Source organism: Helianthus annuus, chromosome 11, assembly GCF_002127325.2.
Source record: "Helianthus annuus cultivar XRQ/B chromosome 11, HanXRQr2.0-SUNRISE, whole genome shotgun sequence".
Lineage (NCBI taxonomy): Eukaryota > Viridiplantae > Streptophyta > Magnoliopsida > Asterales > Asteraceae > Helianthus > Helianthus annuus.
In genome coordinates this window covers 189,236,690-189,380,868 of record NC_035443.2, presented here as the reverse complement: position 1 = coordinate 189,380,868, position 144,179 = coordinate 189,236,690, and the positions used below count along the sequence as shown (strand labels likewise).

Genomic DNA, 144,179 nt, shown 5'->3' with positions numbered 1-144,179 from the left:
TTTTGAAGTTTAATAAAGTAATTATTTTTCCTTTCTTAATAAATATTTGTTCTTATATCTTTTTTATAAGTTCTTTTTTTTTCATTATTACTATATGTTTTCATTCATACTTGCCAAGTTATATCAAAACAGAAGGTAGACGGACAACAAGCTGCGCCGCCACCCCTTTTTGAATTGCAAACCCTAATCTACCAAAGACAAAACCTTGCTCCTTGGGGCTAAACAATTGGTGTGGATGACCCGTTGGACTCTTGTCAGTAATTGGATAATTTCTGGCGCTAGGCAGCCAAATGTGTCAAAGACAAAAGGGACAAAAACATGTCGGTTCTCTGCACAAGCTTTAGCGTGCTTATCAACTTTCTTCAATTCTGCCTTTCTTGCTGCTTGTCCGGCTACAAACCCGTTTCCCCTTAAACCAACCAAAAGGGAAACCCCCGTGAGTCCACACAAGCATGTTTCCCCTAGTCCAACCAAAGACGAACAGATTCGCTGGTTGTAGAGTAGATCTCCCTTCCATAGATCCGTAAGGAAATTCACATGAGCCACTTTCTTAGCCGAAATCCCAGCTCTTCTCATGATGTCCCACAAAACATCTCGCACCCTGTCATACCGATATTTGAACCTAGTGGGCTCTTTACAATGCATTGAGTACTCTCCATATTTATCCATGCAACTTTACGGCATATCGGGCAAGTTTCATCTTCTGGGTACATAGAGATCATCAGCCGGTATTTAAGGAGGACTCTGTATTCTACTGCTGACATACATTGTACTAGCCCCTCAATCAGGATAACGGTCAAAAAATCCTGAGCATGGGGACCCTTTAGGCACTCCAACACCGCCTTCTAACGAGATGACAAATCAATCTTTTCTCCCAGGGTGTGAGCGATTTTGCTAAACAGAACATTCGCCAAAGGTTTTTGTGGCTTCGAGGGGGGCGGTGTCCTTGTTAGAGAAACCGTCGATATCAAAGTCTGGGAGAGAGACATTTAAGCGTTCAAGCGCCTGCAGATAGTCCCGGTCAAGCCCGGCAACCCCATTATTTCGAAGGATATGATCCTGTAGTTCCCAAGACTGAGCTCTGGACGCCATAAAGGCATAAACCCCAACATCTTGAGCTGAGAGGAGCCCCGAACTGTAACATTTGCAAAATTTCAACCGTTGTGCACTTGCGGTCGTTTTTGTATTTAATAAATTTTTTTATTTAAATCACGAAATACGTAATCGTACACGACACTTTTGAAAGAAAATTCAAGTTACATATGCCTTTATACCCTTCATATAACTTAAATTACAAGTTAGGAAGGTTAAAAATGGCAAACAAGTGAAAATGCAAGTCCAGGGGCCAAAACTACCAAAAATAGAAACTTATTTATCAGAAGGTCTTACGGACCATAAGACCTAAAGTCATACGATCCGTAAGGGGTGCCCAGTAGCAAAATTTTGCTTGTTTACCAAGTTCTGCCATCTATCCTCATTGTTTGCCACCTAGCACAGAATTTGCCACACTTTCTCTGCTTCTTCCACCTCAATGGACACTTAGCAACTTCTAAGAAGCCTTATGAACACTTGGCATCATCTCATGATCATTGTGCAAATATAAATAGCCATGATCTTGAGCCTTGCAAACTTGCACCTTTAATCTTTCTCATTCTATCTTCTATTGGAGCTAGCTTCTTCTTATAGAGGCCTCCTACTGAAGTTTAATCTTCCCCTTCAACACCTGTAAGTGTTCTTCCTAGTTCTTTTTCATTATTTTGGCTAGTTATGAGCCAAAAGTCAAGCAAATTGACTTTTGCTTTGACTTTCGGTTCTGATCATTTTGATCAAATCAAAGTTCAAATTGAACTTTGCAACATGATCGTAATAATGAAGGTGTTAACCCCTTGAGACTACACCCTCTGATCATCACGTTTAGTAGGCGAAATGACGAGTCAAACTTTTACAAAATAAAAGTAAAAAAAATGCTTAAAATTTGCATTTTATGACGAAAGTGCTTTCGGGTATTAAAACTTAAAGTTTTGACACCAAATCAGTTTTGTAACATTATTAGACATGTTTTAACATGTCTAGCTCGTCATTTCTAGTTAGTACTTATTCCTTAGTCGAAAGTCGAGCGGTTTTGACTTCCGCTTTGACTTTCGAATCTGACCCGTTTGGTTAACCTTAAGATCCGACCAAGCCCATTTATATGACCATAGTAATATATGGAATAACCCTCTGAGATTATATCTAATGGTCATGTCGTTTGGTTAGTCAAATGACGAGTCAACTATATATACTTTTAAAATGTCGAAAATGCCCTTTTGGCACAAAATTAGTTTTAAACGTATATGATCATTGTTTTGATTTATAAACTGATCATACAACATAAGTAAACATCTTTTGACATATCGGACTCGTCATAGGACCTATTCGATCATCCGAACCCGTAGTTACGTATATGACCCGTTAAAGTGGCGTAAACCACTTTAACAAGTCGTAAACAGGTCAAAACACCTAGAAACCCTTTCCAATCAGAATCTAAGGCTTTTCAAACCATATTATACGAGTTCCTTCGCTCGTTTGTTTAATAAACCACATTCTATCCAATCTTCCATTTAAGCCTCGATACACACTAACCTTAATTATCCGACATAATTAGGAAACACTTGAAACTTTGAGTTTTGCATACACAAGACATCTACGCAATCCATGTGAGTACATAGTTCCCCTCTTTTACGCTTTATAAATGTTTTGGGGTGATTCATATGTGCCTAGTATCACTTTTCCAAGTTTACGAAATACTATTATAAATGGTTTATATATATATACATTAGACAACATACGTACATTGTGCAAAACTTGTTGGTGCATTATCTATGATACGAGAACATTCATTAACATTAGACTAGCCGATCGATAGTATATTATAGCGCTATAGGTGTAACAACCTGATCTCGCTTCTGATTTATTTTAGGAAGAACCCACTGAGGAATGAGCGCTATAGGTTTAACAACCCATTCGCGCTTCCGATATTATTTCAGGAAGAACCCACTGGGGAATGATAGAACCCGTGAAACTATGGACGAACCCTTTGGTGGTTTGACCAACCGACTATACACGATGATTGGTTTACGTATACATGACGATTGGTTTTAAACATGACGATTGTTTTATACCAAACATGACAATGGGTTTTCAAGTATATATATAAACTATACAATTTACAAGAAAACATTTTGGTTACTTTGTATGGTAAATTGGTGAGTAACATAGGTTTTGTGGTCAAGTTCATGGCTTCGAGTTTGTATTGCAATACCTTGTCCGACTACGAGAGTCAATAAGTGAAAACCTTGAAATCAAACTTTATATTAAATGTGTTTGGTATTGCAACATGTTTTACTAACTATAAAAGTTGGTATTTCTAAAAGAAAATCTTGTAGGCATGAAACTCAAAAAAAAAGTTTTCTATACGGGCCGTATAACCTTATACGGCCCGTATACACCATGTTAAAACACGATTTTATTATGTGTTAATATTAACACCCTTTATTTATGTAATCACCGGTCGGTGATACATCTACTAACCCAATCAACGACCACCACGTCTATATTTTTTCTTTCTAATTTCTAATTATCTTATATGTCATCACGTTTACTTCTTGACAAATGAAATTCTTTCTAAAATTTTAATTTATATCTCCAACTTAACAACTTTTGTTTCATGGTTAAAGGACTTTCATTAATCTAAAGTTAAAATATACCATCTTTATAACATGTTCAACTTTAAGTATATTTACCATTTAACTTCTATACTTTTTTCATACGTTTTTTTATAATTTTTGTTAACAATCATGATTCTGGCATTTGCCCCACTTATAACTTTTTCTTTATTCTTTATTGAATTACCTTTGCGATTTGTTTCTTTTATTTACGTTTCGATGTAAATTTTATTCAAAACCAAGTTGTATTTGATGATTACAAGCCGTCAAAGCTGTGATGCGTGTTTGGTGTAATATGTTTTAGGTATATATTTTAAGCCCTTTTTACACTTTAGCCAAGTTTTAAATTTATAAAACACGATATTTACTAACACTAAACACACATATGGGCAAGTGCACCCATTGTGGACGTAGTATAGTGTTGGTAAGATACAGAGGTCGTCCAAGGACACAAGAGCTTTTAGTACCGGTTTATCCTCAACGTCTAATCAAATCAAAATGTTAGAAAAATATTTTTAAACTAGGGAAATAAAACTAACTAAATGCTGAAAAATAAAATAAAAATAAAAACAGATAGACAAGATGAATCACTTGGATCCGACTCGGGTATTAGTATAACCTTTGATTATTTTCGCACTTTTGCACTTGTGTAAGATATTATCTTAGTTATTGTAGTAGGCCCCTCTTTTGAAGGCGACGTTACCCTCAACCCAGTAGTTTGAGTCAGCAAGGATACAATCCTAAAGGGTCGGATTATTGAAAGATAATTAATTAAGTTATTAATGCAAATTATGGTAGGCCCCTCTTTTGGAGGTGACGTTACCCTCGACTAAGTAGTCTGAGTCAGCAGGGATACAGTCCTAAATAGCCGGGTTACAGTATTAATAGTAGTTAACTTATGAGGGGATTAAAGAGTTTGGACCCCCGCCATCCAATACCTTTGGGTATTGAAGGAGGTCCTACTAAATTTGACCCAGGTCCCTTGCAGGACCTCTAAACGCTGAACAAGGGCAAGACCCTTACCAAACCATTCCCTTCACCCCCGACCAGGTAGCCAACATACCTCCATATAGACCGTGGAGATATGAATGGTGAAAATCTTTTATTTTATAGACAGTAAAATAATGCCAAGACACCACGGACAAACGATAAGGAAGAATCACCTTCAACATAAGAAACTAGTTATTAAAGTCATTAATACAAAACCAATTAAGAAGTGCAAAAGATTAAAAATAAAAAGTATTATACTAAACACTTGTCTTCACCAAGTGATGTAAGAGACTTAGGCAAACATGGCCTTGATTGTCAAGAACTCTTACGATCAATCCTGGATCCCGAGACGACTCACACACTCTATGATGGACAATGGATGATGGTGGTGGATGATGGTGTTGTGATGGTGGTGGGTGGTGGATGAAGTGTGAGTGAGGTGGTGTGCCAAGGGATGAGTTGCAATGGATCTAAGCACTCCTATTTATAGGCTGAACAGAAGCCTGTGCACGGCCCCGTGTCCGCTGGGCACGGCCCCGTGCCCGTCTAACACGATCTCTCTTCATTAATTGTAATTCACAATTACAATTAATGCGCCTGCAGTACTTTGGCCACGCCCCCGTGTTCACTGGGCACGGCCCTGTGGTGAGCAATAGAAGCTTCTACAGGTTTGTCTTTTCTGCTGCTTCTTGGGCACGGCCCCGTGGTCGCTGAGCACGGGGCGTGTTCAGTCTTCTGTCTTCTCTGTTTTGCTTGGGAGGATGCTGTCGAGGGGTCGGACAATCCACTTTTGTTCCTTTTCTTGTATCTATGTTAGATTTAGCTGTCTTTTTGCTTCTTTTGTTAATTTGAGCTCATTTAATCCTGAAAATACAAAAAGGAAGACAAAAATACACTTTTTCCAACATTAGTACTTAAAAGGGTTAGTTTTATGCCTCATTTGATGTAATTTATATGTTGCATTTTACACACATCAAATATCCCCACACTTGAATCTTTGCTTGTCCTCAAGCAAAACTCTTTAATATGTGGCTTACACTCCCAAATGGAATGGGTAGAAGAGAAGGTTTTGGGCTTGTCATAGAGTGTCGGGATTTTCCAAGATTATTTAGGTTTTATTTTTATTTATTTACAATCCTATTCGTCGTGATTTATTAAAAACTTTTCATAAGGTAAATTATTTATTAAGGCATAACATGCCTTTCTAAAATTCCATTTATATACAGGTTCACATACCTCACGGGAGAAATCACTCACACTCGGCCGAAGGTGTATTTTTAGTGAATCACTCGAGAGCGGCATGGAACTTATTCCTACCATAAGCTTGCCAAGCAATCAATCCTCCTCCTTTTTAACTATATATATTTGTAAATATCAAGAGGGCTTTTTGGGTGAAGGGTTAGGCTTGGGCTAAAGGTGGGTAGTTGGGTTAGTGGTTAGTAGAAAAGGGCGAAAGGCGTAAAAAGCGTCGGTTTTCGTAAAACATTGTGTTTTTATGACTTTCTATTTTTATTGAAGTATTTATTCAAACAAGCTTTTGTTTGAGGAGCTTTGTTTGTTTATTTCCAACTTCATTGTAAAATATATATATATATTCATAGTCACACGAAAACCGAGCTTGTTACTAAAATAAAAGGTAAAAATAAAAAGGGTTTTTGGTGGGTAAAAAGGGTTTTGGGTAAAGAAATGAAAAGGTTTAGGCTCAAAGGGGTTATCTAGGGGGAATTTTGGGTAGGTGAAAAGAAAAATAAAAATAATGGTGTTGAAAGAAAAAAGGTTAGTCCTAATGCCTCCATCATTTACTTACTTGGGTTTAAGTTGGTAAGGACCGGGAATGAATTGTCGTGGCAAGTTCTAGAGTCGTAAGAACCAAGCGGCTATTCACACAAGAAATGAAAAATGAGCATTTAGCGTAAAGATGTATATTTGTATGCTCAATAAAGGCTTAAAACTCACTTTTGTGGGAATGGGTTTTTATGTGATCAAGTATATATAATCAAATTTTAACTAAGTTTGTCATGCCGTTTCATAATTTTCTTATGTTGGTTCTTTTTATCACGACGCTATCGGTTGTAAACTTATAAAAATATAACCTTGTTAGACTTAGAATTCCCAACTTAAACTTAGACAAGTAAAAAATGAAAATTTTTGAAAAAAATTTGGGATGATTAGCATTTCCAATAGAGTTTTGTGTAAGGCTTGTTATTAGGACTTGAAAAATTCAAGATTTTAGCATCCCCCCCCACACTTAAATTACACATTGTCCTCAATGTGTCCCAACAATAAATTTTTAGGTTGATTGAATGTGTAAAATGGTGTTAAAAGCAAAATTTTGTGTTACTGGCTGTCTGGACACGGCCCCGTGTCCGTTGGACACGACCCCGTGTTCAACTGCCAGTAATGAAAACTTACAGAAGATGGACACGGGGGCGTGTTGGCTAGGCACGACTCCGTGTCTGGCAAAAATCTGCAGAAAAGCAAACAAACAGCAGATCTGGGAGGTGGGCACGGGGGCGTGTCGGCTGGACACGACCCCGTGTGGACTGTCTGCTGGGCTGAAAAACAGGGTTCTTTCTCCGGTTGTCCTGTCTTGGCTTTGTTAGTGCTAATGATTAGCACTCTAAGCCTCAATTGTACCTGTTTTATCACTAAATACCACACCAAGCAATACCAAACGTCCTAAATTACCGTAGTTAATCATCCAAACCATAAAGTAAAAGAAAAATAAAGCAGAAAGTAAAAAGAAGTTAAGGAAAGTAAATTGTCTAACACTCGGCACGCAGGCCGTCAATTGTTTTGATAGATAAAAGGGGACTTTAACCTGTGGGCTCGCCATCAACCCGCTCCTGCTCCTTCTTCACCCTCCTAGTCCATATCTTCATCACTGTCATCACCTCCTACCCCATGACCCGCCATATACTCCCGGATGCTTCCGATGTCGTCTTGGATATCGTTGATGTTTCGCTCGATAGCTCCGACCCGGTGATATGTGTTGTTGGTAAGGTTGTAGGTGTTCCTGGTACACATGAAGTTTTCCTGCAAAAGGTCATGTAAACTTTGAGGGTTAGGAAAACCGCCTCCTTGGGAGGAGGATTGGCCCGGGTCACTATGGGGTTGATACTGGTAGTGGGGAGGTGGAGCGTGAAGGACTAGTGATTCCTGCGGGTTCCATGCATGGCCTTGCATCCTTTGAAAGCTCACTGATCCGTCTTCCGCCTCATAGATTAGGTTCATGGCGCGGCAAATGTGTATATCGACACGTCCCGACCATGGGCTTCTTTCAAAAGACATAGGAATGCGCGTGAAGTGCTTGAAGAGGCGGTACACCCATCCCCCAAAGAAGATAGGAGTTGGTGCACGAGCAAGCCGGTTCAGATGCATGTTTCGAAGCAGGAGATATGGAATATCGAGGGCCCTTTGGTTGTGGATGCAGTGAAGGACTACCAAATCTTTTAACCCAACAACGCCGCTACTGTCATGTCTTTGGCTAAGAGAGTAAGTGAGGAGCCTGTGAATGTAGCGATAAAGCGGATCCCTCAGCTTAGTACTCTTTGTGCTGCTGGGGTTGTAGTGTCCTTCACCAATTTGGGCCCATGCGGCTTGGCGCTCATTTTCATCCAGATCTCGCAATCCCCCGGTGTTTTCCTCATTTCCCGAATCTTCTTCCGTATACAGTCCCACTATTGCCCCGAATTGCGCCATAGAGATCGAGTACCTTGTCCCACCACATCGAAATGCAACCCCCTCATTGTCAAATGGGTCACACCTTGAAGTGAAGGTGAAAGTACTGTAGAATTCCATAGTGCATTGATGTACCGATCGAAGTCGAGTGGTCAAGGCAACCCTTAGTGGTCCGGTAACAAGGTTGTTGAATCGGTCGAGCTGGTTCACCAAGGTTAATAGGTCCGTGCACGCTTGCCTTGGGTATTCTTCGGGTCTTGTTTGAAGCATCTCATATCTAGCCCTAGCATCGAGCTCATTTGCGTTAAATCTTGTGAACTTCGACATCTAAAAGAATACACTAAAAGTTAGCACGAAACAGTGAGATTTTCGGAAGAAACTGCAAACAGTGAGCTGGACACGGCCCCGTGCTCAGCGGGCACGACCCCGTGTCCAGGCGTCTGTTACTCAAAAACTTCATTTTTCGACCCGGTCCCGAAAATCTGAAAATTTTTGGCCAAGTAGGTGCGGTTTCCCCCGAAAATGAAACCCCAAGTGCCGTTTTTCCCAAAACAAACCGTTTACCCCTTCAATTTTATCTTTTTCGGTTCAAAAACAAGGGTTTGAAGTTTTTGTGAGAAATCGGGCAAATCTATCAACAATACAAGTGTATTTACTTCCCGTTACACTAATCTAAACTAATACTAACAAATTATTTCAAAAATTTGAGGTTCGATCCGGATGAACTTCAAGAACCCTAGATTTTCCCCCAAATTTTTGATGTTTTAACTACATGCAAGTAACTATTCTAACTACTAATGATGATAGAATCATACCTTGATGTTGTTAGATCTAGAGGCAACGTCGAAAATCTGCAGAAAATCGCTTCGGACCAGGGCTTTTTCGGGGAAACGGGGCGTGTGGAATGATGTAACTGTTTCGAAAAGGGGGTTTTATCCCGACAGTTGCGCGGACACGGCCCCGTGTCCAGCGGACACGGCCCCGTGCCGAGCAAAGTTTTGAAAAAATTTTATTTTTATTTTTTTTTATTTTTTTTATGTGTGTGCTCGTGTGGGTGCCCGTTTTTCCCAATAAGCATGGTTAAAAGACTTACCGCTTTCGATGTATACTCACTTGTTCGTAACATACCAGGTATGATGTGGATGCTTTTTATTCGTTGACCGTTTGAAGCGAGATCTCTTCTTCCTCATCCTCAATGGATCCTCGATAGAGTTTTAGCCCTTGGCCATTGACTTTGAATGGAATCCCATTTCGAGCTTTAATTTCTACTGCACCGTGAGGAAAAATATGGGTGATGGAAAAAGGTCCTGACCACCTAGATTTTAGTTTACCCGGAAATAATCGAAGCCGTGAATTAAACAACAGAACTTGGTCCCCTACTCGAAATTCATTAGGTTTAATATATTTGTCATGCAAATTTTTCATTCTTTCCTTATAAATTTCAGAGTTAGAGTATGCATAATTCCTTAGTTCGTCTAATTCATTCATTTGACAAAATCGATTTTTACCTGCAGTTTCTAAGTCTAGGTTTACACTTTTTATTGCCCAGTAGGCTTTGCGAGCTATTTCTACTGGCAAATGACAACTTTTTCCATAGACGAGCTTATACGGGGTTGTGCCTATAATGGTTTTATAAGCAGTTCGAAAGGCCCGTAAAGCATCATCTAGTTTATCAGCCCATTGCTTTTTATTTAAACCTACGGTTTTTTCAAGTATTTGTTTTAAACCTCTGTTAATCACTTCGGCTTGTCCATTTGTTTGAGGGTGATATGCCGTTGAGACCCGATGATAGACCCCATATCTTGTTAAGATTTTTTCGAGTTGGTGATTGCAAAAATGGGTACCTCTATCACTTATCAAAGTTTTAGGTGTTCCAAAACGAGAGAATAACTTTTTCAGAAATCTTACCACTACTCTTCCATCGTTTGTTGGAAGAGCTTCGGCCTCGGCCCATTTAGACAAGTAATCAACTGCCACAAGTATATATTTGTTTCCTTTTGACGGTGGGAAGGGTCCCATGAAATCGAGTCCCCAAACATAAACGAGAATGCCGTTTTGAGGCATTTCGTTTTTGGAAGAAATATTACCTGATCTTTGGCAAGCATCACATGTCCTTACAAGATCTTGCGCATCTTTGTAAATGGTTGGCCAATAAAATCCTGAATCAAATACCTTTCGTGCGGTACTAGCGGCACCATGATGTCATCCATATGGACCTTCATGACAATGGCGGAGATTTCTTCGTGCTTCGCCACCATGGACACACCTTCGGATGAGTTCGTCAGCACAAATTTTGAAAAGATAAGGGTCTTCCCAAAAGTAATGCTTTACATCGGCAAAGAATTTCTTTCTTTGTTGATGTGGCCATCCTTTGGTGACTATACCGCTAGCTAAGTAATTAGCATAGTCGGCATACCATGGTTCTTGTCTGCTTTCCACCATTTCTTAGGATTCTGTTGGAAATTTTTCGTTGATCTGTTCGTCCCTGGTTGCCTCCAAAGCTGGGTCTTCTAGGCGTGAAAGATGATCTGCAGCAGTGTTTTCTGCTCCTCTTTTGTCTTTGATTTCAATATCAAATTCTTGGAGGAGTAGAATCCATCTGATCAAACGTGGTTTTGCGTCTTGTTTCTTGAAGAGGTATCGGATAGCTACATGATCTGTATAAACTACAGTTTTAGAAAGAATAAGGTAAGAACGAAATTTATCAAAAGCAAATACCACAGCTAGTAACTCTTTTTCAGTAGTTGTGTAATTTTCTTGTGTATCATTAAGTGTTTTACTAGCATAATAAATTGGGTGGAAATGCTTTTCTTTTCTTTGTCCCAAGACTGCTCCAACAGCAAAGTCACTTGCATCACACATGATTTCGAAAGGTAATTTCCAATCAGGTGCTATCATGGTAGGTGCATTGACTAGCATTTCCTTGAGGTTAGAAATGCTTGATTGCAATCCTTGTCAAAGATGAAAGGTGCATCTTTTTCAGGTAATTTTGTTAGAGGTCTTGAAATTTTTGAAAAGTCCTTGATAAACCTTCTATAAAATCCGGCATGCCCTAGGAAACTTCTGATTGCTCTAACGGATGAGGGTGGAGGTAATCGAGAAATAGTGTCTACTTTTGCTCGATCAACTTCCATTCCTTCGCTCGAGATTTTGTGACCGAGTACTATTCCTTCTGTTACCATGAAATGGCATTTTTCCCAGTTAAGGGCGAGGTTAGTTTCCTCACATCGGGATAGCATTCGTTCAAGGTTAACGAGGCATTGGTCATATGAATCTCCAAAGATAGAAAAGTCGTCCATGAAGACTTCCATTGTTTTTTCTATCATATCATGGAAAATGGCTACCATACAACGTTGGAATGTTGCAGGTGCATTACATAGACCGAACGGCATGCGTCGATAGGCGAAAGTTCCGTAGGGGCATGTGAAAGTCTTCTTTTCTTGGTCTTCAGGTGCTATTGGAATTTGAAAGTAACCTGAAAAACCATCCAAGAAACAGTAAAATTTATGACCGGATAGTCGTTCTAACATTTGATCAATGAAGGGCAAAGGAAAGTGATCTTTCCTCGTTGCTTCATTTAATCGTCTATAGTCTATACAAACTCTCCATCATGTGACAGTTCTTGATGGTATTAATTCATTCTTTTCATTAGTTATTATCGTCATACCTCCTTTCTTCGGGACTACTTGGACGGGACTTACCCATGGACTATCGGAGATAGGATAGATTAGTCCGGCGTCAAGTAGTTTGATGACCTCATTTTTAACCACTTCTTGCACATTGGGATTTACTCTACGTTGTGGTTGTATTACTGTTTTGTAGTTATCGTTCATTAAAATTTTGTGCGTGCACATGGAAGGACTTATTCCTTTAATATCTACAAGCTTCCAAGCGATCGCATTTTTGTGTTTTCTAAGAAGATTGATTAATTTTTCTTTTTCTATGCTACTTAATTTAGACGAAATAATTACAAGTAAATTACCATCTTTGTCTAGAAAAGCATATTCCAAACCTTTCGAAAGTTCTTTGAGCTCAATGGGTGGGTCTTTAGGAGACGCCTTATTTTGTGGCTCATCTAGATCAAGAACTTTAAAGGTTTATTCTATGGCGACTTCTTCTTCAGCAAAGTGGTCAACTTCTTCACTTGTATCGGGTGGTTCATCTTCATCTTCAATTAGGGGGTCATTATTGCCAAAAGGATATTTCATTGAACGCTCAAGATCTATGCTCCTTTTGAATGCCCCTAACTGAAGAGGTAGATTGTTAAACTTCCGGTTTTTCAAAGCTTCATGAGTTTTTACAAAAGGTTTTCCCAAGACTAGAGGAGCGTCATCGAGGATAACAAAGTCGGTTGGAATAACCATTTGATTTGTTTGAACCAAAACATCCTCAACCACACCGATTGATTTTATTACTTTCCGATTAGATAGAAAAATGGGTATTTGAAGTGGAGAAAAATCACTGATACTTAATTTTTCAAAAATGTAGTTAGGCATTATGTTAACACAAAGATCTTTATCAATGGTGACATTACTAATAAATGAATTTTGGAAAAAATATGGAACCGGTGTAATGTTAATTTCAAAAGGATCTTCTTTTATTAGTGAAGTTTGATCATTAGTTAACTTAACACTTACCATTTCTACAATTTTAGTGTTAGTGTTTAACTCTTTTAAAAACTTAGCATGAGTGGTTACTAAACAATGATTTTCAAAAGAAGGTGACAAGAGATTAATTTCTTCAAAATTAGACTCTTCTTGAATTTTAACGTTATCAGCCTCACCTTTTTCGTTGTTTAGCTCATGTGTCGGTTTTTCACTTATTTGTTCTTCCATTTTTAGTTCCTCAATTATCGTTTCTTCCTTTTTTAATTCTTCTTTCGCGTGGGACTCCTCTTCCCTTGTGCGAGATTCTTTTATGCATCTTTCGATAAATTGAAGGTTTTCTATTATCCTATCGGCTATGTCGGTGATAGAGTAAGGATCGGGATCCTCAAAGCTTGAATCCGGTTGTTCGATCCTTGGTTCCTCATAGTACCCATACGAAGTAGATGGTTCACACCATTGTCCTTCATTGTAAGCATATGATGGATAAGGGTCGAAATTTTGTTTTTCATAGTACTCATATGAGGTGGGTTGTTCACGCCATGGTTCCTCATAACAAGTGTATGAAGGTGGTGGCTCATATCTTGAGTCCTCAAAGTATGAGTATGAGGGTTCATACCTTGGTTCATCAAAATATGAGTATGAGGAAGAAGGTTCATACCTTTGGTCTTCATAGGATGTGTATGAAGTCGATGGCTCGTACCTGGGCTCCTCATAATAGTTGTATGAATTGGATGGTTGAAATAAGTTACAATATTGTACCGAGTGCGGGTTACCACAATTAATGCAATAGTCTCTCATATAATCATCCTCCTCATAGGTGTAGTTGTAGCCTCCTGAGTATTGATCCATAAGAATCACTCAACAGACCACAACTGAGTCTTGGGACCAGAAAACAAAAAAAAAGACAGAAGCAGAAGCTGGACATGGCCCAGTGTTCAGGGTCTGTATCTGGGCGTTTTAATTAAAGTTACTGGTCTCGTTGGACATGGGGGCGTGTTTAGTGAGCACGGCCCCGTGTTCAGACTCTGTATCTGGGTATCTAACTAAAAATGTGCAGCACGGGGGCGTGTTCGGTGAGCACGACCCCGTGTTCAGGCTACTGTAAATGCAAACTAAACTAAAATGCAGAAAAATGTGCGCGCGTTTTAAAAAGGTTTTGAAAAACTGATTAGGCCGTCGATTTTAAGCCTTCTTAAAATCCTTGTGTCCCCAGCAACGGCGCTAAAAACTTGATGCGTGTTTGGTGTAATATGTTTTAGGTATATATTTTAAGCCCTTTTTACACTTTAGCCAAGTTTTAAATTTATAAAACACGATATTTACTAACACTAAACACACATATGGGCAAGTGCACCCATCGTGGACGTAGTATAGTGTTGGTAAGATACCGAGGTCGTCCAAGGACACAAGAGCTTTTAGTACCGGTTTATCCTCAACGTCTAATCAAATCAAAATGTTAGAAAAAGATATTAAACTAGGAAAATAAAACTAACTAAATGCTGAAAAATAAAATAAAAATAAAAACAGATAGACAAGATGAATCACTTGGATCCGACTCGTGTGTTAGTATAACCTTTGATTATTTTCGCACTTTTGCACTTGTTTAAGAGATTATCTTAGTTATTGTAGTAGGCCCCTCTTTTGAAGGCGACGTTACCCTCAACCCAGTAGTTTGAGTCAGCAAGGATACAATCCTAAAAGGTCGGATTATTGAAAGATAATTAATTAAGTTATTAATGCAAATTATGGTAGGCCCTTCTTTTGGAGGTGACGTTAGCCTCGACTAAGTAGTCTGAGTCAGCAGGGATACAGTCCTAAATAGCCGGGTTATAGTATTAATAGTAGTTAACTTATGAGGGGATCAAAGAGTTTGGACCCCCGCCATCCAATACCTTTGGGTATTGAAGGAGGTCCTACTAAATTTGACCCAGGTCCTTGCAGGACCTCTAAACGTTGAACAAGGGCAAGACCCTTACCAAACCGTTCCCTTAACCCCCGACCAGGTAGCCAACATACCTCCATATAGATCGTGGAGATATGAATGGTGAAAATCTTTTATTTTATATAGACAGTAAAATAATGCCAAGACACCACGGACAAACGATAAGGAAGAATCACCTTCAACATAAGAAACTAGTTATTAAAGTCATTAATACAAAACCAATTAAGAAGTGCAAAAGATTAAAAATAAAAAGTATTATACTAAACACTTGTCTTCACCAAGTGATGTAAGAGACTTAGGCAAACATGGCCTTAATTGTCAAGAACTCTTACGATCAATCCTGGATCCCGAGACGACTCACACACTCTATGATGGACAATGGATGATGGTGGTGGATGATGGTGTTGTGATGGTGGTGGGTGGTGGATGAAGTGTGAGTGAGGTGGTGTGCCAAGGGATGACTTGCAATGGATCCAAGCACTCCTATTTATAGGCTGAACAGAAGCCTGGGCACGGCCCCGTGTCCGCTGGGCACGGCCCCGTGCCCGTCTAACACGATCTCTCTTCATTAATTGTAATTCACAATTACAATTAATGCGCCTAGAGTACTTTGGCCACGCCCCCGTGTTCACTGGGCACGGCCCCGTGGTGAGCAATAGAAGCTTCTACAGGTTTGTCTTTTCTGTTGCTTCTTGGGCACGGCCCCGTGGTCGCTGAGCACGGGGCGTGTTCAGTCTTCTGTCTTCTCTGTTTTGCCTAGGAGGATGCTGTCGAGGGGTCGGGCAATCCACTGTTGTTCCTTTTCTTGTATTTATGTTAGATTTAGCTGTCTTTTTTGCTTCTTTTGTTAATTTGAGCTCATTTAATCCTGAAAGTACAAAAAGGAAGACAAAAATACAGTTTTTCCAAAATTAGTACTTAAAAAGGGTTAGTTTTATGCCTCATTTGATGTAATTTATATGTTGCATTTTACACACATCAAGCTGCCTCGAGGTTTCGTTTGTTTTTACTTTTTTCCCATGCAACCTTTAACTATTATGTTTTATAGAATTTAAGATTGTCCATTGCAACGTCCTTATAGTTATCAAGATTTTGTTATAAAATTTTTTCACAGGTTCACAAGTACAAATTATCAAAATCGAGTCTTACGATTTTAATACCAACACATAATTTTAGTCTACTAGTTGAGGATTTGCCATACTCGGTACCGGATTTCACGGCAACAGACAAGTCCGGCGTGCCGGAAAACTCGTCGAGGACAGATACTGAACAGGTGACCTCCCCTAGGTCGACAGGCGAAGAGTCGGCATCGGGATCTCAAAAACGTGGGGAAAATGTAATCACTACATCCCCTGACATGGCGGCAGGTTCAAAATCCCGAGGTGTGTCTCTTTCCAGCATTAATGGGTGTAAGTCAGCCTTTCCCACTAACCCTGATGGACCCCAGGTAGGCCCTTTTGACACCCCACCCCCACCACCTCATATCAAGCCCACTGATGTTTGGGCCAAAGACTCTGACTTGGGCCTGAATGTTATGTTTAATGAAGATTGCTGCATTCTAGAAACCCTCCTAATAAAACCTCTTCACTGGCCCACCCCATCGAATCCAATCGGAAGGATATGGCAGACCCGGCTTCCCCTGATCCCTTTAATATTTTCGATCTTCGTAACAATGAAGCTGTTAATGAACCGACACAGGATTTAAACAATCCACCTCCTCCTCCGCCCACCATTGTCCCAAATTAGACGTCACCGACGGTCAACAAGAAAGATACCCAGCGTAAAGGTAAGTTCCGTTTCCCATCTATGAAGATGAAAGACTCTCTGTGGGCATCGAGAATAAATGATGGCACCAAAAGTAAAAGCAAATCGATTGAGGGTTCGGTCATGGGAAACCTCGAGAACACAGGCACTGGGGAGGTCTCATCAGAAGCAAACAAGGAGGATATGGAAGCAGATCTCACCAGAGAAGTTGGAGAATGCCTAGGGTTCAGAATGTCAAATGTGGCAGACCAAGTGAGGCAACAAATCAGCAGAGAACAGGCGTCAAACCTTCCACAATGAATTTTTTATCCATGAATATAAGGGGGGCAGGAGATCCCATGAAGGCGGAGTACATCAGGGGCCTGAAAAGAAACAACAATGTCAGCTTTATTGCGGTACAAGAGACTCAATTCTCTGACTCAGGTAAAATACAGGTTAGCTCTTTCTGGGGAAATTCCCCTGTTGAATCTGATTTCGTAGATGCCATGGGACGTTCGGGTGGTTTGCTGAATATGTGGGATCCCAGTGTATTTTTACGGAAATCGTCGGTATCTAACAGATTCTTCCTAGCTACGTTGGGTGAATTGAGAAGTGGTGAGGGGGAATGTCAACATTGTGAATGTTTATGCTCCACATGATCAGTCCTTAAAAAGATAGTTATGGGCGTCACTACTGAATCTTATGAATTCCTCAAATGGTCCTTGGATTTTATTAGGTGACTTTAACTGTGTACGCATACCCACAGAACGAAAAAACTCCAAATTTAACTCACATATGGCCGAAGACTTTAATTAATTTATTCGTTCAACAGCACTGTCGGAATACGCCATGTTAGGTTGTTCCTTTACTCATATGTCAGATGATGGCAAGCGGTTCAGGAATACGCCAAGTGGGCTTCTGCGAGTTTAACGGGGCTGCCTAGGTATCGTTTGGATCATCGACCTTTATTATTATCATGTGTTGTGGTGAATTTCGGGACCCCTCCATTTAGATTCTTTAACTCATGGATTAAAGAAGATGGCATAGCAAACATTGTCAAAAGCTCATATACTGGGGTTGGGTCGTTCGACCCACCAGATCAACTGTTGGCTGCTTGTTTAAAGGCGATTAAAGCCTCCTTGAAACCTTGGTATGCCAAGCTGAAAAACAGAAACAAAGAATGTATTTCGGACCTCTCAAAAAGAGTAGAAGATATCGACCTTAAAGCTGAATCGTAGGACTTATCGGAGGCTGAGATACTTAACAGGGAATTATGGATCAAAACACTTGGGGAAATTGAAGAGGGTTACTTGGAAGATCTTAAACAACGGGTGAAAGTGAAGTGGCTGGAAGATGGAGATGAAAACTCCTCTTTCTTCCATGGGGTGGTCAAAGGTCATAAAAAACATAACATAATTAACGGGCTTGTTATCGATGGGATGTGGGTTTCGCAACCGAACGAGTTAAAAAAGGGTATCAAAGATTTTTTTTCCAAAATGTCTTTATCGAGGAGGATCACCTAAGGCCAAAGTTTCTCAACAATGGTTTTAAGTCACTCTCTAGCGTTCAGCAAGCAATGTTGGTAAAGAGATTCTCTAAATCCGAGATTAAAGATGCCGTTTGGGATTGTGGCGGAGAAAAAGCACCTGGCCTTGATGGTTTTACTTTTGGATTCATCAACCATTTTTGGGAGATTTTTGAATTTGACTTCACAAACATACTTGATTATTTCTACGTGAACGGTAGACTAAACCGTGGCTGCAACTCTAGCTTCATTACTCTTGTACCAAAATCCTCCAACCCTCAGTTTATCAAAGACTTTCGTCCAATAAATCTCATAGGTTGTATATCGAAAGTGGTCTCAAAGATTCTAGCAAACAGGCTTAAAAGGGTGATTGGCGGTCTTGTTAGTGACAACTCTTGTAAATTCCTGAACGTTTCGTTTTACTGTATAATTTCTTGTACCTTAAACGAATTGAATTTGGTGATTTATTTTATTAGGACGATTGTGTATTTGGTAATGTGTAATGTGAATTATCTGAAACCGAAACCCGAAACTGAAATATTGGAATACGTTATTTTGTGAAAGGAAGCGTTGTAATATATTGCTTTGCGATACGAAACGGTTTAATTAGTTATTTCATGAAACTTGCGAAACCGTCATTTAGTAAATCCAACCCAAGCCCAAACCCCTCCCCCCTTGCGGCACCAACCGGCCCAAACCCCCACCCCATGCCCTGTTCGAAATATTGAGCTCAAGACCACACTTTCTTGTTCCTTGTAGCCTATTAGCCCAATCTCCTTGTGTTTTAATTATATGCAATTAACTTTGGGAATAAGAAACCAAAATCAAAACCCTAAACTCCCCCCCTTGTGCGTCGACCAGGAGACCCCCCCCCCTTTCTGCGCAAACCCTAGTTCTTGTTCACCTTCTTCTTCCTCGTAATCTCTTCTTTTGCTCCAAGGTTAGTATTCTTGATTTGGATTGTGATTCATGGTGTTATTTTGTGGAAAAATGGCTGTGATTTTTAGTTGACATGCTAGGGTTTTGATGTTACATGATTTATTTCATTTGAGTATGCGATTGGTTGAATTAATCGATGATATGTGTGCATAAATGATCATTGGCTGCGTTTCTTGATGAAAATCATGATGTTTATATCTAGGATTTTGTGATTTTGATATGGTTAGATGGTAATGATGGTTAGCCTACTGTTGGTTGTTATTAGGAAGAGTCGGGATCGTTTACACGCGTTTTGGTGTCGTTTAAATGTGAAACAGCATGCTGATTGACGAAAACAGCCAACTTCAGTTGGATGTAAACAGACCGTTATAACTAGAAAATTTGATTTTCTGAAGTCTAAATTATACGATTTTGAAAACGCTTCAAATGGCACTGGAATCATATTTTTTTGAGGTCATTTGCTATTTTTAAAGATCCGTTTTGTACATCAGCAAAAGCTGCGTTTTTTCTGCAGAAAATGTGTGTTATGTTTTTTGTCATAACTTGAAATCTGGATAGAGTTAGGTTATGAAATTTGTACAGTAAATGGCCACGGGTGTCGATGTAGTTCTCCAACTGGAATTTCGTCAATCGGACTTACGATGAATTTTAAATGAATTTTTCAGTGGAATGCAGTCAGAAAGTGACGAATCTTATTGCAGCCCGATAAATGATTTTTATAAAATAACTGGTAATGAATTGAGTCCCGAGATTTTTACAAAATGATATGTGCACCTTTAGAACATTCTGTAACATTTTTGGAATTTTTGGAACACGTTAACTATTTTATTAAAATACCCGAAAACAGCCTAGTTTTGGATGTTAAAGCTGAAACAATATAAGTAGTGGTTTGCATGTCTAAATGTCAGTTATGTTATCTGATAATAATCCAACTTGTTATATGTCAACGAAAGTGTTATGTGAAGTATCGTGGGCTTGCTCTTGAGTAGTTATAGGTGGAATGTATATATGGGCGTGAACTGTCAAAGCGAGTGCATGTTATGTGGTAGATGCGTGTAGGAACTTTGTGCTCTATTTGAAACCACTAATGGACTAAATGGTAATCATACTAGGATGTGATTGACCAATGTTGACTGTTAGCTACTTTTAAGAGTCCAACCGAGCAACCAAAGGTGAGTTTATACTTTCGTCAAAGCATGGGATTCCAGTGGTTTGGGAATGGGTTAAATAACTACTATCCCCCTTAGGTGGGGTATAATCTGCGTATTCTCCTTGGGTAGAATACGTACCTCCGTCCTCCTTGGGTAGGACAACAACCTTAAACTTACTAGACAAAACTCTATCATGAAGTCCCTCATTTTTATATCGACTTAATCGCCGGACCATTGGCGAACGAGGGAGGTTATTAGTTAAATAGCGCTATTAGGTCTGACAAGCCTTGTCACACCCCCAAAATCCACCTGCACGGAGTACCACCGCTTGGAGGCGTGACATGACCAGGATCAAGCCACCAATCATATTGAACAAGCATATAATAGTTAAAGTAGTTCATAAAACCCAAATCAATACGATTGATGTTCAAACCAAACTTTGTTTAAGTAGCGGAAGCATAATAATGAAAACCCAAAATAAGTTATAAGTTCAAATATCGTTCACGACCCATATCCCACAACGACCTGCTCCTCCCTGTGCAAGCTCCATAATGTACCTAAGGTCCTGCAAGGCATGCAGCAGATAATCAACAACTAGTTGAGCGAGTTCACAGAAAGTAAGTTCATAACAGTAATGCGTAAGTTCATTTAGTGGGGGCTTCCCATGCATGTATGTACTAATGGTGGGGGTTTCCCATGCCTTGTATTTATATTACTAGTGGGGGATTCCCACGTTTATCTTTACTAATGGGGGCTTCCCAATATGGTACTTACTAGACTATTTGCAACCATGTGTTCTTCTTAATCTGAGAACAGGAATACGTACTAGGTCACGTAGGATTTACGTGAGTGCCCTTCCCCGAGGACAGTGGTACGCGTGGGGTTTACGTAGGATTTACGTAAGTGTCCTTCCGACCCGGAAGACAGTAGTGGGTATTAAGTTACGCAGGATTTACGTAAGTGTCCTCCCGACCCGGGAGACAATGGTAGATACTAGTTTACGTAGGTTTTACGTAAGTGTCCTGACTATCCTGAGGACGATGGTCTATAGTCTAGTGATTGCGTAAGTACGAGTAATCATTTCCATATCAAATATTCCAACCCAATTCCCAACCCGGGAATCCCATGCCTTGGCTGTGTGAACTCACCTTGGTTTGCTCGGCAGATACACAAAAAGGGTTTCTTGAACTATGAGTGGCCAATCACGTCCTAACAGGGTTACCACACAAGTCAGGTTTTGACTCCAAGTAATGCACGTATTAATTCATAGCAAACACGTATTGCACGTTTAACAGTCAAGAGCACAACATAACCATACTTGTGCGTTCTAAAATATAAGCCCATTAGTACCCGGCCCAACATAAACAATCCAATATTCTTCTCGGCCCAAGAAGATTAAACAGTCCAATTAGCAGTCACACAAATTAGTCCATGTATCCGGCCCAAATCAATTGGGCTCGTAACAGTGAAAGGTCCAACAGCGTGCATGTGTAGCTGGTCTCGAGTCATACTGATTACGGGGTCTCGAGTCGCAACAAGGGCGGTCTCGAGTTGTCATGGTCCGGCCTCGAGTCGCAACGGGACTCGCAAACTCGGTCTCGGCTGGTGCTGCTGTGTGTGGGTGTGAGGTCTCGAGTCGCAACGGGACTCGCAACGCCGGTCTCGGGTTATCATGCTCAGGTCGAGATCACACGATCTCGACTCGCAACCGTGTTGAGTCTATCAATTTGTAACAGATTTTCCTGATTTCATGCAGATCGGTTACACTTATTCAGGTTTCCAAGTTTACATCAATCAATTAACACAATTAATCAGTTTCATAACATGTGGATTTCGATTAAACAAAGTGGTTAACATCCAATTCTTATGAACCCTAACCTAATCATAACATGAACATCAAACACAATCCTTAACATATATCACATCACAGCCGATCACTAGGTGTTCGGTTCTAACTCTAGGTCATGCAATCCAAATCATAAACATCAACCAATTCCTCATGTAAATCAAACGAATCAACTAACCCTTCAATCTAGCAACCCGTGAACCATTTTCATAAACACTTCCTTCTATCATTTACCATCATAATCAATCTTATGAATTCATATCATCAATGATTTCATTAACAAAACCTTAGACTATCATACAAGGTTATAGCATCATAACATCAATCATCACAAATAAATAATTAACAACACACTGACCGGTTAGAACAAAGATTGATCCCGATTAAAAGAGCTTCGAAGAAGGGAAGATGTTGCTGCCGTCGAGTTCGAGATTGAGGGTGAGAGAGAGCTAGGGTTTTTGTGACTTGTGTGTGTGTTATGATTTGCAACAAATGAGAAAAACAAGTCCCTAAGGAGTGTTTGTTTGCGTATAAGGGGAGTGGGCCGAGCCCACTCGGTTGCCCTATGGTGTCCGATTACAAGGTGTGGCCCAAATGGGCTTGTGCGATCAATTCGTGTTGTGCGGTTCGGTTCACGTATCATGCACACAAATTACACATAGCATTCATATAACACATCATGTATTCATTCAAGTAATATAGTTCACGTGAGCATATAACGTTACACAAGATAAGTCTAAAGTACGGGTTGTCACATTATCCCCAACTTAAAAGAAATTTCGTCCCGAAATTTGGTACGCACTCACTGAGGAAGCTAGGTAAGTTGTATTGTTCACTGGTTTTCCTGGGGTGTCACATCCTCCCCCCGTTGATCTGGAATTTCGTCCCGAAATTCCGCAGTAGGAGCTTCAGCCTCAGTAATGGTTGCATTGGTTCCGAATAACTGGGGGTACTTTTCTGTCATCCTGTCTTCGCGTTCCCAGGTGTACTCTGGGCCACGTCTGGAGTTCCAACGAACTCGGACAAGAGGGATTCTCTTGTTTTTGAGGACCTTCACATCCCGGTCCGTGATTTCTACTGGCTCCTCGACGAACTGCAACCGCTCGTCGATAGTGAGTTCCTTAAAAGGAATGATAAGGGTCTCATCTGACAGGCACTTCTTCAGATTCGACACGTGAAAGACGTTGTGGACTGCACCGAGTTCAGCTGGTAGGTTCAACTTGTAGGCCACTTTGCCGATTTTCTCAATGATTTCGAACGGTCCGACGTACCGCGGATTTAGTTTGCCCCGTTTGCCAAAACGAACCACACCCTTCCAGGGTGAGACTTTAAGTAAAACCCGGTCCCCGGCCTGAAATTCCAATGGCTTTCTACGCTTGTCCGCGTAGGCTTTCTGACGGTCGCGTGCTGCCGCCATGCGTTGTCGTATCTGTGCTATCTTTTCTGTGGCGTCCACTACAATCTCTGGACCCGTAATCTGACTATCCCCCACCTCTGCCCAACAGAGAGGTGACCGGCATTTACGTCCGTACAATGCCTCGAATGGAGCGGCTTGTATGCTGGTGTGATAACTGTTATTGTATGAGAACTCCACTAAAGGGAGGTGCTTTTCCCAGCCATTGCCGAAGTCTATAACGCATGCTCGAAGCATGTCTTCAAGAGTTTGGATCGCTCGCTCAGACTGCCCATCCGTCTGAGGGTGATAAGCTGTGCTCATGTCTAAACGAGAGCCAAACGCTTTGTGCATCGCTTGCCATAGCTCTGACGTGAATCGTGCATCCCGATCCGAAATGATGGAAGTGGGCACCCCGTGCCTCGAAACAACTTCTTTGAGATAGATGTCTGCGAGAGTGGAGAACTTATCCGTTTCCTTTATAGCTAGGAAGTGTGCGCACTTGGTGAGTCGATCCACGATCACCCATATGGTATCATTCCCACGCTGGGATCTAGGTAGGCCTGTAACGAAATCCATGGAAATTTCTTCCCATTTCCATTGCGGTATCGGGGGTTGCTGAAGTAGGCCCGCTGGTTTCTGGTATTCAACCTTGACTCTCGCACAGGTCAAGCATTTGCCGACATAAGTAGCGATGTGGGCCTTCATACTAGGCCACCAATAAGTAGTTCTGATGTCGTGGTACATTTTATCCGACCCTGGATGTACCGAGTAGCGAGACTTGTGTGCTTCGTCCATTACAAGTTCGCGTAGACCGCCATAAAGTGGGACCCAAATACGCCCCGTTACATAGTAGGCACCGTCTGCCTTCTGTTCTAATCGTTGCCTTGAGCCGCGTAGGGCTTCAGCCTTGACGTTTTCTGGTTTTAATGCTTCTGCCTGAGCATCTCGTATCTGTGTAGGAAGGCTAGACTGAATCGTAAGCTGCAGCGCTCGCACGCGCCGAGGTAAAGTGTCTTTCCGACTAAGGGCGTCAGCCACAACATTGGCTTTGCCTGGATGGTATTTGATGGCGCATTCGTAATCGTTCAGTAACTCGACCCATCGCCATTGACGCATATTCAAATCCTTCTGCTTAAGAATATGCTCGAGACTCCTGTGATCGGTGTAAATTGTGCACTTGGTACCGTACAGGTAGTGTCGCCATATCTTGAGCGCGAAAACGACAGCTCCCAGCTCTAAATCGTGCGTCGTGTAGTTCCGTTCATGAATCTTAAGTTGGCGCGAAGCATAAGCAATAACCTTGTCGCGCTGCATCAACACACATCCAAGACCCTGGATGGATGCATCACAGTAAACCACGAAGTCGTCTGTGCCCTCTGGCAAAGAGAGGATAGGTGCACTGCAAAGTCTATCCTTTAAGTGCTGAAAAGCAGTTTCCTGGGGCTCTCCCCAGCGATAGGTGATACCCTTCTGCGTCAGTAGTGTGAGCGGCTGAGCAATCTTTGAAAAGTCTTTAATAAACCGTCTGTAGTAACCCGCCAAACCCAAGAATTGGCGTATTTCCGTTGGCGTACGTGGTGCAGGCCAGTTTCTGATCGAGTCTACCTTGGATGGATCGACATGGATCCCATCCTTGTTCACTACATGGCCTAGAAAGTGGACTTCATGAAGCCAGAAGTCGCATTTCGAAAACTTAGCGTACAGCTGTTCCTTCCGTAGGAGTTCCAGAATAAGGCGTAGATGCTGCTCGTGTTCCTCCTGACTCTTGGAGTAGATCAGAATGTCGTCGATGAAGACAATGACGAACTTGTCAAGATAGGATTTGCACACCCTGTTCATAAGGTCCATAAATACGGCAGGCGCGTTCGTTAACCCGAACGGCATGACAAGAAACTCGTAGTGGCCGTAGCGAGTTCTAAATGCTGGCTTGGAGACGTCCTCCTCTCGGACTCTCAGCTGATGATAACCTGACCTCAGGTCTATCTTCGAATAGTAGCACGACCCTTGCAACTGGTCGAATAAATCATCTATGCGTGGAAGTGGATAACGGTTCTTCACCGTCACCTTATTCAGTTCCCTGTAGTCTATACACATCCTGAAGGTACCGTCCTTCTTTTTCACGAAAAGTACTGGAGCTCCCCATGGCGAAGAGCTTGGGCGAATGAAGCCCTTTTCCAAGAGCTCTTGTAGCTGCTTTGACAGTTCCTCCAATTCCGATGGAGCTAGACGATATGGTGCGCGAGCTATGGGTGCTGCTCCTGGAGCGAGCTCGATTTGAAATTCGACCTGACGGTGAGGCGGTAAGCCAGGTAAGTCTTCAGGAAACACCTGAGGGTAGTCGCGTACAACTGGAATATCCTCCAGTTTCTTTTCCTTCGCTGATGCGTCTGTAACGAGTGCCAGAATGGCGGTGTGCCCCTTTCGTAAACATTTCTGAGCCTTCAAGAAGGAGATGATGCCAACTACAGCACCACTCTTGTCACCTTGAACTTCGAGAGGTTCTTGACCAGTACGGGGAATGCGAATGATCTTCTCGCTGCATAAGATCTCTGCCTGATGTTGGGATAACCAATCCATCCCTATGACGATGTCGAAACTTCCCAAGACTATGGGAATAAGGTCGATGGAGAAAACTTGACCGGCTAAGACGATACTACAACCCCTGACTATCTGCGTGGCTTCTAAACTCTTACCATTAGCTAGTTCTACGACGTGTTTGGTGTTTAGGGGTGTTGATGTACGTTTTAACAATTTACTGGCTTTCACAGAAATATAACTTGTATCCGCACCCGAATCAAATAAAACAGTAACATAAATATCGTCAAGGAGAAACTTACCCATAACCACATTGGGATCGTTCATTGCATCTCCTCGTCCTAACACGAAAGCTCGACCCCTTGCCTCGTTGCCATTGTTGTTGTTTCCCCCGTTGTTATTGTTCCCGTTGCCCTGGTTATTGTTGTTGCGATTCTGGTTCTGGTTCAACTGAGGACAATCGCGTTTGTAATGACCTTCAGCCCCACACTGGAAACATCCCCGGTTTCCACGCTGTGGCTGCTGCTGCTGTGGGTTCTGTGGAGCTGGTAGTTGTGGTTGCTGGTTCTGATTTGCAAGCCGTGGGCTCCTACAGTCTTTGGCCTCGTGACCCATCTTGAGACATCTTTGACAACGACCCTTGTTGCACTGGCCGCTGTGATGTCTGTTGCAGTTGTGACACTTGGGGTGAAACCCTTGATACCTTCTCTGTCTATGACCACCAGAGGATTGCTGACTAGGACTCTGGTAGTGGTCAGTCTTCTGTTGCTGAGCTTGAGATTGAACTGTTGCTGAACCTTTGCTAGAATCCCCATCCCACTCTCTTTTGTTGTCACTGGGTGTAGTGGGAGTAGCGGCTGAAGTGGTAGCACTGATGCGTTTGGGCAACTTGTTCTGTTCCACCGCCTGATCCGTGAGGCGATGAGCAAGACGCTGGATGTCGTGGATATTGTCGAGGTTAGCCGATGTAACATGGCTCTGAATTTCTGAGGCTAGACCCTTGAGGTACAACTCGATGCGCTTGATCGGATGGTCTACCATGGTTGGGCACAAGATAGCCAATTCGTTCGATCGCTTCGTGTAAGCTTCTATCTCTTACCCCGTCATCTTCAGATGATAAAACTCATTTTCCAGCTTGTGAATGTCGTCACGTGTGCAGTACTCTCGCTTGATGAGTTCTTTGAAATCATTCCAGGGTGTGGCGTTAGCAGCTGCCAACCCTAGGATCTGAACTTGGGCGTTCCACCAAGTTAGTGCTATTCCTTCTAACGTGCCAGTGGCGTATTTCACCCTGCGAGCCTCAGGGCATTCACACATCTCGAATACTGACTCTAGCTTCTCAAACCAGTGGAGGAGTCCCACTGCCCCCTCTGTGCCGCTGAAAGTACTTGGACGACAGTCCATGAAGTTCTTGAAAGTGCAGACAGGTTGCTGCGCGTGTTGACCTATTGTGTATGAATAGGACAAAGTTTAAATACAAGGGCTAGTTTAGGAATGTAGGATCTAAAGATCCTAGTGTGAATCTATACTGCAGGGTATACTACCTGCTTGGGCAGCTGCAAGTGCCGCAGCAACTTGAGCTTGAACGAGAGCCTCTAGCTGGGCTTGAGTCATGTTAATTCGTCCAGACATGATCTTCATAGTGAAAGTAACGTAAGTGAGAATGGTTCGCGAGTAGGGCGATAACAGAAAAGCGTAAGCACGTAGGTATTCTCATGTAATAAAGTCATGTGTATCTAGCGTAATGCGAGCAAAGTTCTTATGTAATTCTAGCAAACAGGCAATAAACATAAACCATATTACCTAGAATGTCGAGTCTTGCACGTGGAGCGAAGCGTCGTTGTGGATCGTTGAGAGCACTGTTCTGGTTATAGTCTGGTTTTAATAAAAACGTTTTCCCATATTAAAACCGAGTTCTCTATAACCAATGGCTCTGATACCAATCTGTCACACCCCCAAAATCCACCTGCACGGAATACCACCGCTTGGAGGCGTGACATGACCAGGATCAAGCCACCAATCATATTGAACAAGCATATAATAGTTAAAGTAGTTCATAAAACCCAAATCAATACGATTGATGTTCAAACCAAACTTTGTTTAAGTAGCGGAAGCATAATAATGAAAACCCAAAATAAGTTATAAGTTCAAATATCGTTCACGACCCATATCCCACAACGACCTGCTCCTCCCTGTGCAAGCTCCATAATGTACCTAAGGTCCTGCAAGGCATGCAGCAGATAATCAACAACTAGTTGAGCGAGTTCACAGAAAGTAAGTTCATAACAGTAATGCGTAAGTTCATTTAGTGGGGGCTTCCCATGCATGTATGTACTAATGGTGGGGGTTTCCCATGCCTTGTATTTATATTACTAGTGGGGGATTCCCACGTTTATCTTTACTAATGGGGGCTTCCCAATATGGTACTTACTAGACTATTTGCAACCATGTGTTCTTCTTAATCTGAGAACAGGAATACGTACTAGGTCACGTAGGATTTACGTGAGTGCCCTTCCCCGAGGACAGTGGTACGCGTGGGGTTTACGTAGGATTTACGTAAGTGTCCTTCCGACCCGGAAGACAGTAGTGGGTATTAAGTTACGCAGGATTTACGTAAGTGTCCTCCCGACCCGGAAGACAATGGTAGATACTAGTTTACGTAGGTTTTACGTAAGTGTCCTGACTATCCTGAGGACGATGGTCTATAGTCTAGTGATTGCGTAAGTACGAGTAATCATTTCTATATCAAATATTCCAACCCAATTCCTAACCCGGGAATCCCATGTCTTGGCTGTGTGAACTCACCTTGGTTTGCTCGGCAGATACACAAAAAGGGTTTCTTGAACTATGAGTGGTCAATCACGTCCTAACAGGGTTACCACACAAGTCAGGTTTTGACTCCAAGTAATGCACGTATTAATTCATAGCAAACACGTATTGCACGTTTAACAGTCAAGAGCACAACATAACCATACTTGTGCGTTCTAAAATATAAGCCCATTAGTACCCGGCCCAACATAAACAATCCAATATTCTTCTCGGCCCAAGAAGATTAAACAGTCCAATTAGCAGTCACACAAATTAGTCCATGTATCCGGCCCAAATCAATTGGGCTCGTAACAGTGAAAGGTCCAACAGCGTGCATGTGTAGCTGGTCTCGAGTCATACTGATTACGGGGTCTCGAGTCGCAACAAGGGCGGTCTCGAGTTGTCATGGTCCGGCCTCGAGTCGCAACGGGACTCGCAAACTCGGTCTCGGCTGGTGCTGCTGTGTGTGGGTGTGAGGTCTCGAGTCGCAACGGGACTCGCAACGCCGGTCTCGGGTTATCATGCTCAGGTCGAGATCACACGATCTCGACTCGCAACCGTGTTGAGTCTATCAATTTGTAACAGATTTTCCTGATTTCATGCAGATCGGTTACACTTATTCAGGTTTCCAAGTTTACATCAATCAATTAACACAATTAATCAGTTTCATAACATGTGGATTTCGATTAAACAAAGTGGTTAACATCCAATTCTTATGAACCCTAACCTAATCATAACATGAACATCAAACACAATCCTTAACATATATCACATCACAGCCGATCACTAGGTGTTCGGTTCTAACTCTAGGTCATGCAATCCAAATCATAAACATCAACCAATTCCTCATGTAAATCAAACGAATCAACTAACCCTTCAATCTAGCAACCCGTGAACCATTTTCATAAACACTTCCTTCTATCATTTACCATCATAATCAATCTTATGAATTCATATCATCAATGATTTCATTAACAAAACCTTAGACTATCATACAACGTTATAGCATCATAACATCAATCATCACAAATAAATAATTAACAACACACTGACCGGTTAGAACAAAGATTGATCCCGATTAAAAGAGCTTCGAAGAAGGGAAGATGTTGCTGCCGTCGAGTTCGAGATTGAGGGTGAGAGAGAGCTAGGGTTTTTGTGACTTGTGTGTGTGTTATGATTTGCAACAAATGAGAAAAACAAGTCCCTAAGGAGTGTTTGTTTGCGTATAAGGGGAGTGGGCCGAGCCCACTCGGTTGCCCTATGGTGTCCGATTACAAGGTGTGGCCCAAATGGGCTTATGCGATCAATTCGTGTTGTGCGGTTCGGTTCACGTATCATGCACACAAATTACACATAGCATTCATATAACACATCATGTATTCATTCAAGTAATATAGTTCACGTGAGCATATAACGTTACACAAGATAAGTCTAAAGTACGGGTTGTCACAAGCCTCACACCGTGTCGCAGAGGACGGGAGTGGACTAATGTACTTGGGCTCCTTGTCAATGATGATAGACATTGATGCAGGGCACTTAAACATGACTTAAGTCAGTAGTCAATATGGTAACGGGTCTAGTGGTTTGCAACATGGGGTAGCCCCCATGGTATATGGTTATGGGAACATGGAACTGGATAACTTTTGTTTTCGAAACAACTTAACAACTTATGGTTTTTGGAACAACATTAAAATAGACAACCAACTGTGAACTCGCAAACATTTTTGTTGATATGTTACTACATGCTTTGAAGGTCGTTAGGTTATTTGTTGGAGCTTGCATTGGAGAAGGAGTCGTTGTGGGACATGAACTGCTGTGTGTTCATGAGAAACTTTATGAAACTTTAAACTTATATTTTGGTTTGAACTTAATGCTTTCGCTGTTAACTTAGACTTTGCTAAATTGTTTGACAAAAATTATATTGTTTGTGTTGGGTTTTATTTACTTACTTATATTGTTCAATATGATTAGTGGCTTGATCCTGGTCAGTCACGCTCCCTGCGGTGATACTCCGCTTGTGGATTTTGGGGGTGTGACAGATTGGTATCAGAGCCATTGGTTATAGTGAACTTGGTTTTAAAAAGGGAAAAATCTTTTTGACAAAAACCAGACTATAACCTGTTCAGTGCTCAACGATCGACAACGACGCTTCGCTCCACGTGCAAGACTCAACACTCTTGGTGGTAAGATTTATGTTTGTATTGCCTACTTGCTAGTTTACATTTACATTGTGTGTTGCACATGGTATGCCCAGTTAGAGTAGTAGCATGTTATCTACTAGCCCGAATGTGCTCTTTATGACACCCAACTATTTACTTGAAATTTGACGTGTGGTGATCAAATTCTTTTCCTGTTTTCTCCTCACCCCACTACGACAACTGTTTTATGCATTCTATATATTCATACGATTACCTCGACATGACGTCGCCGTTCCAGCCTGAATTCAGATTTGACCCTCCGTGCATTCGGTTGGCACGACAACATTCACGTAGACCAGAGCTGGCCCAAACGAACTTGGATTTAGGAGAACAGTGTACCCACGCATCCATGTCAACAAACCCTATCATCTCTACTAGTCGTCGTCACCAGAAACGAAGCAGTCACAGTTACACGCGTTTGTCGTTGTACAACCCGAAACCCTATTATCCAAACTCTGTTTTGGACCAATGATATACTCACGTGACCATGAGGCAACGAACTTTCCTTTCGTGTCGTTGCCGCCATCTACCATTACTGGAACTGCCTCTGGAGAACATAATAGTTGGCGGAATTCTTCGGTTATTTGTTGGATTTTGTTTTCGCCTAATTCTTCGTATGAACATCAAAGCCGTTCTAGGTAACTTACCAACTTACTTCTTCTCGCTCTTTAGTGCACCGACTCAAGTGATCAACCAGTTGGAACGCCTACGTCGCAAATTTCTATGGGGCGGTTGTGTGGATAAAAACAAAATAAGTTGGGTACCTTGGTTCAAAGTGGTGGCACCAAAGGAGGTGGGGGGTCTGGGCATTGGCAGTCTAGAATCCACAAACAAAGCTTTGTGAGTAAAATGGAGCTATAGATACAAAAATGCAAACTCAATGCTATGGGGAAGATTAATCACGGCATTACACTGTGGCGGTCGTAATCACTCGTATATTCCATTGAAGAGTTCTTTAGGAGGGGTCTGGAAATCCATCGTGAACATGGGAAGAGCTAGGAACAACCCAGCCGTATACATTAAAGATCGATTGGTTCTGAAAATAGGGGTGGGAGATAAGACGTTGTTTTGGCTTGATAAGTGGGCCTGTAATCTGCCATTATGTGAGGTTTTTCCCAGACTATACGCAACAGAATCGGAAAAAAGATGCATGGTGCAGCAGCGGTATCATATCGTCACTGACTCGGTCTCGTGGATTTGGGGCAGTGAGTCCACTCTGGCTTCGCCCGAGCTCCTTGCCGATTGGTCAGTTTGCAAAGGTCTTCTACATACGGTGGATATGGGGACTGGGTCAGATTTATGGTTGTGGAAAACGGGTTCGAACGTTGACTCCTTCTTGGTTCGTGAGCTGCGGGAGAATTGGATCACATCAATGTAATTCCGGAAGCTAAACTAATCAACTTGTTGCACTGGATCCCGAAAAAGGTCAATTGTTTTCTATGGCGTGCGGTACAAGATAGGATCCCGGCGAGAGAAGCACTGCATATGCGACGTATCGTGCTTCCATCCACTGCCTGTGTTATGTGCGACGGTCTGATTGAATCGCTGAATCATTTACTTGTCACCTGTGAGCTTGCTCAAAGCATATGGGTATTGATCTTCCAATGGTTAAAAATCCCGCTCCCTCGTTTCACCATGAGCGTTGTTCAACTCCTCGAACTTAATGCATCTCATAAAGCTGGAAAGCCGTTTAAAAGGGCAGTAGGGGTAGTTTTAGCGGCTACCTGCTGGATCATTTGGCATGCAAGGAATGACAGTATTTTCAGACATCGGATACCAAGGCTGGAGAAGATTATTAGTGATATAAAGGCGGTTTCATATCAATGGGTCAAAACACGTGTGAAGCTCACAGGTTTAACCTGGGAGAAATGGAGGAGTTTTTCCATCGTTACTTAATGATACATCAAGAGTTAGTTTATGTTTTCCATGTTCTACTGAATTTGTTTTCTCTTTCCTTGTTGTACTTTATCTCACTTGAGCTTCTTGCTTAAGTATTTATGAAATTTTCGCCCTTCTTAAAAAAAATGTTAATGGTTACGTCGGCAAATTATATAAGTTGGAATTTATGATGGTCGTTGTAAAATGATGACCACATAATTGAAAATCCTATATGTTGATGACTTCTTAGCTTAGTTAGGCCTTATGGTCTGTGGGTATTTCAATCAAGGGGACCCCTTTTGTCCATTGCTCATGTGACACTGCTTATTTTCTCGCTATTTCTTAAATTAGTTTTAAATTTAGTTATTACATTACACTTTATTTTATTTTATTTATTTATTTATTAGTAACAAAAAGTAAAATTCGGTTTCTCTCACTGAAGCACTGTTTACGTATTATATCAAGTGTTTGAATCACTTATTACAGGTAGGTTAAATTTCATAGAGATTCAAGTTACATTTTAGTTAAATTTACCGTTTAAATCTAATACTTTAATCTTTGTTTTTTATTCTCTTTTTCCCAACCAAAATATGCCAATTAGCAAACTCACATTTTTCTAATTTTGTTTTCTTGATGATGTCCAAATAGTCGAAGCACGAGCGTACAAGCCGTCAAAGCTGCTTCAACAGTTTATAAAATTCAGGATTTGTCATAGCTACGCGCTTATTTTATCAGATTTTTCTTTTTCCGGATGTTACACTGAGTGCCGAGCCCGTAACAAATCTAACCTATACGAACCAAATTTCCGTGGCATCGCGATAGAGAATCCTGATGGTTAAAAACAGTTGGTATCTTTACATAAAAAATGTATGTGTTTTTAATTTTAATGTAATAGGATGTAGTTCTATTTTCCTACTTACACTTTTATGCATTATACTATATTTGAATCAATCGTTTTAGACTTTCATTCATACTTTTCATATTTATCAAAAATTAAATCAAGTATCTTTAGGAAATCACAAATGTCTCTTTAGGTTAGTTAGGTCTCTACTATAAACCGTCATTTGTCGGTATCATTAACTTTTCCTGTAACGCGATCCATAAGCTGTAGCAAAAAAAGACGTGGCCAAATATTGGTCAGACTGAGTCTACGTAGAGACTTTTGTATAAAGAAATAACAATCATACAAAACAAGTAGGAAACTACCAAAAAGAGGGTATGAAATAGACGTTAGAAGGCGTGTCTCACTATCATTGTGTAATTGAAATTGGCATGACCTACAATCTTAATTAATGCACTCATCACTCCACTTGCAATTTTTTTTAACAGCTAACATAATCAATCCCGAGCACTTTCGGAGCACCCACTGGACCAAACGAAGTACTCCGAGAGTAACCCGAGTCCACCACCAATTCCGGGGAAAACCCGGTAACCCACCCGCCCGTAGGCACGATGGTGAAATTATCGGTAAGACCCGTTTGACTCAAAGATCGAACCCAGATTTCCCTAGGTCTCCTATCATTGCTCACCAATGCCTCACTTTGCACCAAGTGAGAGTTGAACTTACATCTCTAAAAAAAATGCAAGCCTTCCACCACTTTCAATTAAGGACGATTTTGGGAACCCTATTTTGAAGACACATACTCACTATGTACTTTAGCAATAAAATGCATTTGTTTCTAAAGTGGTTTTAGTATTACTTTACAATCTAACACTGATTATAAGGCTAAAGGGTGTGGTATAAAGCCTCTATGGGCTTTATCATGCTATCTCAGCGTCACGTCATGTACACGTCACACAGTGGGCTTTAAAGCCCATTCTTTTAACTTGGAGGGTGTGGTTTAACTACCCACTTTACACTATAGCGCCCCCATTTTGACGTTTCCTTCATCGTTCAACACAAACTACCTTGTTAACGTGCTGGCGAGCTGAAGATGGCGCCCATCTTTCGCTGCCGCGGTATTGAGGTTGGCGCCCCCAGGACGCTATGTAAGATGATGTGGCCGGGTGACGCCATGCCACACCTTCGGGCCTAAGTAGTTATGAGACACGGTTTAATAGAGTGACCATTAATTATAATTAATTAACACCACTTCCACTCTTCAAAATCAATATGGGAAAAGAGACTGTAACAATGTTATTGTCCCAAATAAAATAATAAATATGCATCTTACACACGTAACACATTTCCATTTTGAATGAGATAAAATCTAAGTAACATAATGCAAACATCACATGTGGCTCTTGTTGCTAAAACATGTGTTGTTGATGAAACCATGTGAGAATAGGTTGTATGAAAAAAAAAAATGATGTGAGAAATAAAATAGTTTTAAGTTATCATATAAACCCTAATATGTTTACATACTTTAGATACCAGAAAAGACTAACATTAGCTATCGTTTTGGATGAATATTTCGGTGTTATACAATAATATATTTAAGTTTACTTTAATTGAATATTTCGGTGTTATACAATAATATATTTAAGTTTACTTTAATTGGTTTAAAATTTAAGTTTCCTTTACGGTGTTATAAAATAATATATTTAAGTTTACTTTAATTGGTTTAATATTTAAGTTTATTTTAACTGGTTTAATCAAAACTACTAGTTTTGAAAGGTTTCAAATACAAGTTAAGATACCTAATAACACAATATTCATTTTCCCCAAATTATATATACACCATATTATATTTAAAAAAATCATAGTATTTTTTCTAGAATAAATCTTTAAGCATATTTATACGTCAAATGATCAACTTTATTTTAAGAAATAATTGACCACCCGTTTAGACTTGTATCGAAATCCATCCTAATCGTTAGTCCTCATAGGCATATCTAGTGCAAATGTGCAATGCAACCTAACAACTAACAAGGACACTTTATAATAATTATAAACAAAAGGAGGTTCTTGTTAAAGTCATACCATGTGAGTTAGTTAAGTCCCTAAAACATGCTATAAATTGCATTACAACCACCATCAAACTACATCAATGAAAAAGATCATCCTTTTGTCACACATAAATCAATGACATTTTTTTTTTTTTTTTTTTTTTTTTTTTTTTTTTTTTTTGAACGGCAATCACTTTATATATATATATAAAGAGCCAGCAAGAGGCTGAAACAAGCAGAAAAAGAACCCGAAAACAGACAAGAACGATTAAATACAATCTGCAACATCAAAGTCCGTCCACTTAACCCATGAAGGAGCTGAAACCTTTGACCGATGACGAATCCAAAGATACGCGTCCTCTTTTATTAGGCCGACCGTGTTCCGGTGATGGGTAGTCTTGCCTTGAAAAATCTTCTCGTTTCTTGCTTGCCAAATCCTCCACACCGTGGCATACGCAATGGTGATTACGAGCCGCTTCCACATCTTCGAGCCAGGACTATTGTGGAAGACATCAATCAGATCCTTGAGATTGTTTATGTCTGTTGGGTAAGGGATCCGAACCCACACAAAGATCTCCCACCAGATGCATTTGGCGAGCATACAATTAACAAAAATATGATTTGTATCTTCCCAGCCGATACCGCATCTGTCGCAAATACCACTGAGCGAAGTAAGACCTCTAGCAATAAGTTGATCTTTGACTGCAACTCTTCCCAGTAAGGCTCTCCAAAGCAGCAGATTGCACTTAGGAGGGACCCAAGGGTTCCATCGCACGATCTCCTTGGGCACATCCCTTGTAACTATCTCGAGACGTAAGCTTTTTGCGGAAAAATCAACTCCGAACCTGTTTTCCCATTTCCATTTATCTCTGCCGCCGGGTATTTTGAACTGTTCCAAAAGCTTCATAATCTCCCCCAGTTGAGCCCACTCGGTATGCTCCACTGGACTTTTAGCCCAATCCCACGCCCAAAGGGTTTTTGACCCCACATAGTGCATATAGGCCGCAACGCTAGCGTTTTTGTCTGCCGCACATCTAAACAACTCGGGGAAGAGATCTTTAAGAGGTTTATCAAGCAACCACGAATCTTTCCAGAACCGGGTGTTTTCCCCGTCTCCAACCTCGACTTTCAGATTATCTTGACCATATTGGTTAATTAGTATGAGTACCCTCAAATTTCCATTTGTGTTTGCAAGATTAAACATTTGACAAGTCAAAATCATATCATATGGTAACAATCAAAGTAGCCTTTTATACTTTATGATAAAAGCTTACAACCTTATTCTGTGAAACAAAATCACATCTTCTTACAATATACCTATAATTCCATAAAAATGATTGGTTTGAGAGGATTACTATTACTATTACTATATATATAAAATTATTATAAACACCATATTGGTTAATTAATCAACTATTAACTATACAAAGTGAAGGTGGAGTTGAATTCCAATTAAGCAACTCTTCAATCATTTGCATCACCGCCTTATTTTCATCATCAATTGCTTGATCACCAGAACCACCACCATTTTCCACCGCCATCGAAGTCGTCGTCTCCTCCACCGTCACCGCTTTCCTCTTGCCACCAAGCTCCACCTTCATGACCCACCCGGATCCGGATCCTTTTCCGGGTCGTTTCTGCCAAACTCCAAAGTTAGAGCTATCACTATCAAGACGTAAACATGTTAGTGAAGGTGATGGATCTTTGCAGCATTTACGCAGCTTCGCGGCCAGTGTGGCTGCCGGTATCTCCGTGTTGGATGCCGGAGAGTGTTGGTTGCCGGAAACATTTTTGTTGGTCACTGGAAAATTAGTTTTTGCGGTGTGACCGTTCATCAAAATGGCTGCTTGGTCATATGCTCTTGCTGCTGCTTCTGCTGTCTCAAATGTCCCTAGCCAAATTCTTCTTTTTCTGTTGTCACACATGCATATATATATGTATTGAAACTGGAAAATGGTAAGGAACATTATATTATAATAAAAAAGAAGAGTGTAGTTACAAGAGTGGATGTCTGATCTCAGAAACCCAAGAACCCCATTGTCTTTGCCTGACACCTCTGAACTTCTTTGAATGTACCATGATTAATAAGTGTTGTGTCTTCACTGTCCAAAGGATTTATAGGAGAAGATAAAGTACAAGATCAATCAAACATACATGGTAATAGTATAAACTAAATGTGTGGTCTATATAATGAATTATTATTATTGTTGGCTGCTATAATAAATATATAACTTTCTTACTTTTTTTTCACCCTGACCTCATAAATATATATATAACTTTCTGACTTTTTTTTCACCCTGACCTCATAAATATAGATATAAATATATCAATACATAAATAAATGTAATATGTAAAATTTACGCAATACATAAATCAAATCAGAATATGTTGAAAAGGTAGAAACTGTTTTCAAACATATTTCACAATTTTTTTGGGCATGTCAACTAATGTACTATATTAGCTGTGCTGTTAACAGTTTATCTCTAAGCTTACTGGTGTAAACGAGCCGAGCCGAGCCTGAGTTTGATGAGGCTCGAGTTCGAGCTCATTTAACTTATGAAAGCTCAGGTTTGAGCTCGGATCAACTTAAGCTTTGTTTCTAAAGCTTGAGCTCAACTCATAGGTGCCCCCTCTTTAAGTGCGTAGGAGTGAGTAAATTTTAGGAGAATGAGCTTACCAAACATGGCATGAGTCTTCCTAGCCACCTCATCATGGTTGTGTCTAACATGGTTATGAACACAAGTCTTCTCTTACAGGGCTGCTTTAACCTTTTTTTAAAGGTACATGGCGAAATGAAATTTTGGGCCCCTTTCTCATTTTTTTATTGTTATAAAAGATACTCCTTTATCCGTATTTGAAAACAAACAAAAATCTAAGACAATAATAACAGAGAATGGTATGCTTGCATATAATATAAAATGAAACAAATCCAAAACAATAAGTTTACACTAATATTAATAGTTAGCATATTAAATCTCTTTTACGTGAGGGACCTATTTTTTTTGGAGGCCCTAGACCCAATCCTAGGTTACTTGTACTATAGGCCGACCCTGTTCCCTTAAGAGACTCGAGAGCTCTTAGTAATTATTCCCTCGTAAATCCCTTTAGACCGAATTTAACAAACTTGAGCCTAAGAAAAGACCGTATAATAAACGAGCTTATTCCCAAAGTTCATATGTCCATCTCGGTTAGTTTCGCGAACCTAAGCAAGTTAAGGTCAAGTAGGTATGAATATATACATGTTTTATCTTTATGAAGACTGGATAAGCTAAGACTGATGATATATTTATTTAGTTAGTTGTTTGCTAGATCAAGACCTTGTGTTCATTATTATCACGTACAATAAAATAAGATGGCCTAGCTATTCATTTCGTTTTTGGTAAACTTTTGAGTTAAAAATTGTTTGTTGCTCAATGTAATCATTTTAAACTGTCAATACAAGATTTATGTGTTTTATATAATATCAAGGAGATTTTACATAATCTCACTAATTGTCTACGTTAATATCGATTATTCGCTCCCATTAAACATCGAAATAAACTTGCAGTTATTTCATCCAACCACAATATAACTTTTATCAACAGATATATTTTTAAGTTAGAATTACATACGTACACAAATAATATAACAAATTCACACCTATAATTGTCTTGGTCTCCCCCATCACAACCCCAAAAAGGTTATGGAATTTAATAAATTAAAAAAAAACAAAAGGGAAATATGTGATTTTTTTAATAGCAATTGCATTAAATGTTTCACCTACATAAAGTGGACTATATAAGTATTTATTTGGCCTTCATAACCACCATAAGTAAATGACATAGGCCATTATATGTGCTCTGTATTCTTTATCACTCTTCAAACAATACTGCCTTATGATTTATGTTCTTAAAAGACATTGAACATTATGGTTGGCAATTTAACTAATTCAATATACCTACATATCAAATCACTGGCGGTTTTGATGGTGTGCGGGGAGGACTTCCGCACAAGGCCCGTGATTTCGAGAGGCATGCAATTTAAGGAAAAAATCCGATATGTATATGTTATTTTTTTAAATAGTAAACACATACAAATTCCAATATAAGCCCATTTACAAATCATTTTTATAGTTTAGAATTTAGCCCACTTGGTATTAGGTTTATTGAGCCAAATACTAAAGTGATTTTTTTTAAATAATCATAAAACATTACGGAAGGACACATTTTTTCAAGCTCGAACATGGTACGTGAATTCTCAGAGACGTCTCTGGATCAAATAAAAGATATATAGTGTAAGGGGCGTAAGCGGTGAGTGAAATCGGTGACCCCATTCACCTAAGGGGAACACCGCCGCCATCCCTTAGGTGAGGCAATTAGGGGAATGAAATCGTGGGTTGTTCACCGATGAAGATTGAAGAGAGAGGGTGTGGGGTCCATTTTTTCCACCAATCAATGCTTTTCTTCTTTTTTTTTTAAAAAAAAAAAACCAATTCACCTAAGAGGGGAGTGCCGCCATCAAAAAGGGGTATTAGGGGAGTGTTAGAGGGGAGTTGACGTGGCATTTTATAGTTGGTTATGTGTAAGAGGGGGGACTCACCTAAGAGGTGAGCACCGTAGAAAGAGTTTTGGATTATTAATTGTATCAACATATATAATTATTAACTCGATCCAGGACAAGATTACAGGTAAATTAATATGATGTTAATTACACGGTTGGTTCTTGGGATATATCTGTTTTACGATTTTAAATATTCGCATTAGTATGTAAAAACTATAAAACTAAAAAAATATACATCATTGATCAAATAATTAAAAGGTTTTATTAAATATTCGCATTAGTATGTAAAAACTATAAAACTAAAAAAAATATACATCATTGATCAAATAATTAAAAGGTTTTGGTTGGTTCTTTTTATTTCTTACAATAACTTAGTGTGTTAGTAACAAACCTTATTATACATACACGCATATATATACAGGGGCCGTTAAAAAAATATATACAGGGGAGGTGAGGTTCATCTGACAAAAAAAAAAGTAAAATTTTAAAAATTAAATAGTTATTCTCTCATTTCATTTAGGGTTATTGGATTTTATCACCCTAATTATTGGCTATTTGCTGCCGCCACCCTCACCTATCACTTTGACGCCCGTCACCCCCAACTTAACAACTTAGTGTGTTCTGTTACCACGTCGTTAACTGATCACTAACTTTTGATCTTGTTACTATACTTTTGGCGGTGTCATAGGGATCTTATGACATCCTAAAAATATAGTAGCAAGATCAAAAGTTAGTGACTAGTTAACGACGTGGTGACATAACACACTAAATGTTAAGTTGGGGGTGACAGGCGTCAAAGTGCTAGTTGAGGGTGGCAGCGGGTAATAGCCAATAGTTGGGGGGTGACAAAATCCAATAACCCTTTCATTTATTATTATTTTTAACTAAATAATTAGTAATAAAGACTATCATCTCCACACTAAGGGGGCGTTTCTTTTTTGTGAAAAGCTCTTCTTGACCTCTTATGTCTGCCCCACACAGACCACGCGCAGACGTTTGAGTCTGCAAAGTGTTTGTTTTTTCAAAATGGTTTATCCTACACAACTCGTAATTTATCATAGAGTAAACTGCAATTTTACCCCCTGAGATTAGGGGTCATTGGCACCCTTACCCCCCTAAAGGAAATAATTGCAATTTTACACCCCCCCCACTGTTAACTGTTATGTCGCAATTCTACCCCCCGGCTTCAATTTTGTTGACTTGGGGGTGAAAAGACTATTTTACCCTTTTATTTTACCCCCCAACGTTTGTTGTTATGTCACATGTTTACCCCATGGAATCAAATATGTTGGCTGATCTGTTGACTTGGGGTAAATTACTAAAATACCCTTTCTTATAACCCCCTATAAATTATGTTTAGAAGCAAAATTACCCCCTGCAACTTCCAAAACCTTTCCCGCCACCATCCATATTCGATTCAACCACCCATATAAACCCCCTGACATCAAATATGTTGACTGAATTCTTACTTTTAACCAACCAAAGCATTTGGAATGCAAAGATTGAATTCATGGTTGGAATTCAATTTTGGAATGCAAATGCATCAGAACCTCTGCAAATGCAAATGCATCAGAACCATTGCTATATGCCATTACTTTCAGCCACAGCTTAAAACCATTGCTAAAAGCATTTGTATTATATCACAGCTTAAAGGCATTTTAGAATGCAAATGCATCAAAACTATTGCTAAATCAGTTGCATTAAAACTGGCATGTAAAACCATTGGTTGTAACACCCCGTGTTTTCGAATGTCAAAGTCAAAGTCCAAGTCAACTTTGACTTTCTTGACTGTTAATGTTCTTTTTACTTTTTGTATTATGTGGAGTAAGTGTTGTCTAATGAAATGATCGAATGTTTAATCAATGCGACCGATTTACGACTGTGAATAGTAGGAAGTAACAACGCGATAAAGTTAATCAATCAATAGTCAAGCTAATCGATTCATCAATCAAGCTCGAGACTCGAACTATGTGAACTCTGGTATTGTTATACGTGTGTGTGTGCCTTATGTGTTACTTGTGCGTGTTTACTTATATGATTTGGTGTGGTATTCAAGCAAATCAATCGAAAATCAAATCGAAACTCGAAAAGCAATCAAACTTAATCGAAACCGACATCGAAACATGGCTTATAGATGATTGTATGTTAGATATAGTAGTTGAGACTGAAAGTAATTTGACTAGGAACTCTACCGTATTCGTACCATCGTCCATCGAAATCGAAACATCGAAAATCGTCGCGAAATACTCAAAGTGGGTCGCGGATCGAGCAGGAGGCATCCTGACCGAACAGGCCAGCCGATCGGCTAGCATCTTCCTAGCCGATCGAGCAGCCTATTCGATCGGAGCTCCTGGCCGATCTGCTGCCACTTTCCCCTTTTGGAAGCCTATAAATAGGGCCGTCCTTGTCTTCATTTCCACTTTTGGAAAGTTCTGACCGGCCAGCTCCTATTCTTCACCTTTTCTCATATTTCTCTCAACTCCGGTAAGTTTCCACTCTAATTCTTGTACGTTTTTTATCATTGCATGATTCTACACCTTTCTATCTTTCAAATCTTGGATTCTAACCGTGAAATCACCAAGATCTAGGTGTTCTTGGGTGATGTCATCATAGTGTTCTTCAAGAACATCATGTTTTGGCATCATTCAACCGTGAATGGCTTAGATCTAACCGATTTCCACATAAACAAACTAGGATTCGCTGGAATCTTAACATATCTCACTGTGGAAAGGATTGAAAGAAGGACTTTCCCGACTTTCTTTCAACTCTTTTACACTCAATGCCTTAAAATCGATAGAAACGAAGCTTGACCCAACTGACTAGCCATTCTAACAGTCAAGAGGTTCAAGATTCGGATTCTACCTACGAGGTTCATCGATTTCGGGTTAAACGTTAAACCGACATTCCGAACAGTTCACCGGCCGGACTTAGGTGATTTCTGTCCGAACCAGTGAAACAAGTAAGAACCCGTGTTCTATGGTTCAACTCGTTATCAACATACCTCAAAATCATATCAAATCAAGCAGCCAAGTGTTAGACGAAAGGCCGACCAGGTCAGAGATGCTGGCCGAACGGCTAGGCTGTTCAAACAAACAGCCCAGCCGATCGAACATACCAGCCGATCGGCCGGGCCAGCCGATCGGCTAGCACATGGCCCCACACTTTCAAAGTTTCATGAGGTATGTTATTGACGAAGTGATGTTCGATCGAATACGCTACTCGATTCGTAAACATTACTCTTCGGATCATGAGATACTATACTTCAACACTCAACCGTTTTTGCAACTCGTTCGTAGTATGGTGTGCCAGCCGATCGAACAGGCCGTTCGATCGAGTGACATCCCATAGAGAACTACTTCTGAAGTCCTAACCGATCGGCTAAGCCGGCCGATCGAACAGACTGTTCGATCGACCGACTTGAATGGTAGGAACACTTCAGTGTTCTCAAATGCTGCAACAAAAACTTCAAAAGTTCAAATCCTCAAACACAAACACACCAGAGGAAGAAACAATCCACTCGAATGGCCAGCCGATCGAGCCTACCGGCCGATCGAACAGGACTGTCCAACCGGACATACCAGCCGACCGAACAGCCCGTTCGATCGAACCTGCCGTTCGATCGACTAGTCCCTTCGACCCATTCACACTTGTCTTATTTTCCACGTTACTCACTGTTGTGCTATCGAACTATTCAGGCTAACCCTACTCTCAGCGCTCCCTTCAATCCATAACCAATCACTGTGAGTATACTCGATCCCTTTTTGCTTTTAGAACTTTTGGGTGTTACATACGTTGCTTATATCAAAACACAAACGATCACACTACTCAAACTATTTGAACGCTAACCAATATGCATGTATTACGTGACTTAATGAATGCTTGTTGATTGTGTTTACAAGTGGAATGCTGTCTACCTGCCTTAACGACGTAGTACTATAGTTTGGACTCAGCACCCGTTCACACGGGGGTTGTTAAGGACAATTACTTGCATGGATTACGGTGGTAATCATGTATTGCGAACCGTCTCGGATGGTCAACCCGTAGTCATTGGTATCGATAGGTCCATGTCGATAATTAACATGCTTCGTTTTCCTCTGTGTACGTGCTGGTTATGCGTAAACTATTCGAACTCTATATGCTATTATCAAACTTGTATGCTCACCTTTACATTTTATGTATTGACTTTATTTTAACATATGTGACAGGTGCTTAAGTTGCTAGGATGCTTAGGTGCATGGTGATGAAATCGAGGCTAGGGAGGTCTAGAAATAATAAACAATTGTCTGTAATAAAAATCTGAGTTGTCGGAACAGAATTACTTGTTTAGTTGTTATCTGTAATAATATGTTTTTTTATTCGGGATACGGTATGGGACGTATCTTTAACTGGATTATATAAATAGTTGTTATGGAAACTCCTGGACAATCTGTTTCGCTCAGTGCCGCGCCCCGATGATTCCGCCATCGGTTGGGGTGTGACATTGGTAAAGGCCTCAATTGCATCAGCCACAACTGGCATGTAAAACCTTCTGTAATGCATTTGCATTTGCATTACACACAACAATAGTTCTGGTTTAACAGTCAAATATAACCAACATTAACAATGGTTTTAATATAACCAACATTAACCCACAGCAGCAACTTAACAGCAGCAACATTAAATCAGTAGCATTTGCATTACACAGCAGCAACTTAACAACAAAGTAATATAACCAACATTAACCCACACCGTCAACTTAACAGTCAAATATAACCAACATTCTGTTCTATGATCAAACCAAACACCAGAACCTCTGTTCTGTTCTATGATCAAACCAAACACCATCAACTTAACAGTCAAATATAACCAACATTAACCCACATTAACCCACATAATCAGTCAATGTGTTCTATGATCAAACATAAAATCCTACACATTAACCCAAAAGATCCTAGAAGATTAGAGTTTAAGTATCCTACACTACATATTAACCCAAAAGAACCTAGAAGATTAGAGTTTAAGTATCCTACACAACCATTTCCTGGTGAGGCGGAAACTGGAAATGCAGGAATGGGTGGCCTCGCATCTTGAGCACCAATGAGACCACAATCGATCGTAGTGAAACATGAATCCTCATGTCCACTGCAAATACACAAACATCCATTACTAGTTGTTTGATTTTACCCCACAATCAAAATAGTTGTTTGATTATACCTGAAAACTGCAAGAAAAGGGAGGATCTCTGGACCACAGCTTGATCGATGGTGGCCGATGGTATGGTCGCTGGCCCTGGCTCAGCTGGTGGAGCTGGATGCATCATGGCATTCTGTTCAGTCATCCTGTGCTCGAGTGGTGAAGAAGATGGAGTGGTGAAGAAGATAGAGTGGAGGTCGCCGGAGGGAAGGATAATGGAGTGGAGGTCGCCGGTGAAGAAGCCGGAGGGAAGGAGAATTCGCTCGAAGAGATGAAGAGGAAGCATAGGGGGTAAGGTTGTGATGTAAGGTTGAGTTTAGGGGTTATTTTAATATATAAGGTACAATTTTGGTGAAATTACTTTTATACCCTTTGACCCTCCCATGTTTATGTTGACCGGTCAAAAAAATTGAAGCCGGGGGGTAGAATTGCGACAAACAGTTAACAGTGGGGGGTAAAATTGCAATTATTTCCTTAGGGGGGGTAAGGGTGCCAATGACCCCTAACCTCAGAGGGTAAAATTGCAGTTTACTCTTTATCATATATACCTTAGAATTTATCATACAATCTAAATTAATTTTAATTTTTTTTTTGAAAAATATATATTTTGAAAATAAATTACAAATTTAATGTAGTTGAAGACTACAAATTAAGGATTTATGTAAGTTTACCAATATACCCTTACAATAACATTAAATACAAATATTAAATAAAGTAAAATGAAACATTCGTTTTGGGTAAAATTTCTTCTTACAAAGAATTTATTCTTATATAGTGAAGAGTTCAAATGAGAATAATTTTTTTCTAAGAAAGAAGTTTCAACTAATAAGAATAATTCATTTTACTTCATTTAATATTTACATTTAATTGAATATAATGATATATTTGTTAACTTATATTAGGGGTGTGCAGAATTCGTTTCGAATTCAAAAAATTCGAAATTCGTTTAAATTCGATTCGATTATCAAGAATTCGTTTCGATTATAAGAATTCGAATTCGATTCAATTCGAGTCAACTAAATCGAATACGAATCGAATACGAATTTATAATTTCAAATTCAATTCGAAATTCGAATAAAAATTATACATTTTTATTTATTATTTTTATATATAATACATATATAACTTTTATTAGGCTATACTATAAATTATTTTCAAATTTTTTCCAAGTATTAAAATTACCCATTACCAAACTCGCTACTTGTAAGGTGGAGTGGTTATTCCCGACTTCTCGTTTTGAATTTTAGACTTGTCGTACTTTATTTGGAACTTTTTAATGTGGTGTCGTGCTTTATGGCTGCTTTAAAATTGATGTTTCATTTTGAAAGTTTTTTACATGTTTCTAAAGAATCTGAATTAAATCGAATTTATTCGAATTCGAATTTTTAATCGAATACGAATTGGGTTTTTTATTCGAATACGAATTCGAATCGAATTCAGTAGGTTTTAATCGAATCGAATACGAATTCAATGAAAAATAAAAATTATTCGAACAGTTCGATTCGAATAATTTGAAAACTCGATATTCGATTCGATGAACACCCCTAACTTATATAGATCATTAATTTCTAGTTTTCATCTTTAATAACAAACTACATTAAATTTGTAACTTATTTCTAAAATATGTATTTTTTCAAAAAATAAAAAATAATAATTTAGAGTGTAGGACAAATTACTAGGTGTGCAGGATAAATTTCGAAACGTATAGGATAACTTTTTTATTTGTGTAGGCAAAAAAAATAGTGTAGAGAATGATAATATTTATGAGTAATTAATTACTTAAAGATATTAATAAATGAGAGAGTTAATTACACAGATGGACCCTGTGGTCTTTAGCTAGTTTTATTCTTGGGTACTAACTTTTTTTTAAAGGTTTAGGTTTTATGGTTTCAGTTTTGTAACACCTTTGGATACTAACACCAAAATTATCAATATAATGACTAAAATACCCTTCCATTCTTTTTAATTTTATCAATGTAACACCTTTGGGTACTAACACCTAATTTTATTTAAGTTTAAATCAATTTTACAAAATCTTATTTTCATCTTTTTATTATATCTCTTAATTAACTAAAATCTATTTCTTTTTTTATCTTTTTATTTATAAATATAAATCAAAAAAGTCAGAAAACGTTCGCTCCATTTTTATTTATTAATAATATTACTAAATAATACTAGATAAATATCTGACTAGTATTATGAATATATAAAAACTCTTTAAAATATAAATTAAATAATGAAACATATGATATAATAATATCTATTAAAATCCCTAGCAATCTTGAAAAGACACGAATATAATATCTGAAAATTAGTTAAATTAAGATATCAAGATATGTAGCATAATCGAGAAAAGCTGTTTAAAAATAGCTACAACTAATTTAATATATTTTGTAGTAAAATCGTAAAAATGTATAATCTAATCTGATTTGTTTGTTACGATCAATTACTTGGCACATTTTGAGACTGTGTGATTAAACCATGGCGTCTCTAATTTTATTTGTGTATCTATGTGCTTAGGAAACACTTTAGTTCCGATGAGATTCAGTCTTTTATTATTATTGTTATTGGTTTTATATTATTTAATTCCATATATTTAAAATTACAAAAATTAAAACTAATTTTATACATTAAACACATGTAATACACGAAGTTTTAACCTAATATCTTAATAATAATTTATTTGCACATCACCAACTATTATTATACCTATTGAATTTTTAATTATTTAAGATTTTGATCAACTTTTATCGTGCTAAATTATTTATCATTTCTTAAAAAATTATATATAAATATTTACTTATAAAAAAATAAATAGATTTTATGTTAATTAAGAGATATAATAAAAAATGAAAATAAAAAAAATAGATTTTGGAAAATTGATTTAAACTTAAATAAAATTAGGTGTTAGCATCCAAAGGTGTTACATTGATAAAACTAAAAAAAATAGAAGGGTATTTTAGTCATTATATTGATAATTTTGGTGTTAGTACCCAAAGGTGTTACAAAATTGAAACCATAAAACATAAAGTTGTTAAAAAAAAGTTAGTACCAAAAGGTGAAACTGACTATAAACCACAGGGTCCATCTGAGTAATTAACTCTAAATGAGATAAAAGAAAAAACTACTTGATATTTTACAATTGTATCATTTGTTCTTTTTCTTCTCAATTAAATTTTCTTCTCAAAAGGACCCCCCTATATATATAGGATCAAGATCAAGGGAAAAACCTTTCGAGTTGTGAGAACTTAGAGAACTCGGCCTTCCCGTGCAAAGTTGATTTTTTTTTTAAATTTTTGGTAATTTTTTTTAAAAACATTTCGTAAGGCCGAGTTCTCAAAATTCTCACAACTCGTATAAATTTTCATTTTAACCTATATATGTGTGTGTGTGTGTGTGTATGACATATTTTAACAGGCCAGATGAGTTGTTGATTAGACTAACACCTCTAACCATGTTACAACTAACAATGTGTTTTCACTCATTACAACGATGTGTCTAATACGTTGCAATTAATTATGTGTTTGACATCTCGGTTTCAGTTCACTTTTATAATGAGTTTCGATACCCTGATGAATACAATGGTACACCCCATTTTGCATATATGATTTGTTGTAGTAACGAGTTTCGGTGACGTAGCTACTCTTTCTTGTCACACCCCGATTTCCACGTGTCTCACCGGTGGGCCCGGTGGGGGATTACCGTGACGATGTTGGCAACAATATAGTCAAACCACACAATTATATAATGCACAGCGGAAGCATAAGATAAATATATAAACTTCAACCTCTGATTGTAATATCAAAATGTATTACAGGGGTTGGATATATCCACAGTGGATCGTAAATAAACATAAAGTATTGTTCCATCAGATACTGCAATCAAGCTTGCGAGGCTTATCCCGACGCTAGGGAGCTAATACCAGCCAATTTACGTTTAGGTACCTGCACTTAATCTTTTTGGGGAAAATACGTCAGTTTACACTGGTAAATACATTCAACTGACACATTTGAAAATGTTTATTAAAATTGATTTGAATGCACAAGGCACAAACTCTTTTATAACTTGGGAAAATTCATAATGATCTTGTGAACGTTTTACATGTTCTTTTATGCGTTCAGTAGCCCGGGTCGTGCCGGGTTAAAGATTTATAGACACACCACGTTTGCGTAAAACCGTAGTATAAAAACCAACGGCTACGTCTTTTAATTTTAATGTCGACACTTTATACCGGGTGTACGCCTACACCGGGATGTCGATGGTCGTGGCCATTTCGTAAAATGATGCCAAGGATATCCGGGACAACAGTCATTAAACCCCCCAAAGGCTTATAAGCAACAAAACTGTTTAAATGAGCCGATCATATTTAATCAATTAACCACCTAAGCGATGGAATTATATAATGCTCAATCAAGCGGTATTAATATACCGTAACCCAAGCCCATATAGGGGAAATAAGTTAAAGTATTTACCTTTGCAAGTATAAATCCTTAATTAAGATCAAGTCACCGATAGCTTTTACTGGGGCTCCTAATCTGGAACGAAGGTTTTAATTAACCTCTTAGAATCCTAACGGTCCTTATATTAGCCGTAGCTTAAACCGGTTGATTCCGATACATAGATATGGTTTAATCGCGTGAAAGGCGAAAACCGAGAATGGAGTATGATTTGGACCCAACAAGTTCAAAGACTTGTTTTATATGGGTTTATAGTTCATACTCTGGATTTTGGGGTTCAAATAATATAATTTGACCCATATCGGCTATTGCACGAAAACTAGTTCCATGAGCCGTACCGTGTGCGCAAATAGGCGAAACGGTTAACCATAAGTGTCCTACGCTTATTTCCTAAGTCAATATGCCTTAAAAGTATTTTGGTATCAGTAGGATACCTTCCGTAATGCCCGTAACGAGTTTAAGTTAATATTATGCCCCGTAGGGGCTTTTCGGTCATTTTAAAGACTTTAAAAGGGCTTTTCGAGTTCTACAGGAAATCTGAGTTTCCCGAACAGCTTATAAAGCTTAAAATACTTTATTTATTATTTAAAACCAGTAGCAACTGGAATCGGGTCAAAAGACCTCGTAGAACTCATGTTTTGGCCGAAAAGGGCATATTCGGTATTTACCGAACCGTAGCCATAACCGCAGGTTATGAGCAAGGTAAAAATTATTAAAAATCTTTAAAATTCCCAAAATATTATTTTACCACAGTGGGTAAAAGTTTTGGTGACGAAAACTTGGGTTAGATGGGCGTTATGCTAATTGCGCCGTTAATTACAAAACTTTCTTAAAAGTGCGCTTTTTAGCATAACTCTCATTCTAGACCTCGGACTGACGTGAAACTTTAAGGACATGCTTATAATTTAATAAGCAAGGTTTTGGTCCGTTCACATGTCCGAAATACTCGTTTTAATTTTGAAAGGCCGTTACGGTCAACTTTTAGGCGAATGACGGAATTGCGCAAAAGACTTGGATAACTCATGAACCGACCACAGAGGTTTATACCAACATGTGACCTGGTCCTAAAAGAGTCCTAAGGTATATTTATACCTCACTAAAACGGGTCAGAACTGAAGTCAAAGCAAAAGTCAAACTTTTGCGACTTTCGGCTCCGAACCGGTTCAATATAGCAAATGATCGATTCAAACGAGCGCAAACAAGTTTATTTACTTATTATCATGTTTTATGGTTATCAAAACAGGTTCCATAACATATATGTTACAGATTATGCATAAATCGCTAAAATAGCTTTCTGTTGACTTTTTAACCGCACGTTTGACTCGACATTTGACATAGTTAGAGTGGTGATCAGGGGGAACCATTTTAGAGGTTTATTACCCACATAAATACCAACTCATAACCACTTTTGATTCGTCATAAGACTGAACCATTACTGATTTATTGTAAAGTCAAACCGTAGTTACGACGGTTTGGTTTTTAGCCATTTACTAAGGAAATGTGAAACCACAAAGGGTTGGATCACTTACAGAAGTTGTGTTCTTGCTTATAGAGCAGAGAAAAGGACTTGAGAGCTCTTGAAATGATCAGAGGTGTGTGTTTTGATGTTGTGAATGTTATGTTGCATACTAGTGCTATTTATAGCAAATGTCATGCCTCTATGATCATTACAACTAGCACAAGAGTCCAGAGGTGATGGGTAGGTGTCCCAGAGGTGTATGGGTCGAGTAGGGGGCACCCATGCCTCATTTATTGGAGGTTGATCGTTCACAATGCTCAAAAGTCAAGAAAACACCAATTTTCTGCATCTGGGCGTCCAATGCGGCCCGCATGGAGGTTCCATGCGTTTACAATGCGGGCCGCCTGGGATTTAAAGATCAGACGTATAGTTGAGGAGGCTCGCGGCCCGCCTCAACTTAACCCAATATGCAACGCGGGCCGCGTGGGGTTAAGATTTCAGAAATTTTAAATCTTTTGTCATGATTACAGAATCTGGTAATTAATAACGAAATCTTTCGTAATGATTTACCTGACCTTTCGGTTTTGAAGGGGTAACTTTGCGGTTTGGCCCTCGGTTATTTACCGATAGGGGCCTCGTGTTATTTACCCGCATTATTAAGTCCCCGGTTTATTTATTAATTATATTGGAAAGCCTTAACTTTCACTGTTGACGCTTTTAACCCTTCTTCTACGAATTCGGTCGTAACTTTCTCGTTTCATATCGAAACTTCGCGAAATTCATATATATTATTTTAGTGAGGGTATAATACCGTTACAAAGTCTTTGGAACGTTAAAGGGTCACTCAGAGGTATTATTAAACATGTTGACACAGTTAACCCCTGTAGTTTGTAATCTCTCACTTTCTTTCGCATTTTGTTTTTGTGCGATCTATAATTTATTCGTTTGAAGGTTTAAGCATTATTTAGGGATACTATACAGTATATTTACCCTTGTTGACATTTATAACCCTCGAATTTATATACTTTCAAGGTCTGTCAAAATTAGTCCTTTATTTATTATAGATGCCACGTGTAAACAAATGACACGTGTTAACACATCATTGGACACAAAAATTCGAGGTGTTACATCCTCACCCCCTTAAAATAAATCTCGACCCGAGATTTACTCAAATAAATAGGGGTATTTTTCTTTCATTGTAGCTTCGACTTCCCACGTATATTCAGGACCTCTACGAGCATCCCATTTGACTTTTACAATCGGTACGTGCTTTCTGCGAAGCTTCTTCACCTGTCGATCTTCAATCGACAAAGGTTTTTCTATAAATTTTAAGCTCTCATCTATATGCACATCTGTGTGTGGAATCACCAACGATTCGTCGGCGAAGCACTTTTTGAGATTGCAGATGTGGAACACATTGTGAATTCCATTGAGCTCTTCAGGCAAGTTCAACTTATAGGCAACTGATCCGACCCGTTCAATGACCTCAAAAGGTCCTATGTATCTCGGACTCAGTTTGCCTTTCTTGCCGAAACGCATCACCCCTTTCCAGGGTGATACCTTAAGTAACACTTTTTCACCCACTTCGAAGTGAAAATCCTTACGCTTTGGATCAGCGTAGCTCTTCTGCCTATCGCGGGCAGCCTTGAGACGTTCCCGGATCTGGACAATCTTGTCCGTAGTCTGGAAAACAATCTCTGGTCCCGATAATTGGACCTCTCCTACTTCCGCCCAACAAACAGGCGATCTACATTTCCTACCATATAATGCCTCAAAAGGCGCAGCCTTTATGCTGGTGTGGTAGCTATTATTGTAGGAGAATTCGATCAGGGGTAGGTTTTTATCCCAGTTACCACCTAAATCGATCGCACATGCACGAAGCATGTCTTCTAGCGTTTGGATAGTACGCTCACTTTGACCGTCTGTCTGTGGATGGTAAGCCGTACTAAAGTTTAAACGCGTGCCCAAAGATTGCTGGAAACTTTTCCAGAAATGAGATGTGTATCTAGTATCCCTGTCGGAGATAATAGACACAGGTATGCCGTGTAAGGCTACAATCTTATCAACATAAAGTTGGGCTAACATATCGGAGCTATACGTCTCCTTGATGGGTAGAAAATGAGCTGATTTAGTCAGCCTATCGACTATGACCCATATTGTATCGTTTCCTTTCCTGGTTTTGGGTAACTTGGTTATGAAGTCCATAGTTACACATTCCCGCTTCCACTCGGGAAGTTCAGGCTGTTGTAGCAAGCCAGATGGCTTTTGGTGCTCGGCTTTGACTTGAGCACAAGTCAAGCACTTTGCTACGTGGGCGGCTACAGACTTTTTCAAGCCTATCCACCAATAATTTGCCTTTAAGTCTTGGTACATTTTGTCAGCACCAGGATGGACTGAGTATTTGGAACTATGGGCTTCCTGGAGAACAACATCTCGTAGTCCTCCATAAATCGGAACCCATATACGTCCATTCAGCCTAAGAATTCCATCCTTGCTAAGAGTCAACTGCTCCTCAGTTACTCCCAGCTTTTCATTAGGATAATTAGCTTCCAACACAGCCTCACGCTGCGCAGCTAATATCCTTTCTATCAAATTATTCTTAACCTCAATGCTCTTGGCATTGATTCGAATGGGTTTTACCCTTTCCTTCCTGCTCAAGGCATCGGCGACCACATTCGCCTTGCCGGGATGGTACCTGATTTCACAGTCATAATCATTCAGGGTTTCCATCCAACGGCGTTGCCTCATGTTCAACTCTTTCTGGTTGAACAGGTGCTGGAGGCTTTTGTGATCAGAGTAAATCACAAATTTAATGCCATAAAGGTAGTGCCTCCACAACTTAAGTGCAAATACAACGGCACCCAACTCCAAATCATGGGTGGTGTAATTCTTTTCATGCACCTTTAATTGCCTTGAAGCATAGGCAATCACCTTGCCCTTCTGCATAAGCACACACCCCATGCCCGTGTGTGATGCATCGCAGTAAACTACGAATTCATCTGTACCCTCAGGTAAGGTCAACACAGGTGCGTTGCTTAGCTTTTGCTTCAGTATTTCGAAGGACTCTTGCTGCTTTGGGCCCCAAACGTACTTTTCTTTCTTCTTGGTCAAGGAAGTCAAGGGCGCAGCAATCCTCGAGAAATTTTCAATAAATCTCCGGTAGTATCCTGCTAACCCCAGGAAACTACGGATTTCGGTAGGCGTCTTGGGTTCTTGCCAGTTCATGACTGCCTCTACCTTAGCGGGATCCACTTGGATACCACGCTCACTCACAACGTGTCCTAAAAATTGAACCTCTCTTAGCCAGAATTCACATTTCGAGAATTTGGCGTAGAGTTTCTCACGCTGTAGTAATTCGAGAATGCAACGAAGGTGCTTCTCGTGGTCATCTTGATTCTTGGAATAGATAAGGATATCGTCGATGAAGACTATGACGAATTTGTCCAAGTATGGCTTGCAAACGCGATTCATGAGATCCATGAACGCAGCCGGTGCATTTGTGAGCCCAAAAGGCATCACAAGGAACTCGTAATGACCATAGCGAGTCCTAAATGCTGTCTTATGTACATCTTCATCTCTGACCCTTAGTTGATGATAACCCGACCTCAAGTCGATCTTTGAGAAGTAGCTTGCTCCTTGCAGCTGATCGAACAGATCATCGATCCTTGGCAAAGGATATCTGTTCTTTATGGTAACTTTATTCAGCTCTCTATAGTCGATGCACAACCGCATCGATCCGTCCTTCTTCTTTACAAATAGGACAGGAGCTCCCCAGGGAGATGAACTAGGTCTGATAAAACCTTTCGCCACCAGTTCATCCAACTGGGTCCTCAGTTCTTTCATTTCCGTCGGAGCCAATCTGTAAGGTGCTCTTGCTATCGGAGCTGCTCCAGGAATGATGTCAATTCTGAACTCCACTTGTCTATCTGGTGGCAAACCAGGTAGTTCTTCAGGAAAAACCTCGGGGTATTCAGAAATGACGGGAAGATCCTCGATCTTCGGCTTTGGTTCTTCAATTATCACCTGAGCCATGTAAATTACACAGCCTCTGTTCAAACACCTTGAAGCTTTCAGCATAGATACGTCTTCGGGCAATCCGTAGTGCGTATCCCCTCGAATGGTAAGAGATTCACCACTCGGAGTCTTTAAGACTATTTGCCTCTTGCCGCAAATGATTTGGGCCTGGTTATGAGATAACCAGTCCATGCCTAGCACAATGTCAAAACCCGCAAGTTTGAAAGGAAGTAGAGCTAAAGGAAAAGAATGGTTCCTAATGGATATTTCACATCCTTCTAGAACAGTAGAGACGGTTTCTATCGTGCCGTCTGCTAACTCTACTTCGTATTTCACGTCAAGGGTTTTGATTGGCATATTTAGTAGTTGGCAAAATTTCTGGTCTACAAAGGACTTATCGGCGCCAGAATCGAATAGTACTCTTGCAAATATATTATTTACGAGAAAAGTACCTGTAAGCACATTGTCGTCCTTAACCGCTTCCTTTGCATCCAAGCGGAAAACTCTCGCATTTGATTTCTTAGTCTCCTCCGCCTTCTTGGCATACTTCGGGCAATTACTCTTTATGTGCCCCTTTTCGTTACAATTATAGCAGGTTGCATCCTTTATCTTTTTGCACTCCACTGTCTTATGATCCTTGGACTTGCATAGCCCACAGGATGGAGTCTTTTGTTGCGACTGTGAACCAGACGCAAACCTACACTTCCCGGAGTGAGGTTTCTTGCAGACCTTGCAGTAAGGTCTTCCATCAGCTTGCCCCTCCTTCTTTGCCTCCGACCCTCTTTTGCTCTCACCGTTTCCACGGTGCTTTTTCCCAGACTTTCGTGAGGTATCATCCTCACGTTTTCGCTTTTCAGCCTCCTTGCTCCTTTGTGCCCTCAGACGGACAGCATCAAGTGTGAGAGACAAGGAGAGGTCAGTAACTGACCTGAAGGTCGTTGGCCTAGAGGCCTTCACACTGGCCTTAATCGCCGGTTCTAAGCCCCCAATGAAACGGGCAATCCTTCTAGGTTCTGGTGTCACAAGATATGGCACCAGGCGTGACATAGTGTTAAAGCTTGTCAGATATGCTTGACAATCCAGGTTTGTCATCACTAGTGAGACAAAATCAGCCTCAATCTTCTCAACCTCGTGCTGAGGGCAGTAGTTTTCTTTTATGAGGGCAATAAACTCCCCCATGACATTTTATACAAGGCAGACTTACCTGAAGCCTGCACCAGAGCTCTCCACCACGCCAGGGCCTCGCCCTTGAATGACTGGGACACAAACTTAACCACGTCCCTCTCAGCGCACCCGCTGATGTCCACTATCGTGTCCATCTCGTCTAGCCAGGTGATACAGTCAACCGCACCTTTCTCCCCTGTAAATTCACGGGGCTTACATGATACAAAGTATTTGTAGGTGCAACCCTTAGCACTCGACGCATCAGTGTATTCTCTATCGCGATGAACGCTGTGCTCAGTAGACGAGTGTTTGTCGTCATCTTTCTTGGGTTCAGAGGGTGGTTTGGAGTGTGTCTTTGGTTTAGAGGGTGGCTTTGACACGGTTCTGCCTTGGGACTCAGTATGTTGACGATCAATAGCTGCCTGAACAACATTGTCAATCAGAGCCTTCAGTTGTGCGCCTGTCAAATGCACTGACGCATTGTCATAGTCATCTTCATTTGTGTGGCTGTTCTCTCCATTGGGGTCCGCCATTGTAACTTGAATCTGTTACAGAAGATAACAAAATTTTAATTTAGGAGATTATTATATAATTGTCTTTTATGACAATTTGTCAACCATGGTACAGAGACCATATTTGGTTAACTTTTTATTTCATTAATTATTAGGATTTGAATATATCCTATTTTAACTATATAAATAGTATTGGCGGCATAAAGCCTAATCATGATGATGTTTTATAATGTTAGCCGAGATTTCAGAGAATCAAAGGCATAGAGAGTTGAACCGTAGTTCTTTTATCTCTTTCTGACAGGGAGTCATAGACTACCACTGTCTTTTGTCGTTATAAGACAATTATTATGGCCCAAAGGCACCACACCTCTAATGGATGTTTTAAATATAGTTGGCCCGTAGGCGCTACATCTCTAATGGATGTTTTAATATGGTTGGCCCGTAGGCACTACATCTCAAATGGATGTTTTTAATAAGGTTGGCCCGTAGGCACTACATCACTAATGGATGTTTTAATATGGTTGGCCCGTAGGCACTACATCACTAATGGATGTTTTTATAATACTGGCCCGTAGGCACTACATCACTAATGGATGTTTTTATAATACTGGCCCGTAGGCACTACATCACTAATGGATGTCTTTATAATGCTGGCCCGTAGGCACTACATCACTAATGGATGTTTTAATATGTTGGCCCGTAGGCAATGCATCGCTAATGGATGTCTTTATAATACTGGCCCGTAGGCACTACATCACTAATGGATGTTTTAATACGTTGGCCCGTAGGCAATGCATCGCTAATGGATGTCTTTATAATTTTGGTCACCGTTATTGGTGATTTAACCCGCGATTTATAAATCATTTAGTTGGGTTTTGAAATCCTTAAAGGATTATTGTATAAGAATGACGTGCGTGATTATAACGAATCACATCTGCCATGAATGTTAACATGCGTACAGAGGTTAACAGGGAATCAGAATCTTTTCAGTTAGGTCGTACCATCTTGACTAGATCTTAAAAGACACCAAGCTAGGTTTCACCTTTTAAGATTCTTTATTTAGGCAGATCAATATAAAAGGAATGGTTTTGATTTATTTTTATATATATTAAAACAAAACTCATAACATACATTCCAAAATCTCAAATACAGTTACATATTGCCCTAAACGGGTCTTTCAAATAGTACATACCTCCAGAGAGGTTTTAAAATAAGTGACAAGTCCACGCAGGGACTAATATAAGATAGGTGTCCATGCAAGGACTAAAGATAAGTCCACGTAGGGACTGAAATACGATAAGTTGTCCACGCAGGGACTTATTTCAAAGTAGAAATTACAGTAGTACAACTATTAAGGGCTAATGGTCACGTTTCTTCTTTTTGCCCTTTAGTAGGTTCGCCAAGCCTTTGAGAAATCCTCGGTGGCTTTTCTTTTCTTCCTCGAACTCTCTCTCCACACGATCTAGTCGATGGAGTATTTCTTCCTGTTCAGGAGGAGAGAAACGTGGTTGTGGCGCTTGATGCGGAACTGGAGGTCTGGGAGGTATTGGATACCCATGAGCTGAGTAATCCGGTGGTCCCATGTTTCCATGTGCTCCGTCAGGGTAGCGCGCATTATATCTAGCCGACACCACATATGGGTCGCGCTCATAGCCGTAGTTGTATTGTGCTTGTGACGGTTCGAACGGGTTGTAAGCCGTCGGACCCGTATAAGCAGGTATGGGTTGGTCATACCCAAATGGTGGCGAATTTCGTGCAGCTGGTGCGGAGTTCGCCTCCTGTATAGGACTTGAAGGTCCTTCTTCTTGTAGTGGCGGATAGTGGCTACTACTAGAATGTCGAGGAGTGCTGAAGTGGATACCCCCTCCTCCTCGTGTAGACATACGAGCATTTGTCCTCCTACGCCTCGGCGGATCAGGTATTACTGGTTGTGCCGGTGGCGGAGGTGGTGGCGTAACTGCCTCAAAGCGTGAATCCTCAGAGGGATCCTGTGGATGTCTCGGTTGTTGAGATGTTTGTTGAGGTGGCGTGTAGTACCATTCATGTCGGTCAAACATCGCTTGGAAACTGTCAGGTCCTTGATAGGGCGTTCCATGGAAGGATGACCCATCAGAAACTTCTATCGGATGCGTGGGCGTACCACGAGCTGGTTCAGTTGGATCCTCATCCTCCTCCATGGGATCTTCAGAAAAGTGGTCTTGTGGCCCTAGTGGAACAAAACCTGAAGGTTCCTGTATGTAGTTAGCCGGATTAAACTGACCTATGTAGTAGGGAGTAGGGTCGTCATAATTCCGGTGCGAAACCGAACGTTGTAGAGGTATGAAGGAAGGTTGTGGATTGTTGGGATTATTCTCTGAGTCTGGCCCAAAGGAGTGCCGATAGGATGGCGTCGAGCTGTGCGAAGTGGAATGCCTCGCGGGTTCGTAAAGATCTCTTCGTCGTTGTGGCTCTTCGCTCCGTGTCATCGAAGGATGTCTTGTACCAGATGGTCCAGCTTCGCTATCGTGATGTGTCACGATTTCTCCTCGGCCTCTTCTTCCCCTTCCTCTTCCTTGGAATATAACAGGTGGCATTTTCCTGCTCCAAAACTCATTAAAAATCAAATCGAAAATAAAGACAAAAAGGAGTAATAATCCGAATTTGTCCTAAGTTATTGTCTAGACTCAAGTATGTGCAATTGTGTCACTGAGATTAAACATAATGCCTATTGTGTTTAATTCACTCAATGTTGGCTCTGATACCAACCTGTCACACCCCGATTTCCACGTGTCTCACCGGTGGGCCCGGTGTGGGATTACCGTGACGATGTTGGCAACAATATAGTCAAACCACACAATTATATAATGCACAGCGGAAGCATAAGATAAATATATAAACTTCAACCTCTGATTGTAATATCAAAATGTATTACAGGGGTTGGATATATCCACAGTGGATCGTAAATAAACATAAAGTATTGTTCCATCAGATACTGCAATCAAGCTTGTGAGGCTTATCCCGACGCTAGGGAGCTAATACCAGCCAATTTACGTTTAGGTACCTGCACTTAATCTTTTTGGGGAAAATACGTCAGTTTACACTGGTAAATACATTCAACTGACACATTTGAAAATGTTTATTAAAATTGATTTGAATGCACAAGGCACAAACTTTTTTATAACTTGGGAAAATTCATAATGATCTTGTGAACGTTTTACATGTTCTTTTATGCGTTTAGTAGCCCGGGTCGTGCCGGGTTAAAGATTTATAGACACACCACGTTTGCGTAAAACCGTAGTATAAAAACCAACGGCTACGTCTTTTAATTTTAATGTCGACACTTTATACCGGGTGTACGCCTACACCGGGATGTCGATGGTCGTGGCCATTTCGTAAAATGATGCCAAGGATATCCGGGACAACGGTCATTAAACCCCCAAAGGCTTATAAGCAACAAAACTGTTTAAATGAGCCGATCATATTTAATCAATTAACCACCTAAGCGATGGAATTATATAATGCTCAATCAAGCGGTATTAATATACCGTAACCCAAGCCCATATAGGGGAAATAAGTTAAAGTATTTACCTTTGCAAGTATAAATCCTTAATTAAGATCAAGTCACCGATAGCTTTTACTGGGGCTCCTAATCTGGAACGAAGGTTTTAATTAACCTCTTAGAATCCTAACGGTCCTTATATTAGCCGTAGCTTAAACCGGTTGATTCCGATACATAGATATGGTTTAATCGCGTGAAAGGCGAAAACCGAGAATGGAGTATGATTTGGACCCAACAAGTTCAAAGACTTGTTTTATATGGGTTTATAGTTCATACTCTGGATTTTGGGGTTCAAATAATATAATTTGACCCATATCGGCTATTGCACGAAAACTAGTTCCATGAGCCGTACCGTGTGCGCAAATAGGCGAAACGGTTAACCATAAGTGTCCTACGCTTATTTCCTAAGTCAATATGCCTTAAAAGTATTTTGGTATCAGTAGGATACCTTCCGTAATGCCCGTAACGAGTTTAAGTTAATATTATGCCCCGTAGGGGCTTTTCGGTCATTTTAAAGACTTTAAAAGGGCTTTTCGAGTTCTACAGGAAATCTGAGTTTAACGAACAACTTATAAAGCTTAAAATACTTTATTTATTATTTAAAACCAGTAGCAACTGGAATCGGGTCAAAAGACCTCGTAGAACTCATGTTTTGGCCGAAAAGGGCATATTCGGTATTTACCGAACCGTAGCCATAACCGCAGGTTATGAGCAAGGTAAAAATTATTAAAAATCTTTAAAATTCCCAAAATATTATTTTACCACAGTGGGTAAAAGTTTTGGTGACGAAAACTTGGGTTAGATGGGCGTTATGCTAATTGCGCCGTTAATTACAAAACTTTCTTAAAAGTGCGCTTTTTAGCATAACTCTCATTCTAGACCTCGGACTGACGTGAAAATTTAAGGACATGCTTATAATTTAATAAGCAAGGTTTTGGTCCGTTCACATGTCCGAAATACTCGTTTTAATTTTGAAAGGCCGTTACGGTCAACTTTTAGGCGAATGACGGAATTGCGCAAAAGACTTGGATAACTCATGAACCGACCACAGAGGTTTATACCAACATGTGACCTGGTCCTAAAAGAGTCCTAAGGTATATTTATACCTCACTAAAACGGGTCAGAACTGAAGTCAAAGCAAAAGTCAAACTTTTGCGACTTTCGGCTCCGAACCGGTTCAATATAGCAAATGATCGATTCAAACGAGCGCAAACAAGTTTATTTACTTATTATCATGTTTTATGGTTATCAAAACAGGTTCCATAACATATATGTTACAGATTATGCATAAATCGCTAAAATAGCTTTCTGTTGACTTTTTAACCGCACGTTTGACTCGACATTTGACATAGTTAGAGTGGTGATCAGGGGGAACCATTTTAGAGGTTTATTACCCACATAAATACCAACTCATAACCACTTTTGATTCGTCATAAGACTGAACCATTACTGATTTATTGTAAAGTCAAACCGTAGTTACGACGGTTTGGTTTTTAGCCATTTACTAAGGAAATGTGAAACCACAAAGGGTTGGATCACTTACAGAAGTTGTGTTCTTGCTTATAGAGCAGAGAAAAGGACTTGAGAGCTCTTGAAATGATCAGAGGTGTGTGTTTTGATGTTGTGAATGTTATGTTGCATACTAGTGCTATTTATAGCAAATGTCATGCCTCTATGATCATTACAACTAGCACAAGAGTCCAGAGGTGATGGGTAGGTGTCCCAGAGGTGTATGGGTCGAGTAGGGGGCACCCATGCCTCATTTATTGGAGGTTGATCGTTCACAATGCTCAAAAGTCAAGAAAACACCAATTTTCTGCATCTGGGCGTCCAATGCGGCCCGCATGGAGGTTCCATGCGTTTACAATGCGGGCCGCCTGGGATTTAAAGATCAGACGTATAGTTGAGGAGGCTCGCGGCCCGCCTCAACTTAACCCAATATGCAACGCGGGCCGCGTGGGGTTAAGATTTCAGAAATTTTAAATCTTTTGTCATGATTACAGAATCTGGTAATTAATAACGAAATCTTTCGTAATGATTTACCTGACCTTTCGGTTTTGAAGGGGTAACTTTGCGGTTTGGCCCTCGGTTATTTACCGATAGGGGCCTCGTGTTATTTACCCGCATTATTAAGTCCCCGGTTTATTTATTAATTATATTGGAAAGCCTTAACTTTCACTGTTGACGCTTTTAACCCTTCTTCTACGAATTCGGTCGTAACTTTCTCGTTTCATATCGAAACTTCGCGAAATTCATATATATTATTTTAGTGAGGGTATAATACCGTTACAAAGTCTTTGGAACGTTAAAGGGTCACTCAGAGGTATTATTAAACATGTTGACACAGTTAACCCCTGTAGTTTGTAATCTCTCACTTTCTTTCGCGTTTTGTTTTTGTGCGATCTATAATTTATTCGTTTGAAGGTTTAAGCATTATTTAGGGATACTATACAGTATATTTACCCTTGTTGACATTTATAACCCTCGAATTTATATACTTTCAAGGTCTGTCAAAATTAGTCCTTTATTTATTATAGATGCCACGTGTAAACAAATGACACGTGTTAACACATCATTGGACACAAAAATTCGAGGTGTTACATTTCTTCATTGCAATAACAATGTATCATGCCCGTTATATGGTACATTCAAACTTTCGTATGTGTTTCATGTAAAGAATCCGTTATAGGCCTTAAAAAAACGTTCTTAGAGTCTCTCCCTCTCTCTCACACACATGGGGTGGGGAGGGGGGGGGGGTATTGGGAGGAAAAAAACTAAATCATATAATTTTTAATCAACGATTTATTTAAAATAAATTGTATTTCTTAAATACACACGTATGTTATGTTTGCTTTAGATTTATACCATTATCTATACATGTGTAGGTTCTAAATATAATTGAACAATTAAACGAATCATTACATCTTTGCTATTTTATTTCATTTGTACATTTTAAAGATTTTTAGGATTTGAGAAACGAGTAGTTTATGTTTATGGGATTAGGATCAAATACAAAGGGATCCTAATTGTAAGAAGTGTAAGAAGGATTTGTAGAGTGACAAGTGTCCAATAATCTAAAAAAACCCACTACACAAAAAAACCCCACTACAAAAAAAAAAACCTTAAACATTCACCACCACCAAAAACCTAACCCCCCCCCATCACCCACCCCAATTTTTTTTTTTTTTTTTTTTTTTTTTTTTTTTTTTTTTTGCCGAGGGGTGGTGGTGGTGGTGGGTGTTTAGTTTTTTTTTAAATTTTTTTTTAGGTTTTTTGGGGGTTAGGTTTTTTTAGGTTTTTGGGGGGTGGGGAGGGGGGTTTAGGTTTTTTTAGGTTTTTGGGGGGTGGGGGGGGTTAGGTTTTTTTTAGGTTTTTTTTTGGTGAGGTATAGCTTTTTTTTGCCGGGGGGGGGGGGGGTTGGGTGGGGTGGGTTTAGGTTTTTGGGTGGGTGGTGGGGGGGGGGGTGTTTAGGTTTTTGGTGGTGATGTAATGGGTTTAGTTTTAGCTTATTGGAAACTTGTCACTCTATAAATCCTTCTTACACTTCTTACAATTAGAAGTATTTGTAGAATAACTTGACCCTATGTTTATGTGTTGTTTTGGTTAGTAGCTTGTGCTATTAAGCTAGCTTATCCTGTCAGCATTAGTATAGGTTCACTAGGAACTAAACCTATGACATAATAAATGATTGATACGAAAAACCACATAATAAACTTTAGGATGATCACACTACATAAATACCTAATTAAATCCTAATGAACATCAATACGAAAGTTGTATTTTGAATATGAACATTGATAATTAGTCTGAAAAAGATGGGTAAACAACGAAAAAAAATGCAAATTGACATATCCACAATTAATCTATTCTTCGATGTTGACGCTGCTAGACATGATTAAAATAAAATATCTGAACAAAAATAATATACATCAGTTGATTTCTCGTCTTGAAAAAAAGGCCCTACTTTCTCTTTCATTGAAAAATGCTTAAAATTTGAAAAATCCAGTCTGATCTATAAAAAAATCGATTTCTTTAGAAATTTTGTGTCCAAAATTACTCTTACGACACTTGTGTGTTCAAAACCGGATATCCGAAATTCGGATACCCGAATTTTGGATATTCGAAATTTTTCGGATACCAGATTTCACTATCCGAATCCGTATCTGAAATTTCGGATATCCGAAATTACGGATATCCAATCGGATAGTGAATCGGATATCCGAATATCCAATTTTTATTTCTTTATTAGTTATATATATTCGGAACCGGATTTCGGATAGTTTCGGATATCCAAATATAAGTTTTCGGATAGTTCGGATATTCGGATATCCGAAAAAGATAAAATTTAAACTTTTCGAATATTTCGGATTCGGATATCGGATATTTCGGATTGGATTTTCGAATACGGATAGTTTTAAACACCCCTACTTGTCATCATTATAATGATATTTACACTTTTAAGCAATTTTTTGTTTTGTTATCCTACCATTTTGAATAAAAAATCAGCAATTTATGTATGCATGTAAATTATACAGGCAATCATAAATACAACATTTTTAAGTATAAGTTTATATATGAAAATGTTTGTTAAAACAGAAACTTACATCCAAGTACATCCATGCACGAAGATTTGTATGGTGTTAGGTAATGAAACACTTTCTCTAAAGATATCTCTTTCTTCCTTGACGCTAAGAAAGAATCCCCCGTTAACGTCTCCAATAAATTCTTCACATTCGACCCATTTTGAATACCATTTTCTAAGGCTTTCGGTTTACTTCTTTTCAATACAAGAAGACAATGGCTCCTCATTTACTCCACGGAACCATTCATGCCACTATTTTTGAGGTCGATAGGTTACATAGCGGATGGGATTTCAACGCTTGTTTCAAGGTACGTTTATTTGTTGAGAATATTACTACCTCCGTCCCACTAAAGTGTCATATTTTGAATTTTCAAAGTCTTTATTTATAAACTTTGACTTTAATTATATATTTTTGTGTTATATAAAACTTGATGAAAATTAACCCGATAAAAACACTTGTAAATCACACTCAAACCATATAACTTTCATCAAGTATTATCTAACACAAACAAAATTATTTAAGGTCAAAGTTTATAAATAAAGGCTTTGAAAATTCAAAATAGGACACTTTTAGTGGGATAGAGGGGGTATTAAAATAGACAACTTGACCGAAAAAGTTAACAAAATGGATATTGACTTTTAGTCTTACAAAAAAGACAAAAACACCGGTTGCGGCAGCTATAAATCTATAATTTAGCCCCAGCTTTACATCTATTTTTGTTTTGCCTTTTTAAAAACACAGACTAAGGTTAAAATTAGCTAGCACTTTTTAAAAGCTAGCATTTGCACTTTCCGAGAGATGCGATTTTATTAATAGATCACGCTTTACACGTTTAGTACAAATTGTCTATTTTGATAATTTTTCATTTATTTGTTCCTTAGTTTGTACGTTAGACTCGTAATTTATGATAAAAAGATAAATTGCAACTATTTATGAAAAATTAGTTGATTTTACTTATTTTTTTTCCGTCAAAACAAATAAGCTACACAATTTTAGGAATTAAGCGTCGATTTTTATTTTATATCCTCACATTTAGTGATCATCTTTTCCGTAATTGTATGCGTGAAACTTTTAACATGTTATTTTATAATTGTTTATATTTTTGTAAATGTGTAAATTAATATGTGTAATTCAAATATTTATTTAGTTTTAATTTTTGAATAACCACCTTATAAAAGATTAAAAAAAAAAAAACCAATACATTAAGCTGGACACATAGGTGATAATGAATAATCCATCAATTTAAATGATTAATTGGGCCTATTTTCTTGAACATATGAAATGTAGACTATGGTATATTGCAAAAAAAATTGGGATAAAAGCCCAATCTTCTCTTTAAATACATTTACAAAAAACACGTTACCCTAGTTTATAACAAGAGTTTAAATATAACTAGAATTGAGACCCGCCGCACTGCGGCGGGGATTCTTTAGTTATAAATAAGTAAATCTAGGACCCGTAAGTTATGTTAAACCTGTCAAACGGGAAAAAAATAGACGATGTCCATCCACAACCGCACGTTGCGTCGTGTTAACTCGTAAAATTTAGAACGAAACGTAAAAACGTTAAATCAAAGACGCACGTTGCGATGTGTTAAGTCACAAAATTTAGAACCAAACATAAAGCAAAAAATATGCGAAAAACGAAAACTATAAAGGACCAAAGTTGAAAGTAAAAAAAGTTGTTAGGATAGATTGCCAAAGATAAAAAGTTTTGGGTTAAAAGTAAAAAAAAATAGTTTTGGGTTAAAAGTAATTTATGAAATACTTTTGGGTGAAAAGTAAAAAAACAATTTTTTTTTTTGGAAAACCCCCAAAGCCAAGCTTACGACATCCATATGCATAACCATTTTTTCTTTGAAAAACCCCCAAAGCACACCACGTGTTGCGCCAGGGCGTAAAACGATGTCAAATAGTACTAACGTCACACAACCGTTATCGACCACCAACACTAACTTGACCTAGGATTTGCGTGTTGCGACGAACCTGCCAAACATGAAAAAATAGAGGTAAAAACGTTGAACCACACATGTACGTTGCGCCGTGTTAACTTGCAAAATTTGAAACAAAACATAAAAAAAAGTTGAACCACACTCGTATGTTGCGTCGTATTAACTCGGAAAATTTAGAACAATACGTAAAACGAAAATCTGCCAAAGATGAAAAGTATAAGTGAGAAAAGTTGTGAAGTTAAATTGCAAATAATAAAAAGTTTTGGGTTAAAGTTAAAAAAACACATCATGTAGGGTTAAAAGTGAAAAAGATAGAAACCTTTGGGTTAAAAATAAAAAATCAAGTTTTTCTTGAAAGACACCCAAAGCCAAAAGTACAAATCATCCAAGCACAAAGTAGTTGCTAATTTATATAGGTTTTAATATCTTCATTTTATGTGTTCTATTCTCTCAACTGTCTTAAAACTTATTTTATTTTCATATTTTAAATAATTTTCTTTTGTAATTCTTTCCATGGAGCCAACAAGTCAAGGAAGAGGGAAAAAGTTCTTATCTCAAGTGAAGAGAATGATACTTTGTAGCCCCGAGGTAAATAAATATAATTCATTCGATAATCAAGTTAAACAAATATCACATCAATTATTTATAATATTCATAAAAAAAAATATTAGGTTGTCGGCTCGAAAATCTACGCAACGGTCGACTTGGAAAAGGCAAGAGTTGCAAGAACAAGAATGATCGAGACCGAAACAACCAACCCTCGTTGGTACGAGTCATTTCACATATATTGTGCGCATAATGTTTCAAACATTATATTCACCGTCAAAGACGACAACCCGGTGGGTGCAATTCTTATCGGCCGAGCTTACCTCCCGGTCGAGGAGGTCCTCAACGAGAACGATGTCGACCGGTGGCTCGAAATACTAGACGAAGATCATAAACCAATTCAAGGACGATCAAGAATTCACGTGACACTAAAATATGTTAGTGTGGAAAGAGATAGCCATTGGTCACAAGGGATTAAAAGTCCAACATTTGGTGGGATCCCATACACCTTTTTTAGGCAAAGAGAAGGTTGTGAAGTAACGTTGTACCCCGATGCACATATTTTCGATGACAAAATAACTACGTACTTGGTCTCCGCAGGGTATTACTGGCCCCAAAGATGTTGGGAGGATATATTCGACGCGATTAGTAACGCGCAACATTTAATTTATATAACCGGGTGGTCAGTTTACACGAAGATAGTGTTAATTCGCGACCCGAGAAGGCCAAAGCCGGGAGGAAACTTGACGTTGGGTGAGTTATTGAAACGGAAAGCTGAAGATGGCGTGAACGTGTTAATGCTTGTTTGGGACGATAGAACTTCGGTCGAGGCGCTAAAGAAGGACGGGTTGATGGCTACACATGATCAAGAAACCGGGGATTATTTTCGTGGGACGAAAGTTCATTGTGTGTTATGCCCTCGTGATCCCGACGATAAAGAGAGTTATGTTCAAGGGGTTCAAGTTGCTACAATGTTTACTCATCATCAGAAAACGATCGTGGTAGATAGCGACAACCCGGGAGATCAGTCCGGATTGAGGCGGATTGTCGGGTTTGTTGGCGGTATTGATCTTTGTGACGGTCGGTATGACACGCGTGACCATTCTTTGTTTCGGACTTTAAAAGACGTTCACCATGATGACTTTCATCAACCTAACTTCACCGGGGCCGCAATCTCAAAAGGCGGGCCGAGAGAGCCTTGGCACGACATACATTGTCGACTCGACGGCCCGATCGCGTGGGATGTTTTGTATAATTTCGAGCAAAGGTGGACTAAACAAGTGGGTAGCCAGTTTCTTTTCACGTTGCCCGAGCTTGACAAATTCATAACTCACCCCGCCCCACATGCTACGTCGAACGACAACACATGGAATGTCCAACTGTTTCGGTCAATCGATGGGGGCGCAGTGTCGGGCTTTCCCGAAAAGCCGGAAGAAGCACTTATGTCCGGCCTCGTTACTGGAAAAAACAACGTGATTGATCGTAGCATTCAAGATGCGTATATTAACGCCATACGCCGCGCAAAAAACTTCATCTACATAGAAAACCAATACTTTGTAGGGAGCTCGTACGATTGGAAAACATCCAACGAATTCAAAATAGAGGATATTGCGGCTTTAAATCTCATACCAAAAGAACTTTCACTCAAAATTGTGAGTAAGATCATGGCGAATGAAAGGTTCGCCGTATACATAGTCATCCCAATGTGGCCTGAAGGGATCCCAGAAAGTGGATCCGTGCAAGCCATTTTGGATTGGCAAAGGCGAACAATGGAAATGATGTATAAAGACGTTGCTTCCGCGATTCGTGCCAAAGGGCTTGAAGCAGACCCTAGAGACTACTTGTCATTCTTTTGCCTTGGCAACCGCGAAGTCAAAAAACCCGGTGAATATGAGCCACCGGAGAAACCCGAACCGGATTCGGATTATAGTAGAGCACAGGAATCACGACGCTTCATGATTTATGTCCACGCGAAAATGATGATCGGTAAGTAGTGGATTACCTTTCTTTTTCGAAATAACCATATGAATCCATGTAGCCCTGTACAATGAACCGAATGAAAGTAGATGGGCGGGCCTTGTTCATGTTCGGTCATTTAACATAAACTAAACAAACGAAGTTATACGAACATGTAAACGGATGGACTTTTTTGTTCGTGTTAGTAAGTTAAAAAATGAACGTGTTCGCTAATGTGCGCTCGTTAATATTCCAAATGAATGGTAAACGAATCTAAACAAATACAAACATAAATGAATTCAAAAGAATAGCAATTGAAAAAGTAATCATGAACATTAAACTAAACTAAAATGGTGTAGATTGGGATGCTAGACAGCTAAAGTTGCAAATTAAAATGAGTTGTTTCTAAAATTGGGCTTATGACAAATGGGCCAATGGGCTGTATAAAGGGATTTAAACTAGAAAATACTATTTATTTAACTAACATTAGCAATAAATCCGAATGAATATTTAAATGAACTTAATTGAACGGAAATAATCAAACATGAACCAACATAAATGAATATTTTCGGGACGTTCATCTAATGTTCGGTTCGTTACATGTCGAAATCCATGTTCTAACATTCTTTTTCAACGCGTTTTTTCAGTTGATGACGAGTACATAATTATCGGGTCAGCTAACATCAATCAAAGATCAATGGACGGGGCGAGGGACACTGAGATCGCGATTGGTGGCTACCAACCAAACCACATTGTAGATCAATGGCCGGCTCGAGGTGTAATTTATGGGCTCCGGGTAGCGTTGTGGTTAGAGCATCTTGATGAGATAAATGAGTTTTATTTGCATCCAGAGAGCCTAGACAGCATTCGGAAGGTAAATGCCATTGCGGATAGGAACTGGAATTTGTATACGAACCCCACATTCGATGAAGATCTTCCTGGTCATTTGCTACGCTATCCGGTGGCTATCTCGGATGTTGGAGACGTTACGGCTTTGCCGGGATTTGAGTTCTTCCCGGACACCAAAGCACGTGTTCTTGGGACAAGATCCGTGCATCTTCCTCCTATTCTCACCACTTGAAATCACTAATTGTAATTGATTATTTGGAAATTATTTGATCTAACGTATCATTTATCATTTATAATATATATAGTTTGATTTACAGTTCAAAAAAAAAGTATCATTTTATAAAATAAAAGTTCTAGATATATTATGATCATCGTGTCCATTTACGTTTATCGTTTATTTGTTTGTTTTTTTTCTTCCAAATTTGGACTTTTGTAGCCTTTAGTCATCGGTATTTTAATCTGCTACTGATCCTAGATCGCTTGTCGTCCGAAGTTATATATATATATATATATATATATATATATATATATATATATATATATATATATATATATATATGAGAAGGAGTAATTCTCGATGATCATTATTGAAATGTCAAAGCTGTTAATATAGTACATGGAGTGGAGAAATATTAGGAAAACCTAACCAACTATTAAATACAAAATAATACATACTATTTACAATATATGCATAATAATCAAACCAATAATATATTTGATATTATCGGTTTAACATCCCCCCTCAGTGTGAGCCGTAGTTGATTGAAGGCACAGACTGGATCGAAATCTTGTGAACAAGTGCTTCGGAAGGCCTTTAGTAAAAATATCCGCATATTGGTAGTCGGCGGGGATATGTAGTACTCGAACATCGCCAATTTTAACTTTATCTCGCACAAAATGGATGTCTAATTCAACATGCTTGGTCCTTTGGTGTTGGACAGGGTTCTCAGTTAAGTATACGGCCGATATGTTATCACAATAAACGACAGTGGCACTTGTGACAGGAGCATGGAGTTCGAGTAAGAGATTTCTAACCCAACTTGTTTCGGCTACGGTGTTGGCTACTCCTCTATATTCCGCCTCGGCGCTCGACCGAGATATGGTAGGTTGACGCTTTGAAGACCAAGAGATTAAGTTGTTGCCTAGAAACACACAGTAGCCCGAAGTCGACCGACGCGAGTCGGGACAACCACCCCAGTCCGCATCAGAGAAGGCGGTAAGTTTCATGGACTTGGATGGTGAGATGTAAAGGCCAAGATGTAACGTACCTTTGATGTACCGGAGAATACGTTTCAGTAACTGAAGGTGTGGCTCTCTCGGATCATGCATAAAAAGACAAATTTGCTGAACCGCATAGGATATATCGGGTCTAGTAAAAGTCAAATATTGTAAAGCTCCGGCAAGACTCCGATACATAGACCCGTCAGCAACCGGCGGACCCGTAGTGGCACTTAGTTTTGAACCAATTTCAACTGGAGTACTAACAGGATTGCATTTTGTCATGTTGGCTCTTTCTAGGATGTCCATGGCATATGAGGATTGAGACAAGAATAAACCATTATTTTTCCTTTCAACTGTAATGCCAAGGAAATGATGTAGTGCACCAAGATCGGTCATTTTGAACTCTGTTGATAAAGACTTGATGATCCGGTTTAATAAAATATCATTTGACGCGGTTAAAATAATGTCATCTACGTAAAGTAAGAGATACGCCATTTGATTGCCTTGCTTGTAGATGAACAAAGATGTGTCGCAAATGCTACTCTTGAAGCCACATTTAGTAATGAAACCTGTAAAACGGTGGTACCAAGCGCGAGGGGCTTGTTTCAAGCCATATAAAGATTTGTTTAGTTTGCAAACATAACTTGGATTAGTGGCATTTACGAAACCCGGTGGCTGGAACATATAAACCGTTTCCTTTAAATTTCCATGGAGAAACGCGTTTTTCACATCTAGTTGATGAATAGGCCACGAACGGGAGACGGCTAAACTAAGTACCGTCCGAATAGTTGTGGGTTTTACAACCGGACTAAATGTATCTTCACAATCGATACCCACTGTTTGGCTTTTACCATTCACGACAAGACGTGCTTTATATCGCTCCAATGTGCCATCAGATTTGTATTTATGTTTAAAAAGCCACATACATCGGATAATCGGGGCGTTCATTGGTCTCGGAACTAGTTCCCAAGTATTGTTTTCCAATAACGCATCATATTCATTGGTCATGGCACTTTTCCAGTTCGGATCGGTTAACGCGGTTAAATGAGACTTGGGTAGTGGGGAGATGTGAGTTGTGTTAAGGTTAAGAGTGGTACGGGGTTTGGTGTGACCCGTTTGTGAACGAGTGACCATGCGATGCGTTGGTTGTGGAGGTGGGGGTGGTGTATCTGGGTGTGTCGGGCTAGGTAGAGTGCTGGTAGGTGTAGGTATAGGTAATGGGCTGGTATGTGTGGGTGGAGATAATGTAGAGGGGGCGTGGTTGGGCTGGTCATTCGCGGTTGAGCTGCGAGGTGGAGCGCTGGAGGATAAGGCTGACCGATGGGCTAGAGGGTGGACCGTAGGGCTGGATTGAGTGATGGGATTTGGGCTAGATGAAGCGGTGTGGGCTAGGCTATTTTGCACAGAAGTGGGAATGGGATTTGGGCTGGTTGAAGGTGTGTGGGCTGGACTATTTAGCACAGCAGTGGGCTGTGTAAACAGTAATGGAGATGGGTCCAAAAATGAGTGGTCAGGTTTGGAACGATTAGGAGTTGCAAATGGGAATTTGTGTTCATCAAATGTGACATGACGCGAAAAAATAGTTTTACCCGTGGTGATGTCTAGGCATCGATAACCTCGATAATTGGCCGGGTAGCCAAGAAATACACATGGTGATGATCGGGGTTCTAGTTTGTGAGGGCGGGTTGCCGAAGTGTTCGGGTAACACACGCATCCAAACACACGAAGGTGTTCATATGAAGGCTCACGTAGGTAAAGAACCGAGATAGGGGAACGATTGTGGAGGACTTTAGTTGGAAGAATGTTGTGTAAGTATGAAGCGGTGTGAAGAGCTTCAACCCAAAAAGTGGATGGTAAAGATGCATGAGTAAGAAGAGTGAACATTATTTCGTTTAGACGACGAATCATCCTTTCGGATTTTCCATTTTGTTGTGACGTATGTGGGCATGAAAAACGAAACTGAATGCCATGTTGGTTTGTAAAATTTTGAAATGCGTTATTATTGAACTCTCCACCCATGTCACATTGAAAAGATTGTATTTTCATATGAAATTGAGTTTGAACAAATGCATGGAAATGAGTAAACTTGGTGATTACTTCAGATTTGTATTTGATAGGGTATACCCATGTATATTGTGTGAAGTCATCAACCAAAACCATATAATACTTATATCCAACATGACTTAAAATAGGAGAAGTCCATAAATCGCAATGCAAAATAGCAAATGGTACTAAAGTATTAGAAATTGAATCCGAAAATGGAAGTCGTTTATGTTTCGACAATTGACATGAATGACAAATAAAAGGAAATGACTGTTTATTGCAAGCAATAAATTTATTCAAACGGAGAAACTCCATGACGGGTTGACCGGGATGCCCAAGTCGGTTGTGCCACGGAGATTCTTGAGCGGAAGCAAAACATGCGGTAGTGGTGAGATCATTATTGGTGAACGGGTAAAGATGACTTGAGCTATTGTGGCGGCTCAGGATCGTACCATCCTTGAAATCCTTCACAGAAAATCCAAACGGGTCAAATTCAATAGAAGTATAATTATCAATATTGAATTTGCGGACAGATATTAGATTCTTAATAACATTTGGATTAAACAGTACAGAATTCAGTTTGTATGGTTTCGAGGGTCCTTGAAGGTTTGCGTTACCCGATCCAAGCACTGAAATTTTGTTACCATTACCTACAAAAATTTGCGATATTGGAGAACGATTGGAAAAGTTATCGAGTTTACCTTGGTCATTGGTTATGTGAGAGGAAGCACCAGAGTCAAAATACCACGGGTCATCGCCTTGCTCCATTGAAAGCGCCTGAAAAGCATCTGCCAGTTGTGTAGGTTCCATCGGATCTACATCAGCCAAGTTTGCATGGGCCGAAGTCTGTCCGTTTCGGGGTGGCCCATTGCTACGTGATTGTGGTGGTCTGGATGGCCAGGGTTGGGCCCATCCCTGGGTCGGGTAGGGGCAGGGTGGCGGAGCCCAGTACTGAGGTGCGGGCCAGTAGGGATAAGGAGGCTGGTGATGGGCTTGATTTGGTGGCGGATGGGCCGGTGGGTGAGTGTAGGATCCGTAAGGTCCATTTCCAGATCCGTAAGGCCCAGATCCAGATCCAGTTCCACGGTTCGGAGATGGCCTGGTGTTACGGGACTGGTCTCGTTTGTTGTTGGGCCGACGATGAGAAGGCTGGGATCCACGAGAATTAGCATCACGTGGAAACTGAGCAGGAGTAGGTGGATCTGTGACAGCAGCGGCGACTAGTGGGGTTGGAGCCTGAGTTTCACGAGCGTGTTGACGTTGCATTTCCAACTGAACCATGCTACAAGCATTCTCCCAAGACGGGAGAGTTTGATTGAGATACGACGCCACACTGTCATACTCCGGTGGAAGACCTCGAACCAATTGGAGGACCCGTCGTTGTTCACTGACCGGGGAGTCGACATCAGCAAGCTGGTCGGCTAATTCTTTGATACGTTGACAATAAGCTTCAAGCGAGGGCATTGCTTTGAGAGTCAAGTTCGTGAACTCGTGCTCTAAAGCGGCTGCCCGTGACCCCTTATTGTTAAGGAAAAGACCTTTAACACGTTCCCAGGCCGCGTAGGCAGTGGATTCATTGTCAAGGACGCGAACAAGGAGATCATCGGACAGAGTACCGTAGATCCATTAAAGGACCACCGCATCAATCTTCATCCAAGTGGGATAGTCGGCATGAGTCTTCTCAGGGGCTGGCGAACCATCGATGTGATCAAGGACATCGTACCCTCTGGCATGGAGTTGGAAGAGTTTTACCCAAGACGAGTAAGATACCTTCACTCCGTCAAGAATGCGGACTTTGTTTTGGATGTTAGTGACGGTGTAAACAGGGTGTAGGGCTTGAAGTTTAGGTTCAGATTTGTCACCCATGGCTGGTGAATCAGATCTGTGGCTAAAGAATTTTCAAAAAAATTCAAAAGGAGGGTTGTTGGCGTGATACCATATGAGAAGGAGTAATTCTCGATGATCATTATTGAAATGTCAAAGCTGTTAATATAGTACATGGAGTGGAGAAATATTAGGAAAACCTAACCAACTATTAAATACAAAATAATACATACTATTTACAATATATGCATAATAATCAAACCAATAATATATTTGATATTATCGGTTTAACAATATATATATGTGATTTGAGAAAACATTACGTTGTTGTGTGTTAAAAAACACGAAAGGATCTAAAACTAAGTATATAACCCCATATCTACATAATCCTTCACTACACACACATGTTATATAACCCTCTTATAACTCCCACATTTCAACGTTTTGCCATTTATCACATAATCCCCTATAAAGAGGGTTATGTGATGTTACCACTACATGTGAGATTATGTGCGCGTAAATTTAAGAAAATAAATTAAAGCACACCACATAAGTCGCACAGGGTAATGCTCATAACCGACCAATGTTTTTAGTATATAGTAACGTATAAAACAACAAATGGTTTTTATACGCTTTTTTCTAGAGCAACGTGTACTTTAAATAACCATAAACGAAATAATTATTTTTGGAGTTGGAAAATTATTATTATTTTATTATTTTATCTAGAATAAGAGCAAATATTCTACCAAACATAGCGTAACAACAGCATTCATCCTCGCGTGTGCATGTGGACTTCCGTGAATGCGGATGGGCCCTTCTTTACTTATCTTTTAGCGCATTGACCAAGACCTTTAGATGTTATAAAATTATCGAGGTATATTTAAATATGTTGTAGTTCATATTTAATTTTGTATTGATTTGTATATGGTACGGGTATTACAATTTCCTAAAATTATGTAAAGAGAGGGTCTTTACAATTTTTATATTTTTTTATATAATTTTTTATTATAATTGTGACCCATATCCTACACAATACCTTCTAATACCAAAGTGTATATTAAGATGTTCTCTAAACGGTGAAGGTTTTACTCTTGTGATATGAAGGTTATTGTATAATTTAAAATTCGATCTATTGAGTGTGTTAGAGCATTCACATCCAACCTCTCATTTATTACCTTACATTACACTAAAAATTACTATCGTTTTCTGTGCTTCTCAATTAAATAATACTTTTTATACTTTTAGCATCACATTTTCTCTCTTTTCTAATCACAATCACAATCACTTTCAAAATATATTAAAAATTATAAACGATGAACAATTTCCCCTCAAATTCAGATTTACAGATGAACATTAACATTTTCTCCATCCTCTATCTACTCACAGCCACTTATAACCACTTTTCATAAAATAAAACATCCACATTGGGGGAAGGAATGTAGAGCATTCACATTGGACCATTCATCTCAATCTATATAAAAAGCACATGTTTCTTTAAATTTTGTTAATTTTTCAAAATCCTCTTGACATCCGACTCCCTGTCTCCATTTATTTCTTACTCACAAACACTTATTTTATTATTTTTTCTCTTTCATACACACTCTCAATAAAAATATAGCGGGTTGAATATGAACCTCTAAATATAGAAGTGTACTTTACTTTCTGTATATTTTTATCTATTATAGAGATTCCAATGAGGTGATATTTTTTTGTTTTATCTATTTTTTTCTCTATATTATAGAATAGAGGCTCCGGTGTGAATGTTCTTAGTTTAACATTTAAAAAACGAAAATATTCAATTTGATTTACTTTTGTCATCAAAACTAATGATTAAGAGCATGAAAACACATACGGTTTCGGATTGCTTCCAGGATGCGATATCAAAGGTCGCTATTGAATGGATATCACCCTAACAATAGCTAAACACGATACTAATGCATCGGATCTAGTAAAACCAAGCACTTATTGTTGGATATTTTAGAGTAATCGGATTTGACTTGGTGATCAAAGTGAACTGTAATACACATCTAGCAAGGTAGAATGTGCGGAAGTGCAAGCTTGTTTGAGTTGTTATAATTCTAAGTGTTTTGACAGACCCCTAATCGATGGGAGTTCCAGAGGAAACGGCCCCTTCGTGGGGGTCCGAGGCCAGCGTCCCTGGAAGCAGGGTCCAAGGGGCGGTAACCCCTGACTGGGATCGATTTTGGAGGTAGATTATTTTCTGAAAATATCTATCATTTTCGAAATGAGGCAATTTTGGAGGAAATTTTATTATTTAAAATAATATCTGCCATGCATGAGGCAGTTACCAGACTTTGCATCCCCGATTCGAAATTGTCTTTGGTCACAGACATTTTGGTTCATACAATTTTCATATCAATTCACATACTAGTTCTTGTTATCAACCTGAGTTGTATCTTTTTTTTTAATGGTAAATTTGGATCACTGATGGATCACTGGAGTATCATCGTGCCACCGGCGGAACCACCCGATCATATCCATCTCCATTAGGCATAATGCTTATACACCAATTAAGGCGGAAACCCAATAAATATGGGACCCCATCTGTGGGAATCGAACCTAGGACCTTTTGGTCCAAAGTCTTATCCCACCTCTAAGATGCCACTAGGCTATAAAGCCATGGACAACCTGAGTTGTATCTAATTGGATTTTTCGAGTGAACCACCAAAATAATTCGATCTGAAAGTGACCAAATGCCTCTCAGATCGTCTATGGTAATTGGTAAACTCAAATTCCCCAACACTTATATCTAAGTCATGAACTAAGTCAGCAATAGCTAAAGCGTATATAGACCACGAGGTAACAAAGAACTCCCTTGGAAATCTCTTAATTCTCACTCACTCACTCACTTACTTACTGGTTCCGTAATTACGATATTATATCCCACATGGTAGTCTCAGGAGAAACCCTCTCTTCGTAGGGAGGTTAACTGGTGTTCGTGTGTGTAAGACTTACCTTGTGATCATCTACTATCCAAGTTGAATGAGTCATTAGCTCAACCAAGAAACAGGTTGATGGCTTGTGTTTGACAAACACATACTAATTACATGTGAATGACTTAAACTAGTATCTTCAACCAAGAAACGATAATGTTGGTTGTGTTTGAAGCTTTGACATAATTCTATTAATCAGACTTTGCGCTCTCACAAAGCCGTTCCATAGTCCGGGACAATAGTTGTATCGTAGGATGTAGACTTTCTAGTACGAGATAGCACCGTGCTTTCTTGTTTGAGGAAAGAAAATAGTGAGTAGTAGTCTGGTAACGAACATGAGTCCTCAGTGTCTTGATTTCGTAAACTTAAAACACTAATTCTGTATTTTGTGAGTACTTTCTTACTTTATGAACTATATTTTCGAGTCTTTTCATGTCTTCCCCTTGGTATTTTATATAACCTACTTCACAGATACTCTATTTTTTTTTTTTTTTTTTTTTTGGGGTGGGTGATGTGGGGGTTGGGGGGGGGGGGGGGTAGGTTTTTGGTGGTGGTGTATGTTTAAAGGTTTTTTTGTTTTTTTTGTTTTTTGTAGTGGGGTTTTTTGGTGTAGTGGGTTTTTTTAGGTTATTGGACACTTATCACTCTATAAATCTTTCTTACACTTCTTACAATTAGGATCCTTTGTATTTGATCCTAATCCATCAACTTATATATCATAAAGAAACATACGTCTCGATTTTTACTTGCAATTCATATATGTTTAACAAACATAAAAATTAAAAGACCGTTTCATTAACTACATTAGTTACAACACATTAGTTTTTTTTTTTGAACGACATGAAATGTTGGTTCATCCACTATTCTTTGGGGTGGTTCTAACGTAAGGAATAATCTTCATTGGGTCGCTTGGGAGCGGGTGGCTTCGCCGGTTAGGGCCGGGGGTTTGGGTCTGCGAAGTCTGTTCGAGATCAATATTTCTCTTATTGTCAAGTGGGGATGGAGGTTTAAGTCTGAGACCACTAGTTTCTGGGTTAAGGTGATTAATGCAATTCATAACCATAAGTTGTGCTGGGACTTTTTACCGCTCCGGTTGTCTATCAATGGGGTTTGGTGTAACATTCACAAGGTATGCTCTGGACGGTTTGCGGATAACATTTTCCTTAAAAGTCTGATGAGAGGAGAGGTTGGGAACGGGCAGGATTTATTTTTTTGGTTGGACCCGTGGTTGGTTCAGAGGCCTTTGAAAGAAGAGTTTCCTAACTTGTTTAGCCTAGAGAAGAGAAAGAAATGTAAAGTGAAGGATCGGATTGTGAAACCGGTGTCTAATCCGAGCGGAAAATGGATGTGGAGGACCGAGCCTAATTCGGATGTTGAGCTTGCTGAATGGAGTAGGTTATGTTGTTTGTTGCGTTCTACCTTCTCATCGGATCAACAGGATAGATGGACGTGGCAAGGTTCCGGAGCGGAAGGGTTCTCGGTGAAAGCGGTTAAACATTTGTTCGACCTCAATAAAGATTTCAGTTCTCGGTTTGTTTGGGAGTGGTGCAGTTGGATTCCGAAGAAGTGCAATCTTTTTGCTTGGAGGGCTAAGCAGGATAGGATCCCGACCAGGGAGGCTCTCAGTAGGAGAAATATTTTTGTCGAGGATAGCGCGTGTCCGCTTTGTAACACGGGAGTCGAAACGGTGGATCACTTGTTCACTTCGTGTGGGGTGGCGACGGTTATCTGGCAGAAAATCCAAAATTGGTGCAAAACATCTAGCTTGTTCGTCTTTTCGTTCCGTGATATTTTGGAGATTCATAACTGGGTCGGCTTGGTAGGTAAAAAAAGGGAGGTGTTCCGTGGCATCGCCATTCTAGTTTGTTGGAGAATTTGGAAAGCTAGGAATGAGTTGATTTTTGAAGGGAAGCCTTGTGTCATCGACGAGGTTTTTAGCGATATTAGATCCTTGGGTTATGTTTGGTATTGTAATAGATCGAAAGGTAGTAGATTGTCTTGGAAAGAATGATGTAGTTTTGTAAATATGTAGTTTCGGGGTGGCCGCTCGGCTTCGAGCGGTTGTTTGTTTCTTAATAAAGTTTTTCTTTCAAAAAAAAAAAAAAAAAATCCACTATGAACACACATTAAATTCACGCAGGTACAACTGTGTTCTTATATTGACTGAAAAGTAAGAGAGTTATTACTACAATTGACTGAAAAGTAAAAGACTTAGGATAGAAAGTGGCGGATCCAAAAATTATTTTTTTGGGTGCGAACGAAGGATTCAACCAAATTTTCAAGGGGTGCAATTTTTACCTCGAAAATACATTAATTTTTTTTTCAAGGGGGGCGCCCGCCTACCCAAGACAAAGCTTGGGTCCGCCAATGAGGCTAGACGGTATGGTTAAGGATGACCCGCCATGTAAGCGCCACGTAGGATGAGTGTGAGGATCTGACAAAGAGGATGAAACTAAGTAAGGAAATGGATGAATGGACCTAAAATATATACATATGAGTTGTATGTATATGTGTGTGTGAGAAGGAGGTGGGGGTTTTGTCATGTAGCGAACGTCCCCAACGTCCACACCCTGACGATTGAGACGACGACGCCCCGAACGGGATGGTGTGCAGGGCGGCGACGGGCTTGGGACGGTCCCTATACCATCTAGCCTTACTAATACAACGAACCTGCTACTCTTTATTGAAAGCAAATAAGTGCACATGCTAAATTATGTAAATGCCCATGGTCTAACATTCTAACTAATTCGAATTATATGTGTCAACCCGGTTTAAAGGAATTATGTTACAGAAGTTTCTAAACTCAGCCACAACTCATGTTTCTCTTATTTTGGTTTCTTATAAACCACTAAATGATTTTTTCATCCATGGGACAAGTTTTACTCATTTCTTTCATTTACATTTTATATCGAGCTCACTGCTTGAGAATTGATATCTTATTTATATTAACTAATTTTAGACGCATTTAAGTTAGTTGGAAAGCGCTCAACAAAGAGATCCGAAATTAGTGAATTCGTTTGAAGCTGTGTGTGTTGTATGAACCATACGATTTTCAGTGTTCTGTGTGTCTAGAGCAAAGCACAAAGCTTTGTTTATAACACTGTCATGAATTCCAAAAGTCTCAATTGAATACAACCAGTAGGAATACAAAGAGTCTTCGGCAAACCACGCAAAGCCACTGACCCGAGCCCACAAGCGCCTAAAAAATAGTACGATTTTCAGTGTTCTTCTGTGTGTCCAGAACAAAGCACAAAGCTTTGTTTATAACATTGTCTTGAATTCCAAAAGTCTCAATTGAATACAACCAGTAACCACACAAAGCCACTGACCCGAGCCCACAAGCACCTAAAAAGAAGTAAAGACAGCTCCAAGCGGCGATGCGAGTGTGCAAAGTGCACCATCAAAGCGTCACATTGCGCCCATCGCCCTCGTCCAAGTCCCGGTCGCATGTCGGGTGCTTCACACCCTCTTGGCTACCACTGTGTGTGAGTTGTCACACAAGAATACATTTGTGTAGAGAATTCTAATTATAAATCCACAGAGGATTTATCTCTCCACCTATGTGGGAAAACCTCAATTCCTCACATGTTTATGGTTTCAACACACAAACTTAATTCTCAAGATCTCTCATTCATTTTGGCTTAATTATTAAATAATCATTATATTAACTCATAATATAATATTATTTATCAAATTTCCAACATGAATAAGTTTAAAACGATTTTATTATATAAAAAAACAAACAAACAAGTTAAGCTTGTGTCACACTGTCACATAGACATAGAGATCATGCAATTTATTTAATTAGCTTGGAAAAAATCAAATACGTGTCAACATGCGATGTGTCGACACTCAACACAAATCTCTTAACAAAATTCACTCACACATCAGATTTTGCTATAACTCAAACTTTTGATCAAGTGTTCACATATGCTAATTTCAAAGAGAATCAAACCATTTAATCATATTAGAAAATCTTAAATTAACATTTACTAGTGGAACAAATAACATAATTTGAAATAAAGCATTAAACTCTTCAGATTATTTTAACGTTGCGAAATCTTTAAACATATATTTGTTTTTCGTAACAAAGAAAAAAGAATAAAATATTATGGTCAAGTACAATGAATTCATTGTTAAAAAAGAATAAAATATTATTAGTTCTATATCCCTTGTTAAAAAAAGACTTGTATCTTCATGAAAGTAAACCATTTTCTAAGTTATGTTCAACGTAATTTACATACTTAATAAACATTCAAATAATATAACGAGGGAAATTTCCTGCATTAGGTAATTCAATTTATTTAATGAGTAAAATATTAAAATTAAACGACTATACTAAAAAAATGCAAGTAATAAAAGATTAAAAGATCATAACGGGTAAAACAGAACTAAAATAATATGACATGATGACTATATAACTATAGACATGAATGTAACTTGTATCACCATGAAAACCATGAGTTCCACACAAACACCATCCAGTGCTATTCAAGAGGAAGCTTACCCGTATCCGTACACCGTAAATGTTGCCAATTTTGTCTCTGTGAGGCTCTCGGGCCACGACAACTACCCGTTGTGGCGAAAACAAATGCTTTGCCTCATGGAAGGTCATGACATGCTTGGGTTCATCGAGGGCATACGACCCGAGACTGAAACCAAAAAACATCAGTGGTGGCGGAGGTCCGACGCCCTAACCCAGGGGTGGATATTAGGGTCTCTAAGTGAAGATGTGCTCACTACCACCATTAACTTTAAAACTGCCAAAGATATTTGGCTACACTTAGAAAAAAGTTATGGTTCTTCTTTGCCATCACAGTCTGGATCAATTCCGGAGCTGAAAAAAGAAACTATGAGATCGACTCCTCCGCATTGGAACTCTATGCCGGTACTTCCGGATCGTAGTGTGTCGCAACAAATCGATCTGAAAGGGGATTCATTGACGCCAGCCGTGGAACGCAGTTTCAACGGCAGGTTTGGGAAATCATTGGTGTTAGAAAGGGCTGTTTCCCCGGAGGAGGGCCTCACAGAGATTTTGCCAACAATTCTTCCTTTGGATTTAGCTCAGAATACTACTGATTCCTTACACGGTAAACCTTTCTTCTATCTTTAACTTAATAAGCAAAGGTGTTATTGGTGCGTAACCAAAACTTTTTTTATATTTTATTTATTCAATTCGTGCGTGTTTCTAAACTGGTATCCTTAATCCCGGTATATATGTTAATTTTAACTACATATTATTAGTATATGCATATATCCTTTACATTATTGAACATATATGTTTCATAATATTTTTTCTTTAACAACGTTTTAATTATGGTGTTTTATATAATTGTGGATTTGTCAGTGGCGACGCATAAATTTTTATCAACGTTTCGACGTAACTGGATTAATACTAATGTAAAAATTGTGTATCGACCCTACAAATCACCCGTCATAGCATGGGAATTTTGTCCCCTAGTTTTGTTTTAAAATGTCTCTGATATGGCAAATTATGCACTTGAAACCAACAATTATATATATACTATTATCAAATACATATACTAAAAAAATTTGTATTTCATGTTATGAACATGCTAAAATAAATAACTAATAGACAAAGGTTAATGAAACATAAAAATATTACTTCAAAAATTCGGGTATATGATCGGGTATATAGTTCGGATAAACGGGTATGTGGTTTCAGGTAGTCGGGTCGAGTATCACCTAAGCTCATACCCATTACCGTGAAAATTTTTAAAACTAATCTCATACCTGGCCCAATATCCGTTGGGTACAGGGTATACCCGTCCCATTTATGTCGGATTTCAGGTATACCTGTTGGGCTCGGGTATTTTTGTCATCCCTACACATTAACGACCCAAGTCAATGACGTTACCAAGATTATTGGCAGATTTTAACTATTAAGTTGAAATACTAATGACCCAAGTCCCATCCAAAACCTTTAACATCCGGTCAGAGCATCAAGATGTTTTGACTCTATATAAACATAGAAAACATGAACGACCCAAGTCAATGACTTTACAAGATTATTGGTAGATTTTAAGGGTTAAGTTGAAATACTAATGACCCAAGTCAATGGTGACGCTAATATTCCACTCACTTTTAATAAACTATTAATTAAACACACACACACACCCCTTATTCACCCTTGGGTTTTCTTAGTTAACTCTCTATCAAGGGAGTAAGTATCCCCTAAACACCCTCAAGAAATCTAGCCAAGAATGGCCATGGAACTAGTTTTCACAAAACTTGAAAAGATTATATTGATCATTAAAAACTTGATTACATTGATGATTCTTGAGTTTTTCATAGTGATTACAATGGTCAGAGATAGTGGCAGAAAGGAAACGTGTTGTGGAGAAGAGTGGAGAGAATTGTGCAAGTAAAAATGGTGGAAATGCCTTTATTTCTAGACTGTTGGGGCCAGGCACGCAAATGACCTGTTGTAGCAGGTGCGTGAGGCACGGGCCGTGGTTAGCTTTGTGGGTCTCCAGATCTTCTAAATCTTATAAAAGTCAACTTTTATCATTTAGTGTCGAGACACGGGGTGTGCCTTTAGGGCACGGGGCGTGTTTGGACTTTTCTTGTTTAGGTATCGCTTTATGGTCTTCTGAAGGTGTCTGGCAATCTCCGGATCCAAGGCATGAGGCGTGTCTGGACAATTTTTCTTATTTTCTTCAGTTTTTCGCCCAAATTTACTACCTTCATTTATCTTCGGTTTGTTTTGTCCCGAAAATAAAAAATAAACCAAAATAAGCATGTTTTAATATTTCTTTAACAAAACTTAACAAAGGGTTTGTTTTGTCCTAAAAATAAAATAAACCAAAATAAGCTTGTTTTAAATATTCTTTAACAAAACCTAACAAAAAGTGGATGTGAATTGATACAAAAGCATGTCCACGTTTGCTTATATTAAGAACTAATGGTGTAAAACACTTACCTCATCATTTATCGTCGTCGTCATCATCATCATCATAGCTTGAAACACACCATCATCATCAACCCTCGTCATCTGCATCGAAAATGACGTGAGTACGGTTTTTAGGTGGTGGTGGTGTAGTGGCTGACGATTTTCAAGCGTGGTGGTTTGGACGGAATTGGTGGTGATGTAGATGTGATTGGTGATGGAGAGTTAACGAAAGGATTTTAGTTAAATTTATATAATACAAGAAACCACTTCATTTTTTTTATCTAAAAAGTAAAGAGGTGGGGCTATATCTTTTAGATTCTTTTTCTTTCTTTATTTTTAACATTAAAAGGTTTATTGATTATTTCACACATACTTAACTGAAAAATTAGATAGAGTTAGTGTAAAAAAAGTGCAACAACCTATTCAAATAAAGGATACCGAGTGAAAATTATTTTTCAAAGGACTCATTCTATAATTTTGGTCTAAATAAGGGAAAGAGTAAATTTCACTTTTTGTCCTTTATTTATTATCTGAATTTTGAAACGTGACCTTTAAAAGTTTTAATTTCATTTTACGTCCAAAAACACATGTTTTATATCACTTTAAGTTCTTTACACCAAACTCACCAAACTGGGTTAAATTACTCAATTAGGTTTTATTTAAGGCAGGGGCAAAAATGGTATTTCATAAATAAATGTATCAGATCCCCTTTCTCTCTCTCTCTATGGTATACAAATAAATAAACACACATATTAATATAAATATATTAGTCACTCATATCTCTCTCTCATCTCTCATCCATCATCACCGCCACCACCATTCCTCACCACCACTGCCACAACCATTGACCACCGCAACCACAACCACAATCACCATAAAATTACATCAAAGAAACTCACAAAATTACAACAAATATGTTAAATCAATTTGTTTATATGAACATCAAAGAAATCTATGCTATCAATAATAATTTGTGTATATGAACATCAAATAGATCTATAACAAATATGTTAAATCAATTTGTTTGTTCGATCAATTGAGTGAAAACGAAGACAATTCATAAAATTACAAAAGATCTGTCGAATTAATTTGTGTATATGAACATCAAATAGATCTATAATAATCAATAATAAAAACAATTTCTGCAATATGCTTACGAAACCTTAGATCCGACGGATTCTCCTTTACAAATCCTAGTATACTCTTAAAGCTTGTCGTAATACACGTCCCAAAAGCACCGAACACAACAACCACAGCCACAACAATCTCCTGGCAACGGTTTCTCTGGTGACGGAGGGTTTTCTGACGGCTCGATACCGTAGTGTCCTTAACACCCCTCCAAGCGTCATCTGATTTGATTTTGTTTTTAGAAGCAGAATCATCCATTGTGATGTACTTCAGATCTGAGATTGAAAGAACTTGAATTAAATTGAGATGAGATGGGATTGATGAAGAGCAGTGGTGAGTCGGCGATCTCATAGGCGATTGACGGCTGACTTCACCATGGTGTCGGAGGTTTATAGTGCAGAGGAGTAGCGGTGGTAGAGGTGGAGGTGATGATGGTGTGGTGGTTTTTTTAGAAAGAGAGTGTGTGGTACTGGTATTACTTCTCCAAAAATAATAATTTATTTATATGTATAAAAGGGGTAAAGGGGTTCTGATGCATTTATTTATGAAATACCATTTTTGCTCTTGCCTTAAATAAAACCTAACCGAGTAATTTAACTCAGTTTAGTATAAAGGACTTAAAGTGATATAAAACATGTGTTTTTGGACATAAAATGAAATTAAAACTTTTTAAGGGCACATTTCAAAATTCAAATAACACATAAAGGACAAAAAGTGAAATTATATATAAATATAACTTACAGCATTTGTATGCAATGAGGTTTGTACATTGTGCTTTAGATGTGTTTTATGCATGGTAGAAATTGTACTTTTGGTAATGGGGTTGTACTCAAATTTGAGTATAAAACCCCATATCTCTCTCTATAATTCACATTCTCAGATTCATTCTCTCTCTTCTTTCTCTCTCTACAAATAAGTTTCCTCCGATGACCACGGTTCTCGACCGATTTATGTCGGTTTTAGTGGTTTTTGCTTCATGGTGTTGATGTGTTGGTGTTGTGGTTATTTATGTCAGTTTTCATGGTTTTTTGTTGAGGTGTCGATGTCTCATGTTTACACCGTCTGTCGCCATTATCGTTTTGGTGTTGTGGTTCTTGGTGTTGTACATGATGTTTGGGAAGTGTTTTATGTATGAAGGTTCGTACTCTTGGCTTTGGGGTTGTACCCTCTTTTGGGTATAAAATCCTACACCTCCGGTGACGTTGCCGATGTTGGTTTGGAGTGTGGTTTTGCTCAGTGGTTTGTACTTGATGGTGTTGAGGTGTTTATGCCGGTTACATTGCCCGTGTCCGTGTCAGTGTCCACTGTGATTCTAGCTTTGATAAGTTCAGAAATTTACTTGAACATTCTTGAAAGTGGCATGCATGATGTTGGATGGTAGGTCTGAACCTGCATCCCCCTTGCAACTATCTATTTAAAAACTAAGCCTATGTTTTCGATTTTGATTTTGGTTTTGAGTTTTTTTTCACTGTTTTTGAGTTTTTGTTTGATACTTGGTTTTTGAGTTTGAGTGATGGTCAGTAATGATGAGTGTGTGTACGGAGGACGATGATGGATAGACAGTGATGTAAGAATCAGATGGTATTTGGGAAGATTTTTGGGTTAGATGGGAGTTTGGGTGTGGGTTGTCAAAATACGTTAGCAACAAACCAAGTGGGTAATCAAAATACGTTGAGTTGACCAAAACTGAATGTTGAGTAATGGTCGGAAACAAAAATAAAAAATAAATGAAAAATAATAAAGTTTATGGTGACTCAAGACTAAATGTTATTTGTGTAATTATCTTCACCGGATTTTATTTTGTTATTTGTATAATAATAAAGAAAATGGCAGCACTTTTCGGACATGAAGATAATTATCAAAAACCATTTAATTTGTCCGCATTCCATATCTCGATGTATCTGTACTTAGTGACAACTTTGATATCTTAGGAATGCAAATGAAGGAAACAATTTCACGTGACAAGTCATAATTGGTTTTTAAATCTTTATTTGATCAACTGTTTTGGAAGGTTGTTGCATGCGAGTGTTCTATTCGATGATGATGGCTGCTACTTGGCATGGCAACTCCGGTTGCAACCGTAGCGGCACTGAGCCGTGCTTTGTTGATTATGGCCATGAGGATGTTTGAATCTGAGCCTCTTTTTTTTTATTACTTTGGTTTTGACAATTGTGGTGTTGGCGGTTGTGATGGTTGCGGTGGCTATTGTTTGTACAACTTGTCAGAAAAAAATATCCCTTAATATATTTTAACACCCGGATGCAGTAGCTGAAAATTTTTCAAGCCCCCGCCGCATCGTGACGAGATACCTTTATAGTTTACTCTAAAGGAAAACAATTGTAATATAGTCTATTTAGAAAAAGCTAAAAAGCAGATTGCACCTTGTCAAACATGTCGCCCCGAAATACAAGGACGCCAAAGAGTAGGAGGGTTTGATTTTCAATATCTTATTTCTTTTCATATTTACTTTAGTATATTTAAATAAAAACTAGGTGAGGCTGCGGATTTTTGGGTTGTTTTTCAAGATTAAAGTATGTTAATGCTAAATGGTATCTTTGTAAGGGTGTCATATCCCTCCTCTCTATCTCTCTATATACATACATAGATATATACAGAGACAGATAAAGTGAAAAAGGTGTGAAAATAAGATGTAAGGGTGTGAGAATAGTAGGAGCCCTTTGTGTAATTCACACACTTAACATAAAAAAGTAATGGCTCATCTATTCCAAGGAACCAACTTGTTAAATCTGTGCAAACCATTAAAATAAGACTGTAAGTTTTCAAAGTAAAGAACCAAAACCGTAATATGGGCAAATAACAAGGGCAATTTATGTAATTAATTATATCCTTTTCAATATGTGTATGTCTTTAACAGAACCAATGACATATCTCCCGTTGTATAAAGCCGCCCTTAGAGGTGACTGGGATGCTGCACAAGAATTTATAGATGAAGACGAAGAAGCATGCACAGCCAATATCAACAAATACGGCTTTACGGCTCTTCATATTGCAATTGGGACAGGAAAACAAGGAATTAATTTTGTTGAGAAATTGGTGGAAAAGTTACCACCTAATTCTCTTCTAGAAATGTTAACTTCTTCAGCAAAATACACACCACTTCATATTGCGGCAGTTGTTGGCAACATTGAAGCGGTTAAAATCTTGGTGAATAAAAATCAAGGATTGTTATATGTTAAAGATGTGGATGGATTACTGCCCATTCATCGAGCTCTTATTAATTCTCATAAAGATACATTTTTATATCTATTGGTTGTCACGAAAGACAATGAATATCCTTTTACATTCACCGGATACATGGGTGTGACACTTCTGTCTAATGTTATTTTTGCAGGATATTTTGGTGAGTCAAATAATTACAATTACAAGTTCTAGTAGACAACTGTGACTGTAATGTTGATTTTTTGTATATTGTTGACAGATATTGCACTTGGTTTAGTCACTCGATATCCTGAATTAGCTAGAACGCTACCAAATGATGATGTTGATGCTCCTTTAATGGCGATAGCAAGAAAAGCAGATGCGTTCAAGAGTGGATGTCCCCTCAATTTCTTTGATAGTTTAATCTATAAACGTAAGGTTCTATTCTGAGTAGGGATTTAACAGGCATAAGTTTTAATTTTGTTTCATATGATAGAAGGATAATTAACAACGGTTCTAGGTAGTTCGACTTGTTTTTTAACCAATAGATCAAAATAGGATGGCTTGAAAGGACACAAGCCGAAAGTCACTCAAAGTTTAACCCGAAAAATCACTCAAAGTGTGATTTTACTTTATAGAACCTCTTAAGTTACCTTATCTAGATTAAACTTTATTGATATAATTTAAGTCTTACTCAATGTGACACAATAGCTATTTATGAAAAACATGGTAATTTTGAAAGAAAAGATTATGTGCCAATGTGGAGCATGTCCTGGCCTTTACTAGTATTTACTAATTTTAACTTGAAAAGTTTAACCAGCTAGCAAACCCACCCAATTTGCGATCCCTAGCAATGTATAAGCCCCCACATATTGATGATGGTAAATAGTAAAATGAATGAATCATGTATGGTTTGTTCCATGTAACAGATGTTCCTTTGAAGTTGGAGAGCCCCAACTCAAACAAAAAAGAGGGGAAGATGAACTTATTAACTTCAGGTTTGTTATAACTTTTCACCAACAACATTAATGTCTTCATATCCACATAATGAATACTCGACGAATTTCTTTTGCTTGTCTAACAAAACAAAAAATCATAATGGTGTAGTTCTTCAAGAGATCAATCTTGTTGTCTGGAAGGTTTTGGGTAGGTTCGGTGAGTCTCTTCAATTTCTTCTTAAAGATAAGTAAAATTTAAAGGTCAAAGAAGCTAATTCTTTAATCTTGACTTGCCTTTAGTGCCACATATTACACACATTCAGAAGCTAAAGCTGAACCATCATCAAGCTCTTACACTCGTGAAATGTTTATGCCAAGAAATCAGTGCATTAAATCTTCCATCAAATAGTGACTATTATTCTAATCCAATTGTTGAGGCATCAACCAATGGTGCTTATGAGGTTCTTCAAGAAATAGCAGAAATAGCTGACACATTTCCTCAAGCAATTTGGTATGCTGATAAGAGTAAGCATTACATGATCCAGTTGGCAATCCTTCATCGATGTGAAAAGGTTTACAATTTGACTTATCAAATGAGCGATCATAAGCATTTTCACAAGACTCTTAAGGATAATGACCATAATAATCTCTTGCACTTGGCGGGAAAACTGGCACCTCAACAGAAACTCAATCTTGTTTCTGGTGCAGCATTACAAATGCAACGCGAATTACAGTGGTTTAAGGTAACAAACACTTCATGTTTTTCATAAAAATGACTTTATTTTTTGGCTTTTCCATTTTTAAAAGTCAGTAGTAGTTTGGATTGCAAGGCCCCCAAACCGGGCACCCAACAATGGGTCACATCACAGTGTACTGTTTGAAAAGTAAGTATTCTTCTAACATGTAGCAGAATTAAATAAAAAACAATACATTATAATTCAAAAAGTCAAAGTTATGTAAATATTCAACTCAAAAAACAAACGAATGCCTTCGCAATTGTCACGAGTAATCCCATCCGCTAGCCAAGAGTATCACCAATTTGAATCGCATACATGCAAACTAAAAAAAGACTTGTCATCCAAAGCGACCCATATCTAGGACTCCACAACTACTAACTCATACGTACAGTCCCCCCCCCCCTCCTTGGAACAAATTACACACACACATCATTAAGTAGGATTGCACTTTTAACCGTGTCTCAAAATCGTACAAGGGACTCCTTAGTATGATCCACAACAACACTAAATAAACATCATACCACAATTAATATGGCCACCCACCAGTTTACTAAAGCGAACACATAAAATCACTTAAGGTGGGAACCTAGCACATAGTTTGGCCAAATCACCAAGACGTGACTATAACTCGTATCATACGCATGCACCCTCTTTGGATCAGATTACTCATATTGCCACCATATAGGAGCCACCCCAAAGGGCTTCGTCTCCCACATAGTTGCTACAAGGGCTAAATCATGGTCTCGAAAATGCGACCATCATTTAAAACACCACTAGGGTGTTGCATCAATCACAAAACACATAGACACACACACAAGTTATCTAGAACACAACAACTCCCATTAGCTACTATCTTCCCAACCTTATCATTAACTTCGTCCTCGTCTCATTACATTTAAGAACACACCCACATACTCATACATACGTCCTGACTAATGTATTACTTCAAATACTCTACTCCTATGCACTCACTCTGAGGTGAGAAAACAGATGCTCAATATTTCTAATCCATCACCATCAAGGTTCGAAAACAAAATACTAGACTCACGAGCTAAGGCTCAACATGACACTAATCCATCACCATCAAGGTTCGAAAACAAAATACTAGACTCACGAGCTAAGGCTCAACATGACAAGTCATACAATCAACACTGACCCATACGAGACCTCATACCACTACAGTCCCATTATCTCACTAATACTTAACTACACATCACTACTGTCACTTGCCTACTTAAGGCTAACCATGTCACAGTAACTAGTACATCATAAAAGTGACCCACCCGCGAGAAAACGTTTACTGAACACGTCGATCTCAAAACTCGTTATTTGATAAAAAAAAAATACATGTATAAAGCATGTATGCTAGCCCCAAAACTTGTAAAAAGAGGATTAGAACTCACCTTAGCTTCAACTACAACGTTTGCTTCGTTCTGCGCACTCGTACAACATTAAATGTCCAATTGAAGCCATCCAGAATCCTACCAATTATCACTATTAATCCTTCCATCTCCTCATCATTAACCTAACTACTCCATACCATTGAGGTACAAACTCAGGCTTAAACCATCCCATTCCGTACAACCGAGACACCCGTTCGCGTATAAATACCACAAATATAATGTTACCGAAAAACATTCTCAAACGTCGTTCTCGACAATTTTCTCATATCCCACAATGGTTACCAACAATGAATATTAAGTTCAACGGAGTCATACCTTCACGTACGTGTTGTTCTGAACCTATACGCGCAACGTCACAAAGTGTTGGCGCGAGTAGAAACTAGAGATTGTCATAACTAGACCGTACGAACTCTGTTTCGGGCAATCCACATATCCAATCCAAGCGCCCGTCTTGACATTCCGAACCATAGAAAATTATTGTTGTCGGCCACCGCCGCTATTGCAAGGAGGCTGAACAATCCCTAGTTGTCCATTTTCGTTCCCCAACATGCGAGTAGCACAAATCCGACCCATACGAACTTCGTTTTGGGCATATAATATATCCATTCGACCACGTCGGCAAGCATTACCACCATATACTGTCGTCATCATCGGAAAACAGAATAGTTCGCCAGATCCTAATTTTCCGCGTGTGTCTTCGTATGGCTTGAAACCTTATCAAACGAACTCCGTTTCGGGTCCATAATATATCCACGCGACTGCGTCCCCGAACACTTTCACCCACAACCTCCACTGCCAGAGACCAAACAGTGTCGCTGGAATTCTTGAAAATATAAGGCCATTCACACATATTTGTTTTTATCATCATCGTAAGACATGCACAAGAATCCCACTTTCTGAAGCTTATTTTTTTTAATTTCAATCAATTTGTTATTTTTGCTACTAAAACAAATTTCCACCTATATACATACTTAGGAGTGGATTGGTTTGGTTTTTCATTTATCGCAAAATGATATGATAAAAAAAAGTTTAGGAAATAAGTTAATCTTTTCGTGTACAACGTAGTAAATGTTTTAAAATTTTAAATTAATTAGTAATTTAGTTTCACATGTTTAATATATTAGTTATTTATTAAGAAACAAAGCCAACAAATGACTAAAAAGTTTTTTTAGGCCAACCAAACCTCTAATCATTATACTTATCAGTACTTGTATCAAATTTAATTTCTTCACAGGAGATAGAGACGTTCGTGCATCCAAAGTACAAAACCGAAAGGAACAAAGACAATGAGACACCTGAGATGTTATTTCGCAAGGAACATAAAAAACTAGTGAGAGACGGTGAAGAATGGATGAAAAAAACAGCCGATTCATACACAATAACAGCAGGCCTCATAACCACAATGGTTTTTGCAGCAGCCATTACAGTACCAGGTGGCAACAATGGCGATACAGGCCACCCTATTTATGCAAAAACACTATCTTTCCTAATATTTGCTATTGCAGATGCAATCTCCTTATTCACATCCACCACCTCGTTGTTATTATTTTTGTCAATCCTAACAGCCCGTTATGCAGAACAAGATTTTCTTCACACGTTACCTTCAAGATTGATTATGGGCCTGGCGACATTGTTCTTGTCTACAACCTCAATGATGATTGCTTTTGGTGCATCGTTGTATCTTTTATTTGGGCAAGGGAAAGATTGGATTTTGATTCCGATAGCGGTATTATCTTGTTTACCGATTACTTGTTTTGTGACATTACAATTTCCACTTCTTGTAGAGTTAATATCATGTACGTATGGTCGAGGACTTTTTGGTAAGCAAAGCGATCGGCCGTTTTATTGAGTGTTATCATATAAAATTTTATGAAATTTAGAGAACAGGATGTTGGTTTTTTGATTTGCAAATGTTTTACGTATGTTCATATTTTGTTATTTTAGTTTCTATATTGATGGATACCGAGTCTTGAAATAACTGGTGAGTTATCGGAATGGCATGAAAATCAGTAACATCATTGTGAAGGCACATGCTTGATTCGTGAATTAGTAAAACCCATCGATACTCGGTGTATTTCTTGATTTATATTGATTTATCAAGACTTACAATCTTTGTTTTGTAGTTAGGCTATAGGGTGTAGTTGGAGCCCCTAGTCCATGTCAGCGCCATGTCACCCTTAGGGCTTTATCACACCCCTCTTTAACTTGCATGGTGTGGATGGAGCCTCCTATTAATAAAAATAAAATAAAAAAAGATTTCATTGGGTGAATTTACATGGGCCCCACCTGATAAAGCTCTTCGAGCTCATTACCATGATGGAGCCCCATCAATGGCGCCCCTTCTTAAAAAGATGGGTGAGGGTGTATAGCGCCGGGTGGCGCTATAGAGTGTGGCATGGCGAGGGTGGCGCCCCCACACCCTCCAGCCTTAGAATCAAGTTAATTTTGCAAAAATTTTGAGCCTTTGGTTAGAATGAGTCATTTTATATAATAATTATAACAATTTTGTTGCTATGTTAAAATATACAGGAACACTTTTACGAATAAGATACTACAAAATAACCAAATATCGTATGAATTTGGTGAAACCCCACTTCACACAAATAATTAAAAATTGCATTAAAGTTAAAAAAGTACAATTAAAATAGAAAATCTGTCAAAATAAATAAATAAATAAACTACTGATTTGAAAAAAAAAAACAACCTACATTGCCAATGCCTACTTCGCACAAATTTCTAGTTTGCGATATATGAGAACTGAGCTATACGGTTTTTCGGTGTTTTCGTGCGATTGGCCCAACACTTTCAAATCTTTATTCTTCTCGATCTCAACCAAGTGTTTTAGGTATTGTTACTCTCTTTTTAACTTTGCATCCCCCAACAATTTGCGCCGTTCTTTATTCTCCTCCATGTCCAACATTTTTGCCAACTTGAATTCGTTCATGGAATCCTCCCAACATTCTTTACTTTTCCCTCTGCTTGACGAATCGAAACTTTTCCTCCGTTGCGGCCTCGGTGTTGTGCAGTCGATTGGGTTGTCTTTTAAGTTGATGTCGGGAATGTTGCTTGATAACCCATTCGTTGAGGTTATGTAATTTCCCGACTCAGACGTTTTTTTTCCGACTCAGACGTTTTTGATCTTTTTTGAGAAAGTCCTCTTAGAGTACACGTTGGTCCATCAAGATCAACCAATGGAATTGGTATCTATTTGTCATGAGTTCTTGTAATTTTCCAAGCCTTCAAATGAAGTAATCTACTTTTCGATGAATAAAGTCTATGGTACTCGCTTAGAGTGTCTTAGATAATTTTCACGACGTTCGTCCCACGTACTTGGTTGAATGAGAAGCTAATATATATTAAAAAGAATATAATTAATAGTAACTAAACATATATATTTTCTATTTTATAAAATAAAAGTAAGAAAACAAGATACCTTTTCCACGTAGCACGCATTGGATCAACACATTTTTTATTTATATCCGTCCACTTGTCCGTCATTTGATTCATGGTCCAATTAGTAGTACCATGTAGTCTACCAAAGTGTGCGATAATTCGTCTCAAAAAACGGTCTTTATTTTGTTGATTTCCGACATTTTTGTCCACGAAAATATGTAAATACGCTTTCACCAAGGCACATTCTTCATCTTCCGTCCAAGGTTGTCCGGTTGATGGTTTCTTTCCCTTTGCCCCATTCTCCACGACTAGCCTCAACTTGTACTTCGTCATCGTGTCTAGTATATGTTCTTCGGTATAATGACATACAGACAAATATAAATACAAATCAAACGTTAAAGGGATTACGTGTATATTTTGATCATAACTGTTAGATTTTAAATTAAGGCTGTAGTATATGACTAATGGGGGTCCTGAGTCAAATGATAATTCAACCGGCTGTATTTCTCTGCTACGATTCTTGGTTTAAAGCTAAAATGAGTATTAACTCCTGAACAAACTTATCTAATACTCATGATAAATGATTACTCAGCTAAGTGGGATAATGTAAGATTAGATATAATTATTGTGTTATATTTAATTGTGTAGTCATTACAATCATTTATATTATATAGATCAAAATATATTATACCTATTATATAATTAGTTGGTAATTGTTGATGGACCATATTACCCTTATTAACTAATTAGGTTTTCTCTTAGGTGTATATATAAGGAGATAACTAAAGAGTTAAAGGTTAGACACTAATAATAACATCATAAAAATCGCCCCTCTACTCCTCTCTCTGTCCATTCGAATTCCTTCCCTTGAATTTGGTTTCACCATCATCATCGTACACCCTAAGGAGGAACCAGATCAAGCTGCCAACTATGTCGAATTCAATGGTTGTGTCTCTTACTGGATTCTCTGCTTGCTTGTCTGCGGTTAAATGTATTTCTATATGTTTTCCATTATATTTATATAAAACTAATCAACATTCAATATTTGATTGCAATTCTCTAATTAGTTGCGGTGTGCTATCAATTGCTTTGAATGATAATTTAATGGAAATGATTATATGGATCCGTTTCATTTGTGTGTGTGTGTGGCGGGTTAGGGAATTGCAAAAGACAACCAACAAACAACTTAATTTAATCTACATTTTTAGACTAAAAACCCAAGGTTATATATTAGTCATATACTCATATACAAAATTCACCTTATAATTTAGTTTGTATTTTAAAAGACTCTAAAATTCAATTAAGAAACATGTTATTATTATAATTAGTATTTACTTATTTATTTATTCCCATATGTCAGCATAGCTTTTCCCTTGTCTTAAATTAACCCCATTTGGTACAAACCTACTCTGCACTCACCCGTGCTAAACAAGTTCCTCGTGTAAAGTTTTTGCATTACATGAAAACCAGCAAAAAAATGTTATAGCTGACTATAAATCTTTGCTCAATCGGCCAACGGAATTTTGATATGTGTAAAACGTTTTTAATTTTTGCTCCCCTTGGTAGGGTGTGTTAAACACGTCCTTCGACAGGCATAGTATCTCCGCTTGGAATGATAATTGGAGTCTCAAAACGATTCCGCGTTCTATTTTCAACGATATATCAATGTTGTAGGTAATTTGCTCGGTGGATCTCAAGTCTACTACCCAATCATCGTCATCCTTTTTACCTGTCATGCAAGTCGTTGGTTGTATATCGTCATTGCTTAGGCCACCATTTTCTGCAAAGTTCTTAACAAACATTTTATAATGTTCGCTCGACAATCCTGGTATGGGGCTTGAATCTTTTTCGACCATGTCTGTCTTAGACTTTGTTTCTTCTCGTTTCCGGTTTCCCAACCACCAATCTGGATGCCCTATGCGTTTGAAACAACCATCACGAGTGTGGCCATCCCTGTTGCAATACAATGTTCAATGACATGACATCACCTTATTTGTGTTCCTTTGAGGCTGGTTTGTAACGTCGGCGTTGATGAATTGTCTCTCCGTCCAGGAACAACGAGTTCGTTTGTGGGTTTCTTGTCAGACGATATGGCCCTTTGTCTCTGCCTTCTGAGAGTAGATAATAGTCATTCCCTAAGGTTGGTTTCGGATTCATAGCCAAGATATGTGTTCAAATAAGGGAGAAGTCATTATCGAGACCCATGAGAAACTCATACTCTCTCTTTTTCTTTCAACTCACCTAGTTGTTTTCCAACGTTGCATGTACATCCATTGCATATGAGGCATGGGTAATAATGATTGTATCTCATCCCACACACCGCGAAGCTTGGTGTAATAGGATGATATGAACGCACCATTCTAAGGCAGCCTGTAGTGGAGCGCGAACAAGGGCATAGCGCCCATATGGAGCCCCCCACACCGCCCCATGCAGCGCCATGAGCAAAAAAAAAAAACCGGCGTGATATAATTCGCGGCGCGAGGAGGTGAGATTTGTTCTCCATTTTCCATTTTGGTCCCTGCATTTTACAATTTGGTCCCTGCATTAAAACACTTTGGTCCCTGCATTTTACACTTTGGTCCCTGCATTTTACACTTTGGTTATGATGAGGTAGGGCTTTATGACTACGGCCTCAAGCCCCATAAAGCCCCGGGGTGACGTGGCATGCCACATGGCGCATAACGCCCCTTTGGGGGCTTTATGACTACACATGGCCTAATGGGTGATAGAAAGAGTGTTTCAACTCGTAAGCACGAGGGGCACTTACTCTCCAAAATGTTCCTTCAGATCCGACTAAATCTTTGCGGCCGTATTTGCGTATTTCACGGTGCATCTAAACTCTTAGCCATCCCTTTATCATGGCATCACAACACATCCATGCCATGTAACGTTGTGATGTCTTTTCTGGTTTCGCAATGGAGCCTTCAACGAACCTGATCTTGTTCTTGGCGAACAAGAAATTCTCCATCTCTTGTTGCCAATCATTAAATTGTTGTCAGTAAGAGCATGGTTTACTTGCATCTGCTTAGGATAATCCGATGGATGGATGGATGTAGCACGGCGATTTCGATTAAATGGATTCTCCCTCATTCGTTAGTCGTTCGGTGTTGTCTTCTTTTTTGGTCATGATGCGATTAGGGTTTTGTGTGATCTGGTACCATCTATAGGGTTGATGATATCAAAGGATACGTATTATCAATGATTGGAATGAAGAAGGTTACAAAATATTAACAAGGAAAAAAAATTAGATAACAATAAAATAACGAGATTATGTGGAAGTGATTTGACAATATCAAACAATGTTTTAAAAACCGGTTTTTAAATCAAACCGGATTAGGCTAAAAAATGATTCAACTGGTTGAATTAGGTTGTACCGAGCGGTTCAACCGGGTTGACTACCTAACTCTATAATTTCCTAAATTACAACATCAACTCAAAAGTTAATCCAAAAATGGATGATTACATATTAAAAGATAATCTAAAAGTAAATACATAATAAAAAATTATTCAAAAGATAATCGAAAATCATTCAGTTTTTCAACAGGCTCTTTTAAATGAAAGTGTACGATATGTTTAAGTCATTTGAGTGTTGAATACATCAAGTTCACGATCGCATAAAAGACGAAATTTACTATTATCGTCATCCTCATCAACTAGAGGATAACTATATTCGTTTCATACAATATTACATAGGAACTTTTAGGTACGAATAATCATAATATATAAAAATTACGCAAGATAAGTAACATATATAATAAAAATAAGTAACAATCCAAACTAAAATAACCATGGGCCGGTACCGGTATTACGTTCAAACCGGTATACCGGATTTTACCGTCGGTACAAATCTTATGCTGTTTCACTTATTTATCGGGGTGTTTCGTACCGGATTTACATCTGGAAACGGTAATACCGGTATAACCGGCCGGTATTTACCGGTTTTTAAAACATTGATATCAAATCCCAATAAAACATCGAGAGTAAAAAACCAAAGCACACATGTTTAAAAAAAAAATTAAGGATTCCATGTTTTTTTTTCTTTTAAACGGCCGACAGAAATTATTTTATTAAATTGTAGCAAGATGCTACCCGCCAAATATACAGATTACAAGAAACCAACACCACGAACCATGTAATATTCCATGTTATAAGAGAAAACCGAATAACAAATGGTTAAATGATTTAAGACGTATATTATATGGATGAAAATAAAAAAAAAAATTTAAAATAGTTTTGAGTATTCGTTTCGTTGCTTTTATTTACCGTAAAAAGTTTTTTTTTATTTTATTTTTAACGACAAATAAAAGTATTACTAGTTTTAAAAAGAGTAAACTGTTAAAATCGTTCCTGTGGTTTGACTCAAATTACTAAATCAGTCCAAAATCAATTTTTTTTGCTAAAACAGTCCCTGAGCCTAGTTTCTGTTGCTATTTCAGTCTAATAAATTAACACCGTTAGAACCTCCGTTAATGAATGGGTAAAACTGCTAAATTCATCCCTGAGGTTTGATTCAAGTTGCTAGATCAGTCCAAAATCAAGTTTTTTGAATTTGTTAATTATAAACTTATTTAGGTATATAATTTTTCTAGACTTGCATTAATTTTTTGAATTTGTTAATTATAAACTTATTTAGATTATAAACTTATTTAGGTATATAATTTTTCTAGACTTGCATTAATTTTTTTGAATTTGTTAATTATAAACTTATTTAGATTATAAACTTATTTAGGTATATAAATCATTAATATCACAAGAGAAAAAAAAAATCCTTTTGTTAGTTATTTTGAAAAATTATTTGTTAGTTATTTTGATTATTATTATTATTATCATCATTAAATGCTTACTAATTATATACTTAAGTATTTAAATAAGATAATACTTAATTTAATTTCAATAAAATTAGTTTTAAAAATATAAATGTAGTTTTTTTGAAGAGCGTAATTTAACCGGCCCAGCCTTAAATACTGATTTTATTTTGATGATGTTGTTGTTGTTGTTGTTGTTGTTGTTACCATGTAAATATTTAGTATTTATTTAAGGATTTAAATAAGACAACAGTTAATTTAAACAATATTTAGTTATGAAAAATACAAACATTATATGTAAATTTAAATATTAAGAAATTAACATAATTTTTATTTGTTTTTATTTAAATCGTAATATTTAATGTTTAATATTTATCAATTATTTTAATTTAATATTTGTATTATAAAGTTCTTTTATTCATTTTTTCTACTTAATTAAGTGGTTTCTTATTTAATAATACTTATCATTCAGGTGAGGTCGGACAACATGTCGTGCCAGAACAAGTCTCATAAAAAGGATTATTTTGGTTAGAGTCAAAACGGGTTCGGGTAAACCAGTGTTTAAGACATGTCAAATAAAATTGCGCTCTCTAAAAGAGCTACATTCTGTTTATATTTTTATAATTAAACACAAATTTAAATTATATATTTAGGGTAGACTTGTAATTTATCTTAAATTTTAAGACATTTAAGAAAATATATAATGCATTTGGTACAAGTATTGATGCATTAAGAACCTGTCATTTACCATTTTTTTCTCTTGTGATATTAATGATTTATTCAACGAACATAAATATAACTGAACCCGCCTTAAATAAGTTTATAATCTTGTGATATTAATGATTTATATACCTAAATAAGTTTATAATCTACATAAGTTTATAATTAACAAATTCAAAAAATTAATGCAAGTCTAGAAAAATTATATACCTAAATAAGTTTATAATCTACATAAGTTTATGATTAACAAATTCAAAAAATTAATGCAAGTCTAGAAAAATTATATACCTAAATAAGTTTATAATTAACAAATTCAAAAAACTTGATTTTGGACTGATCTAGCAACTTGAATCAAACCTCAGGGACGAATTTAGCAGTTTTACCCATTCATTAACGGAGGTTCTAACGGTGTTAATTTATTGGACTGAAATAGTAACAGAAACTAGGCTCAGAGACTGTTTTAACAAAAAAAGTTGATTTTAGACTGATCTAGCAATTTGAGTCAAACCTCAGGAATGATTTTAGCAGTTTACTCTTTTAAAAACTATTCATGTGTAAAAGATAAGTATCTGATCCCCTTATCCTATATGCATGGTACTGGTAATATGGGACAGAATCACTGAATCAGCCATCCCATCCCCAATAAATGTCAACACGTTCTTTCACGCTGACTTCCATATCCATTACATGTGAACATGCTCGTTATGAATAAGTTTAAACGATTTGATTACATTATAACTTTTATATACGATAAAAAAAACAAACAAACAAGTTAAGCTTGTGTCACATAGAGATCATGCAATTTATTTGATTAGCATGGAAAAATCAAATACGTGTCAACACGGTAGAACAAATATAACATAATTTGAAATAAAGCATTAAACTCTGATTATTTTAACATTGCGAAATCTTTAAACATATACAGTATTTGTTTTCCGTGCTTGCTTAACAAAGAAAAAAGGAATAAAATATTACAATGAATATATAAAAATAACGTATCTAAAAACACAAATTCTATACACACACACTTGATTTATTTAACAAGTAAAATATCAAAACTAAATGACTACATTAAAAAAATGCTTGTAATAAAAGACCATACCGGGCAAAAACAGAATTAAAATAATATGACATGATGAATAAAATATAATTACAATAATGACTTTGTACACAATTTATATACTTTAGACATGAATGATAACTTGTATCACCATGAAAACTATGGCTTCCACAAAATCACCATCCCTAACTATTCAAGAAGAAGCTGTGGCAGCTTACTCATATCCATACACCGTAAATGTTGCAAATTTTGTCTCTGTGAGGCTCTCGGGTCAAGATAAGTACATGTTGTGGCGAACACAAATGCTTTGCCTCATCGAGGGTCATGAAATGCTCGGTTTCATCAATGGCATACCACCCGAGGCTGAAACCGAAAAATATCAGTGGTGGCGGAGGTCCGACGCCCTAATCCGAGGGTGGATATTAGGGTCTTTGAGTGAAGATGTGCTCAACACCACCATTGGGCTTAAAACTGCCAAAGATATATGGTTACATTTAGAAAATTCTTATGGGACTTTGCCACCTCAATCTGGATTAATTAATCTAGAGTTGAAAGATGAAACTAGATCCACTTCGCATTCGAGGTCTCTGCCTGTTCCACTTCGTAGCGTGTCACAACAAATCGATCTGAAAGGGGATTCGTTGACACCAGCCGTCGAAAGCAGTTTCAACGGTAGAGCTAGGAAATCATTGGGGTTAGAAAGGACGGTTTTCCCGGAGGACAACCTGGAAGAGATTTTGCCAGCACTTGTTCCTTTGGATTTACCTCAGAATACTCATTCCTTACATGGTAAATCTTTGTTGTCCCTTTACTTATTTTATAATTTATATGTACAATAAAAAGTTATGAACCAAAATAAGGAAAAACAAGAAAACCACATAAGCTATCCGTGTAATTAATTATATCATATTATTACCTGTGTTTAACAGAACCAAGGAGCTATCTCCCATTATATAAAGCCGCCCTTAGAGGTGATTGGGAGGTTGCACAAGATTTTATTAATGACGACGAAGAAGCATGCACCGCCAACATCAACAAACACGGCTTTACAGCTCTTCATATTGCAGTTGGGACAGGAAAACAAGGAATTAGTTTTGTTGAGAAATTGGTGGCAAAGTTACCACCGAATTCTCTCCTAAACATGTTAACCTCTTTTAGAGATTACACACCACTTCATATTGCAGCAGTTGTTGGCAACACAGAAGCGGTTAAAATCTTGGTGAATAAAAATCAAGAGTTGTTATATGCTAAAGATGTGGACGAATTACTGCCCATTCATCGAGCTCTTATTAATTCTCATAAAGATACATTTTTATATTTATTGGATGTCACGAAAGGCAATCGATATCCTTTTACATACACTGGAAACATGGGTGTCACACTTTTGTCTAATGTTATTTTTGCAGGATATTTTGGTGAGTAAAAACCTATAGTTACAAGTACTAGTAGGCTGCTACGATTGAAATGTTGATTTTTTGTATTGATTTTTGATAGATATTGCACTTGATTTAATCACTCGATATCCTGAATTAGCTACAACGATACCACCTGATAATGTTGATGCTCCTTTAATGGCTATAGCAAGAAAAGCAGATGCCTTCAAGAGTGGTTGCTCCCTCGCTTTCTTCGATAGTTTGATATATAAATGTAAGGTTCTATGTTGATTAAGCATATAACATTTATAAGTTTTAGTTTTGCTTCATATGGTAGAAGGATATATAACAGTACGTTTTGTTCCATGTTATAGATGTTCCCTTGAAGTTGGAGAGCCCCATCTCAAACAAAAAACTAGGGAAGATGAACTTATTCACTTCAGGTTTGGAATAACTTTTTACCAATAAAATTACTGTCTTCCTATCCACACTATATATTATTTTCTTATGCTTGTCTTACGGAACAAAAAAAAATCATAATCGTGTAGTTCTTCACGAGATCAATCGTGTGGTTTGGAAGGTTTTGGGTAGATTCGGTGAGTATCTTCAATTTCTTGTTAAACATAAGTCAACTTTAAAGGTCAAAGAAGCTAATTCTAAATTCTTGCACCTTGACTTGCATTTAGTGCGACATATTACACACGTTCAGAAGCTAAAGCTGGAACATCATCAAGCCCTTGCACTTGTGAAATATTTATGCCAAGAAATCAGTGCATTAAATCTTCAATCAAATAGTGTCTATTATTCCGGCACAATTATTGAGGCAGCAAGTAATGGTGCTTATGAGGTGGTTCAAGAAATTGTTGACACGTTTCCTCAAGCAATTTGGTACGCTGATAAAAATGGTCATTACATGATCCAGTTGGCGATTCTTCATCGTTGTGAAATGGTTTATAATTTGACATATCAAATGAGCGATCACAAGCATTTTCACAAGACTCTTAAGGATGATAACAATAATAATCTCTTGCACTTGGCGGGAAAATTGGCACCTCAACAGAAACTCAATCTTGTTTCTGGTGCGGCATTACAAATGCAACGGGAATTGCAGTGGTTTAAGGTAACAAATATTTTTTGTTTTCCATAATAATTGGTCTGTTCACTTAGGCTGTTCCATTTTAAATATAATGGGTTGAAATGTTTTTTTTTCAAAGCATACTACACAGCAACCATTTAAATTCGTATTTGTAATTTAGTCTACATTTTTAACACATTACCTGTTTATTGACAAACGAAACTAGCAAATGAAAAAAAAGCCAATGTAACCTCTACTCATTACCCTACTAGAAAACTGTTGATATTCCCACATCAATTTCCGTGGGAAATCCGTGGGTAACTGTGTTTACCCACGGATTTCCCCGTCAGAATTCCGTAAAAAATTTCCGACACATTTCTTACGCATACCGATTCCTACGAATTTCCGACTAATAGTTAAATTGAAAACGAATTCCGTAGGAAATTCGTGGGAAATTTCTGACAATTTTCCTACGCATAACAATTTGTGGTTTTTTTGCCGCTTTTTTTGTCACAAAACTAAGACCCTTTATTGTTCGTCGGAATTTCGTGGGAAAATTGTCGGCATTTTTGTTCGTAGGAAATGTGTACGAAATTTTGGTAGGAATAATAGCAGTTTTCTAGTATTGTTATACTTTCCATTACTTATATCAAATTTGATTTATTCAAAGGAAATAGAGACGTTCGTGCATCCAAAGTACAAAACCGAAAAGAACATATTCGACCACACACCTGAGATGTTATTCACCAAAGAACACATAAAACTAGTGAGGGACGGAGAAGAATGGATGAAAAAAACAGCTGATTCATACACGATAACAGCAGGCCTCATAACAACTATAGTTTTTGCAGCAGCCATTATAGTGCCAGGTGGCAACAATGGCGATACAGGCCACCCTATTTATGCAAGAGAATTATCTTTTCTTATCTTTGCAATCGCAGATGCAATCTCCTTATTTACATCCACCACCTCATTATTATTATTTTTGTCAATCCTAACAGCCCGTTATGCAGAACAAGATTTTCTCTACACGTTACCTTCAAGATTGATTATGGGTCTGGCGACTTTGTTCTTGTCTACAACCTCAATGATGATTGCTTTTGGTGCATCATTGTATCTTTTATTTGGGCAGGGGAAAGATTGGATTTTGATTCCGATAGCTGCATTATCTTGTTTACCGGTTACTTGTTTTGTGACATTACAATTTCCACTTCTTGTAGAGTTAATATCGTGTACGTATGGTCGAGGACTTTTTGGTAAGCAAAGCGATCGGCCGTTTTATTGAATGTTATCATTTAAAATTTTATGAAACTTAGAGAATAAGAAGTTGATTTTTTGTTTTGCATATGTTATACATACGTTGATATTTTACTGTTTTAGTTGCCATATATATTGATGCATATCGAGTCTTGAAATAACCCATGAGTTATCGGTGGCGTATTGAAAATCGTTAACATCATTATTAAGGCATGGGCTTGATCATGAATTTGTAAAACCCGTCGACACTTGGTGTATTTCTCGATTTATATGATTTATCAAGTCTTAGGTAGTGTTTGGTTTGTAGCTAGAATCTATTTAATTCGCATAAACTGTAAATTTGGTTACCAAATATATATCATGAGCTCATTAGCAATAGGTATGTCATTTTGAATATATGTATCACTGGTAAACTCTGATGGAATCACTAGGACTCGTATTTTTGTAATAAAATAATATAATTGAGGATCTAAAGTTGTAAATAGAACACAAGAAGGAGAGGTGGTGGTGCAATCGATGGTGGTGGTTCTCACAATTTATCGGAATCAATGGTTGGAACTGGTGGTGCCTAGGCCGTATTGACCGAGGAATCTCCATAGGACACCAGTCACCAACACTAGTTGTAACACCCCAAAAATGATAAATAATAAGTAAGGGTAAATAGTAAAATTAACATAGTTAAGGATGTATGGCAAGATGGTAGCTAAATATGATTTAACATTAGGAATTGTAATTAGTAATTAAGTGTAAGGGGGTTAAGTGTTAAATGATTAAACTTAATTACTAAAAACAAGTTAAAACTCAAAAAGATAGTAAAAAGTCCCTGGGGATCGATCGACCAAGAACAGGAAGAGAAGGGAAAACCCTAAACTCAAGATATCAAGAAATTGAAGCCTAAATCACAAGAAAATTTGATGCATGAGCCCCTTTTTCCGAAAATCTAACCCTAATTAGTGAAGTGGTGAGTTTAATTTTTTAAAATTGTGATTTGTTGAATGAGGGGTCAAACCCAATTTCGATTTCTTGTATCAAATGTGAAAAATCTGAGTTAAGATTGCTTTCTAGAACAAGAATCATGCTTGATTTTGAGATTGTATGATAGGTATAGTGAAACCCCACTTTATAGAGATTGTGTTATGAATAGGACGCTCATAATGATTATGATCATGTGTTAGATTGATATATGATTTTGTTTATAACACTTAAATGCTAGATAAACTGATTTAGGATGAAATAACTATGTAAATTCAAGGGAATGTGATTGTCGTGTGATGATGAACTAGGAGGAATATGCTTAATAGACTTGTACCTTGTACCTTAATTATGATGCCTACCAAGTGTTCGATGAAATGCCTAAAAGATGAATGTGTAAAGAAAATGGTAGAATGAGTTGATAGACTAAATGAAAGAATAAATGTTTTAATGTAGGCGTAAAGGAGGAAGGTACAAGCACCAAGAAAACGGAAGGCGCGCAAGATCGAGGTATGTTTTGTTGCATACAAAACCTTAATTATAATTTTGTTTATAATATGATAATTAATCCTTGTCAAAAAGGCTATGGTGATTAGTAAGTAACTAGCAAATCCCTTGCAGATTTGGTTGTTATGAGAAGTATAATAAGCTATGCAAGTCGACCGGTTCTATTGAACAAGTCGAGAAGAATAAGCTACCATCCGTTTTGAACTGGTGGTTTTGAATGCCAAATCGAATGCTAGAAGCTTAATCCGTTATACGGATAGAAAGAAGAATTTATGTTGAAAGCAAATAACCCAACTAAACGGGTCAAATGTGTATGCTTAACTCTCATTGAGAGTGTTTATGCCATACCCAAGTATTTGGGTAGTCGAATGTGTAAAAAGGATGAAAGCTCATATGCGGATGGAACTAAAACGAAGGAATTATGATTAACAAGTGAGATGACTAACTTTTAAGTCTTGTTGTTGAATGTAGGTAAATCCTCACTTTAGGCGATTTGGAGATTTGGAGCGAGCACGTGTCCATGTCTTGTTATGATAAACGCTTCCGCTAGCTTATTCGCATCTTTTGGGTCTATGACTTGTTATTTTGTCCAACTTTGTTAGTAGTCGCACATTTGTAAAACTTGTTGTCTTTGTTTGTGGTGGTTTTATGTCAAACGGATTGTAGAATGTTATTTAGTGAATCAAGTTAAAAACAGGGGGCATGTCCGTTTTTCGAACGGGTCATGCCCAATTTTCGCAAAAATTTTAATTATGTATTAAAGTTGGTATTTTTGATGTCTATTAAGTGACTTTAGTAAGAAAATTTATAATTACGGAAAAGCGGATGTTACACTAGTCCATAGTGGTGGTCGGGACCATGGTGTTGGAGCTAGTTGGGAGATGATTTGGGGTTGGTTAAATAATTTTTAATGTATTTAATATCTCTATGACCCAGTAATATAATTTTTTTTTAAATTCATAAATTTTAAAGGGTGAAAGTACCAAGTTACCCTCACATGATTTTCACTTGATCTAACTCCAAAAAGAAACGTAAAGAAGGGCTAGAAGGTGAAAATAAGCAACTATTTCAACGTTTTGAGTGATATCGTTTGTAAAACAAAACCACAAAGGTAATTAAACTACGAGAGGAATTGAAATATCAACCAAATTAAATGATTCACATTGGGTGTGCCTATTGGCACACCAAACCCTAGCAAAACTAGGGTTTATATACACAGCGTATAGGTCAATACGCAGCGTATAGGGTTAACCCTCTACGCTGCGTATTGACCTATACGCTGCGTATATAAACCATGGATCTCAGTGCCTAATAACCAATCATTGCACAGAAAACAAGGTTTATATACGCTGCGTATAGGTCTCTAAGCACGTATATAAACCATCTGAAAATTTGGGATCATTTTGGTAGGTTTGAAGCATCAGTTTTTCACAAGGTTTATATACGCTGCGTAGAGACCTATACGCAGCGTATATAAAGGTCTGAAAATGTCCTTTATACCCTTGTGTTAAGGCTATACGAAGCCAAATAGAAGGGTAGTTGTGTCATTTTTGTCTCATACGCTGCGTAGGGATCTATACGCAGCGTATATAAAGCTCCATTTTTGTATTTTTTTTGTGTACTCCTTTGTTTATTTATAAAAAAAGAAAATTATTTATAAAAAAACAATATTATTGGTAATACAAATATAAATTATAAATATTAAAAATAATACAAATATTACGAATTATAAAAATTAAAAATAATACAAATATTATGAATTATAAAAATAAAAAATAATACAAATATTATGAATTACAAGACCTACAGAGAACCTATACGAGACTTATGTAACACCACGTAAAAACGTGTCCAATTATACATAGACACGTGTCCTAAACTCCGGTTATGAGAAAGATTGAGTTTAAAGGACTAAAGTTGACAACAAGTGAAAATATGCAAACGAAAGGACTAAAAGTGTCAATATGCCAAACTTGGGCCTCTGAATGACCACACGTGAAAGAAATGTTCTTATATGGGTGATTGATTGGGTATTCGAAGCCGTTTGTGAAAATAATCGGAAGATTATAAATTACAAGGGTTAAAAGTGTCAATATGTCAATTCTGACCTCTGAGTGGCCTTTTAACGAAATCGAGGCTTCGTGATATTCAATTATACTCCCGAGAATGTGTGATAAAAAATTCACGTGATTCCGAGATCGTTAAGCATGTTTTCTAAACTTTGGGTTAAAAGCGTCAACTTGATGAAACTTGCGTTTACAAAAGAATTTAACGAACCTGAGGCTAACAAAGTTTGTTTGCACATCCTTGGGCTCCAAGAAATTAACCACAAGGGCCTTGATTGCCAAAAATGGAGTTAAAAAGGGCTTAAAACGTTCAGGGACTGAAACTGCCAAGGTTTAAACTTGTTTTACCAGTTTTCCCGGTCCACGCGGCCCGCGTAAGACCCCCCTTAGGTCTTACACGCCCCGCCTCAAACTGCCAGATACAGAAATGTGATGCCAGGTGCGGGTTTGGCCTGTTCCACCGCCTTAACCTAGTTCCTATCGACCTAGGGAGCTGTAAGTCGGTTTATTTTAGTAGCTTGGACACCTGGGATGATCTCCTAACCTCCTAAAACACCTGGAAGCAATCTAAGATCATGGAAATTCCTATATAAGTGCACCTCCTTTTGTGTTCTTGACTCACATTCACAACAATTCAAATTGGGACTTGCTCTGGAGCTTGCTAAGGACTTGGAGAAGATTTGAAGTGTAGAAAAGATTGCTAGGACCTATAGTAAGCTTCTAATTACTCCTTTAAGTTGTTTAATTAGTTTAATTACTTAAAAGTCAAACTTAGTGCCTAATTAGTTTGACTCTCGTTTTGTTTACATGTGGCTTAACCACTGATCAAATTGAAAGTGGTTATGAAACCACATTAGTATAGGTGATTAACCCCTGGAAGGGTGTCTCCTAATTATCTCGTTTGACTGGTTAATTGTCGGGTCAAAATAGTTTGACAAAAAGTCAAACTGGACAGAATTGACTAAATTGATTAAAATTAATAAACCAGATGTTCTAAATTATAATATAACATTCTAATGACTCGGTAATGATTATATAAACATGTTTTATCAATCCTAATCCGACAATTAATCATCTAAGGGCAGATTATAACCGAAAGTCGCAAAAGCTTGACTTTTGCTATGACTTTCAGTTCTGACCCATTCAAGCTTATTTCTTCCATGTTTTAAGCTTCCATTAGGACCATAATACATTGTAGTGTAACTCTCTGAAGTTACATTGCATGGTGCCTAATCGTTTGTCATTTATGCTCTTGATCGTAATTATGCTCATTAATGCCTAAAACGCCCTTTTTGCATAAAACCGAGATTTTTAGCAATGTGAATGAACTAAAATCTTTGCTACTGATATTTAGACATGTCCCAAAAATTTGACATCAGTTTGAGGTCTAGAATGGGAGTTATGCTCAATAGCGTAATTAAGGGACTTCTTAGTAATTAGAAAGCGTAATTAGCATAAGGCCCATCTAAACCCGGTTTTTATTACCAAAATTTTTACCTACTGATGTTAAATAATATTTTGGGATTTTTTAAGATTTTTATTTATTTTTAAGTTGAACTTAACATAGGATTATAGCCTAGTTTCGGTAATTACCAATTTTACCCTTTTCATGCATAAAATGAGTTTTACATAACTTTTTGAAGCCAAACTTTTTGCTACTGATCCTAAATGATAAATGTATTATTTTGAACCTTATAAACTGACCAAAATATCAGATTTCCTATTTTTACCATATTAGCCCTTTAAATCGCATATTTAGCATTTTTAGCACCTAGTATGGGTTAAAACTATATTTATCATATAAAACTCATAACCTACTGATGTTTTAAACTAATTTACATAATATTACAGTAAGCTAATGTTTTAAACTCAGAAACTTATTTTAAACCCTTAAAAGCCTATGTAAAATTACCAAAATGCCCTTACGGTGCATAATTGGTTATAAAAGGTATATTTTCCATATATTAAGTATCCTACTGATATAACTTAATAAAATACATGTTTTTACTAATCTAATCAGACCTGGAACTCAGTTTTATAAATAAATTCTTTTATGAACATCAAAATTACCAAAATGCCCTTATGGGACTTATTTTGGTTTAAATTGCTTTTTGGGCATAAATGTTGATATACTACTGATATATTGACATATTATGAGCATAATAATGATTAAGACTTGTTTATAGTTTGTCCGGTTACCCGTTACGCATTTACACGTTCAGATTGGTTTACGTGACTAGTTTACGTAAAATAGCCGAAACGGGCTTAACCTAGTCATTAAAACCTCATTTTCCAGAATGTATTTAGTTTACCCATATTATACAAGTATCCAAGCTTGTCGGGTCTAAATCACATTCTATCCCGGTCTCCGTTTAATCTACCGGTTAGGTCCGTAAGGTTTCTTTCTAGCTAGTTGGTCTAAGTCTTCGACTTAAGTAAAGACCCATTAGCATCCTAATAGATAATTAAACCTTCTATACAGATTTATAGCTTCCGGTAAAAAGTATCTTTCAAGAATCTTAGGAATTTACTGCTACATCAGGTAAATACTTTTAACTTATTTTCCCTATACGGGCTTGGGATACGGTATATTAATACCGCTTGGTCGGGTATGGGATTATTATGTCGGATTGTGATTTAATAAATCCGCATAACCCGTTTTAATCTGTATTGTTTGATAACATAAACATTTGGGGGTTAACGACCGTGTCCTGGATATCCTTGGCTCATGTAAGTTATTAATGGCCACGACCATGCACGGGGTGCAGGCATGCACCCGACAGATGCAAATGCTAAATATTAATTTACCCACAAGTTGAGGATAACTCCTTTGTGGGTTCTATAAGTGGTGAGTCAGTTAATCATGTCCGGCTTACAAACCGGCCCCACATGTATGACAAGCATGTAAAACTGTATACAAGATTTTAATAAGATTGTCCCAAGTTATAAAAGATTTGTGCCTTGTGCATCTAAACCAATTTTCTTAAATGCTTTCAAAACGAGTCAGTTAAATTGTATTTACAAGTGTATACTGACGTATTTTCCTAAAGATTGATTTGACAGGTACTTATCGAAATAGGCTGGAGCTATAGGGTGTTGTAGAGGATCTTGCTGTAACACCCTAACATGTCTTAACGGAAAAGACGCAGCGGAAATTCGTACTATAAAATTTCTTTTCAATAAACACGTTTTTGACCTACTTGCAAGTTCATTATAAAATACCTTCTTACAACAAGATTATCTTTTGTACTAATTTACATGACAGAAACATAACTTATAACTATCAATTTACGTAATCAAGTATTCCCGTACAATCTGACTTGTGACTCGGTCTTTGATCGCTACTCCTTGTGATGAAAATCTGTGATTCGTACTACCTGCACCCACCACATACAATCGAAACATTAGCATACATTATATACAAACAAGATTCTTAATCGTGTAGTCTCGATTTGTTCTATCCACATATTCTTTCCATCCCGTTATCTTTCTAGATATAGTCATTCCATCCGGGTGTCTAATCCTTAGCGTACCTCGATGGAGAACCTGCACCACATTTCATTCTCGAGGCACACTGTTAATATCGTCAATACTTAAGAGTATTGAAACCACATATGCATTACATACATAACTACGTACAAACATACCTACACACATTCATACATACATTACTTCATACAAAAATACCTACTCACATACTTACATACATGCATACATTACGGCGTACAACTTACCTACTTAGGTGCTTACATACATACATACACACATACACTAATACATACAAGCATACCTACTCACATACTTAATTCATTACCCCGCGTACACGCTCACACATCCCGAACTGAATCACATGTCATAAACGCTTTTAAAATATCTTTCAGATATGTTTCGAATCTTAAAAACGAGTTTCATACTCATCCGTATCTAACCAAGCCATTTGGTAGGGTTAAGGAACATTATAAAGACTTAACGAGGCTTGGAATGGGTTCACGGGGTCCGCGTTCGAGGAAAAACGAAGAAGTTACATAAACAAAACAAATGCATCAGACCTCCACCGTAAGCTACGGTGGCTACCGTAGCTTACGGTGGCCCCCAAAACCTTACGGCAGCCTTAACCTGCCTTACGGCAGAAAGAACATTCCCAGCACCCACCGTAGCTTACGGTGGGCACCGTAAGCTACGGTGATGCCCAGTTCAGCCATCATTTTAAATACTAAAACTCGCGTAACTCGTTCGTTTTGCATCCGAATCACTTGGAACTTGTTTCTAATTGTCCGTAAAACATTTCCCTACATTTTATACTAAGAATCCTTACCCCGGGTCCTTAATCTTTACAACTTCATCATTGCTACCTTACTTATACATGATTATTCGACCCGTTTAATACCATCAAATTTCCTTTGTTATAACAATTCCTTCGTTATACTAAAATAACACTTAACTTAAAACTCACAATCATTACATATCCCTTGCATGATTCTTATCCACACATATAAATATTAAAATTCTACATTTACACTAAGAAGTGAGTCGGGATCACTTACATTGTGCATCCGTGTTCATAACCGCTTCCTTGCCTCATCTTGACCCGTTAGCCTTCCATGCTTGGTCCATGCTAGTGTGGTTCCTATTCTTTCATGCCGTCATGCCATAATAATGTTAGTATTCATACTCATTCATATTAACATACATTTTTCCAACTCTTATCTACATTGACTTTCACTAACACGCATACGACATGATTTGTCAACCGCTTAATTCATATTAATTTCATACATAATGTTGTATAACACATACAACTATATGATCACCTAGTCATATATACAATATACACAACCAATTTACACATACTTATGCTTTCATAACTCTACATTCAACAACCGCATTGTTCAACATTCGCACAATCAAATTATCATCTTACCTATGTACATGACATAATTCCAACATTATCACTTATCAATAAACTACGCATCTCACATTCGTACACATTTGCACTTAATCACCATGAATCAAACGCATAAAGTACAAGGCGAGCATTACATCATTGGAACTTAAGGTACAAGTTCCTAATGTATAATTTTACCAAACCATACATTCAAATCCGAATTCTCATAACGACTCCTTCATAAGCATACTTAACTTATTATTTTGCTAACGGCTACACCATAAGCACCTTCTATCCATAATTACCCATAACCTTCATACAATTTCACAAATTTTGCTCTCTTAGGCATTTCATCGAACACTTGATGGGTGTACTACTAACAAAACATTATGTACAAGCTTTTAAAGCGTGATTCCTATTAATTCTTCACATAACTCATTCACAATCAATCAAGTTCGTAACAATATTTCGTTCTAACTAGGAACATATGATTGTGACATCAATTAGTGATAACAAAATCATCCACAACAACTAATTAACAAGTAGAAACCTCAATATTTCTAGTCATTCCTCGACATGCAAGTGGGTTTTGCTTAAATCCATGTTCATATTCAAAATTCAACATATCTTGATGTTTACACAACTATGGCAACCATCATTCATACTAGATTCATCATTACATTCATGAATTATACTAAACCCACTAAATCAAACATCACCAAATTGCAAAATTCAACTTACTTGATGTAGGAAATACTTAGGTGATCATTAATCCATGTTCCTTCTTGAATTTGAGCTACAATTAACCCCTCAATTTGGTGATCTTCATGATTAGGGTTTAGGAACCTTCAAGGAGTTCCTGGCTCCTTCTCGAACACATGTACGTGCGTGTGTATTTGTGTGTTCATTTTACATATAATAACTCAACTTTCTTATAATCCCACCTTTAGTCCCTTGTGTTAGTCACTAAAGCATAAATGGGTATAACTTTAGTCATTTAGTACTTCCAACCACAAACACACTTAACTAAGTTAAATAACCTAGTTATTCATTTCGTGCTAAGTCATATAAGAACACATGGCAATTATAAACATTCGGGTTTTGGGATGTTACAAATCTACCCCCCTTAAAGAAGGTTTCGTCCCCGAAACCTTTCTCGTTCCTTCTCTTACCTTTCTAACGTTCTCATTTAATGGGCACATTACAACATAATTCGTTCGAGGTTCTGGCAAAAGTCTTAACCATGAATAATTATGATCGTTCGCATTGTGATCTTCTTAGATTAGTAATTAACTTTCATAATCACACGAGAATCAGAGTCTGATTCAGAGCTCTTATTAGTGTCTTCCATTTTATATTGCCAGTTTCTAGTACATACTATCACTTAACATTTCATTCGGTGAACCTTTTTCCAAATGTATACAATTATCACTCGTATAGACCTAAGGTCATAACTCGTTTCTAGCTTCCTACTTAACCATATTACATTCATACATTTACTATCCGGAATAATTCGATTCATTTCATACTACTCATACATCATATGTTATCTTTCATTTTGTTCATTAAGAGCCATCCTAAACATTTCCATTGCTATCGTTATTGGTGTTTACCTTTAAGCTCGTCAAGAGGGGTTGATATATTATTATGCGCGTATTATAGTCATCCGAAGACTTATTTTTACAACCAAAATCACCCCCTTTAAATTCGCTTGTCATACTTACACAAAGACTAAGCATTACTTTCATGGTCACTATTGTTATTTATGCCATGTGTATCTTTTCTACAATGTCTTGTTCAAATGAACATGGCCAACAAGTCGGGCATCAAGGTTAGTATTTCTTAACGATACTTGTCGTTTCTACACTTGAGAGTGCATCCAAAGACCTAGTCTTGCTATTCATACATTGTTGACTTTCAGAAAGTCAACCATCTTACCTACATACTTCCGTCATATGATCATATACTCATCTAAACCTAGTCGGCCATACTAATGATACCACTTTCATTTCATAATAATGGCGAAAGACACGCATGTACTTAAGTACATGAACAACTAATTACATATATGCACATGTATCGTCAATTCACTCATACTCACATATACAACAGATTATAGTTGACAGTTATGTTCAAAAACTAGAAATTTGACATAATCTCAACACCATTCTTTACTAATATGTCCATATTTCTCATACTTTACCTTCAACTTACCTCATTTGTCCTACATTACTATCCTTCTCAATTCATGCATCACTAAAGTTGCCCACACAAGCGCATGATACAGGTTCTTCATACGCGAGTTTGACCCATACCCAAAAGTTTCACTCATAACTTATAAAACGTAATTCTTAATGACATGGTTCTCTCCTTATGTTAACTATAAAGGAATCAACCATTCCATACTATACCATACTCCTTTCACCATTCAATTTGCTGGGCGATTTCAATTTACCATTTTATACTTATCCGTCATAACTTAAGACACTTTACTTACCTCGATTTCATTCCATACTACAACGATCTGTAAATCAGATCTGTCCACCTTCTTCACGAGTACTAGCCAGACCAGGCTAGATTCCATTCATCCATGTAATGTGCCTCCATTCGAACACATCCCTTCACCAATTCTGTTGGTTTCATTACACCAAAGATTCTAATATTACCTTCAAGAAATTTAACAGTTAGTACTTTTCATTTCTCACACGAAACTTTTTCATTCTGGTTACTTAGTTCGCCAACCTTCGTAATTTAATCTTTCGAGGCCAACTAACATTTCTTATTTATAGTATATGCATCGAGGTATACGTTCGTACTTCTTTCCATTCATACTTACTTACAAAATCATTCATTACGTTATTTCGGTACTCATGACCAAGCTTACCCCTTTCATTCATACTTAAATTATTGTCTGGGTCATAGTCCGCCCTACATTACGACTCCTACGGATCGATTACTAACACATTTAACATCTAACGGGTTTTAAACTTCTTTCTTTCATTTTAAAATTTAGCTCTGCGAGCCCATTATGATCATCCTTTTGTTTATTTACTTTACATTTATTCATAGAACTCGTTTGACATAACTATGGTCAATTATTGACACAATACTGATGTGGGTAAATTTTACCTTTTATATGTTTTAAATCCGTCTTGTGGATTCAAACATTCCCTTCGAGCCTTTCATTCCTTGAATCCGTCTCGCGGATTCAAACATTCCATTCATATTTTTCATTCCTTACACGTGTTGAATCCGTCTCGCGGATTTAACAGATCATTCATACTTCATTCCTTTCATGCTTCGAGTCCGTCTCGCGGATTCCAACATATCATTCATACTTTCATTCCTGAAAGTCTTACATTTCTTTTCATCCACCCCCCCCCCCCCCCCACGTCCACCTACTACCTAATTCTAACGGACATACCTGTAACAATTATCACGGTCTCACGAACGTCATATGTTTCTTGTGTACTGGCCAGGTACACAATCCACATACTAGTTTCGTGCCTTCGCGTAATCGCCACCTTATGTCCGCAGAATTTAGTTTCGGCACGTGTATCATTTTCAAAACTTCCTTACTCTGTCATTATTATGTTTCATTTGAAATTTTCTTTTACTTGCTTAATTATACCATTTCATGCACCAATAAGTTAAATCTACGTACCTCGGTCAATATGTCATATTATATACCTTGGTGCCGGCGCTAGACCGCATTTACAATTCATCCTTTCCAAGCAGTCATGCTGACCAAACACATAACATACTGTTAGTTATCTTCGAATACATACTTAAACACATATTTACCTTGGCTTCTATCCTTAGATCTTGATCGAGTCTTAGATTGTACGGGTCCTTAGTCACGAGAGCACACCGGTTTGAGTTCAAGTATTTATCTCCTTCTACTTGATTCTCTCAAACCAGGGCTCTGATACCAACTTGTAACACCCTAACATGTCTTAACGGAAAAGACGCAGCGGAAATTCGTACTATAAAATTTCTTTTCAATAAACACGTTTTTGACCTACTTGCAAGTTCATTATAAAATACCTTCTTACAACAAGATTATCTTTTGTACTAATTTACATGACAGAAACATAACTTATAACTATCAATTTACGTAATCAAGTATTCCCGTACAATCTGACTTGTGACTCGGTCTTTGATCGCTACTCCTTGTGATGAAAATCTGTGATTCGTACTACCTGCACCCACCACATACAATCGAAACATTAGCATACATTATATACAAACAAGATTCTTAATCGTGTAGTCTCGATTTGTTCTATCCACATATTCTTTCCATCCCGTTATCTTTCTAGATATAGTCATTCCATCCGGGTGTCTAATCCTTAGCGAACCTCGATGGAGAACCTGTACCACATTTCATTCTCGAGGCACACTGTTAATATCGTCAATACTTAAGAGTATTGAAACCACATATGCATTACATACATAACTACGTACAAACATACCTACACACATTCATACATACATTACTTCATACAAAAATACCTACTCACATACTTACATACATGCATACATTACGGCGTACAACTTACCTACTTAGGTGCTTACATACATACATACACTAATACATACAAGCATACCTACTCACATACTTAATTCATTACCCCGCGTACACGCTCACACATCCCGAACTGAATCACATGTCATAAACGCTTTTAAAATATCTTTCAGATATGTTTCGAATCTTAAAAACGAGTTTCATACTCATCCGTATCTAACCAAGCCATTTGGTAGGGTTAAGGAACATTATAAAGACTTAACGAGGCTTGGAATGGGTTCACGGGGTCCGCGTTCGAGGAAAAACGAAGAAGTTACATAAACAAAACAAATGCATCAGACCTCCACCGTAAGCTACGGTGGCTACCGTAGCTTACGGTGGCCCCCAAAACCTTACGGCAGCCTTAACCTGCCTTACGGCAGAAAGAACATTCCCAGCACCCACCGTAGCTTACAGTGGGCACCGTAAGCTACGGTGATGCCCAGTTCAGCCATCATTTTAAATACTAAAACTCGCGTAACTCGTTCGTTTTGCATCCGAATCACTTGGAACTTGTTTCTAATTGTCCGTAAAACATTTCCCTACATTTTATACTAAGAATCCTTACCCCGGGTCCTTAATCTTTACAACTTCATCATTGCTACCTTACTTATACATGATTATTCGACCCGTTTAATACCATCAAATTTCCTTTGTTATAACAATTCCTTCGTTATACTAAAATAACACTTAACTTAAAACTCACAATCATTACATATCCCTTGCATGATTCTTATCCACACATATAAATATTAAAATTCTACATTTACACTAAGAAGTGAGTCGGGATCACTTACATTGTGCATCCGTGTTCATAACCGCTTCCTTGCCTCATCTTGACCCGTTAGCCTTCCATGCTTGGTCCATGCTAGTGTGGTTCCTATTCTTTCATGCCGTCATGCCATAATAATGTTAGTATTCATACTCATTCATATTAACATACATTTTTCCAACTTTTATCTACATTGACTTTCACTAACACGCATACGACATGATTTGTCAACCGCTTAATTCATATTAATTTCATACATAATGTTGTATAACACATACAACTATATGATCACCTAGTCATATATACAATATACACAACCAATTTACACATACTTATGCTTTCATAACTCTACATTCAACAACCGCATTGTTCAACATTCGCACAATCAAATTATCATCTTACCTATGTACATGACATAATTCCAACATTATCACTTATCAATAAACTACGCATCTCACATTCGTACACATTTGCACTTAATCACCATGAATCAAACGCATAAAGTACAAGGCGAGCATTACATCATTGGAACTTAAGGTACAAGTTCCTAATGCATAATTTTACCAAACCATACATTCAAATCCGAATTCTCATAACGACTCCTTCATAAGCATACTTAACTTATTATTTTGCTAACGGCTACACCATAAGCACCTTCTATACATAATTACCCATAACCTTCATACAATTTCACAAATTTTGCTCTCTTAGGCATTTCATCGAACACTTGGTGGGTGTACTACTAACAAAACATTATGTACAAGCTTTTAAAGCGTGATTCCTATTAATTCTTCACATAACTCATTCACAATCAATCAAGTTCGTAACAATATTTCGTTCTAACTAGGAACATATGATTGTGACATCAATTAGTCATAACAAAATCATCCACAACAACTAATTAACAAGTAGAAACCTCAATATTTCTAGTCATTCCTCGACATGCAAGTGGGTTTTGCTTAAATCCATGTTCATATTCAAAATTCAACATATCTTGATGTTTACACAACTATGGCAACCATCATTCATACTAGATTCATCATTACATTCATGAATTATACTAAACCCACTAAATCAAACATCACCAAATTGCAAAATTCAACTTACTTGATGTAGGAAATACTTAGGTGATCATTAATCCATGTTCCTTCTTGAATTTGAGCTACAATTAACCCCTCAATTTGGTGATCTTCATGATTAGGGTTTAGGAACCTTCAAGGAGTTCCTGGCTCCTTCTCGAACACATGTACGTGTGTGTGTATTTGTGTGTTCATTTTACATATAATAACTCAACTTTCTTATAATCCCACCTTTAGTCCCTTGTGTTAGTCACTAAAGCATAAATGGGTATAACTTTAGTCATTTAGTACTTCCAACCACAAACACACTTAACTAAGTTAAATAACCTAGTTATTCATTTCGTGCTAAGTCATATAAGAACACATGGCAATTATAAACATTCGGGTTTTGGGATGTTACACTTGCAAATCCCATAGATACCCTGAGTCTGTAGTTTTTATTTCTTTGTACTTTATGATCCGCCTGTGGATCTTATTACATTCGGTCTGTATTTTTCTTGTACTCGAACATCGATAGACAGTATGGTTTGTAATAGTTTATTTACCCAGCCTTCCGCTGTGCTATATTATTGTGTGTGTTGACAATGATGATATCAACTACGTCACGATACTCCCCACCGGGCCCACCGGTAATACGTGGAATATTGGGGTGTGACAACTTACACTATACACTATACGATACGATACGATATAACACCCGTATAGGCCTATAGGCGTGGTTTAGGTCCCGTTTTGACCTCGTATAAGCCTATAAGTGTGATATCGTATCGTATAGGTGTGGTTTAGGTCTCGTATTGACCTCATATAGGCCTATAAGTGTGATATCGTATCGTATCGTATAGGTGTAGTATAGGTCACGTATTGACCTCGTATGAGCCTATAAGTGTGATATCATATCGTATAGGTGTGGTATAGGTCTCGTATTGACCTCGTATAAGCCTATAACTGTGATATCGTATCATATAGCGTAGTATAGGTCACGTATTGAACACGTATAAGCCTATAAGTGTGATATCGTATCGTATAGGTGTAGTATATGTCACGTATTGACCTCGTATAAGCCTATAAGTGTGATATCGTATCGTATAGCATAGTTGATGTCCCGTATCGGCCTATAGGTGTGGTTTAGATCCCGTATAGGCCTATAGGTGTGGTTTAGGCCCCGTATAGGCCTATAGGTGTGGTTTAGGTCCCGTATAGGTCCCGTATAGGCCTATACGGGACCTAAACCAAACCTATAGACATATACGGGACCTATACAGGACCTAAACCACACCTATAGGCCTGTACGGGTGTTATTGCATAGTATAGTATCGTATCGTATCATATAGTGTATAGTATAAGTCTCGCATAGGTTTCCTATAGGTCTTGTATATGCATGTAGGCCAATACGGGACCTAAACCACACCTATATACGGGACCTAAACCACACCTATAGGGCTAAACGTGACCTATACTACACTTATACGATACGATATCACACTTATAGACTTATACGAGGTCAATACGGGACCTATAATACGCTATACGATACGATATCACACTTATAGGCTTATACAAGGTCAATACGGGACCTAAACCCCACCTATAGGCCTATACGGGTGTTATATCGTATCGTAACGTATCGTATAGTGTATAGTATAAGTCTCGTATAGGTTCCCTGTAGGCCTTGTAATTCATAATATTTGTATTATTTTTAATTTTTATAATTCATAATATTTGTATTATTTTTAATATTTATAATTTATATTTGTATTATTTACCAATAATATTGTTTTTTTTATAAATAACTTTCTTTTTTTATAAATAAACAAAGGAATACACAAAAAAAAATACAAAATGGACCTTTATATACGCTGCGTATAGATCCCTACGCAGCGTATGAGAGAAAAATGACACAACTACCCTTTTATTTGGGTTCGTATAGCCTCAACACAAGAATATAAAGGACATTTTCTAACCTTTATATACGTTGCGTATAGGTCTATACTCAGCGTATATAACGGGTAGTTTTTTATTTTTAACCCCAAACCTGTGGTAAAATTATCTTTTTAACCCTTATAGTGTATATACGCTGCATATAGAACTATACGCAGCGTATATAAAGGTCTGAAAATGTCCTTTATACCCTTGTGTTGAGGCTATACGAAGCCAAATACAAGGGTAGTTGTGTCATTTTTGTCTCGTACGCTGCGTATTGACCTATACGGAGCATATATAAAGGTCCATTTTTGTTTTTGTTTTTTTTGTATTCCTTTTTTTATTTATAAAAAAAAGAAAATTATTTATAAAAAAACAATATTATTGGTAATACAAATATAAATTATAAATATTAAAAATAATACAAATATTATGAATTATAAAACTTAAAAATAATACAATTATTATGAATTATAAAAATAAAAAATAGTACAAATATTATGAATTACAAGACCTACAGAGAACCTATACGAGACTTACACTATACACTATACGATACGATACGATATAACACCCGTATAGGCCTATAGGCGTGGTTTAGGTCTCGTATTGACTTCGTATAAGCCTATAAGTGTGATATCGTATCATATAGGTGTGGTTTAGGTCTCGTATTGACCTCGTATAAGCGTATAAGTGTGATATCGTATCGTATAGGTGTAGTACAGGTCACGTATTGACCTCGTATAAGCCTATAAGTGTGATATCGTATCGTATCGTATAGGTGTGGTATAGGTCTCGTATTGACATCGTATAAGCCTATAACTGTGATATCGTATCGTATAGCATAGTATAGGTCACGTATTGACCACATATAAGCTTATAAGTGTGATATCGTATCGTATAGGTGTAGTATAGGTCACGTATTGACCTCGTATAAGCCTATAAGTGTGATATCGTATCGTATAGCGTAGTATATGTCCCGTATAGGCCTATAGGTGTGGTTTAGATCACGTATAGGCCTATACAAGACCTAAACCACACCTATAGGCCTATACGGGACCTAAACGACACCTATAGGCCTATACGTGACCTATACTACACTTATACCATACGATATCACACTTACAGGCTTATACGAGGTCAATACGGGACCTATACTACGCTATACGATACGATATCACACTTATAGGCTTCTACGAGGTCAATACGGGACCTATACCACACCTATACGATGCGATATCACACTTATAGGCTTATACGAGGTCAATACGGGACCTAAACGACACCTATAGGCCTATACGGGTGTTATATCGTATCGTATCGTATCGTATAGTGTATAGTATAAGTCTCGTATAGGTTCCCTGTAGGTCTTGTAATTCATAATATTTGTATTATTTTTAATTTTTATAATTCATAATATTTGTATTATTGTTATTTTTTATGATTCATATTTGTATTATTCGTATCGTAACGTTGGAACCGGGTGAGAATTTATACCACAAATACATCAAAATAGCAAAAAAAAAATATATGATGGGTTATATACGTGGCGTATAGCTCTATACGCAGCGTATATAAACTCTTGTTTTCTGTGCAATGATTGCTGATAAGGCTCTGAAATCCATGGTTTATATTCGCTGAGTATAGGTCTATACGCAGCGTATAGGGTAGCTCTATACGCAGCGTAGGTAAACCCTAAGTGTGCAAATAGCCAACCAAGGTATAGAGATAGTTTGTCCCTTCATATTTTGTTATTATATTTGCAAAGCATGAATGACTGTTAATTTGACTGGTTTTAACTGAAGCATTTAACCTGTTTTAACCGACCACAAACTCTTTTTTCACCCACTGACTAAAGATCTTAAATTCGCCACTCTTTTTTCACCTGCATCTAATGCACTACAAACTTATTTCAAATACAGATTTCAGATGTTATCTCCTGGTATTTAAACATGATCCCAATATGTTGAAAAATATATCACGTCTGTTTGGAAAAAGAATAATAAATAATAAAAATAAAAATATTATATTTTTGAAAACAAGAATAGGTGCTCCTGGTGCATGGTAGTGATAATATGGGACAAATCTCAAAAGCAGCCATCCCAATAAATATAAATATGAACATGTGCATCCACGCTGACTTCCGTATCCAGTAAATGTGAACATCTTCTTGTCCCGTTCACATTTTAATAATTTATTTATTGCTTCCATTATTTTATTAATAAGTTTAAATCTATCGATATAACTTGGAAGAAAAATTAAATACGGGCTAACAACATGCGATATGCGGACACGTGTGTCGGACAAAAACTCCTATACAACTAATCTATATAACTTTTCAATTAATTAAACTTTCACCTTGCAAACTGAATCAAACATTTGATACATGCATATATTAGTTTATTGTTCAGTTAAATGTAGAGAAACGGAAACGGGCATGATATTAGATGTACCCTCCAGATTATTTTAACGTTATGAAAGTTTTAAATTATATTATTTTGTTATTGTGTGTTTTCTGTGCTTGCTTAACAAAGAGAAAGAAAAAAAAAGTTAATATGGTCAAGTACAATGGATACACCTGGCCTATTTATTTATAAAAATATAGAAACTTAAAACACAAATTTTCAATTAACTTTTATCCGAAAAAAAACTCACATCTTCATAAAAGTAAACATTTTCCAAGTAATATCCAAAGAGCATTTTTAAAATGTATTTTACCAAAAAACTTGCCAAGTTACATCAAAACAGAAGGTAAACGGGTAACAAGTTGTGTCGTCACCCCTTTCTGAATTGTAAATCCTAACCTTTCAAAGACAAACCCCTGCCCCTGGGGTTGAACAATTGTTGTGGATGACCCATTGGACTTTAATCAAGAACTGGATAGCTTCTGGCGCCAGGGAGGCAAATGTATCAAAGGTAAAAGGGAGAAAGGCATGCTGGTTTTCTACGCAAGCTTTAGCGTACTTATTCACTTTCTTTGATTCTGCCTTTCTTGCTGGTTGTCTATCTACAAGCTCGTTTTCCCTTAAACTAACAAAAGGGGAAACCCCCGTGAGGTCCACACAAGCATGTTTCCCCCCAGTCCAACCAAAGACGATTCATGAACACTTAACGAACAAAATTTTACATTCGTGTTCGTTCACTAAGGAAATGGGCGTGTTCAAGAACGATTCACAAACACAAATGAATTCGCGAACATGACAAAGGCTAAAGGTGGATGGCGGAGAGAGTGTGCTAGAACATGAATCTCTAATCATCAAACGTAGGTTGATCGTATTCGTTTATGAATAAAGAGAAAGTAAAGGGGAAAAGTGCATAAACAAGGTGGAAATAAGTTTCCTACTTTAATTGTTAGGTTAATAAAATAAATAAAAATTAAAGAATATAAAAACTTTAGATAAACATATGAAAGTACAAAAATCTTTAATTGAAACAAAAACGAATGAATATTTACGAACTCAAATGAACGAACGAGATCTCTGTTAATGTTCGTTCATTTAACTAATCTAACGTAATTTTTTGTTTATGTTCATTCATTTATTAAACGAATGAATATAAACAAACTTTTGTTTACGAACTATTTGCTGAATGTTTGATTCTACCGTAACCCGGCCCTGTTTTACTTTTTACTTTTTGCGTCATTTATATTCTTTTCGTGTAAAATAATACAACTTGTAAGTACGTAAAAAGAAAAAAACGTTTAACATGAGAGATTTTGAATTTTGGTATCCCACGAATGATTAAAACGATACACCAACTGCCACTGTAATAAAACCTTCAGAACTTAACAATGGCGTCCACCAACTCACCACCACTACCACCACCAACTACCATTCCAGACGAACCTACATCAGCATACTCCTATCCATACACCGTCAACGTCGCCAATTTCATCTCCGTCAAGCTCTCCGGCCACACCAACTATCCACTATGGCGAACACAAATGCTCTGCCTCATCGAAGGCCACGACCTGCTCGGCTTCATCGACGGCACACTCGATCCACCGCCGGAGACCTCACCGGAAAAGTACCACTGGTGGCGGAGGTCCGACGCGTTAGTCCGCGGCTGGATGCTAGGGTTTCTCACCGAAGACATCCTCACCGGAACAATAGGTTTCAAAACCGCTAGAACTATCTGGATGCATCTAGAAGCTTCTTACGGTGAGTTGACTAGTCAAACCGGATCAACTCCGGTGGTGAAAGAAGAGATTCGTTCCGGTTTGGTTAGATCTACTCCGCATTCGAGGTCTCTGCCGACTCCACTACGTCATGTGTCTCAACAGATAGATCTGAAAGGTGATTCGGTGACGTCAGCCGGTGATAACCGGTTTAAGACTCGAGCTCGGGGGTTAGAGAGCTCGGTGTTTCCGGAGGAGAGCTGGACGGAGATTTCGTCGTCAGTTTCTCCGTTAGATCTAGCGGAAATCAATGATTACTTACACGGTAAACGTTTTGTTGTTTAATTTCTCATTTATATTGACTTGTTTTGATTGAATTGAATCTTAAGTGTATGTGATAGGATACATTATGTACTTGAATTGTGTAACTGTTTTGACTAGGGGAGCAAATGAGCCAAGCCGAGCCTCGAGCACATTTAACTTATGAAAGCTCGAGCTCGGCTCAATTTGAGCTTTGTTTCTAAAGCTCGAGTTCAGCTCGTAGGTAGTTCTTCAGGCTCGAGCTCGGTTCGTTTATTATTTATTAATTAATTTATATTAATTATAATTATTATTTTATATAAAAACTAGTTTATTTTTCATAATTTATAAATAGTAGTAAATATTTTTTAAATATATCTTTAATATAATAATTAAAAGTTATGTAAACCGTGGGCTGGTTTCGGCTCGCAAGCCAGCTCGTGCTCGATAAGCAAAACATGTTTACTAAACGGGCTTGTTTTTAGGCTCGGGCTCCTTTAAGCTCAACTCATTTCGACCTTTTATTCGAGCCAAGCGAGAGTAGCTCGGCTTGTTTGCACCTTAGTTTTGACTTATTTTGTTTGGATTGGATCTAGAACGTGTTTGAGAAGATATTATGCAGTTGAAATCTGCAACTGATTTATGTATTTTGACTTATCTAGTGGTTGACTTATTTTTAGTGCACTTTTGTGAATGAGATTCTCTGATTTGGTAGTATTCAACTTAGGTATCACAGAAAAAGTTAAGTGGCATGTGCAGAGCCAAACAAAATATCTTTTTTTTTTTTTTTGTTAGTGGATGTGTAATATGATTGTATGGAGAACATATAAGTGCATTCATAAAGGTTAGGGTTTCAGTAGTTTTTATTGGCCTTTTGCCCGTTTGGGTCGGAGGTTGGTTTTTAATGAAGTTTTATTTTCAAAAAAAAAGTTATCTCCACACTTGAGGTAAGTTAATTAAACCTACATGATGAAAATGCTAAATGAAATTTAATGGTTTTCCTAGTTTTTTGTACTAGGTGTACATATTATTCTTGGTAATATCATTTTGAACATTTTTAACAGAACCAAACATAACATCTGTTTTTTTTTTTTTTTTTTTTTTTTTTTTTTTTTTTTTGGTTTTATCCTTATTCTGATGCAAAAGAAGTTTTATGATGTGTAATTTGATTGCATGGAGAACACAACCACATTCGTAAAGATTAGGGTTCCAATTGTTCCAGTTATCCAAGTTTTGAACTTTTGATATTTGTGTGTGTATGTTTGTAGTTTGTACTGTGTGTATATAATTTTTGGTGATATCATTTTCAACATCTGTTTAACAGAACCAAATATGAACACAAGTGCTTATCTCCCGTTATATAAAGCCGCCCTAAGAGGTGATTGGGATGATGCACAAGATTTTATAAATCAAGACGAAGAAGCAGTGACCGCCAATATCAACAAATACGGTTTTACAGCTCTTCATATTGCAGTTGGAACTGGAAAACAAGGAATTAATTTTGTTGAGAAATTGGTGGCAAAGTTACCACCTAAATCTCTCTTAAAAATGTTAACGTCTTCAGAAAAATACACACCACTTCATATTGCAGCGGTTGTTGGCAACACCGAAGCGGTTAAAATCTTGGTGAATAAATATCAAAAGTTGTTATATGCCGAAGATGTGGATGGGTTACTTCCCATTCATCGAGCTCTTATTAATTCTCATAAAGATACATTTTTGTATTTATTGAGTGTCACAAAAGGCAATCAGTATCCTTGTACGTTCACCGGAAACATGGGTGTGACACTTCTGTCTAATGTCATTTTTGCAGGATACTTTGGTGAGTTAATATTCTTTTAATTATTACTGTTACAAGCATTAGTAGACAACTATGTCTGAAATGTTATTTTTAATATTTTTTTGTATATTTTTGACAGATATAGCACTCGATTTAGTCGCTCGGTATCCTGATCTGGCGACAACTATACCATCTGATAATGTTGATGCTCCTTTAATGGCTATAGCAAGAAAAGCAGATGCCTTTGAGAGTGGATGTCGCCTCAATTTCTTTGATAGTTTAATCTATAAATGTAAGGTTCTATTCTGATTTGAGGTAGCAATCTCTATCCGTTTATTATGAATCGGTTGTTCGGGTTATGTTATATCTTTAAGCGGTACAATCAAACTAGGTCCCACTTATCGACAATTAATCTTGTATGTTTTGTTCCATGTTACAGATGTTCCTTTGAAGCTTGAGAAACCGCACTCAAACAAAAAGCAGGGGAAGATGAACTTCTTTACTTCAGGTTTGCTACAACTTTTCATCGAAATTTATTCGTTTTCATATCCGTAAATTAGAGAATTGATTAATCTCTTATGTTTTTCTAACAAAACAAAAATTAATATGAACTGGTGTAGTTCTTCAAGACATTAATTTGGTGGTCTGGAAAGTCATGGGTAGGATCGGTGAGTATCTTCGATGTCTTCCTGAACAAAGGTCAACTTTGAAAGTCAACGAAGCTAATTTTTTTGTATCTTGACTTGATAGTGCGACATATCACACACATTCAGAAGCTAAAGCTGGCTCATCATCAAGCTCTTACACTCGTGAAATGTTTATGCCAAGAAATCAGTGCGTTAAATCTTCAATCAAATAGTATCCATTATTCCGGTCCGATTATCGAGGCCGCAAGCAATGGAGCTTATGAGGTTGTTCAAGAAATTGCTGACACGTTTCCTCAAGCAATTTGGTACAGTGATAAAAGTGGCTATTTCATGATCCAGCTGGCAATTCTTCATCGATGTGAAAAGGTTTATAATTTGACGTATCAAATGAGCGATCATAAGCATTTTCACAAGACTCTTAAGGACACTTACAATAATAATCTCTTGCATTTGGCGGGAAAATTGGCACCTCAACCGAAACTTAATCTTGTGTCTGGTGCAGCATTACAGATGCAACGCGAATTGCAGTGGTTTAAGGTAACAAACATGCTGTGTTTTCCATCATAAAATTACCTTTTTTTGGTATTTCCAGTCACAAGAAATCGGTAAAAAAGCATTTTGGCAATTTTTATACAATTTTATGTAAAAAGACCAAATACCTCTGAAAAAAACCGAATTGCCCTTTAAGTTTAAAAAAAGACGAAAATTCCCCTGACTTGACTTAACAAGTCGGATGAAAATGGCAAGATTTTAAACCTTTTGGATCCGGATGCAGAAAAAATAAACCTTTTGACGAAAGTCGCAAAACTGGCCAAACCTCAGGGACGAAAATGGCATTTTACTATTCTCACATACTTGTTTATTATCATCGTTAGTGAAGTTCACAGGATTTCCCACCTTTTAAAGTTTATTTAGTAATTTTTCTAATCATATTTAAAGCTATGGTTATTTATTTACAATCAAATTAAGAGATGGCAAAAAGGTGTTTGCGGGTCCGGTCAACCCGACTTAATCTTGCCCAACCCATCATCTAGTGATTTTACTTAACATTACTCATATCATGTGTAATTTATTCAGGAAGTAGAGACATTTGTGCATCCGAAATACAAAACCGAGAAGAACTCATTTGAACAGACACCCGAGATGTTATTCAGCAAAGAACACAAAAAACTAGTGAGAGATGGTGAAGAATGGATGAAGAAAACAGCCGATTCGTACACAGTAACAGCAGGTCTCATAACCACAATAGTTTTTGCAGCCGCCATTACGGTGCCAGGTGGCAACAGTGGCGATACGGGCCACCCACTCTATGCTAAAGAATTATCTTTCCTAATATTTGCTGTTGCAGATGCAATCTCCTTGTTCACATCCACAACATCGTTGTTACTATTTTTATCAATCCTGACGGCTCGTTATGCAGAACAAGATTTCCTCTTCACGTTACCTTCAAGGTTGATAATGGGCCTCGCAACATTGTTCTTGTCAACAACCTCAATGATGATTGCTTTTGGTGCATCATTGTATCTTCTATTTGGGCAGGGGAAAGATTGGATTTTGATTCCGATAGCTGCATTATCATGTTTACCGATTACTTGTTTTGTGACGTTACAATTTCCGCTTCTTGCAGAGCTAATATCGTGTACGTATGGTCGAGGACTTTTTGGTAAGCAAAGTGATAGACCATTTTATTGAGTTTATCCTTTGAGAGAACATGAAGTTGGATTTTTGTTGTGCCACTATTTACATATGCTGATATTTTGTTGTTTTAGTTGCTATATTGATGCATAACGAGCCCAATGATATTTACCTTTGGTGGATTTTGGATGTCGGTAAATTTTAAGTACGCGTAAGAAAACATGTGATGGTATTTATCTATCATATAGTATTGATTTGGTTTCACTATTTATCAAAGTAGCGCGTCTGGTCTCTTTAGTTGAAAATCTATAAAAGTAACACGTTTCATTGAACTGTTTATTTGACCTCCGGCGGTGAACCAGAGCTGTGTGTCAAGGCAACTGAACTGCCTATATATGTAATTGTAAATTAACTCTGTCGTCTCTCTGCCCCTCTTAGCTACTTGCTAGGAGGGGAGTTGGTTTATTTGGTTAATAAAGTTGGTCGCCTTTTCTGTTAAGAAAAGCCTGCCTATATATGAAATTAAAGCATAAATAAAATACATATGTGTACATAATGAGAGTAGCTGCTGACATGTCGATACTACGGCTTCGGACCTTTGCACCCTTTTCCAAGTTGTACGGAATTACCATTTATTTTGCCGGTTGTCACAAATCAGTCCTCAACCTATGTTGTTGTACCACATCATTTCAGTCTCGAATACATTTCGTCGGTGACTGAAAATTAGTCCTCGATGCTAGGCCTATCAAAGACTAAAAATTAGTGCTTAAACCTTGTCTATTTTGTCCCAAATACATTTCGGGTTTCATGAAAATTCAGTCTCTAATAAGACGTTGTATAGACTGAGAATTAGTCCCTGATAACATACTATTTCAGTCCTTAATATAGTTTTTTTAAGACTGAAAAATAATCTTAGATGTCATGTTATTTAGTTTTGAATATGTTTTTTAGAGACTGAAAATGTGCATCTTTTAAAAACCTTTTCAGTCTGAATATGTTGTTTTAGAGACTGAAAATTAGTCTCTGATATGCATCATTTAATCTTCAATTTGTCTTTTAGGGACCGAAAAATAATCTTAGATGTCATTATTTACTCACGAATATGCTTTTTAGAGACTGACATTTTGTATCTATTAAGAACTTTTTCAATCCCGAATATGTTTTTTAGAGACTAATAATCAGTCCCTAATATGTTAATTTCGTAACTAAAAAATAGTCTCTGATACTATGAATGTTTCTCGTCATGAGTTTTTTAAGACTGGAATGTACGCACATTTGGTAATATATTTACTTTTTAGTACTAATAAAAGTTAAATACAATATCATTTCATTCTCAACAAATTTGATCCATAACATTGTAGCATATTAATTCTACACTATAAAAAAGTTATCAGTGAAACATATAAGTAAATAATACTTAGTAGATCAATCCTGAACTTCAAAACAGTAATCAATCAAACACCAACAAAATAAGTCTTAACTAACTCACATCCTAGATCAAACTATCATTGTAGTTGAGTTGCCCATCCGAATCATTTGCTCCCCCACTCACATGTGTGGATAGTGAGATCTCAAAATCCAGAAACTTTGAACTCATGAACATTAACATTTTTTAGATTTTTCATTGCTTTGTTTCAATTTCTCTTCTAGTAAAGCAACCTGATTTCGAAGTGGTTCCGCCTCGCTTGAAGATGGTTGAGACGATCCAGCTTCCAATGTCATCCAAAAATCTTATTTTCTTAAAACCGGTCCAACGCCTACCTTCCATACAGATTTTGTTGTTTTTTCCTTGGCACATTTCGAGCTCGTGATCCACGGTAGTAGTTATCGTTGTCCCTATTTAGAAATTAACTTAGCCACCGCCTCCTCTTTATGATGAATAATATTTTCCTAACAAGTAGAGTGTAACAATATCATCAATTTCAAACAATATCATCAATAATTAGTAAACGAATAAACAAATCATTCAAATTTTAAACAAATAATGTGACTTTTCTAAATAAAATTCTTTGATAACTAAATGGATCAGCCTCTAAAAATAAAATAAAAAACCGATGAGATTATAACAATATCATCAGGATTTATTTCTTTAAAAATAATATAAAAAAAAATCATTCACATTATATTTGATAAATAGTGGGCTCTCATCATTCACATCACATACTAAAAATCAAAAAAAAATGAAACCTGAGGCCTGGCTGAGTTGTTGTCTAGGTCTAAAGATGATGGAACAAATTAAAAGAAACATCAATATCCTTATGTATTACCACTCAAAATTCAGCCTATATATTCTCTAAACCTGACTTGCATCTACGCAAATCTAGTTCAAAAAATATGGGTCGGGCTTAAAACACACATACACATACGCGCGTGCGCACACACATATATATATATATACTATCACTATAGGTCGGTCGATGGGCACAACTATCATGTCCTTCAATCCGCCACTGGGTCCGTAGAACTAAAAGAAGACATGTAAATAACTAATGAAACAATGATAAAAAATAAAAAAAAGTGTCACGGAACCTTTTAATACAAAGAAGCAACTATATTGATTACCAATGATGAGACTCCAATGATAAGATAGTATTACTTCTGGATAATATGAGGATCTCAATAACCTGATCACCCAGTGATAGGACCTGTAGTTTAGTTCCATTATATAAACCATTATTTCGATCAATATTTCTTGATAATGTCACTGGAACACTGACCTTTGGTAATGATCAATGGTTTGGCAAGCCTAAAAATATAACTCCATTTAGAATATCCGGTGAGTATAGACTTGAATCAAAATTGTTATGAAGATATTCTATCCTTAAACCCGTGTATTACACGGGTCTAATAACATTAAAAGTGTTTTCAAAGCGTGGAAGTAAGCCGGTTTTCAAGTATCGGACTAACCTATTCTTTACCATTTTTAATATTATTCCATATATAAATTAGCAACTTTCTTGTGCATCATGACTTGTACATCATGCTTTGGAACTTTTTCAAACAAAAAAACTTCATTTTACACTTTAAACCTTAAAGTTTTTTCTTTACATTTTAACCCATTTCAAATTTTTACTTTTAACTTAAACTTTTTCATCTTTTGTAATTTAAAACAACACTTTATTAGTTACAACTTTGGTCCCCCATACTTTTTGTCTTTCGCAAGCTTTTCGTTTTACGTTTCGTTCTAAATTTTGCGAGTTAACATGTCGTAGCGTGCATGTGAGGTTCAATGTTTTTTGCTATATTTTTCCATATTTGACAAACCCATCGCAACGCGTCCATTTTTTCCCTTTTGAAAAGTTCGTCGCAACGGGCGGGTCCTAGATCGACTAAGTTATTATTTTCTATGTTTTACGTTTCTGATTAATTTCTTCGAATTAACACACTGTAACGGGTGTGCGTAGTTCAATGATTTTAGTCTACTTTTCGTTCAGTGTAATTTTTACCATTTTATCTATTTTATTTTTACGATGTTGAGAGTTGATGTCGTTGTGGCATTGGTGCTACTTGGCACGGTTTTACGAACGTTTTTAACCTATTAAATTTTTTACTAATATTTTGTTTCGGTTTACCCTTATACTTCCTTTACTTAAAAACTATTTTTTACATGCATATTTTATGTACGGGCAGGGGCGGACCCACATTGGTGCCACCGGGGTCCCCGGACCCCCAATCTTTTAAAAAAAATAGTAGATTCGGTATATTAAATTGTATATGGACCCCATAAATACAATTAGGTGGACACCATAGAAATAAAAAGAAAGCTGGTGTAGTGGTAAATCTCCCTCTTTTCCACCAAGAGGTCATGAGTTCAATCCTTGATAAGCCCATTTTTCTTATTTTTTTTTTAAATCTAGTTATAATATAAAATAATAATTTATTTAATAGATGTTTTAAACATATAGTAAAAAAATCTTTTTAAAGAATAAGAAGGTGTTATCACATTGACATTATTCAAAATTGTTTATTATGAGTAGAATTGTTATTAATAACTAATTAGTTATTTTAGATAAGTTAAAAGTAAATGATCAATTTTAAGTAAACAATAAAACATTTATTAGTTTTAAGTTGTTAAGGAATGTTTCATTGTTTTGTATTAATGAATAAAGAGTAAACTGCCATTTTGGTCCCTGTGGTTTGGGCACTTTTGTCATTTTAGTCCAAATCTCAAACTTTTTAAATCTGGGTCCCTGTGGTTTCAATTTTGTTGCCATTTTGGTCTAAAAGTGAAATTTGGCCAGATTCCCCAACTTAAAACCTAATATTTTGTCTTTATCCTCAGGGGTATTTTAGTCACGTTGAAATTATTATAACTCAATTATCTATATATAACTCATTTTGTCTTTATCCCAAACTTAAAGCTTGATTGCACATACAGACTCTGCTCTCTCTCTCTCTCTCTAAACTACCACCACACCACCACCACCCCCACCACCGCATCATCCCCACCACCACCATCCCACTGGTGCTGGTGCGACAGTGCCGGAGACGCTGGTAAAACACCACAACCACCATCACCACACCCCCTTTCTCTCTCTTCTCTCTCTCCCCTCTTCTCACCACCGCCACTTCCTCCCCCCTCCATTAACACCACCACCCCCACCGGACCACCACTGCACCACCACCACCCTTGTCTTCCTCATTTCACCCAATTTCACCAGAAAACCCTAATCCAAACCCTAATTAGGGTTAACACTTAACACAAATTAACAACCTTCTAAAAATCTAACTGATAGAATCAAGCTTTCTTTACCTGCAACTTTATTTGATATGTAATCAATTTAAAGAGAGAAACAGAGGCTCCTGTGAACAGTTAGAGAGAGAAACAAAGGCACCGGCGACACCGTCGTTGACGTTACCGGAGGCTCCGGTGAACAGCTAGAGAGAGAAACAGAAGTCGATCGTCGTCGGAAAAACGTCAAGATCATCATCAACATCGTATCATCATCGTCTCTCTCTCTCTCTCTCACTAACTCCCCCTCTCTCTCCGATTTGCTAAGTGTGAAGGTGGAGGTGAAGATCGGCAAGATTGGAGGCACCAGTGGTTGTGGTGGATGGTTGAAGATCGGTAAAGACTGAGGTTTTTTGTGGTGGATGGTTGAAGATCGGTAAACTTTATAAAATCTGAGTTCTAGATAGAGAGAGAGACAGGTCTGAGCTGTAGATAAAGAGAGAGAGAAGAGAGAGAGATAGGGGTTTTTTGGTGATGGTGGCGATGATCTGTAGAGAGAGAAGGGATTTATAAAGTATAAGGTGGTTGGGGCAGGCAAAATGACCAAAATGCCCTTCAGAAAAGGACAAAATAGCAGGGGCTTTTTTTAAATTTGACCTGATTTGAGTTTTGGACCAAAATGGCAACAAAAACGAAACCACAGAGACCCAGATTTAAAAAGTTTCAAATTTGGACTAAAGTGTCAAAAGTGTCCAAACCACAGGGACCAAAATGGCAGTTTACTCATGAATAAATAATAACAGTAGGAGTAGTGGTAGTGGTAGTAGTGAATTGAAGAAGAGAATGACATGTGTCATTAAGTAGACTCTTTTATTAGTATGAGAATGTCATGTGACATTAAATAGACTCTTTTATTAGTATTAGATTCAATACTAATACTAATAAAAGTATGCTTCAATAACAGGTCTCCGACCCAAAAGGGCAAAAGGCCAAACAAAACACAACCCCTGACCCAAGGGGGGAAAAGGGCAAACAAATTACAACATATACAATGGGTATTTACACCACTCCCCCAACTAATATAGTTACACGAAGATCTATTTTTAACCCAACTGAAGCCCCTTGATTTAATCTCCCCTAGAATGTCTTGCGGGCTACGCTTTAATTGACTGAATATCGACTCATTCCTTCCTTTCCAAATACATCAACACAGTGGCGGAGTTAGAAGAAAATTTCAAGGGTGTCCCGAAATTTTAATTTTTTGGATCTAGAGGTATTGAAATATTTGCTAGTGTATCTAATAAATAAAACGGAGAAGAAAAAAGACATTTGCACTAATTTTGCACTTCGTCAACATAGTTGAGAGTAGTGACAAAACTAGAAGTTTCGACTTGAGGGTCATAATAATAATATTTTACATTCGTTAGTGTATATTAACTAAATGGTTTACGCAAAGGAGGCGTTCCGTTACTTTTTGTATGCTTACTCGCTTTAATATTTAATTGAATAACTATTAATTGGTTCATGTAAGGTCACAATTTCAGCTATTAAAATTCATATCTGCAATTTTAATTTTTTAATTCATCTTTACGTTTTTACACATTAAAACCTATATAAAGAAGCAACATGTATATGCATAATGAGTTGTAACCTATGCTTTGGACATTTTCCAAAAAAAAAAAGTTGATTTTCTACTTTTCACCCAAAGGTTTATATCTTTTACAATTTTAACCCTACATAGTTTGGTTTTATAACTTTAACCCAAAACTTTTTATTATTTGCAATTTAACTTCACAACTTTTTTCACTTATAGTTTTCATCTTTCGCAAATTTTTGTTTTACTATAGTTCTCAATTTTTCGAGTTAATACGACGCTACGTGCATGTGTGGTTCAACGTTTTTACCTCAATTTTTTCACGTTTGAAAGGTTCGTCGCAACACGCATATCCTAGGTCGAGTCAGTGTTGGTGGTCGATGACGGTTGTGTGACATTAGTACTATTTGACACCGTTTTACGCCCCGCCGCAACACGGGGTGTGCTTTGAGGGTTTTCTAAAGAAAAAATGGTTATGCATATGGTTGTCGTAACGTTGGCTTTGGGGGTTTTCCAAAAAAACTGATTTTTTTACTTTTCACCAAAAAGCATGTCATAAATTACTTTTAACCCAAAACTATTTATTTTTTTACTTTTAACCCAAAATTTTTTATGTTTTGCAATCTATTCTCAAAACTTTTTTTACTTTCAACTTTGGCCTTTTATAGTTTTCATTTTCTGCAAATTTTTCGCTTTATGCTTGGTTCTAAATTTTGTGACTTAACACATTGCAATGTGCGTCTTTGGTTTAACGTTTTTACGTTTCGTTCTAAATTTTACGAGTTAACACGACGCAACGTGCGTGTGTGGGTAAACGTTTTTACATCGTCTATTTTTTCCCCGTTTGACAGGTTTAACATAACGTGCGGGTCCTAGATCCACTTTGTTATAACTAAAGAATTCCCGCCGCATTGCGGCGGGTCGCAATCCTAGTTGGTATGAAAAAGAATTGAATAAAATAGTAAACTATAGATTACATGAAATGATTCATATATATATATATATATAGGTAGAGGATCCTGTAAAAAGTGCTCAAAGTGTAAGAAGTGTGAGAAGTGTATTATAACACTATATATAATACTATATAACACCATATAAACACCGTATAACAATATGTAACACCATATAATACCATATAACACTATGTAACACTATATATCATTATATAACAAATATAACACTATAGGTTGTCTGATAGCATGTCTATGATAGATGTATAGTGTTATATTTGTTATATAATGATATATAGTGTTACATAGTGTTATATAATATTATATGGTGTTACATATTGTTATACAGTGTTTATATGGTGTTATATAGTATTATATATAGTGTTATAATACACTTCTTACACTTCTCACACTTTAGCCCCTTTTTACACTATCCTTACCCTATATATATATATATATATATATTAATAACATATATATTTTTTTAATAATACAAAGTATATAAAATAATTTATGTCCGACTAGTTAAGTTAAACGAATGTAACTACGTAAGAGGAATTAATATAAAGTACTTTAAAATAATTTATGTCTTACTGTGTTATCTCCTGGATTGAAGTAAAAATAAATAAATATAAATAATATATATACATATATATTATTAGGTTTATATACAACTATTATTTCTTCTCAATCCTTTCCAAAAGTTTACACGTAGCCTTCCCTTTCGTTTCCAAAATTTACACGCAACCTTTCGCCGGAGAACGACCGGAAAAGAAAAGCGACCGGAAAAACATTTTAAATTATCTGCACCAATCATTATTCTCTTTCAGATCTAAATACCTAAAGATACAAAATTTCAAGGTTCAAACTAAGAAAAAGTTCTTTGTTGAGTACTCCGGCAATGGTTCGGTTGATGGTTACCCCTCCTTCCTCATTAGTTCCGCCCCTGCACCAAGTAATGATCACAAGGCCATGAATAATAGGGGTGAGCAAGAAAACCGAAATAACCGAACCGTAACCGAATAACCGAAATAACCGAACCGAAAAAACCGAACCGAAACAAAAACCGACGGTTCGGTTTTCGGATTTTTAATAACCGAAACTTTCGGTTCGGTTTTCGGATAAACTTTTTCAATAACCGAAAAAAACCGAACCGAACCGATAAGTTACAATCCATATATTTTTATGTTTAAGTTTAAATTGTTTAAGTGTTTAACCCAATGCTAGTAGAAAATGTTAACTTTATTTCTGAATGTTAAGTGTTTATAATAAAAACATTACAATTGAAATGATTTATTATTACTTATAAGATATAACAAAATTTAATATAAAAATTAAATTTAATAAAAACTTTGAAGAAACATAAAAATATATTAGAAGGTTAGGTTTATGTAAACAATATTAATTAAATTGGTTAACTATAATAACTTAAATATAAATATATAAAAAGATTGTTATAATATAAATTATACTTTTTTATTTTTTTAATCTTACATAGTTTTGTTCCAAAAACCGAAATAACCGAAAAACCGAACCGAACCGACGTAAAAACCGAAAAACCGAAACCAAACGGTTTTTAAAACCCAAAAACCGACATTTCGGTTTCGGTTTTGATTTTACCCAAAAACCGAACCGAACCGAACCGTGAACACCCCTAATGAATAATGTTCTTCGCTTTCTTATCCACCTGAGAGAACTTGTAACTATTCATAATATCTTTGAAATCGAAAGTGAAAATTGAGGAATATTGCAACAATCGCTAAAACCCAACCAAACCCTATTGGTCACCGGACAAGTAGTAAAAAGATGATCCACTGTTTCCTCATATTACTGGCACATAATAAACGTGATTTTCATATTCCTTCTCCTTAAATTTACTTTCGTAGCTAATCTGTCCAGATTTCCTCACCAAGCCATGATGTTGCATTTTAGAGGGATCTACTTACACCATCCACAACTAGAAAGATTGTTTTCACTTCTATCTTCTACTCTCACCTTTTTTATCGACTTCTTCAAGAACCATCCCGAATCATCTCCTACCCACGACCGTGAATCCTTATCATTTAGAAGATTCATTTACTTTTTCTGTAAAAATAAAATAGAAGAAAATGGCTTCATTTAGACTGTGGGGTATGGGGCTTATGTTGGGGTATGGGTTTGAGGGAAAACGCCCAAGTCATTATCCCAGGGGGGCTTGGGTTGGGGCGTGGCCCTTGGGGCTTGGATTTGAAGCCGGGCGTGGGGCGGGCTTGTGGCGGCCTCCTATTCGCCTTGGGTTTTAGATTTTATATATATATATATATATATATATATATATATATTTTATTAATAACCTGCCAACCCACGCGGTGCATCCACGCCCCGCCATACCCCACGGACACGTCACTAGACGGGGGGAGGGGGGCCTCAAACTTCACGTGTCAACTCATGCCCCAAACCCAAGCTCCACCATACCCTACGGTCTTAATTGACGAATATTAAAAAAACAGAAAATATTTCAAAATTTGAGATACTCTGCCAGTCCAGCCAGCTGTTAGCTCTTTAGAAGATTCATTTACTTAGCAAGGATTTTTGAGGAAAACATACGTGGCAAGTTTGTGCACGTGATCATTACGATGTCACATACACGTGTGCGCCGCGCGGATAAATTTATTTTGTATCTTTACTTTTCTTTAAAGCTCACCGCAAAATAAATTGAAACCACAAGAATAGCCCCTGCTCTATTTGTCAATATTCAAATTTGCTCACTGACCTTTTATTTTATTTTAAAATCACGTTGTTAAAAATTATGTCCGTAAAAATCATCCTTTTTATATATAAACTAGTAGTTGCCTCGCCCGCGTTGCGGGACGATGGCCGAATAATTCTCAATCAATTAAGAAAACATTACGATAATTTTGCTAAGAAAAAAACTAAAACGATGATAATACCGTAATTTTCGGCTCAAGGCAAAACTATAATTTTTCAGGACTAATAAGCGAGTGTTAGGCAGCTCCTTGACATCGAAAAAAATTAAATGAAGTCAACCAATTAAAACAAAAACTTTTATAATTTTGCTAAAAAAAACTAAAATGATGGGAAAACGTAATTTTGAACTGAGGGCAAAATAATATTTTTTATTCAAGGATAAAATCGTAAATTAAATGAACCAATGAGTGAGTTGCGGGCAGTTGCAGGAATGACTATAATTTTCACTGGGGGTAAAATTGTAATTTAGCCAGGAAAACAACCAAAAGCGATGGAGAAAATGTAAATTTAAGTTGAGGGCAAAATCGTAACTTGGCTGTGAGAAAAAAAATCTAATGGCAAAACTGTAAATTTAAAGGGGGCAAAATCATAAATTTGAACCGATGTTAAATTTGGAATTTTTAGCTGGGAGTAAAAGCATAAATTTATTTTTAGGTGGGTGTAAAAACATAATTTTGAGCTGATGGCAAAATCGTAATTTTAAGGGAAAAACTAATGGCAAAACTGTAAATTTAAACGGGGCAAAATGGTAAATTTGAACCGCGGGCAAAATTGAAATTTTTAGCTGGGAGTAAAAGCGTAAATTTATTTTTAAGTGGGGGGTAAAATCATAATTTTGAACTCATGGCAATATCGTAAATTTAAAGCGGGATAAAATCGTAAATTTGTTGATTCAATAGAAGAGTGTCAGGCAACTGTCTGGCACTATTCTCTTTGCCGCCCATGTGAACCAATAGATAGCTACCACCGCCTATTTCACCCTATAGGTGGAAAACACTATTCCCCCGTGTAATTTGTATACGTTGAATAATAATAATAATTAGATATTAACTTCAAAAGTAGAATACAAATACAATATATATTCTTTTCGTTTCTAGATTTTTTTTTTGTGTTATCTAATTTTATTCTATTACAAACACTACACCACACACTAGCCATGTTGACCACTCACTCATACCTACAATGGTAGAGTTTGATTAAAAGTTCTGAGAGGACGGAAAGTCATGGGACCTAATTTATATATTGTATAAATATTTAGGCAAAATAATTGGGGGGAGGGGGGAAATCCTATATAATTTTAAAATTTTCGGACGAAAAATAGGAAATTTTACACTTCTAACCGAAACATTCGGAGGGGTGGGTGCATACCCCACTTTACTCTAAGCTCCACCAGTGCATACACAGATAGACCAACGGTTGTTTTTTGTTTTGTAGATGTGAGCAGAGGATAAAGAAAAAGTAAATTTTTCTAATACTTTTAGAAAGTGGTTATGAGCTCACAGTGAGCAGAGAATAAAGAAAAGGTAATAATAAATATATAAAAGGTAGAAATGGTAAGTATAACAATAGAGATGAAGATAATGGATAAGATGTGAATGCTCTTAGAGATGATTAGTCAGAGTAACATACAAACTAGTATATAAAGATGGTTTTCAAATTAAAAAACCACAGATTAAATACATGTTATTTGCCAATTATAAAATAATCTAGGGACTGTTCATGTAAATATATGACAAAACTAGAAGAGCACTTCCAGAACTTTAGCCTTTCTCACGCAATTCCATTGCTCCCCAACCAGGACTTCTCTCACATCACGTGATTAAAATTCCAACAACCCCTGAATTTTACAAAGATTTGCATAAAGGGACTTAAATTTGAAACTTTATCCAAGATCAATACCGACATAAATTTCGTTACAAAAATTGACATGTTACCAACATATTCCAATATTTCGGGTTGAATCGAACATGATCCGTTTAGTTAAACAGGTTCGATTTAAAACCGACCCGAGCCCAATTATATTAAACACAAATCCACAAATTTTGTAATAGATTCGTGTCATATTATCATTTCATGTCAGAAATTCACACCCTTAGTTATATCATAAAGTTCAATTACTCATCCTCAACGAATCTAACAAATAATAACAAACACTATTAAATAACTCAAAATCACTATAGCATTACAACATTTTGTCTTTTTTGTGTGTTTTTTTAATTTCAATTGCATTCTTATGCTTTAAACAATTGCCATTGCCGATATAGTACAGTCGTACAGGTAATGAAAGGAACTTGGCTGATATCGACTGAATAAAATCGGTATCGGTATTTGTTTTTATTGTTTTCTATGTAAAACTTGCGTCAAGGACTTTATGTTTACATTTTATCTTTTAGCTG

General features: G+C 37.6%; 6 protein-coding genes across 6 annotated transcripts in view; 4 read left to right on the top strand and 2 right to left on the bottom strand.

The window, feature by feature from the left end:
- Nucleotides 1-37,058: 37,058 nt before the first annotated feature.
- On the bottom strand, nucleotides 37,059-37,986 carry LOC110891512 (ethylene-responsive transcription factor SHINE 2). Its single transcript, XM_022139213.2, has 2 exons — nucleotides 37,832-37,986; nucleotides 37,059-37,743 (listed from the first exon to the last, which is right to left on the bottom strand). The coding sequence occupies exons 1-2, from the start codon at nucleotides 37,909-37,911 to the stop codon at nucleotides 37,242-37,244; spliced, it is 582 nt and encodes a 193-aa protein (XP_021994905.1). The 5' UTR covers nucleotides 37,912-37,986; the 3' UTR covers nucleotides 37,059-37,241.
- A 27,442-nt stretch (nucleotides 37,987-65,428) lies between these two features.
- LOC110891510 (phospholipase D alpha 1) lies at nucleotides 65,429-70,967 on the top strand. The gene is made up of 4 exons (XM_022139212.2): nucleotides 65,429-65,577; nucleotides 67,741-67,809; nucleotides 67,893-69,753; nucleotides 70,371-70,967. The coding sequence occupies exons 1-4, from the start codon at nucleotides 65,485-65,487 to the stop codon at nucleotides 70,802-70,804; spliced, it is 2,457 nt and encodes an 818-aa protein (XP_021994904.1). The 5' UTR covers nucleotides 65,429-65,484; the 3' UTR covers nucleotides 70,805-70,967.
- Nucleotides 70,968-83,073: 12,106 nt separating this feature from the next.
- Nucleotides 83,074-94,778, top strand: LOC110891509. The gene is made up of 7 exons (XM_022139211.2): nucleotides 83,074-83,704; nucleotides 89,531-90,016; nucleotides 90,095-90,247; nucleotides 90,744-90,812; nucleotides 90,922-90,969; nucleotides 91,053-91,495; nucleotides 94,127-94,778. The coding sequence occupies exons 1-7, from the start codon at nucleotides 83,074-83,076 to the stop codon at nucleotides 94,739-94,741; spliced, it is 2,445 nt and encodes an 814-aa protein (XP_021994903.2). The 3' UTR covers nucleotides 94,742-94,778.
- Nucleotides 94,779-103,012: 8,234 nt separating this feature from the next.
- On the top strand, nucleotides 103,013-106,603 carry LOC110889025. Its single transcript, XM_022136515.2, has 7 exons — nucleotides 103,013-103,659; nucleotides 103,800-104,285; nucleotides 104,365-104,517; nucleotides 104,618-104,686; nucleotides 104,792-104,839; nucleotides 104,930-105,363; nucleotides 105,989-106,603. The coding sequence occupies exons 1-7, from the start codon at nucleotides 103,023-103,025 to the stop codon at nucleotides 106,601-106,603; spliced, it is 2,442 nt and encodes an 813-aa protein (XP_021992207.2). The 5' UTR covers nucleotides 103,013-103,022.
- A 20,468-nt stretch (nucleotides 106,604-127,071) lies between these two features.
- Nucleotides 127,072-132,008, top strand: LOC110891508. Its single transcript, XM_022139210.2, has 7 exons — nucleotides 127,072-127,782; nucleotides 129,082-129,579; nucleotides 129,677-129,829; nucleotides 129,977-130,045; nucleotides 130,158-130,205; nucleotides 130,288-130,721; nucleotides 131,262-132,008. Exons 1-7 carry the CDS (start codon nucleotides 127,131-127,133, stop codon nucleotides 131,874-131,876), a joined length of 2,469 nt encoding a protein of 822 aa, XP_021994902.1. The 5' UTR covers nucleotides 127,072-127,130; the 3' UTR covers nucleotides 131,877-132,008.
- An 11,485-nt stretch (nucleotides 132,009-143,493) lies between these two features.
- Nucleotides 143,494-144,179, bottom strand: part of LOC110891506 (receptor-like kinase TMK4) — a 7,457-nt gene continuing 6,771 nt past the window's right edge. Inside the window, exon 3 of the mRNA XM_035980404.1 lies at nucleotides 143,494-143,620. Within this exon, the coding sequence (XP_035836297.1) occupies nucleotides 143,595-143,620 (26 nt within the window). The 3' untranslated portion in view covers nucleotides 143,494-143,594. The remainder of the gene's footprint in view (nucleotides 143,621-144,179) is intronic.

Coding starts and splice junctions, on each gene's coding strand:
- LOC110891509 (XM_022139211.2), top strand. CDS start 83,074: ATGAGTTCCACACAAACACCATCCAGTGCTATTCAAGAGGAAGCTTAC. Junction 90,248..90,743: donor TGATAGTTTAATCTATAAAC/GTAAGGTTCTAT, acceptor TCCATGTAACAG/ATGTTCCTTTGAAGTTGGAG. Junction 90,970..91,052: donor GAAGGTTTTGGGTAGGTTCG/GTGAGTCTCTTC, acceptor ACTTGCCTTTAG/TGCCACATATTACACACATT.
- LOC110889025 (XM_022136515.2), top strand. CDS start 103,023: ATGAAAACTATGGCTTCCACAAAATCACCATCCCTAACTATTCAAGAA. Junction 103,660..103,799: donor GAATACTCATTCCTTACATG/GTAAATCTTTGT, acceptor TGTGTTTAACAG/AACCAAGGAGCTATCTCCCA. Junction 104,840..104,929: donor GAAGGTTTTGGGTAGATTCG/GTGAGTATCTTC, acceptor ACTTGCATTTAG/TGCGACATATTACACACGTT.
- LOC110891508 (XM_022139210.2), top strand. CDS start 127,131: ATGGCGTCCACCAACTCACCACCACTACCACCACCAACTACCATTCCA. Junction 127,783..129,081: donor AATCAATGATTACTTACACG/GTAAACGTTTTG, acceptor TCTGTTTAACAG/AACCAAATATGAACACAAGT. Junction 130,722..131,261: donor GCGAATTGCAGTGGTTTAAG/GTAACAAACATG, acceptor TAATTTATTCAG/GAAGTAGAGACATTTGTGCA.
- LOC110891512 (XM_022139213.2), bottom strand. CDS start 37,911: ATGGTACATTCAAAGAAGTTCAGAGGTGTCAGGCAAAGACAATGGGGT. Junction 37,744..37,831: donor GAGATCAGACATCCACTCTT/GTAACTACACTC, acceptor GTGTGACAACAG/AAAAAGAAGAATTTGGCTAG.
- LOC110891510 (XM_022139212.2), top strand. CDS start 65,485: ATGGCTCCTCATTTACTCCACGGAACCATTCATGCCACTATTTTTGAG. Junction 65,578..67,740: donor ATTTCAACGCTTGTTTCAAG/GTACGTTTATTT, acceptor CTTTCCATGGAG/CCAACAAGTCAAGGAAGAGG. Junction 67,810..67,892: donor TGATACTTTGTAGCCCCGAG/GTAAATAAATAT, acceptor AAAAAATATTAG/GTTGTCGGCTCGAAAATCTA.